Source organism: Caloenas nicobarica, chromosome Z, assembly GCF_036013445.1.
Source record: "Caloenas nicobarica isolate bCalNic1 chromosome Z, bCalNic1.hap1, whole genome shotgun sequence".
In the NCBI taxonomy this organism is placed as follows: domain Eukaryota; kingdom Metazoa; phylum Chordata; class Aves; order Columbiformes; family Columbidae; genus Caloenas; species Caloenas nicobarica.
In genome coordinates this window covers 91,240,056-91,363,962 of record NC_088284.1, presented here as the reverse complement: position 1 = coordinate 91,363,962, position 123,907 = coordinate 91,240,056, and the positions used below count along the sequence as shown (strand labels likewise).

The following is a 123,907-nucleotide window of genomic DNA, read 5'->3' as shown; positions in this document are numbered from 1 at the left end:
AAGACTACGCAACTATAATAGATGGTGCAGTGACAATTGCTTGATAAAATAAATGCAGCTGAGTCACACCCTCAACACAGACCTCTATGTCAATTGTACAGTCTAGCCCAAAATGTCTGGCTGCAGTTAGGCTGACTTAGATTCACTTTAAGTTTTATTCCCTGATGCTTGGCTGGTCATGCAGTTCTCTATTTCTTTTTCTCTTTCTTCAGAACTATGTGTTTTGTACTTTGCTTTGGCAGTGATCTCTGTAGTTAGTGGTATGGTTTACTCTGTGTTTGTTACTTTTTTTTCTTTTAAGTGTTGCAATTGTTATAGCTGGTCATGTGTGTCCTTCCTCAGAATGATTTCCCCGCCCCGCCCCCCCCATGGGAGGAAGATAAGGGCATATATGACTTTAAAAGCCTATCTTCTGTTTAGTTTTCTTATACATCTTCTGCTGTATTGGTAATTCAGATTAACCAGAGAAGATACTATTTTGCTAGTTTGATAGTGGTATGTAAATATAAGCAGTCATACCTGCTTATATACCAAATACTCACAGGGAATTCATGGTCCTCAGCCTTTTATAGTGATGGGAGATTTATTAAGTTGGGTTTTTTGTGTAATATAACTTTCAGATTAGTCATGCAGCAAGTAGAAAATGGAGTATCTGAGTATCTCACCTCTCCTTAATGTACTTTAGAGAGCCTGTTGCTGTGGAAGAGAAAACCAATGAATCAGTTGACTGCTGAATCATTGGAATTACAACAAAGAATGGTCAAAAGGGGTAATCAGAACTTGTCCTGAAATAGACTTCTGCAGCAGCAATCCAAAACTTAACCAGACTAATTGTAACAAAAAAAGGATTTAATGTAATCCTGCTGTTGATTTAATTCTTGATTTATACTGTTGACTTTGTCTGCAGTACCTAGTGAACCACCTTTTGTGTTCAAGTATCTTCCTGTCACAAGATTATTCAATGTAGCCTGTGATCATAGCTGCCAAAATTTACTGATGGTAATACTTTAAATACACTTGGACAAGTCTAACAAATAAGATTTTGTTATTTTTACACTTTTCCCTTGATCTTGAATTTGATTTTAATCCCATGTATGCTTTCCCTAAAAGCTTTGACAAAAAGGCAACAGTAAGTATACTTGCTGTGACTCTAAGCTAGCAATGAATATGCTGTTATACTGGGAGGTATATAAAAAAAGTTCAACATAGTGCTGTGGGGATTTTGACACTATTTTGCATGCTGAATCATGGAATCTTTCACATAATGCTTAATTTCCCAAGGAATATTTTTTCTTCTACCACTATAGGACTGTTCTGAAGTGTGATTATTCTAATAGCTGCTCAATTCCTTTGAGAATGAGTCTGAAAGTACTGATAATCACCTTGTACTCATTTGTTCTTGTGCTCAAATTTGGTTTTAACCTGAATACTGTGTTTTCCTCTATGTACAGAGATCATAGCTTGGGAGGCTTCATGTGTTACTTTAAAAAAGCTAAGCTCTCTGATGTTTTTCTGTCAGACAGGATCTCTGTTACCCTGATCAAACTACTAGCTCCTTTTATGCACTTGTGGAACCTTCAGTTCTCCTTTCATTACCGTAGGTGACCAATATTTTTCCAATAACCCAGATGAAGACTTGCACGAAGCCGCTAATACTTATCTGCTGGAAACAACTCTTCTGATACAACATACGATCACATGCGTCTCATTCAGACTGGCAACAGTCTGATAGCCATGGAATCTGATTGCCATTCTGCGATTAGTTAATATCCCTGGGCCTTTTTTATCCTGTGATTAGTTAATATCCCAGGGCTTTTTCATCCTGCAGTTTGTTTCCAATAAGGCCCTATTTTATGACAGAAGTTTCGGAGGGTTTGGTGGTGCATGGTTAATTAAACCTCTGGGGTTTATGTTTTTTCCCTCTGTCTACTCTAAAACCTTGCAAAATATTAATGTAGGACTTAATGGCCAGTTTGAATTTACCATTTTATGTAGATATAGTGAGACTATTGACTCAGTTGATTGCCACACACTACCTAAACTCAGATCAACAGTTCTGGCTAAAGCTGAATGCTAATTAATCTAAATAAACACACATTTGTTCAATCCACTAGTTTGTACTGCCATATTGACTTTACTTGTAATGTAAGCCAGCGCAGACCAGGGAGTGAGGTATGATTTCTACTCTTTTTGTGCAGTTCCACAAACTCAGCTAGACCTGTGAGACATGCAGGAAAAAAGAATATAATAAGAACTCAGAAGTTTGGTCTGAAGCTTTGAGTGTCAAAATTCAAATATGTGTGGCCTTTATGAAATAGCTGAATCACATCTACAGCCAAGAGGAAACTTTTTCATGGAATACATAAAAAGATGCTGTCACTACATGGCGAGTCTTTATTACTTCCTGATATTTTCTCAGAGTTACACCTGTTTTAGAGAAGTTCTATTCTTGTCTTCTCCTAGAAAGTCCATAGGAATTACTTGGTGAGCAGACAGAACATAACTTGAAAACATTTGAAACTAGAATGGATTGGTTCTTCAGTCTTATAATTTGCAGCTTCAATATTCCATCAGTATGAAAATTATATCACTTCAGAAATGAGGGAAAGAAGACAACTGCAAGAGATGTTGGGTAGCTTGCAGAATGCAGGCAGAACAGCTCTTGCCCTGTTTGTGATGATGTGACACTGTGAGCTTGCTGTTTTTGCAGAGGAACTCTTTTAACTCTGAAGTATTTTCAATTTGGGTGGTGAGGAATACATGCTAGAAGATGATTTCTTTATTAATACTGTCAACTGGCTTCAGTTACTACTATGAAAAGCACTGTGGAAGTACTAATGGAAATTATTTTGCAAGTGGCGTAGGTGGACTACTTGCTGCAAGAAGCAATCTGCTACAAGAACACTTGTCACCACTTGAAAGACTATACTGTGACTGGTATGCTTCATTGCCTAATGATGAGAAGATGCAGAGAAGACATAAAATTTCACTGACACCTTAGTCTAGGAATATAGTAAGAAAGGGGACACAGTGGTAAAAAGTGAAGTAGAAATGAGGCTTTGGATGTGACTACGTGTGCTAAGTGGTGTTTCTAATAGTGTGGCAGGTCACGTGCAGCCACTCTAATGAGCACAGTGGGCACAGGGTAAAGGAGATGAAACTGGAGGACTTAGCAATTACACAAAAGACTACTCAGCTGCTGAACTGTGACCCTGCATCTCACAATGGACAATGTTATTTTAGTGGCCAAATGTGATAAAGAGAACTGTTCAAATATTTAAACTGCAAATATCAAGATTTTTTTAAAAACTCTCTACTGAGGTTAGTATGCCTGTAATGCTCATGAAATTTTCCTCTATTTAAAAAATCTGAAGTCTTAGAAGTTATTTTCTAAATTGTTTTTAAGAATACGTACGTGAATACATATAGAAACTTCATGATTTTCTAAATGAAAATAGTAATATTGCTGAAGCAATAAGCTAATCCTCAGATTTTTTTCTTTGAAATTGGAAAATAAAATCTTACACCTAGTCTAAGTGGTGCAACTGCATACACAAATACCAAGGCAATAATGATATTGCCTGTGAGCACTGAGAAATCTTCCTCTGTGGTTAGCTTTCCAAGAGCAAACTGAGAAGAGTAACTTACTTTCCTGGAGTGGTCATTCCAGAAAATAGTGTCATAAGGTTGGCCAGGTCAGTGGGGTCACATCTCTGAACGGAACTGAGAGTTTGACGCACAGCTTTCTAAATGGGGAAATTTGCACAATTTCCTCAGAGATGTGCAAACATGGTTTCATTTAAATATCATTCTTCTGGTGACAGTATTATGTCATATTAAAGCAATACATGAAAAAATATTTTGAAACTGGAAAAATCTCACAGTTTCAGAACACCATGAGATTCAAAAACCAGCATACAATCTAAAGCCAGAGATGGTTATTTTCCTATAAAATTGTCATATTGATCCTCAGATGAACTAAATGATTGTAAATTCCATTCTTTTCAGCAGTTACACAACTTTACATGAGCTGAAAATGTAATCCAATATGTTAAATTTAAAATGGCTCTAAAATTTTAAAATTGCTCTATAGCTGTGTAGTCCATTGAAGTTCTTGTTATTAAACTGGTCATTTTTTGGCCATTCTTTCTCTTAGCCCTTTCCAGACTCAGCTGTTTCAAACACTTGTAATCAGTGATGCTAATAGAGAAGGTAAGACTATAAGGAAAATACTGATAAATGTTTAAATACAAAAGCACTAAGCATTTTAGTAAAATGTCTATGTGTGAGTGAACAGATGGATATTAAATGGAGGGTTGAAAACTGATTGTGTTAAGAACTTTTAGCCTTCCACTACACAGAATGTGTTCCATAAATATTTCCGAGTAAGGCACATAGGATTGTATAAATGCTGTGCAGGAAGTATTTTGTTTAGTGGATAGTTTGGATTGAAGCCCAGACTGACATGATACACAAATGCTGTGCAGAAACTTTGCGGTGTTTTCTTTAGCAGATAGTTTGGGCAGAAACCCAAACTAGGTCAGTAAAAAGCTGATGCCAGCCAAGTCTCATTTTGTTTTTCCCCCTGTTTTTCTGTGATTCATGTTGAGGCTATCATTTCTATGTAAAGCTTGGAAGGGCTCTTTTGGGCTACAAGAATCCCCTTAGCTCAGGCACCCACAGCTTTTACAAACTAGAACAGAATTATTTAAATGCAACAGCATCAAAAACAATTGTCACTGTTCTGTGTTCTGTCCCTGGGTCTTTCACGAGGCTAAGCAGCTGTTGACATGTTGCACAGGCCTTTGAAAGCATGTAGGAAAGCCTCCCGAGTGGCTTTGAGGAAGCACGTTCAAGTGGGACCCCAGAGACCTTTGCTCTATCTCCTGTTATCCCACTAATGCTATATGACCCCTCTCTGAATAGGTTGCACTGTACATTGCATAGAACTGCCTGAGCAAGTGTTAAATAGCCATTTTGAATATAATCACAAGCTTTAGAGCTTCTGTAAGAGATCCTTGCTTCCCCTCATGTCTCACACATCGTTAGTGGTAGCAAGAGCCAGAGGAGGAAACAGGCAGCAGAGCTGGGCCAGAAGTGCTCTACCAACAGCTGGAGTGCTACAGGAAGGGGGATGAGATGTGGTGAGAAAAGGGGAGACCATCCTGGTAAATGGCTGGGGAAGAGTCTTGTACTGTTGGCTGGAGAGAAGGAAAAGGAGGAAGATATTGGGAGGCAGCAAGGTATACATGGGAATCAGAGAGCTCCTATTTAGTCATAAGACCACGAGCCTCTCCACCGCAGTTATGTAGTCCATTTTGAGTCTAGGACAATACCTCTACCTCCAGCCTTGTGAAGCTCTCCCCTGACAACTCCTAGCATGCCCCAAAGACCCCATTTAATGCACCAAGACTGTTCAAACTTTACTTGGTCTCTCATTCATTCTTGGAATCTTCTTTGCTGCCACAGCAAAGTTGAATGTTGCCTTTCATCCTTGAGGCCATAAAAGTCATTTTGTCACAGATTTCTTCTGAGGTTTTATATTTTACTAATATGCTAGGTTTTTTTAGTTTCTGTCATCTCACTGATATGAGTACACCAAGAAGCTAGGTTAGAGTTAGCTCACACATCTCTAGCTGGTTGCTGGCTTCGTGTCTTGCTGGAAAAAAACTAGAAATTTTAACATAAATCACTGTCAGCTGCAAGGGCATTCTTGTTGCACGGAGTAAACAGATTCATAAGAGATGCTTTTATTTGCAGGTGTGAGAACCAGATCAATGCTAATCCTATAGTGAAGGCACAGCTCCAGAACAACTTCAGCTGATGTAATTTAGTTCTGCCACAGTCCCATTTCCTCACATGTTTTGGCATAGACATTTATCGAATCCTTCAAGGGAACAATTTTGACAGCTAAACTGCCAGAAAATTGATTGTACAAAATAATAGTTTTCTATTAGCTTAGCTCCCAGAGTTGACTCAGTATAGAACAGACCATGGTAGCATCAACTTACATTTAAAGTGTTGTGGTACTACACTAGAGGCACAATTGATGCTAATGATTACAAGATAAATAATTGTAGTCCTTCCTTACAACTGAAAAGTGAAAGGAAAAAGAACAAAGCAATATGTTTTGTAATACCTTCAGTTTCTTTTCTGGCTGGACATTCAACTGATTTGACTCACAGGCTCAGAAAAATTATGACCTTTGCCAATTGTTTCAGTTTCTCTAATTACTCAACTATCCCATTTGTTTTTAGTCACTATCCAGTGTCACTTTGAGAAACGATATCCAACAAATGGAGAGGTTAACTGTTTATTTTTAGTGTAATAACAGAAATAGTGTAATAACAGAATACTTTTAGAATAGAAAAACATGCCTGCCTTAGTTGAAAAATAAATTAATCCAACCAGTTTACCAGTTGAGGCAAAGACCAACAAGCAACTCCTGCTGTATTAAAAGAAACTGTCTGCAGAACAGGTGGTTCTCTTAAGTCCACAGAGATACTCTTAATGCCAGCCAGTGCTTGGAAATTGAAGCTAGACAACCTTAAGATCAGTAATAAAATGCAAATTTTCAACAGTCACTGCAAAGCAGAACATTATATGTAAATGTTATGATAGGTTTTATAATGCTTGAGATTATTCACAAAGACAAGATGTCTTTATGAGGTAGGCACAATTGCTCAGATACTTCTTAAAGTTGCAAGTTTAAAACCTCTAGCACTGGTTTGGGCTGTTTCCTCTGCAGAACAATAATGAGTAAAATGGATGGAATCCTGCCCTACTCCTTAACATAAATTTGGTGGCACCTCTTAAATTAATCTCAGAGGAAAGAAAAAATTTCTGGCAATGCATCTTTGCATCCTATTTATGCATCTAATAAAACCTGTGTCATTTGGGCAAAGGTGCTATATATGAATAATGAGACTTCACAATTTATGCATGAATCAGTCAAAATGTTGTAGAAGAGCAGATTGTAAAAATCACTTGTTGAAAGCTCACCGATAAATACTGAAAACCTGGAAATATTTAGTAGTAGACTATTTTAGTCAGCAAGACTAAGCACAAAAATCTTAGTCCTGAGGTAATAAAGCTCAACAAGTTAGTGAACTAGAGTTTTGCAGCATTCCAGCTGTCTACTGTGGACAACATGGTGTTGGTCTAGGCTTTATTAATACCTTTTTCCTCATAGTTTACTGTCACTCTTTTCTAAATGGCAGTAATTTGTTCAGTCTTGGACAGCCTGCAGCCCACTAACCAAAAGGGAAGGACAAATTATTAGGAATCTTTTCATTCACCCAAGCCAGAGACAGATGTTAAGGCCCGGTTATGCTTTGCCACCTTCCTTCTGCTCACATTTCCCCTGCACTTTGGAAAATGTGCCAGACAGGCTGTGCTTCCATGCCCGCTCATAGGTGGGTACAGTTTGTTCCTTTTGCATAACTGCTCCTGTTGAAACACTCCTTGACCTCTACTGGGTTTAGTTTACCCATACAGTTGAGCTCATGCCGGTTTATTTTTCAAGGGATTATACAGTCCGGTTGTATTTGAAGTTGTTTGCTATATCAGGTTTCTATACTGATGACTGATATATATATTGACACAGTAAATGCCATTCTTCTTGGCATGGTCAAGTTTCATTTAAATTAATTCTTTGTAACTCCACTTTCGAAAATCTCGAGTGAATGTATGATAACATGCCCTGTTCACAATGAACTCTTTCAATGGCTTAATCTCTGCCAAAATTATTTATTCTGGCTTTAACTGTTATTTGTGCTAGTATATCTCTGCTAAGGTGCAGTGTGCTTCATTAGAGTAAGCAGAAACAGGTCTAATTAATTTATTGTACCCACAGTACAACAAAAAAGTAAGAAAAAAACCCAAACCAACCCCCCAAGCCAAACCTATCAATATATTATCAGCAAGCTTTTTCCATATCTGTTGAGATTATTAAATAGCAGCACAAAGTAAGCATTAAACGCAGGAGTCTGAATGGCAATGAAGCTACACAGCTGCAGTGTAATATTAAGATACAATTGTGGGTCAGAAAAATAAAATGGATGTTGTTCAAATTTTCAGAATTTTTTTCTAGACAACTCATTATGCATTTGTCAAGTCTGTTACAAGGTTTCATTAAAGAAAATATTTTAAATATTAATTAATATTAAATATTTAGTTCTTTTTATTAAATAGAAACTAGGTGCATTTCCTTCATTTCCTTTTTTTGTTTTGGTTGGTTGGGTTCCTTTATAGGCATGACTTTTTGATTTTTCTGCTCTCTGTCAGAAGTACATTTTACTGGTGGTTGTGTGTTTGGTTTTTTGTTGTTATTTTGTTTCCCCCACAAACGTCTAAAAGCAGGATGTAGATACTACTGTCTTGTGCCTTACCAGAAACGTGCTTTACTAGTTCCAGTTACTAACATCTGTGTCAGTATAACCTAAATAACAGAATTAACAGAAGTAGCTGATCATCTAATTTGGTCTGTAGCACTCTTGATTATTGACTCTTTGCTCAAGAACAAGTAAATTAAGCAAATATGTCACAGAAACCACTGAGCAGGGGACCTCACAAGCCATCCTGGCAATGTGTGCTTGCAGCCCAGAAAGCCAATTGCATCCTGGGCTGCATCAAAAGAAGCACAGCCAGCAGGTTGAGGGATATGATTCTTCCCCCACTACTCCCATCAGGGGAGGCCCCACCTGGAGTCTTGTGTGCAGCTCTGGGGCCCCCAACATAAGAGGGACATGGACCTGATGGAGTGAGTCCAGAGGAGGGCCACAAAGATGGTCAGAGGGCTGGAGCACCTCTCTTATGAAGACAGGCTGAGAGAATGAGAAAAACTTATTGTCTGAGCAGGCAAGCTAGAGGGAGCTTGGACAGGGGATACAAATAAAGCACACAGGAGCAGGAACAGCAAGGCAGCTCATGAATGCTTAGGAGCAGGGATGAAATTCTACTAGAAGGGGAATCTACCAAAAAGGTGAGACAGTAAGGGAAAAGAAGGAACACTGAGTGGAATGGGAAGAGAGATTGGAGAGCAAAGGGAATGATTCTACAACACGAAGACTAGAGGGGAGAAGATGAACAGGAATTCAACTTAACAGCCCTGATCAGCAAACCGGCAAGAGTATTCAGAGCGCAAACCATGAGAAGTGATTAATTATTGAAGGGGATTTGTGGACTGTGGCATGCTTTTGTGCTCTGTGTAAGCTCTACCCAAGTCCAAAAATCAAGGCCACCATCTTGCATCTCATTTCCTATATACTGCTGGGGGAACGGTATCTCTTTTCTCCACATTGTCTGATCTATTCAGCTTTTTGCAATCAGGGTGTCTTCTTACTACTAGTATGAAGGCACCACGCTGAGGTTCTAGTGTTCACAGGGATACCTAGACATTATGATAAAGCAAATAATAATGTAGAAATTATACATAGAGGAATAGTGTAGGAACAGATGAATTTATGAATGTAGATAGTATAAAGACATTTTTAGCTATCCACCAGTTATTTCCAATGAAATATTACCATGATATGTTGATGTATTTCACACCTTAGACCTGGATGAAGCAGCACTTTAGAATGACTAAAATATATATAGGGGTGTAACAAAAGTATCTTGAAGCAATATGGTTGGTATAGCGTACGTTAGCAGATACAGGCTCTGTGAAAATAGTTATTTTACCTTCTGTATTGTATTCCTAGTTACTAACACACGCAGATAAGATCTATAAGCTATGCATCTGTGCTGCTTTGAACAGGGTTTGTTCCCCCAGTTTGAAGTCCCTCTTTACTCACATCATGCAGTTTTACGGTTTATTAGAATATGAAGTGGGAAGTGTAAGGAAGCTTTATCCTTCTTAAGAACCTGTGATTGAGTTCTCACTCTGTTTATTCTCTAAAATCTTTATTTTAATTAATTGAAAAAGTAAAGACTCAGGAATCTCTCATAGTGAAGCAGACTAAGCCATGCCACTGGAGACTACTGCTAGCTATTATTGTGAGTATATCTCTTTTAAACCCCACATCACTTAATACATGCAAGGCTCTTCCTCATTGCACACCTGCAGGTTTTGGATTACTTTTTATTTCTTACAAATCATGTAAAAAAATCTCAGAGTAATATGCTGAAGGCCAAACCAGGGCAATACCTTATAAGGCATTTCATACTAGTTTCAACATGTGTGACAGAGAACATCTGTGAGTACACAGAGTGCTTTCCACTGATCATCATAGTATGTGAGTCAAGTCTGCAATGCCTGGGGAGAGAAGTTACTTCTTGAAATGCAAATGGATTTGAGAGAAACTGTCTTCTCAAAACTGAATTACTTATCTGTCACTGTGAACATTGTTTAACTGGTATCTCATTTTATTTGTAGCCAAAAATACCAAAACACAGAAAATTCAAATGAATGTTTAGCATTACCAAAATGTATTCAGATATTTTGTTATATTACCTGCTGAGGAATTTTTTTTTCTTATTTAAAAAAGAAGAGATGACTTAATTTGCCTAAAACTGAGAGTTTCACTTAAACAAATTGAAACTCCATAATGTTTAGATCTGTAATGAAAACTTTTGGTTTAGATAACCAAAACTGCAATGTGACTGACTTGGATTTTCTGCTTTTAATTGCAGGCAAACCATGGGTTAAACTTCGTACTTTATGGGTGAACCCCCACCCCACCCCCTCACCCCCTGCCATGCTGCATGGGGCGGGGCGGGGGGGGGGTGTGGAAGGCCAGAACATACATGGGAATAAATACATTAATTTTTAAAAAAGTTACAAGCCACCTATGCCTTTAAGGTGCCTGTAACTGAGAGCTTGATTCAGCCATTAGTGTGGGGTCAGCTACACAACTGAGAGCTCAATGAGTACTTCTTCAAAATATGTAGAGAATTTGGGACTGGAATTTAGGTTTGGGTCCCTTTCAAATTCACCATTCTTCAGGAGAGAAAAAAAGAGTCATGCAGTTCAGGATGAAAAGAGTCTTTTGGAACTGAAATCCTCTGACGTTAACTAGTCTTTTTTCAATTATTTTTTCAATGAGTTTTAGACCAGGCCAGTTTATAGCCTTTTGAGTTGCTTTATGGCTTTCTGGTAAAAGCACAATATAACAGAAGCATGATTTCATCGGTGACATGCTGAGAAGAATGAAGTAAGCACAGGGTTAAAAGAGGCTTGTTTCTGCTGTTTTAAGAACTATTCCCACCAGAAACTTCGGGAAGCTGACATTTCTACCAGAGTGCTCTCTGCAGAACTGAGTAACCATTGCTAACAGATTTTTGCAATAAAGTACTCATGTGGCAAGTCTCAGAAGACAGGCTACACAAAGGGCTGAAACTTCAACTAGTAATTGTTACCAGCTCCTTCCTACCACTCCTTCCCACTCCAACTACTAAAAGCTAAACTTAATCGTGGGAGCTCAGGGCACCAATTTTTTTTCGTTTAGTTTTGTTAGGAAACTACCTTATATACTTACTTTTTTGTAAATGTTAACAAATACAATTTCAATGAGCCATGTGTTCAAGCTGTTACTATTCCATTAAGAGAGAATTTCCTGTGAAAGGGGCTGATGAATGCTGTTGGTAAATAAATTTAGTAGGAATTATACTATTTATAGCTCTAGTGACTAAGCATATAAACTGCAATACTCAAACATAAGAGGAATCTCATGATGTGAGGACCATCTGGTACTCTAGGAAGGAGACCAGAGGCAGTTTTCAGTGCACATCTGCAGGCTATGAGATCATGCATATCCTTTCCAGAAAAAAGCTGCTTTTACAATAATTGCATACTGCTTATTTTCTGACGTGAAAGTTGTGTTATTAGAATGCTATCCATGTGAGATGTTTTGTCTATCTGGTAGCACAGAGTTTAAAGATAGGACTTAATATGTTGAAAAAAGGTTTAGAACTTAGAGAATTTCCTATGTTTATAAAACAGAGCACAAACCAATGTTAGAGGTTTATTCCTTGTATAATTTCTTTAAAGTTAATAGAAGTTGTAGCTCTTAATGTCTGTCTGTTAAAGATGAGCTGTTAAAGATTAATAGAGTCTAAAAAATTGATTATTTTTGTTTCATAACATTGGAGGAGGACACAGAATGTGAGATTCCTTTCCCTTCCGCTGACTAGGTTTTTATTGGTTTAGCTTTTCAGTTTTAGTTGGATCTGCAAATCTTATTTTGAATAGCTCAGTGGGACAAATTATGTAAGAAATAGACTGTTTCTCTCATTTGTGAATGGGGATCTTATAAAAAGTTGATAAGTAGGAATGGTCACCAATTTTCTGTTAAACAGGTTTTCACTAGAAAACTGATTTGTTTAGATGAATATTTGGCAAAGAATATGTATATTTTAAAGGTCTTCTGACACCATGCAGTACCTTGTTATGGAGACTTGTCTGCCTGCTTTCCAACTCATTTAGCTTGCTGCTACAGAGCCCTGGCTTTCAGAGGAACGTCTGCAACATAACCTGTTTCAGGGTTGAAGACTGCTAAACTGCCAAGAAATGTCTTAATGGTTTTAGTTCCTAAGCATGAAATTCCTCCTTCGGATGTGGTTCTGAGGATGTCCTGGTCCCTGGTACTCAAAACTTCTCAGTTTGTCACACTTTCATAGGAGTGAAAGACCGCAACTGACCCTGCACTCTAGTTTACTCCACTGTAAAAGCAGCATGCACTCTGCAGCATATCTTCTGGGTATTCTGTTTTTCTTTGGTTCTTTTAGTTATGCAATAGAAATGGCCATCAAGTGGCAGTGCTTAGCCCTCTGAAAATTAGGAAGGAAACACAGTTATCTTTCCACTTCCTTTTTTTCCTAATTTTTTAATTCTAGACAGTGTAGATGGAGTTCAAATCCTACTAACAGCTAGACAAAAATGTATCATATAAGTAATACTTGTGGGAAAAAAATGTGCTTTTATTCTACTCATTTTAAATAGTTCCGTTTAAACAGACAGTCTGTGGAGCATGAATATGTATATTTGTATATGTACACATTGGTCATATCAGGGCAGTTTTCCCACATCTTGACTCTAAATTAGTTGGAGATAAGAATTCTTTTATTCTGAGGGGTTAAGAACTCTAAAGAGGGCATATAACATTCCATACTTTTTGTTCTATATATTTGGTATGCAAAAAAAAAAAAAACCCACACAACAAAATCACTGCTAGTTATCAAAATGTCACTACTGAGTGAAAAATCACTGTTAAGTGAAGTTCTACACTTTCACTTGATTAAATAAATGTTAAATTCCTCGGGGTTATATGTGGTAGCTCAAAATGCATCAAAGTCAGTTTAAACAGAAATTACAATTTTTGTTGTTGTTGTGTTTGGTTTTTTAACCTTCTTGCTCTAATCAACTTACTGTAGTGCTACTTTCTTTGTTTTCCTGGGGTTTAATAAGTTTTTTCCATCAATTGCCTTAGTTACTTGAAATTGTGTTTATTTTTACTAAGACTGCATTTCTCTGTTTTCAATGCTTTTCTTTATTTACTCTGGTTAACATGTCATGCCAGATATGACTCTGCTTTTCCAAGCACCTACAAATTAATTGGGAGTGTGCCTTCTCTGTTTGGTTTTTAGAACTACAGTGAGAGAAATTCACAGATATCTCAATGTCATACTAAAACTCTGGTCTTATAAAAAATAGAGGGTGTGTTTTCTTAGAATACTCATTTCGGCTAATACTAGATATATAGCCTAGATATTAGACCCCAACAGCAGGATGATTATTGTACTAACCAAGCTGAATTACAGGTAACAGGTCTTTTGACCATATTCTTATCCTTGTGCTAATTTCAGATTTAGTTTATTTTGAGACAATACTAAATTGCTGCCTAAAACTGACAAAACAGAGCAGTTCCTTCAGCTGTCAATTCTATGTGGCTTCAGTAAGCAGTGATAGGGGTTTGAATGGCTTTGAAAATCAGAACTATAGCAATCTCCAGAGATGCAGTATCAGCTGGACACTATATCTTCTGGTATTCAAGCGCTATTAGGATCCTACATTCAGTAAAAGCTCAGTGTTTATTTCATTTATTTCTGGAATTTGTCTCTGAATTTACCTTCATAAGTATTCATACACTTAATAAACTTTGCCAAAATGAAAGCATTTTCATTTGAAGTAGTGAGCTGATTGCTGGTAGGATTTTGTACAGTATCGTGTATTCATCTTGTATAATTCATGTTCATTTAGCAATTAATATCAGTCCAATTCTATTTAAGTCTTTACTTGCTTTGTCTGATCCTGTTTCTCTTTGTTCCATCTGTATGATTCTTTTCCTTGTATTTATGCAAGGCTATTAGAAGTTAGTAAAACTTAGAGATAAAACAAATGAATAGAGCATAGAGGGGATTTAACAGAAGTACTGTAGATAAAGATTAGTTTTAAAAAAAAAAAAAACCAAAACCACAACAGTGTAAGAAAGCTAGGAGAATTGATTATTTTTTTTTCCCCCCTGTAAAGCTTGTCTCGTATGCAAATTCAGCCTATTTCAGAAAAAAAACCAAAACGAAACACCAAAACACAACTAAAAGGCACCTCCAATGACTATTGGACCTACGAGATTTAGTAGTGAATTTCTGTTTTAAATTTTTAACTCTTCATTCAAAACATAATAATAAAGAGAATAGGTAATGAAGGATTCTTGTGCCTCATGATAGAGCTGCTGTTGATATGAATCCATACCCACAAGCGTGGTGACTATACTTGATTTCAAAATATCTTTTTCCAAGCTCTGCTTTTTTCCCATAACATCATGCATTATATGATGAGTGGCTCTGAGCACACATGGTAATTCCAGAAATTGCCACACATCAAAGCAGATGAGCCACACTCAGAGTGTATGCAAAATTCCTTGTGTAACTACAGGAAAGAAGCAAAAGATGCAGAACAGCTTCAGCGGCTTTGGAAATACTTGGGCAATCTGGAGTTATCTACAGACTACCAGTATATAGCTAATAATTTATTAACACGTTCAGTTCATTATCTGCAAAAGTAAATTCTCAGTTCAGGACCGAATCATCATTTAAGACTAGCCATGCTGCTAGCCAAAGACTTCATTAAAAAGCAAACATCTTCCCCATACTTTTTCAATACTCATGTAGCTATCTCTCTATATTAATAATTGAAGTTCATTTACGTGGTATATTACTAAAATAGCCACTGGTCAGATGTTAAATAGTGAGATGTAGGCAGGTATTATAGTAAAATTCCTGTATTTTTCATAGCGAAGCAGATCAGAACCACAGGATGGAGTTTGTATTGTAGCTTGGGTGTAATTCTGTGTCTCAAAGGAGGAGGCAGAAATGAGACAGTTTGTCTTCTGTTTCTTCCTTTGAAGGGTTGAAAAGGGCTTCCACTTTATGTAATCCATTTTGCAATGGAAAGTCCACAATTTTTTGCCATAAGCCCTCTGGAATCTTTAAGCAGTTCTGTTAGATAGACAACAACGTTAAATGAAGTGAAAATCACCTATATGTGGATTTCTGTAACACGGATATTATCACATGAAATGGTGGTAAAGTTTTTATGACTCTCATCATAATCTAGCAGTTTGCAAGCAATATACTGAACAAAAGTGCACAACCCTAAGCTGAAGTATGTCAAGGCTTCATACCAATGCTGTTTCTGGCCTGTGGGTGCTATTCCGAGCAAAATACAATCAGAGAACCCAATTCTATTATGTATTCATTGGAATAAGTTCACAGTGTAGCACTGGACTCCACAGGCTGTTCAACAACTTCAATAGATTGAAAAGGAATAGAATAAAAAGAAAAATAGAAGAAATTAAGTAACTTTTACCTACAGCAAAGAAATTACATGCATATCTTGAAAGAGCTGTGTACATTTTTTTTTTCAGTGAACTTAACACTGATCGCATTACACACATAGTAAAGTAGTAATTAATTATGTCAGCCACTGAGTGGCAACCAAAATCCCACAGGAGTAATAACACCATTCAGAAGCATCCATCTACAGAGTAAAATCCAGAATGCTATGTATTTGGGTTTGTATCTTGCCAAGTGCATCCATATAGGTCTTTTCTACACTGTAGCATACGCTCTCCTTTCCTGTTCCTAGCAAATCAGCTAATGGTTTTGTGATCATTGAAACCATCCCAAAAATGTCCTTAGTTGCTTAATAGAGCAGGAGATTCCAGTGGAAATCTTACCTTACCTAAACAGGGCTTATCTTAAGTCTTGATGAAAGAAGGTTTAATTCCTCAGGCTTTGTCTATTCATGTTTTAATACCTCAAATGCTTTGTCTATTCATGCCTGACTTGACATTTAGCCAAGTCAACACAGAGGCTCCTGGGCAGTTTGCACGTTCTACAAGAGTTCTGCTCACAAAGTGGTTGGCAGAGATCACCAAGGTGTATCACCTATCTGGAAATTAGAGCAGTTTCTGAAATATTGTTGGGATTCTGTATAGCATAAACAGGAGACTCTGAACCTGTCAGGGCCCAGAACATGCAGTGAGGTGCTCTGAAGTCTGGGACCCATACTGTGTGCCTGTGTCATATCAGGTGTGGTTGCATAATATGCTTTCCTGGGGCCTTCTAATGTTTCTTTAATCCAAGAAAATGAATAAATATTAGATTTGAATGCTTCGCTTACTACCAAAGACAGAAGATCAAATACACTCTCTGATCGTATTCCTGGAAGAACTCCGGTATTTTGCTGGGCTGCCTCTCATATAGCCATTCAAATGGTGAAAAGCCCAAAGAACATATTGTCTCTTTTCAGATGGTTTCAGTCCCCTGTACTGCCACTGTGGTGGGGATTATCATCCCCAGGAAATCTCAGAATAAAGGAAGCTGATCAACCATCTGCTGAACAGCATGTACAAAGCACACGGTTCTCTGACCTTGGACAAAGTCTGTCTTGGTACCAGAGAATGTCAGCCAGTTGCAGAGGGTTTGTGGGAGCAGTCTGCTTCCTAAGATATTTCCCCAGAGTTTCTGTACTACGCTGCACTCAAAATGTTTTTTTCTCAATTTCCTTTGGGCTACAGACATCTCCCTGCTGTTTCAGCATTGTTTTCAGCAGGATACTGGCTAATGATCAACAAGTGAGGGTCAGGAGGAGGACAATATTTTCCCATTAAATGTTCCAAGACTGTTTTCAGGAGACAGGCCCATGCATCTCAGTCTTAGGTCTATACTAGGTACCACAATTAATATCTTGCATGTCGTCTTGTGCATGGTCTAGAAATGTACATTGTCACAGAGGCAGCCCACATGCATACACAGACATGACAAAAAACCATTATCTGGTCGATCTTCTCTAGTATCTGAAACATAGAATGAGATGCTACACAAAGGGGCAGCCTCCGTTCTTGTCACCTCCTGATCACAAGAAAGACCTTGTTTTCTTCATCCGTATGCCTCTTGCAACTGCTGAATCTTCATATTACTTGACAACACACACAATAACCTGAGCCCAACAGTGCCAATGAAGTCTCAACACTTGGGTTTGCCACTTACAAGATGCATCCCTTTCCCAGCTCTCAGCTGGCACCCTACTTCCATTTGCAAGTAATTTTTCATCAGGCAAATTGTCTCTTGTAGCTGAAATACAAACCACTAGTTGGACCAACGCCTGTCTCAAAGGTACAGCAGTTGTTTTAATTTGCCTTGCTCATATGACCTTTGCAATATGCCTCTTGTTTTCAGTCTCCAGATACATGCAAATCTCTGAACTATCAGGCTACTGCTCAAGGCTGGATTTCTGGGGCATTTTCTGCCAATTTTACCACCACTGAGTTTCCTTACTTGGGCCAATGTTATCTAGATTGGCTGCGTAGAGAAATCTGTAGTGTTTCACTGCCCTGCTCCTCATGCTCACTGTGTGGCATTTCCCAGTGAGACAGTAATCTATCTGAGTGGCTCTTTCATCCTTTGTAAGTTGTTGATCTCAAATGTTTTTTGCAGTGGCTTCTCAGTTAACTATACTCCATTTATAAGAGGACTTCCATATTTCCTGTAGCATCTTCCAGTGCCACAGCAGGGACATATGGTTTCACAGATGAGCAGAAATTACTGTTAGTTCTCTCCCTAGAATTGCTGCTGTTACAACTGCAGTGCTATGCAAGGCGTTGCTATGACTGCTAACAGGGCTGATTTTCCTGTAGTTTCTGTTGGATTCACTGCTAGTTATTAGTGGGGTTTAATTATTCACAGGATTTGTTATTAAGAGTTGCGGTTGTTGCTTCACCAGTATCTGCTATAGAGTTGTTTTTGCTGCTCCTTCCCCTTTACCACATCTTCTGGATCTATATTTTCCCATGGCTATATTGTTCACGTTTGCCATTACATACAGGTGACCCAGCCCAAGCAATGTTTGTCACGGCTCCAACAGAAAACGTTTGTATCTTATTGCTAGTCAAATCAAAAAGAATGGAGTGATTCAGCCCACTGCATGGGAAAAAAAAAAATCATCTTAAGCATGTATGCCCTTTGGCCAGTCTGGGGTCTAATAAGGAGGGAACAAGTCCCAGTGCCTGCCCCTATATCCAGCTCCTCTTGCACTGCTCCTACTACAGGTGAAGGTGGCCATCCCAGAGGGCTGGGACCTGAGCCAGTGCTTAGGGGTGTCTGTGTGCTGCTCCTGTCCCATCAGGCCTCTCCACTTGATTGCATTTGGAGAGGTCCCGTATGCCCTGCTGCAATCTGCACAGTTATGGTGCCCCAATTACTTAATTTTTTGTGTGCAAAGGAAATATTTTGAAATCTCAGTTGTTGATAGATTTCATAGAGGTCACCACTGTATGAACTTCTGCTTGTTAAAAACAGAGCTCCCATACATACAATAAAGGCAAATAAGCAATAAAACCCAGCTATCAACTAGTAAGAAAAAGATGATAGCTGACTAAAGTCACATGGATAACAGCAGCCTACTATAACAGTTCCAAAAATAAAAAGGGGTTTATTCTTTTCCAAAACAGAGTTGTCTTTGAGTACAAACTTTTAATTAAACGATGGATTGCATCACTTTCGAGCATAAAAATAGATTTTTAGTCAAAAGAAAACTTCTGGTTTACTTCTGTAGTGATCAGCCTTCTTAATATTTACAGATGTCAACATAATTTTAATATAAAATACCTGAACTATTCTTTCAAACACAGAGAGGCCCTAGTAAGTTTGCAGTTATTTTAATTGGTTTCGTTAATTCAGTTTTTACTTTTGTGATTTTTTTGTCACATTAATTTTAAATGTATGTAGCTGAGTACATGTTTAGAGTAATATAGCAAATGCAGAGATTCACACAGACCTATTGAACACAGTTGGCATTTCTTGTTTCCAACATCTAGTTTTCATTTTTCTCAGGACATTCTACCTCCTCCTTGCAGAGTGGTTTGGCCAAGATCTCAAATTGCATGAGTCAGATGTTCTTCCTTTTCCACAGCCTCCCACTTTTATATCAATCTTTTCCAGATTCCTGGAGCTGAGAAATATAAAGCACTTGAGAGTTGAGTGATGGGGTGAAAGATACTGAATTTAAAAACTGATATTTTAATCTCTGAAAACAAACTGGCTATTCTGTGAATTGAACGTTTGCAACTACCAAAAAGCAAACACCAGATATTTTTTTGATACCGAGGGATTTTCTTTCTGTAAAATATGACTTTTAATTTAAGAAACTTTCCAGTCATCTTCTTGGCATAGATTTTAAGCCACAGATGAGACATTTAATTAATTTTTCTATTCCCCAACACACAAAATTCCAGTCTAAAAAGCCACAAAAAAGTAACTCTCATGAGTGCCTCGCATCAAACAGACAGACATGAGGGGCCAGCAGTGAAGCCAGCTGAATATGTTTCTTTTCCCACACTGGTAAAAAGGAAACCTTAATGACAGACAAATTATTATAGTAGAATGTGTTTCCACTAATATGTGCAGTAAGTGTTTGGTTAAAAGAAAGCTGAGCAAAGCCATTTGATTCCTCCTTCTATCAGCTCTAGGGCCAGCACTTTAGCTTATTTTCTTAGAAACCCAGCTGCACTGAGTTTTCTTAACCACTGTTAACCACAATTGTGAGTAGGTAGACCCAGTCAATACCAGGAATGTGCTGATTTATTGCAGCTTTATTGCAAACAGAAACCAGATAAGTAATGAGGATATAGTGCACTAGTAGAAACTATTTTGAAAAATGAGGGTTTTGGCATCCAGTTGTATTTTTTTCAACTTCTTAAAATATGCCATCCAAATACAGGCTTGGAAATACGTAGCTGGACTGATTTTTTAAAAAAAAAAAAAAAAAAAAAAAAAGAGCTGGCTTCTGACCTGTTATGCTTGTGTCTGTTCTGGTGAGCCTTCATTAACTTTTACCAATATTTTTCCATCAAAGTAGTCTACAATAAGTTTTTTCTTAGCATCTGAGTTTTGCATCAGCACAATTTCTTTCTTTCTCTTGTCCTGTCTACTTCTGACCTACAACAGTGGTTACTGCTGAGGAAAAAAGAAAAGCACAAAAAAACCAAAACAACACCCAAAAATGGGTTTCTCAGAGTGCATTGAAAACACTGTACTGTAATAAGAATTGTAATAAGAATATGAGAAGACAGGCAGTTATGTATGCTGGATGTAGAGTCTACACAGCCTTTCCTGTGTTTATAAGTTACCGAGTCTTGATATTTCTTGATTTTTGTTTGTTTGTTTGTTTGTTACTCGATTTGTTACTACTTTGAAATTTTTTTTCACCACTTTTTGAATAATACCAAAGGATTTACACATGTACATTAAATGAATGAAAATTCATCAAGACTGCAATTTCATGGCTGCAGAGCAGTGATGTTTTATGATCATGTGCAGAAGTAAGAAATAGCATTTGTATGGTAGTGGAGGAAAGTTCTTCATTCAGAAACTGAAAAAGCAATAGCTAGCAGTGGAGAGCATGACACTGCCTCAGGAAGCCAAACCCCACCAACAGGCTAATGACAATCATCTGTCTCAGCTGGAAATGTGCTGGAAATAAACAGAGACAGATGGTTTTCTCAAGTCAAATGTATGGCTGAAATCTTTCCAAACTCAAAGGAACTTTGCTCTTAATGTCTGTTCCCATGTACCCAGAACTCTGCCAGCGGCCTCCCACTCCAGCAGTGTTCCAAGACTCTACAGGAAGATATTGAATATTGAATTTCTGGTTCTTCCAGAGTATTTGGAAATAATAAATTTGGAAACAAAATCTGTTGAAAATGTTGCAAAGGTTTTATAAAGAAAGATCTCTTATTTCTATTTATTAATTTGGAAACATGTTATGAAGCAACTCTTAATACTCTTTTTGTATGTAGTCTACCTTTATGCTGCTAAATGAAATATGAGTCCCAAGACCAAGCAAACTAAGAGCTTGATGTGTTCTTTCAGATATCTACATTGCTTAAGGCAGGCTTTGTAACCTGTATTTCTGGTAAGGCCCTTCTGTGTGAAACATCAATTCATGGAACAGTATAGCAGCCTGGTTGTCATTGGATATTGCTGCAAAGTATTATGGGATGTACAGTGGCAGACTTGGGCTGAGCATGCATAACTATGTCCATGTCTAGCTTACCCATGCTACTAATAGGGCTTTTTAACAGTGTAGAAGGCACACAAGTGGTCTATTTCCAATGTTAGCAAAATCACCCAGAGCCCATGTGTAAGCACAGACTTGTTTTCAGAGCATCCGGATACACAGTTTGGTTATAAACAGACACTTATGTTTAAAACACTGTATAAGCAGAGCTATCAAAGTGTAGGCTGAACGTGTGCATAAATGTTTATACCTACTAGATGCTACTTCAGAAGTCAATATAATTCCTACCAATAAAGCCTATACATAATGCTGATGAAAACAGATTCACGCCTTCAATGTCAACAGGACTAAGCTTCCTCAGAATCAATTTCCCAGTTGAGGGTTCTCTGAATCTATAACATTTGCATTAGCAAAAAAGTGCTGTCTGATTCCGCATGTCACAATACTGCATGAAGACAGACATCCTGTAAGCAATCAGGCTTCAGAATGTCTAGCATATAGATAGCCTCAGACAGTACCTGAAATAATGCTCAGAAATGAACGAAACCAATAAATGTCAGGCATTCTTTATGGTTTGCATCGTCAGGCAAACAGACACACATCTTATGCTATCATTACGAAACCACATAGCTTAAACATTATTTAGTAGCTTAGAAAAAAGTACATGAAAAATTACAATCTCAACATTAAGAGGTCATGATTGTGCAAAATGTCTGTCTGTATTTGTAGCGTTATTGGCCAAACTGAATGCATGGTAGCCGCTCTCTTGTTTAGTATTTTGTGTCTTATTCTTCGCATATTCTGGGCACCGAATAGTTATGCATTATATTATTTGCTAATCACAAATATTCTTCCTGTGTTAAGCTTAAAATTGCTTGTGTGTGTGATCCAAGCCAGAATTTAATCAAGTTCCCAAAGATGAAAAGCTCGTTCATCACAATACTGTTTTAGTTGTACCATCTCATACCAAATTTACATATGCTACAAGATGGGATTAAACAGCCTCCTAAACCAGAGACTTATGACTTCTGACCAACATCAACCCCAAAAGCATTGAAATTCCTTAAGAAATACTGTGCTGGTGTTATTTCCATCACAAATAAAAGCAAATATGATAGTCAGAAATGCTTTGGGGAGGATGATCACTTTTTGTGAAGCCACCATCACTATTTTGGAATCTTGATAGGTTCAAAGAGTTCAAAGATACAGTTAAATGCCTACTGTGCCTTTAAAACTAAACCCAAGTTTTAATTTTTGAGCTTTCCCTACCTCTGAGCCCAAACTAATTATCTTCAAGTAGTTCAAAACTGTTATGATTACTGATCTTATTCTATAAATTACTACTTCATTGTGGTAGTGTATAGTAGGCAACTATGAGACATTTCAAGGTAATTTGGAGAAAGCAAACCAAAGTAAGGATACTAACAACTCTCTCTATATATATATATATATGGGCTAGGTTGGTTGGGTGTTGTTGGTTGGTTGGTTGGTTTGGTTTTTTTAATCTAAGAAACACTATAAAAGGAAGGTGGAGGTCTAGTTGATACTATCTTTCATTCTCCGATAAGGAAACTCGGTCACAGAGATTTAACTGCCTTGGCCAAAGCCACACACAAACTTTATCAGTTCTGCTGACAGCTGTGGAGCATTTATTTATATTTCAAAATATATATATATATTTATATTTGCTGCAAGGATAGGACATATTTTTTTTCAATATTTGCTCTGCTCAAAGGTAGTTGTGAGAACCATGGTATTTTCTCACAGTTTATAAAATGAATGTCCCATGAAATAATAATAGTATTTGATTGACTGTAGTCACACATCAAAGGAAGAGGCATAAAGTAATGTACATAATACGCAAAATTTCTAGGTCAGTGGAGAAAAGCCTTTGGCAAAGGAATTGAAATCAACAAATATAATCTGATGTAGAGATCAGATGAAGTTTCTCTCCAATATATTCCATGTGTGTAAGAGACAGTGGCTAAAGGTTATACGACTTCAAAAGCTACTCCATTAAAATAGAAAAATGTATTCTCTTATTGTAACAGATTTCACTGCAGATTTCACTGCAGTTTCTGATAAATGTTAGAGAATTAATTTCATATTTTTATATACCCACCTCCAAGGTGTTTAGAGGTTAAGTACTCAATACCATGCTATCATAGCTTCCACATCTCATCTTTCCTGACACCTTTAATCATGGAAATGTTTAACCAGAAAAAAAAATAAGACCTGGATGATAACCTGGGTGTATAGATTCTTATTGTTACACTAAGATCTGTTTCCGAGGTAAACAAATTTTCATCTCTCCGTTCCAGTGTCCTGAAGATAACTGTTGTAGTAATGCCAATCACAAATCTGTGTGAATAGGTTTTTAAAACCCCAGCTTTCACTTCACTGTGCTTTATCAACTTTGATAGGAATTTAGGGCTCACAAAGAATACAGAATTAAGATATGGTAAGCTTTTAGTAAGGTAGATAGAAAACAGCTCCTTCCTTTTGATTTCACTGTTATTTTTCCGTATTGGGTTTTCTTTCCTATGACATAAAATTAACTATTCTGGTACTTACTTCTGACTTGTTACCAGTAGGCATTAAACTCTAAAATGTATCTGTAATGCAGGTTGGTTGTACAATTTTTTATGTTTAAGATATTGTGTTTTGATTATAGGACATATGAACAATAACATTCAGAAATACAGTATTTTGTCAGGTGTGTAGCAGTATGTGTATGTATTGCTATATACACATGTATACATATGCATGTAACATACATATGCATGTGTGTAAATATATATGTACATGCATAGTTAGCACCATACAGGGAAAAAAAAAAAGCTCAGTTTTAAATTATACTTCCTCTTTCTAAACAAAGAGTACTGCTCAGTGCTAAGGAATGTAACAGTGTCCTATTCATAGCAATTTCTGACACAGCGTTTAGTATAACCATACAGAGACATAACAAGCAAAATGACTGGAAAATATTTGTATACTTCTTAAGTGCCAATAAAGATGATAAAAAGCACGACTGCCACAGACATTATGCAACATGGAGTAGTAAGATCTGTTTCTAGAGGATGTGGTCTGAAGAGCAAATAGTTTGCAAGAGTTGGAGCAGTTTTTTTTAAGGGGTAGCATTACTCAGCAAGTTTCATACATAGGAGTTCTTTGGGGATTTTAGATGTGCAGTTTTAGCTATCTATAGGGAGTGTACAGTTCATGTTGCTTTTTTAAACTGGGGAAAGGACAGATTTTGGCAAAAAAAGCGCAAAATAATAAAAACAGCAACAATAATGATACCATGAACTATTTCACTTCTTAAGTTTAAAATAATTTAGAAATGTGATTTGTTCCATGGCAGAGCAGATATTAAAGGTAAGCCTTCTGCTGAAGAAGAGGAAAAGGAGAGAATGGCAAACTCTTCAATCAGCTTTGCCACAGAGAAAAATACAGTATCAGGCTATAGTCTCTTGCCTTGTACAGTGATGCACTCAAGACAGTTTTTAGCCCCTTAGAAATGTTGTCGCTATTTGATATAAATCAATTCTGTGATTCTACTTGAGACAGCCACTCATTTTTTGCCAAGCGTTTCTAGGGGGTATCATGGGACAGAGCATGTTGCCACTTGCTCTATGTGATTTCTTTCTTTCTCCTTCCTGTTTACCATTGTCTGACCACCAAGCCATTTTAACATTCCATAGGCTCTCAGCTGTGCTGCTCTTTATTCTCACTGCAGCCTGGTCCCCAAACCCATGCCTGTCCTGGCCAAGCTCATTAGCATCTGCTGGGCATGGCAGCCCTCCCCTGATACCCTGAGCCCCAGCATGTGCCCATGCTCCAGAAGCCCTGCCAGGGACTTGCTATATTTCTGGCCCATCCTGGTGGCCCTCCTCAGCCCCAAGCCTCATACCTCTGTGCCTGCCCCACATCTGAAGAGGTGCCACGAGCTGCACCTCCTCATTATGCTCAGAGTTTGTTCTCATGGTCCTCCCTTGCCCCAGGTCTCACTCCTTCATGCCTGCCTTGCCTCTGGAACCCTGCCCTGCTATCTGCCTTCTCACCACACCTGACTCCCATCATCCTCCCAGCCTCTAAGCTTCAATTCACCATGTATGCTCTGTCTCCAAAACAGCGCTGGGGCAACAGCTCCTCAGTGCTGCCCTGCCTGTCCTACCACCTCTCTCAGCCCAGGGCCCTGAAGCTCTGTGCTTCATCCCAGCTGGCACTACACCTTGTCCCAGTACTCCAGACTCTGTGTCTCCTGTCTTCTCCCTCTCCACAAACTTTGAGCTCATTCTCACGGTCCTTTGTCATGACTGCTTGGTGGCATATATAAAATTGAAAGCAGACACTGCCCAGACCTCGGTAATTTGTGGTTTAGTCTTTTCAAATGAACACTGTGTTTATGCTTTACTAGGTGAAGTAATCTAAATGTTGATCTGCCAGATAGACATGAAGTGACTACAGGACAAGATTTCAAGTAACACAACTCACAGATGACTCCCAGTAGGGCAGGTCTCTGCAGTGACCTGTTGTGGCTCTGACCTGTTGTGGCTCTGACCTGTTGTGGCTCACTCGTTACATTCTGTGGCTGATTTCACATGATTAAATATTTTCTATATTGTACTCTTTATGGCCTGACCTTCTTCACCTTAGACTGAGTCCACTGATAACTGCAGTTATCGTTACTCCTAAAACACAAGTACTCTTAAACTGCAAGAAATTTGTCTATCTTGATTTCTTCTTGTCATTATGGCATTAAGTAAATTTTATATATTTCAACCTTGTTTTCTATCTTTTTTTTTTCTGTCTGCTTAAGTAAATGGAAGTGTGAAGTCCTTTATAGTTTCAGATTTGACATAACCAAGAGAGTTCTCAAATACTATCTAAGCACATACATTTTGGATCATTTCTATTTCAGAAGAAAATAAAACCATCTTTATTTCTGGTAATAGGGTCCCTGACCTTGACATACACTGTAAAACCAAACACACTATCTTCTCATCTTGTTGTGACATGTCTCTGTGTTAGTTTAAATCACTATCAAAGGCTGTCAAATCAATTATTAGGGTCTGAAATCCAGTTCCAGTAGTGTCTGGATCCTTCCTAATAGAGTTACAGTTAAAGTCTTAGATGAAAATCCACAGTTCCTTCAACCTCTGAGACTCATTTGGTAGAGAGGAATTTCAGTTAAGTTTCAGACTTCACACACTTTGAGAGAGAGTAAACAGCATTTTTGTTTTACAAAAACATGTCCAGAGTGAAAACTTCAATTTTACTTATAGTATTTCATTAGTGCATTGAGAACATTTTCATATTAACAGAAGTATTTTATGAATGTTTAACTCTTAACATACATTGTCTGTAGTCTTATCAAAACAAAGCACAGACATGTCAACTCACCCAGTAATGTAAAAATCAGAATGGAGAATGCCATCATTAAAACAAATATTACGTTTTCATCGCAAGTGAAATGTTGACATTTTTCAGAGTTCTGAAAAAAATAAGTGCCAGAATGCCAAAATACTGTATTATTTATATATCTTCAGCCAGTAAAAAGCACGTTGAAATATTCATGAATCGAAATATTTAATATCCATTTGCTTACATTTGAAGTTGATTCAAACTGAAACAGTATTCCCTTCAGTGTCTTCAGGGTGATGGAGTTCAAGGAGTTTCACATCCCTCTTTTTTGCATGATCTAGTAAAACTGTATTTCTTAAAACGCGTCACGCAAGTATGTCAAAGAGGATCATAATTCGCAAATTTCATCACTTGCATCCTGCAGATAATAGCCCTGGCTCTGGCACGAGGGATGAATTTGGCATTGTGTCTTCTGCAGCATCTGCACTGAACCAAGTACCATCAGGACTGACTTACAAAAGTGTCTTGTTAGTGTGGAAAGATGTTTTTGTCCTTGCTGGAGAAATACAAATTTTCAGAAGCCAGCATTACTTACATAAGATTCCTCAAGCTTCACTTCCCATCTGAGACATCTTCTATGTCTGATTAAGTTAATCAAGGCAATGACTCAATTTTGTTATGACTTCTTAAGGACTACATGCATAACATAATATAAACTTTGTGCATTTACTGCTAATCATCATCCATCAAGTTGTTGGTTTTGGCAGTCATGATTTTTCCAGAGGAATAAACACATTAAATTGAACAAGGCTAGACTCTGTATAGTGTAAATGAAGGAGAGGTAATGACATCTCGTGTTTCAAGTTTCATGGTTTTCCTTAGTTTTGTTTTAATTTTTAGCCATGGACTGGGAAGACTGTTTAGAGCAGCTGTTTCCTAAAGAATATACTTCAGAGATGATTGTTAGGTAAATATTGTTGTGTTTAAAAGCTTTGAAGATACTGCATAGCTCCTTACTGCATTATTTACAGTCTTTCAGCCCAATTCACTTTAGACATTTTTATACTGTTTCCTAATCAGCCAATAACTAACTGACAGAGGGAGTAAGATGATTACTTACAATTCTGGGAATGGAATAACATCATAACAATGAATAGTTGAATGGGAAAGAAAAAGATTACTTGAGTAATTCTAGGGACCAGAAATAATCTGCAGGTTAATGACAGAACAATATTTTTACTATTGAAGAGATACCCTGGGAAAGTGTCAAAACCCTGATCAGATCACTTCAGTCAAAACTGGTGCAGACTCAACTTTAGAGAAAGTGCTGGCTTTCTGGTGAAGAAGGAAGGGACTATTTCAACAATTAAAATTTTTGCTTCTGTGATTTCTATGACATCACTGATACCAGATGTGGACCCTATATATAGTCTGTCTTCACGATACAGGGTTTCCTCCTGCCTGTTCATTTTGGCATCCTCTTAAAGCCTTAGAGCAGAAAAAGTAGCATGGCAAATTCACTTTACACAGTTCATGCAATGTATCTTCAGTTAGAGTATACAACGTTACCAAACTCCAGACTAGACCCTACGTTTTCAAAACACTATGGCTTGGGAGAGATGAAACGTCAGGAATAGTTATCTGCTTCCTTCCAGAGAGGCAAAGTCAAGCCCTGGAATATATTCTGGGGTCCCTTCTCTGTCTCAGAAGGACCCTTGCAGCAGGGAAAACATTCATCTTTGTACTGTACCCTGTCACTGCATGGTTGAGCATAGAATTTAGTCTTGATTGGTGTTTGCAGCCTTTTCTGGTAAGGTGGCTGCTTGACTTCATTGAGGAAAAGCCATTACATAACCCACCATTATTTGGTATTTTGGGGCAAGATTAAAAAGTAAAGTACTTATTGTTTGGGTAAGCACAGTGTTACTGCTTTACAGCATTAAGCATAACTGTTCTACACATATTAATGAAAAATACAGAGGATATAGACATAATATGACTTTTGGGCCTGTGGGAGCTGTGGGCAGTCTATGTTTGCTAGGAAACACTGATACAACTCTGCCAACTGTGTGCACTGCCATGCATATGTGAGGTGGATGGAGAAATAATCTTTTTGCAGTTTTGCATATTCCCTTCTGATGTCCTGCTGACCTGCAGTGTTCCTGAGTAACAGGATTATTACTGCCAGCCGAGAGTTCGACCTGAAGTATAGGCATACACACAAGGTTTATTTTTATTAGACTTTACTGAGTATATTTGTCCACGTCATCTCTTATTACAGCTCTTTTCAGTCAGTTGTAACTCTTGTAAAAATTCCAGCTGGGCAGTTCCAGAGACATTTTCTGTCTGTCCAACAGGCTCTAACAACAGGGCTACCCCAATTTAGACCACCTGCATCACGCAAGCAATGTCTGATGAGGCTGTGATTACGGATGAGTCAGTCTCTATCACCCGTTTTTCCTTTATCCACTTTTCATTTGTTTTCTCTTTCCCAAACTAGGTGTAACAGGCTAAAAAAGATGAAGTAAAACGCAAAAGGAGTATATTAGCAACAAACAAACCAGTCCTGCATATTCTGTTTTCCGTCCTCCTTATATGGCTCCCTTTCAGAAGAATGAAACAAAGTAATGAATTTGCCCATCTCTCGTTGTGCCTGGCCCACTAATTTCTATGAATCAAAGCATAGCCAGGTAGTTTTGCATTGTCTGCTCACCGGTCCACTGTCTGCTTATATATCCATATATACTGCTGTTTCAGCTGTTCATATTCCTACTGAAGGTTCACAATATTGTGACCTAACAATTTACTTTTCAGTTTAGAATACAATGCAAGGCGAACATCACCTTGTAGTGTGTACCTCTGGTTACCAACTGGTTTGCTACATTGTGATTCAGGGATGCCCTGAAACTATAAGTATCTGGCCACCTGTATCCTCACACTACCATTACTTTCAGGTTAAATGTATGGTCACATCATGCTTGTAAACAGGCATATATACCCCTGGAAAAGATGCCAGCAAGTGGGTAGGCCTGAGTCAAAACAGGTTAGGTATCAATGATTAGTATTAATATAGTTTTAACTATCAGTTATTTAACTATAGTTTTTAACTATTAGTACAGTTTTATTTTTCAGGCTCTGATATTACTTTGTTATCACTGTTTCAACACAGATAATTCAGACAATTACCTCCTCAGTTTTACTAATAATATGCAAGATATTGACAATTACACACTAATTGGTGTTGCTACCCATATATCAATCATATTTTTTTAAAGCATGAGGCAAATAACATCTATGCTTTTTATTATCAGCAAGTTGAGTATATAAATTAATCAATTTACCTTGTTCATGGTTCCATCTGTTTTACATGCAAGAACACTTGAGCATTTAAATTTACCAGTGCAGAATGTGTATTATGAAACTGCTTGTTCAGTATTTGTTCCATAAAAGTTTTCAGACTCTTATCATCAGAAACAAACAGTAACACATACTTTTGTTCAGCCAGCCACAGTCAAACAGACATGTTTAGAACTGATCATAACAAAGTAAAAAAAGGAAAAAAAAATGGATTGAATAAGTCAACATAAAAAAAAGTCACTGACTTTTCATAAGCAGAAGAAAAGGCTTAATCAGTCAAATAAATAATTATTCAATCAGCTTCATTTCAGCAGGAGAATTTATATACAGTAACTACTGTTACAGATGGTATCTCAGAAGTTACTCTGAGAGCCCCAAAGATTGGACAACATTGGTAAATAATAGTATGCCTAACTCAAAGTCCCTGAATCAATATGCACAAACCCTGGAAAATTGAGACAGTCTGACAAAGATGTTTCCATACCTGAAGAGGTTCAGGCATGAGATATGACAGCTACAACATAAATTCGCTGAGACATTAGGAAGGACAGCAAATACTGGTAACTAGCGTATCTTCTTCCACATCCTACTTTCCCCCTAAAGGGGAGCAATAACAGATGAGAATCATATTGAATGCCTGCTTTTGGTTTTGTCCCCAAACCTTACTGTTCTTTTGTTTAATATTTACAATCTTTCTGAATGTTTCTGAGTAGACAGACATGATTTGGTCTATTTCTGTATTTTGCCATTGAAATAATGACTAGAAGTGAGACTCATGAGATTTTTGAATTTGTTCTGTTTGTATTATAAGAACAAAGACAAAATAGCAAAAGATCGTCTAAGTAAGTTTGCTGTCTATGCTCAGAATGCCTATTTCCTCCCTGATGACCCAAGTGCTTAGTATCATTGTCCTGAGGCACATCACTCCTCTCTCTCTCCCTCTCCTTAACTTTTCTGTTGCAGAAACTTTTGCTTCTTACCTTGGAGCTTTTGAGATATCAGTTTTGTTTTCCATATCCCACCAAATTTTCTGTATTACACCTAGCATTGTTTGCCACATGCAATAGATTAATTGAATCTAAAGAAGAATAGGCAACTGCATGAAAAATAAAACTTCAGTCAGTATTAAAAAGCTACTTCACCGATTACTAGAGGGAAGGAAGTGAGATTTGCACATGAGGGTTTCTAAACTATAAAAACTTGCAACAAACATGAGTATGAGCAATAAGGAGCTTCCTTCCAGTTATCAAAATTACAGATACTTCCAGAAATCTGAAGTGTTCTAGAGTACTAAAGTGCTGGCATTGTTTTCTTATGGAAAAGCCTGCAAAGCAAGCTACAACAGGAAAGACATGACTAGTGGCTTGATTTACAAATATATTAACAGAAGACCTTTAAAAATAAGGTACAAAGAAACACACTGCCTTGTCCACACTGGCAGTTTACCATATTTGGAAAATAAGTGTCTTCATGCTTTTAATTTTAAACAGAGACTTTAGGACATTCCACAGTAACAAGAACTGAAACATGAAGCACAGCTTGTTAAGATGCATAAATAACCTCGTAGCTACTTGCCACAGCTCTGCTAAGGTGCCATTTAACAGGATACATCCATGACATGCATTGTTAAATAATAGCCGAAATAGTATTTACTTTGGATCCCAGCATTTGTTTCATAAACCTCTTAGAAGAAAAGTGATAAGTTAATGCAGATCACACATACTAAAATTATCTGGTTCAAAGCATAAGATACACGTATAATATATACTTCTCTGGGACCGTGTCCTAGTGAGAGCAGAAATTGCATTGTTCTGTGGAGAGATGGCATACAAGACTGTTGGGTTTACTAATGATTTTCAAAAAAAATCCAAGGAAATTTGGCTCCAGCTGTGACTGCCAGTGATATGAATGTTGAAGCTTCTTGCAGATAGCTGATTCCTGGGGGAAACATATCAGTTTAATGTTTTTATTTAGATTACATTATCTAAAATAAATATATTTGGGTTTGATACCTATTTTTCTAGTACAAAATTGCATATTTGAATTTTTTTTAAATAAAGCAGCTGGAAATAGGAAAACGGATGTATACTGCCCACTGTATTTAGAACTTCAGCAATCTTGTTATGTGAATAGTATCAAAGTTATAACTTATATGCAATATACATATTTTTCTGCTTACATCAAGTATGGTCCATAGCAGACCATAATCAAATTAATGTAATGAACAAAGCTGTTCATGGCAAAGATAATTCATATTTTACAAATAGATCTGAGAGTGCTTTATGACAGTAGATGAACACAGCTGCTCCCAGTGTACCAAGGAAGAGGCAGGGCTGAGTAATGAAGAGGTGAAGATACTTGCTTAACAGCAAGTGAGTGAGACATAGAAGAAGGGAGAAGCTTACTAAAGGCCAGATCCCTACATAAAACCCAAATCATATGCAAATTTTCCCCGTAAGAACGAGCAAGCAAATTACTACAAACAATTGTGTGGGGGAACACTCTGAGTGCAAGTTGCTGGTATGTCCTGGTGTGCTTCAAAACACTGCTTGCAGCAATAGCACCTAGACCACTACCTGACCTACGGGTTTCTATGGGTTCAAAGAAAAGCCAGAAACAGGGTAAATTACCTTTTTGCCTCTGACTCTCCTAGAGCAGTTACATACACAAACCAGAATCGAATTTAAAATCTTGTTGTTATGGCATGTTATTTATTTTCTGAGCCAAGTGTTGACAGAAAAGTGGATTACTATTAGCTACATAATTGACTATTTAAATACAGAAATTTGAAGTGTAAAGTTCACAGGTCAACAGGGTGAAGAGTAGCAAACTGTATGAATAAGAGTTTGCACAATTAGCCCATGGATGTTTTGTCTTATTCCTACAAATACACTTTACTGGTAGACAGGAAGGACCATGGGAATTCCCAGACACATGCACAACCTTTGAGTGTTATACGCTTTACTAGTTAGTGTTATCAGCAACATCATGTTGTGCAAACACGTTACGTGAACAGGAAACTATTATATTGCCATTGCTCAGGCTCCTTCAAATTTTAGTCACTAGAAAGAGGGTCAACATCCTCTTTTCAAAGTATCTTTCCATTGTTAAACATGCAATGATTGCTGCAAAATGTTGTTTCCCCAAATAGCTGCTCAAATAAGATATTTCTACCTTCCATCATTTGTTTTTGAATCATACATTACCTAATAGTTTACTCCACTGGGAAAAATGTAGCTTTTGTAGGAACAGCTAGTAGAATGATAACTTTTTTTAATTGCATGATTATTATCAAAGTACAGTAGGTATCCCATAACATTACCGATAATGTGACAGACTAGGAATAGTTGTTTTGGTTTTTAATCACAACAGATGAGTAACGCTCCTTGGTTTATGTGCAATGGTTAAAATAAATCAACACTGCAACACTATCTAGACATTGAGGTACATTTTTCTTTACATAGATCTCCATGTCTACTACAAAAGTAGTACGATATCTAATTTTACCACTACCACAAAAGCATTTTACAAAGTAACATTGCTTATAAGCTGCATTAGAATTCTGCAGTAAAAGTTACGAGCAGAATGATGAGTTGTTATTAAAAAAGCACTGTTATTACTTGAAAAGGAATCTCAGAAGAATGCAAGCATTTAATCTTAGAAATGGAGCAAAATTAACTTTAGCGACAGTACTACAAAATTAGTGAATATTGATCTTACTGCTATTGTAGGAAAACTGTTTCTTCTTTCACTTTAAGTAATCAATGGAAACATTAAAGTGAAGCAATTAAAAATTTTATTAAACTATATATTGATACCCGAAGTACCAGGAGGCAAATTGATGGAGCCCCGAAACAGAGTAGTGCTGGCCTATGACATGGAGATGTGAGGCTTCTGTTTTTAGAATCCAGCTGCTCTAACTAGCTGAACTTCATGCGTATGTGCAGGATAAGTTCTTATGAGAGAGTCTGATACATAACGTGTAACAATATTCTAGATTATTTTGGATAACAGGGAAAATTAAAACGTCAGGGAATAGACTTCAGATTTCAGGGCTCCTCTCTCTGAAACGGTAGCATACCATGTTGGATCTCAGGAATTCTTAATAGAGTTGGAATTATTTCTCTAGCTAGTCAACACTTAATTAGTGTTTGCAGAACTGGACCACTGTTCTTAGCAAATATTTCAGCTGTTGACCCTTGTCCTATAAATAGTTGTGCCTGTAAGGATGACTACAGAAGTCCTATGAGTTAGAGCTACTCATCTGAGAGAGATTCTCATATGTGGCCTTGGTGCTGATTCAGTATAGCTTTAATGAAGATGAATAAGCCGTATACGTAACTCATGCCATCACATATTCTGTAATGCTGCCACTGACTGCTGGTTCCACAGCTGCATTCCATTCACTGTTTATTTTCTTCTCATGAGTAATTAAGGTGAAACTTTAATTGAGCAGGTAATTTATGAGAAGTCTCTGTAGAAACATGAAGGTAAACCAAAGGTAGTATAAAGAATAGGCCAGATGAATAACAGACATCTTGTAGGCCATTATCTGACTCAACATGACTAGCCACATACAGATTTTTTAAACTTGCTGTTCAAACATCAGTGTTGATAGAGCAGGTTCTTGATTCTCTGGCAGGGGAGCTTATTGGCAGTAGGGAAATAGATAGTCGCCTTTCCTCCCACTATTAACAGGCTGACAAAAGCAGGATGTTCAGTATTCTCTTTTCAAGCAATGAAGATGCCATGTCTTTTAGTCTTTTTAATGTGCACTGCAGTGGAACTTTGGATATTGTCCAGTTTTATAAAATTATGCAGAAACGCATTATTGCACGTGAAAAACTTTATCCTGGAACTCCAGACTAAAGTAATGATTATTCTTATTTACAGGAATAGTGGCAATAGGCCTCATTGTGCAGTGAATACAACAAAGTCTACAACTAACCTAACAGCTTGCATAGATTCTTTGCTGACTACCTGCGGTGCAGTTGGGAGCATTAGGTTTGAATAGACTAGATGGTGTAATGCCTTCTCTATATAAAAACTGTGTTATTTGTAAGAAGAAGGAAAAAAAAAGAAAATATATGCTGCCGTCTAAGCCTCACTATACAGTAACAGGTTTTGTTTTAAAAAGACAACTATAAAACAGATAGAATTGTACCTGCTTTTGAACCTCTGTACAATAAAAATCTAGACACAATAGATCTATGAAATTAGTCTCAAGTATTTGCTAGAGGAACCACTGAAAAGCGGTTCAGCCACTGAGAAGATACTGTAAACAAAGTGATGCTCTATATATGGGCTTGCCATGTGGAGTTCCTAACCCTTCTGCTCTCGGCAAAGATCAGAGCTGACAAAACTGGCCGAGAGTGACATCATGTGGCGAAATCTGCGGCAGCAGCAGCAGCTCTCGGTGCAGACGCGGCACTTCCAGAAGGGCCTCACGTCGAGGCTACTGTCCAAGCTGTCTGGATTCGACATGATTAGTTTTTGTTGGTAAACATTCAGTATCTGAATCCATTAATACAAATTGTCCTTACAAGAACTAAACTATCAATGAAAGATCTTGTGCTTGCACAGAAAACTTCCTCTAGCCCTTGTAATGAATCTGTTGCTTATCTCAGCGTTGATAAAAACCACGCTGCCTTAGTCTCCACTCAGTTAATGAAACCTCTCATCCTTTTCATTCAGAACTAGACCTGACTGCGTAGATCACAGATATTTCTACAGACTCCATGTGGTCCAGCTTGAAACCGTGTGCTAGCTGCCTGTATGACTTGGGTTTATCCTAGGTTATTCAGTTTTCTTTGCTGCCGTCAAGAATGCCTTCCATCCTTCTTTCCATTTACATAATTTACAGAACATGACACCCTTCTCCGACCTTACAAATCCACTTCTTTCATTTTTCAGTCTCTCTGAAACTCAAGCAATTCCTTTCTCTGGTGTGGTTTTTGGGTTTTTTTGGTGTGTGTTTGTTTTGTTTTGTTTTGTTTTGTTTGTTTGTTTGGGGTTTTTGTCTTGTTTGTTTGTTTGTGGTGGTGTTGTTTTGAAGAGCAATACAATTACTTCTTTGTTGTCTGCATTGATGCATTCAGATGTACCGGCATGTCTACTCTTTGGACTGGAGAGGGACATTAACAGGTCTGAACAACACAAATAGTTCCAATTCAAGCTCCTTCGTCTTACACTACTCATGCCATTTACCAGTCAGAACACTGAGTAGGTACTTTGTAATTCTGACATTCCACAAAGCTGCAGCTCTAGTGCTATTTCTTGTCTGGGTTGGTATACCAAATACCGCATAATCCTGAAACGCTGATCCTCTTGCTCTGTTCTAAAACCTTGAAATGAGTCAGCTCTAAAGTTTATTATCAGATTCAGCTAAGCAAACACACTGAAAACACTTTTCTAGGGTCAGACTGTACTCTAACTTGCATATTGACAGGGATGAAAGGGCTCTTTGTGCAGATCTCTGCTTGCTTGTGTGGAAAGTGGAACAAATTAACTTTGTGGCATTATAATCCTTCCTTGAATTATTCATGTAGTTGGTAACTCACAGGAGGGGTGGTCACTAGCAGTAGTAATCTAAAGCTATATAGCTGGGCTATAAGATGTATATACTCTATTCTTCTAGATCCCTGGATAATCTATTCAATAATCAGTATTCTGAAATAAAAAACAGAGCTCCTCAATGCATTGGCAATACCTAGAAAATGGTGGGACTGATGTTCATTGGAAACTGGAAATAAGTGGCTTATTAATTGTTTATTAACTTGTTAAATTCAAGAGGCTTTTACGGCTGAGAAGTGGAACATCTCAAAAATCATCAGATTACTAGGAAAAAATATTGTTTATTTTATCTTTTGTGAGTAGTTAACTTTCCAGCTGTAAATGTATTATCAGGTGGGATTTTCTACATGAGCAAACAGAAAAGCTAACATGGAGTATTATAAAGACACTAACTCAAGTCATCAGAAGGACTGTATTCCCTAGATACATAGGACAGACCTCTGCCAGCTGATCCAGTAGAGTAACTGACAGTACTGGCAGGTTGATCAGACACCTGGTAGGGTGATTTCAGTTGTTAGTCAGGCCTGAGTGTGACATGGCACTTTCAAGTCCGCATTGTGGATGTTTGCTGTCAGCAGGGGAAAGGTGATAATCAAGTTGTGAAAGGGAGTGGTAGCAGACCCAGATTCCTTTGCTCATTCCCCATAGTCTTAATCTTTGTGTACCTTCAGGACTTGCACTATTGCTTGTTTAATCCGCACATAGCTTTCATGCTTCCCTGATCTACCTTCTTCTTCCCTGGCCAGTTATATACCTCCCTATACCAATCTCAGCCTCCCTTAGCTCTCAGGTTCCTTCTTTGTCCATTGTACCTGGCCACCATCAGGACAATCCCTGAGGCACAGGCAGAACAGTGAAAGTCTGTGGCAGGCCAGAAGCATGTTTCAGGGTAGTCCAAACTGTCTCAGACAGCTCAGGAGTACACCATTCAGACACAGTCTTCAGATTCCTCAGCTACGAAGCTCAGCAAGTTGATAGAGCATACACTGTGATCTATCAAAATGATTTGGGCAAATGTGGATGAAGTTTCTCAGATATGACAAAAGGCAGAAATCACTTCTTTCTCCTTGTCCATTAAAAATCTCTGATCCAAATCATGTATTAGAATTTCTTTACTACTACCCCAAAAAGGATACCATAATGTCTGCTTCTCTAATTTCATTCTTAGAAATGACTGAATAATTTGTGCTAAAGATGTCAAAAAATCTTCAATGCCTGCCATGAGAAATTTCAGACTGAATGCTTCAACCGAGGCAAGGTCATAAACACCAGGTTTTAGAGTAGAAATTGTCAAAGAACCTGACTAGCAGCTTGAACATAGTAAGTGGCATTATGTTCAGTCTCTGGGTGTTTCAATTCAGGATATTCCAAGTAACATGGCTACATATGGAGAATAGCACATACTTGCAAAGCTACTGTACACAAGCAACATCATTTAAGAGTAATTAGACAGAATTAGACAGAAACTGCTTGCTTTTAGGTTGACTTTCTCAGTTGCTGTGTCCTGCTATTAAAGTAATTGGTCTCTGTTCCTTTTCTGAACCAGAAGGGGATACAGATAGGGATAGTCATCTTGCTTAACCAGTCTAGCAAGGAACTGTTGTGCTTTCATTTAAGACTTTCGGCTCCCAACCCACATTCCTGGCCCAGTTTTAACCAGGTGAGAAAGTCAGCCATGGCAGCACAAGGATTCACTGTCTGTGAATAAACAACATATAAGAAACAAGAAGAACCCTGTGATTAAAACAGAGGTTTGGGGTCAGGAAGCTTGAGTTTACATCTGATTTTCTTCTGTATATTCTGGGTCACATTGTGAAAAACAAAGAATTGAAACCAGAGAAAAATGCCCATGAGTTTTCACTACTGCAGTATTTCTGTTACCGATGTTGATAAACACATCTGAAGATGGGCAACATGTGAAAAAAGCTCTTAAAAACTACAAGTAGTCTTGAAAATGTCAGTGTTAATCTCCCTTTCCGTGGTTGCCCCCCCACAACACACCAAGCAGGTTGAATGTTTACAGTCTTAATTCACAATTAAGTCACTGTGAGTTCCTGAGTACTCCAGGCTTTTAAATATTTTTTGGCCTTTACAAGAAATATTACATACTTGAGAGAGCAGTGAAGACTCATAAGTAAATGTGGACCCTCATGATACTAATCTCCCAGGATTGTGGCTGTAGTTGGATAGAAGACTTAGATGAAGCATATTAGAAAGTCAGCATGTAGACCAGGGGATTGCAACCAAAAGCTCCTCACCAGAGAGACAGGGCAGAAGCCAGTGTATACCTCTCTGGCTAAGTCATTAGAGCTCTCAAAAAACAAACAGTTCTGCGATCCAGTACTCTTTTTCCAGAACTATTTTTTATCTCATTCCTATTTTAGGTTAAACGGGATCAACCCTACAAAATGTCAATTCTAAAACTCCCTACTTCCCACTGAGTGCTTGAACTACTCAGCTGCAGAACCAGGCTCCTTCCCAGGAAGGCGGTAAGACAAAGTTTGAAATCAATCTTAGCAATTTGGGCCCTTGCAGAATTGGACAAATAAGAAGCAAGAGTTTGCGTATTACATTTTGGATGTGGATGTTTAAATCTCATATCTGATCTGAGTCTTGCTTGCTGGTGTTTTCTTCAACTGTAACATGAAGGTCTTCATCAGTGAATACTGGCTAATCATACCTTAAGCCTCTTCTCACCAACCAGAAATGGTAGTGTAACTCTAAACAAGGAGCAGACCGCCACCTAGTGACGTACGATAAAATTACTCATCTGTCACTAAACAATGTTTTATTTGGTCATGTTTGAAATTTAGGAAAAAAACCTTACAATTAAAATATTTTATTTACAATTTTTTTAAAAATCCCATTTTAATACTGAGTTATTTGCTATCAAGTATAAGACAACTTTTCTTAGGCTATGTGAATTGTGATTGATATTGCTCAGTAAAAGCAGGCCTTTCTGCTGATTCCAGTGTTTTTCCATAAACTTCAGTTGCTTGGAATCCGGATTTTATTAAAAATATTTGTTCTGCTTGATGTTTTCCTATATGCACAATAAGAATGTAACACAAAGGAGAATAATGTAAAAAGGGCCAGATCAGCAATGAAAGCTAATATTAGCATGTGATGACAGCAAGACAACAAATTCTAATATCAGCCTTCATCAATGACATTGTTGCTTTAGAATGATTTTTCTTGGTAAGATAATGAGGTTACTTTTTGTGTCTAGGTTCAAAGTTATTAATAATTTTGATTATTTTTCTTGATATAATCAAAATACTGAAGATGTCTTATAAAAATGTTTCACGTGAAATTTCATATTTACATTTAAAGGGAAGAGTGACTTTTTCACGTATTTTTAAAGCGCAATAGTGCAAAGTGCAGGAAAAGTTATTTTTTCTATTTAGGTTCTATAGACACAAAATTACTTTTGCAACATGTATTAAATTTTAGAATTTTACTCTAATTTGCACACAAATTATGAAAACTCTCTACAAATGGATGAATAATGAGCATTAAAGGGTGCAATGCTGATAAACACAGGAACTGTGAGTTGGCTGGAAACTAAATGGTTTCTCAGAACCACTTCTTGGAGGGGGGTGGTAGTGGTATAAATTTAAATCAGAATTGTATCAAGCTCTGTTAAATCGGTTTAAAAGTCAATTTCAGACACATTGCACAAGTTAACTGTTTTGAAAATATATTTATTTCCAGTTAGTTTAGATGCATTCTGAAACGCTCTGGGGCAGAGATTTTTTGTTTATTTGTTTTAATCTCAGTTTCTGATATTAGCAATTTACTTCCATCTATGTTAGTTTGTCACCAGAGTTTCATTCTGCATTTTCACTTCGAAACTGGAATAAGTTATTTTTTTCCAAGGAAAACCAGCCTAATGCTCTGTCTTCTGTACAAGATGGACCAACTCTTAAACAGTTTTCCAGAACAGCTTCAACTAAATTCAATTTTATGGCAGTTGCAGGTGGTGTATTACTTCTTAACAAGGGCATTTTTTCCATTGACTGTCAGGAGGGGAACAAAGACATACTTTTAATATCTTTTCACTTTGTGATATCAGTTTTCTCTAGATTATTGAGCTGAACCTGGTGAACACATAAAAAGACAATAGGGACAACACTGAGAAAACAAGTTATTAAAAATGGCTAATAATTTCTGCATTTATTGGTCAGTCAAGTTACGCACTGATCTAATTCAGTGCAGTTATTCCTGTGCATGCAAAATTCATACAGACATCGATGAGAGGTAATCATGGTTTAACATCACATCAGTGTAAAGTAACCATGCAAACAACAAACAAAAGCTGCAAAGGATCTATGACTGACTGTATATTGATAATGCAGCCAGAATAGCTAAACAGGTATCAGTATCAGTTGCCTTCATACAATGGAACAGCCCACTTTTTGTACTGGCAATAATGAATCTGCGGTTGTTCCCATAACTAAACTAATTAACGGTGAAAAAGAAACCTCCCACTCCGGCCGGCGCACACTTGTGACTGTGGACGAGGGGCAGCATTACCCAGTCCCTCTCTGTGCCGCTCCCCCCGGGGAGGAAGAGCCCCCCCCGCTGAGCAGCTGCGCGGCGTCCCCCGTGCCCCGGAGCCGCCAGCCGCGCTGCTGGGGACAGCTGTGCCCGAGCGCTGCCTGCCCCAGCCGAAGCCACCCAGCCGGCTACCCGGGAAAATCAATCGTTCCGGGATAGGGCAGGCGAGCTCCGCCGCGCACCCGCAGAGGGGTCGCCGACCCCCGGCCCGGCGGCGAGAGAAATGCCGTTTACTCCTGCAAACGCAGCTGCCCAGCGGGACAGCGGCCCGCCCGCCGTGCGGCTCCGGGAGGAGCGGTTGGGACGGGGCTGGCAGTGCCCGGCCACAGCGGCAGGAGGAGCTGCCGGCGGTGCCACCGCCCGGCCGCAGCGCTCCTCCCGGAGCCGCACGGCCCCGCGGCGCGCACGGCGGGCGCTGGTGCCGTTCCCCGGCGAGCGCCGCCCCGCCACGGTCGCCGAGCCAGCTGCGCCCCGGGCCCGCCGGCCGCTTCCGCGCAACACGGCGGCGCGGCCCGGCCCTGCCCGGCAGGCGGGAGCATGGAGCGGCGCGGGGGCCGGCAGCAGGTGAGCGGCCGGCCGGAACGGTGCCCGGGGCAGCGGGGGTGGGAAGATGGCGGGGGATGGTGGAGAGAAAAAGTTGGGCCGGCGGCGGGGGCCGGACCTGCCCCGGGCCGTGCGGGGCTGCGGGCGGTGGGAAGGGGGTGGCAGTGCACCTCGCTGTGGACGAGCTGCGCAGCTGTTGCAGGTAGAGGGCTACCAGTTGTTTGCCATTTTAAGGGCAAGGTTATGCTTTTTCAGAAATCTCAGGTGTTTGAAACTCGATTTTAATTTCACAGGAAGTTTGTCTTTCTTTCTTTCTTTCTTTCTAGGATTCCGGAGATAGTGTTTCTGAACTAAGGGAATGGAGACCAGTCATTTACAGAAAGTGCACAGACACCCTCTGGTTGCTCCTTTTTTTTCTTTTCTGGGCTGGTTTGGTGAGCATGCTTTTTTTTTTCTGAAAGAAAAGTCAGGTCCAAAGTTAATGGTGTTCTGCACAGTGTTGTACTAAATCTAAACTGAAATTACCATCACTGATTTGTTCACATAGTGAAAAAAATTGAAAACTGAAACCATGTTAGTAACTCTGTGGAAATGCTTGTCACTGGCACGTATAGACACACCCCTCCAGCAGTCGTAGTCATACATTACTTAACAATATTTGTGGCTTGTATCCAGCATTCTGCACTTAAAAAAAAAAAAAAAAGTCACATGTACACAGTATTCCCTATACTGGTGGCAATGGACCTGTAATGTCCATCTTTAGAAGGAATGCCAGAATTTTTCTGAAAGCATGTTTCAGTTTGAGTTACAATGCCAGCTCTTTTCTTCTTTTTCTTCTGAGAACTATTAATAACAAATAAGTGCGATGTAAATAAACTGGATCTGAAAATATTTTGTTATTGTAACCAATATCACATACACAAGTAGTATGTCAGCTTTAATTATGGAGTCTCTACAAAGATCTCCATATTAAGATGGCATTAACATGCAGTCATAATTTTATAAAAATATTACTTAACTAGTTAGACTGCAAACATATAAGCAAAAATGAGACTACATTGGGGACTAAGGAAGCACATATTTGTATGTTTGAGTACAAGATTCAGTTTTTGCCCAGATCCCATCTTAAGTCACAAGTGTTAAAAGTAAAAAATCAAAACCAACCAAACAAAAAAAGACAAAAAACCAAAACAGACCCCAAACAAATAAAGGCTCTAAACCCTTTAAGAAATCAGTTGTGCTGGATCTGATATGTGCAATCTGTCTCCAGCACAGCTGATATTCAGCAAACTCTTTGTGGTTAATGTGGGACTGAGAAGATTTACTGCTGCCAGCAGTTGACATGTAGCCATAGAGCTTAGTATATTGTCCTTGGTGTGTGTGAAATGTGGTTTAAAACCCATGGGACAGAGGAGGTGATTGAATCACTGAGTTCTTCAATAGTTGGAGTGCTGTAAATAACCCTCTGGGTAAAGTCATGCCCAAGGTTTCACCAGCTTCCCAGAAGAAGAATTACTACCTCTTGGCACTTGGAAAAGTTCTTTTCAAGGGGTGTTTAGGCCCTCATGGGGTACATGGGGAGGGTTTAAGCTGTATTCCTAGGCAGAGTGTCTTATATTGACTAAGAGTTGCTGCTGCTTGGCGAACGGAAGTGCTTAGCTGCCACTGGGGTTTACAGGGAGCTGATCTGCTGGGGCTGTGATCTAGCAGCAGGGCATCTGAAAGATCAGTGCAGTGTCACCTAACTCCACAGTGTGGCTCTCTCCAGGTTTTTCACGTCTGTCAAAGAATGCATCTTTCGGAAATTTCAGGTAACCTGCATTTTAATGAGAAATAAATTCACTAGCAGCTGCAAGGGCTCAACATATATTGCCCAGGTGTGTCTTGAAGGGCACCCTGGAAAATGGGAAGCAGTGAGCACATATGAAAAATTACCATTTGAGTGACCTTGCTTAGTGACACAAACAAACTTCAGTAGAGGCAGTTTTTGCACCTTAATACTACTTTCATATTATTTTAATCAGGAACCCCATCTTTCTTCTCCTGCGATACTCTGCTTAATTTATATACTTTCAGCAATAGATGAGGGAAAGCTCTAAGGAGGCAATAGGGCTAAACTTGTCTGTATTACTTGCTCCAGCCTTGGGCAGAGGTGCGAATTTTAGATTTAACTGTTTGCATCTGCAAGTCAAAAATGCATAGGCTTAGAAGAGTATTTATTGAATGGGAAGGAAAAGATACTGAAGCATGATTTCACATTAAAAATATTTTAACAGATGTTTATAACTGGCTATGCTGTGATGGCTGGTGCAGCAGAAAGACTTGTACTTGGATATGACAGCTTCGGGAACGTATGTGGTAGAAAGAACACTCCTGTAAAAGGGGCACCCCTTTCTGGACAAGACATGACTAATAAAAAGTAAGTACATCAGAGAATGTCTAAATAAATTAAATGTTTGAGAACTTAATAAGATATACATCTTCTAGATGTCAATCATATACATGTATATATATATATACATGCTTGTATTGAAAGTCAAAAAAAGGTGTGAGAATGGTGCAAAATGGTGAGTGAAACTAGAAAGTTGAGACAGAGTTTGAAATGTGCTACATTGTTATGCTTTATGCTGGCTGCTTCTTAAGTAAAATCTTAAATAGGACTTTGGCCAGAGCAGCAGTCATTCTATGTGGCAAATCTTTGTACTTAACAAAGTTGCATGTTGAAGTTTCCACTCATTCTGTTGACTCCCATGAACTTGTCCTTGTAGAATGGCACCCACCTTGGCAGCTTCTGATCCCATTTAGGAACATAAAATCAAGTGTACAACTATAGTATATTTTCAAATTGCTTCTTAAATTCTGACTTCAAACTCTATTTTTTCCATTATATGTGGAAAAAAAGTTTCATTTGCTTTGTAGGGCTTCAAAAGGTGGAAAGAAGGCTCAGAATTTAAATCTATAAAAAGCAGAAATCTTGTTTGTTGAAAAGAGGATCTTTTTTTCTTTCTAGGTATGTGTTCTTTCTGAATTCATGCAGCCTGGAAATGCCAAACCTCAAAATCAGTTCAGTTTCCTTGTGCGTGTCTAGTTGTCCACAAGAGCAACTCAACTCTTTGGAAGACCTCCAGAGTTTTGCAAGGAACAATGGTGTGCAACAGGGAATATTAATATCTTGGTGTATCTGTAGAACAGTTGAGCAGCTTCCACTTTGTTATTCTTAATGTTTGCTACGCTAGGGAGTAACTTCTTACTGTTAATTTCCTGAGTAGTCCATGGCAACAGAAAATAAAATGTCTTGGCTTTGCTTTATTTCAAAGCCATAGTTTCTAGAAGTGCTACAGCTCTCTTCTGCAAATTCAAAAGTTGTTGATTAATTCCTACACTTGCTGAGATTATCCAGCAGAAATCTGGCTGCTGAGAATGAACTAATGCAGTTTGGTGGGGGTGCCAGTAGGTGGACAGAGCTCACGTGCTGTTTGAGAAACTTGTCCAACTGTTTCTTTTAAATTTAATTAAAACTATGGCGGAATTATTAATTTCAGAGGTACACACATGTTGTTGTCCCTTTAGACATCAGATCCCAAAGTTTTCTCTTCCACTTGTAAATTTTTTAATTTTATTCTGGTGTTCAAGATAGATATGACATTGGAAGTAGCTATTGTACAAGAGGCGGCTCCAGTTCATTCATGTCCAACATGTAAATATAATAACCTGTAGCCTAATCCTTATTCCATAGGGTATGCATAAACTGCAGACCATATGAACATTAATGGCTATTTTTATTGGAGGTCAGAATTCCATTCTTTTTTGTTTTGTTGTTTTGATTGGGAAGGATTGCTATCTAAATTGACAGCATCTGTTCTAATTTCATTTGGGCGTATCATACCATCACTTAGTATGTACAGAAAGCTGTGATATAAGTGATATAAGTACATTCAGTGTAACTTAATATAATTGCATGAAATTCCATCTACATGCTAAAACTGCTTGCATGTTTATCTTGAGGGAGAGGGCTGTACTGCATTTTGAATGGCTTGAATGTATCCAGCCTTTCTTTCCCAGAAGCATTATAAAACGGAACAGAGCATTATGAACGGAGTACCTGGTAGTATTTAGCCTAAAGCCCAGAAAATGTTAAGTTTCTGGATAGACATATATTCTGTTCTAACTTATGAGGGGCCTAGTTCTATTGTCGTTTTTGTCAGTTTAGGTTTTTCTGTTATCTTAATGAATAGGAGCTTAAAGTATTGCACTGTGGAACAAATAGTGTGTTTGCCCTTCAGGAAGATCAGTAAATGGTAATCACGGTTAAGTCTGGAAGGAAAAAGATTCCGCAGAGGTTCCTTTATATCTACCCAATTAACTAATTTGTTATTTACATACCCACTGGAATATCAGGGATTAATATGGCCTGCTAAGGGATCAAAGCAGAAGCGTAAACAAAACTTAATTGATAATGTGTTTTTCTCTAAAACTTTAACAAATATTAAGTTACCTTTTATATTTTTTTAATAGGTTCTTGTCTTTGCGTTTACAACCTGAACATTTCCAGTTACACACTAAATCCAAAGGCAGCTGAACTGTGTCCCACACTGCCAGTTCCACCAAGGTAAGAATCACTGGGTACTTTACAACACCCTTGAGTCCGAACAGCTCCTTAAGGATTGTTAACTTCCTCACGTTTTGTATTTGACTTGATGCTTTACAGTCAGAATGGTTTCGCTTTATTTTTTTCTGTACACATGTCCTTATGAGTTCTCATGTATGCCTGTGAACACGTGAGTCTCCTGTCCCACAGAATGAACAAGGACTACATTCCCTCCATTCCTCTACCATTTAGAGATTTTTTTCTCTCCAAATCAGGGGGAAAACTCTCCATATGAGAAACAGCTTATTTCCTGCACAGACTTTGGCTCTCTCCCTCAGTGCCAAGGAAGAGGAGCTGTGGTCTTGGGCCTTGCCTACTATCCTGAACCCAGAAATTTCTATCAATTATTTCATAGCCAGCTGGCTTGAAGCACAGGTCTGTGGATGGCACTGTCTGTAGCATTTGGCATTTGTGAGTCAAAATCTTTAAACCCATGATTTTAAATTCCACTGCGTCATGAAAATACAGTGGAGAATTGGAGTCTGCATATTGGCAGAGCCATCGTATGCTCTGAACAAAATAAAATAGAGGAAAAAAGCAAACAGAAGAGAACAGAAGACACATAAAAACATTACATACAGTGGATCAAAGGAGAGCATGTAAACCAATGAAAAAATATGGGATATTTTACTGATTTCTTTGACTTCTTAGGGTTTTTTCATTTTGGCAAGGAACTTGGGAAAGTTATTCATCTTGCACAGTAATATTTCATAGTAGAAGCAAAGCTGGTCAGAATTTTTAACTGTTGACGAACAAGCCTTTTTAAGTATGAATGTGCCTTTGACTGTTGTAGTACAGCGTTGCTGAAGTGGGACATTAAATATATTCAAGAATCTTGATTGGGAGTGACAAAAAATTTCATATGTAAATATTTGGTGGTGTTAATTGTACCTTACAAACGTTGTTTTGATGTGGCTTTCAGAATGCTTAAATATCATTAAAAAGTACAAAACGTTTGTGACCTAGAATTGTCTACAACGTAGCTTACATCTATGTTAGCATGAGTTTAGGTTTTACATAAAAGCATTGGAGCAAAGCAGGTGAAGCCAGACTAGAACGGGAATAGGAGCTACATGCTGATGGTGATTGACATAGTAGTTGGTTTTGTCCCCTGGTTGATCTTGAATGGATGTTCTGGAACAGTGACACAGGCATGATGCTGCTAGGAGTTGATATTTTGCAGATGAAACATAAAACTACCATTTGCAACAGACCACTCCCATGCCCAGTGCCCCGTTGTTTCAGACTCCGTGTGGAAGGTCTCCCAGGCGGGCAGGTTGCCTGCCAGGTTACAGATCAGACTGGCAATCCGTGGCTGCAAAACTGTTGAGGATGCCGGTGGGGTGCTGCAGAGGGCTTGAAAGAGGACGGTGGAATGGATCTCCCTGGATTTGAAACTGCCCAGTAATTAATTTTTTTTAACCATCTTTGTTTTTAACCTTCCAGTAAATCTTTTCCATTATTTAATCGATGTGTTCCACAAAATCCTGAATGCTATTCCAAATATGCATCTGTCTTAATAAGTATGGTTAATGAAATGGATGTTTTTCATCGAATTCTAAGTGGAATATTGGCAGGAAGAGATACTGTGATAGGACTGAGTGTCCTTGCACTAGGTAAGGTTATGAATTAGATGTAAATAATGATATTAAATTAAAATGTGAGGTTTCAAATGTTTTGATTAACTTTATGTTTTTAGTTTAGCAGTGATCTTTTTCGTATTTTCTGGGCAGAGTTGTTTTTAAGAAAGAGTGATTGTGTTTTACAAGGAGACATTTAGTAGGCTGATGAAATACAAGTCTATGAAATATCAGATTCCGTGTTCTTTCATATGATCATATGCCTCATTTCAGGGGACTGTAAGAAATTGTTTATGAAAAAAATGGCATCAGCATGAACATTTTAACTTAAATTTTATACAAAATATTGTTGAAAAGCTGATAATTCCCAAGATGAAATACTTCAGTTATAAGTTCATTATTAGTAAGTTATAGGTAACTGTGTGTTTTAAATATTAAAAAGTTTGCCAGCTTTACTAAATGCTGTTGCTTTTGAGACTACTGTTTATAAATGAAAGCCCAAATTCTGCAAGAACCTTACATTTATTTTTAAAGCATAAAGAGTTAAGTTAAATGTGTTGTGACATTCATAATAAACTGATTTTGTATATTTTTCAGCCTTCTCTTTTATACTGGTTTTAGCCTTCAGATTCATTCGGACACTTCTGGTCCATACTTTGATTGCACTGGTTATATTTGGGTTGTTATGTAAGTATATTTACCTTTTAGCATATGCTTAGTTAAATGGATCGTCTCACTGAACTGAAGGAGAGGCAGCTGAACAAACAGCTACCCTTCCTTTTTCTCCATGGCCATCCTCAGTGACCTTAAGCTTACCGCATCCATTTCCAAGCTGAGCCCTGCCCGCCTTTGGGTGCCAAGATCTGGCTGTGCTGTTCCAGCTGCTGAGTGTGGGATGATGATGAGTTTTATTTTTTTCGTAGATGCCTGGAAACAACATTTCTTCTGGCAGATCACTGCAGTTATTAAAATGCTACTGTTTCAAAGAAAATTTAGTGAAGTTCTACATTGCCTGCTTTAGAAAGGGAGAGCTATAGGAATGTCTCCACCTAAAGCTTGTCATTCCATAAAAGTTAGCTTTGTATCTCCTCAATGAAATTATGTGCCTGAGCTTTAGAATAACCGCAAGAAAACCAAGCATTCTGCTGTGGCTTTACCTCAGACTAACAGAACATTATGTGAATTTTCTCTGTGATCGTTGACACTGTACCTCTCTGCTACGTGACAGTCTTCCTGAGCTGAACTTGGGTTAGGCAGAAGGGCGAGAGACTCTCGAGGGAGACTGGGCAGACATCAGCCTGCCAACAGCAGTGTGCCGCAGCCTGGGGTGTGCTGCCCGCCTTCATCCTGCTCTTGTTTGCTCAGTTGTCTCAGGTGTTCTCTGGTGGCTCTATTATGACTACAAGAACGATCCCAGCACTGAATTGGAAACAGAAAAGGAAAATGTAAAATTTCTACTTGGATATGCTGTCTTCTCAACAATAGTTACTGTAAGTAGCATTTTACCCTAAGCAATGGCAGAGGCTGTAACTTGAAACTTGAACTACCGTGGTTCTGCAACAGTAAAAGTAATTCCTCATTCCTTTCAGATTTGAAAATGAGAATCAATTAGAAGATCTGCTTACACTCGTTTAAATAGTTTTATATCTTCATTGTGAAATTTGTTTGTTAGCACAGGGCTCTGCCACACTTCAACCCTGTCCAAACACTATTAGCATTGGTGGTGTAGAAATGCAAGAATTGTGTTCCATCCCTATTCTTCTCTGCATCAGCTAACTGGAGAATTGTGTTGAGTGAACATACAGGCACTGGCTCAATATGAATGTGAGATCTGTGGATTCAGCCTACCCTGTCAGTAGGAGAAAGGAGTGGTAGCTCTCGCAGACAATGAACCGGGTAGTAAAGCGTGGGCAGCGGTGTCTAGGCCTTAAGTTACTGGGTTAAATTCTGCTTTTTTCTCATTGAACTTGTTTTCCAACAGAAAATCTGACTGTGGCTTGCAACTTTTAAAGTGATTTTTTCACTTGATGTTGCAATGTTAAAGAAGTCATTGCTCAATATGAGTGCACAGACCATTTGTATTTCATGAGACCTTTGATGTCTCAGAAAGCTTTTCCAGTACACAGTAAGTTTGTGTAAAATGCCCTGCTGTCATGTCTTTGTGAAATCTGCACCCCCGATCCCACATTTGACAACACTGATACTTTTCTTAAGGAGCAAAAAAAAAAACCCCACCAAACAATTTGTCTTTTTATTTCCTATAACAGGTTATTCTGATTTCCCTTATATTTGTACTAAGAAAGAGGCTTCAGTTCACTGTACAGCTCTTTCGAATTGTTGGTAAAATCATTGGCAGAATTCCTTTCCTCTTGTTCCAACCACTCTGGACCTTTCTGATTCTCATTGTGTTCTGGATATTTTGGGTTGCTGTGCTACTTAGCTTAGGAACTGCAGGTAAGTATGTACTTTTCATATTTTTGGATGAATGTTATCTGTTTCCTAGATTCACTTCTTAACTATGAGACCTCTCACCTTTAGTGTACAAAGTGTGGGCTAGCATTGTTACGCAGCTGTGTTACTCTGTCCTTTTTTTATCTTTTTTTTTTTTTTTTTTCCCCCCCACTTGTTGGAGTCTTCAACATTGCCATAGTTCTGTGAGTCATAGCACTACAGAAGAGAGATTTTTGCTCCTATATGTTTTGTTCTTTCTCAATTATTTAATTTATTATCAGATTGTGGTAGGTAGAGTATATGTTTGATATATTTAAATAAAGAAAGTAACAGGAGGGAGGAGACGGCTTTTAGTGGGGTTATTATGAAACGAGTATGTTAATGTCCTCTGACTATAAACAATTGTCATGGAGACAGAATGTTGTTTTCAGAGCAGTAGTTCAGTGACAACTGCTATCATTATTTAGACTGGTACAACAGTATTCAAATTAATCCAGAGATTCTTGCAGTTGTAGGGGAGGTGCTCTGTAGAAATAGTCAATCTCTATGAAAGATCTGCAATAACAGATTTTGAGTATGAAAGTGGTACTATTGAGGGACATACCACTATGAGATCTGTCACTGTTTGAACCAGGGTAGTTTGGATGCTGTCCCTTGGCCCAGCATCACACCATCCAAGGGAGGGAGAGTTTGTTCTTCCGTGCAGCATCACCTAAAGAAGGGAAGCTAAACTCTGCATAGCTCTGGGGATAACTCCTAATGCAGACATCAGCCGTTGTACACAGGAAGCATTATGATTTGGGGTTTGGGGTTTTTTTGTTTGTTTTCATTTTAAATTTCTAGGGCCACTGCTAGGAGTCAGTTGTTGTCCTTTGGGCTGCAGCTGATGCAGAATTGATGCAGATAGAGACAGTTTGTCATTCCTGTATTTATTCGTGGGTTTTCTGTTCTCTGAATTCTGGCAGTGGTTTCTGTGTGGAAAACCAAACATAGCCTAGCTCTTCAAATGCTTATGTGTTAGCATTTTATCTCATGTTTCCACCATCCCTTGAGACAGTGACTGCAGTAACTCCTCTGTGCAGGCTTACAGATCCCTGCTAGTCCAGAAAAGACTCTAACCTTTCTGTAGCTGAGCCCATTTGGCAAAACTGGCAGTATTTCCCACCTCCATGGGTCTAGTACCTCACTCCTCTTCCATCACAACTGCTTCCATCTCAGTCTCAACCCGTTAATTCTGGCTCTGTACAAGACCCACTTCACTTGTAACATGAGAGTCCATCTGTCTGAGTCCATTGCACATCCCTCACCTATTGCTTAAGCTAGACTAGGATCTGTTTTCCTCCAGCTTTCATTGGAGAGTCACGCAGGTTTGCAAGGGTGTCTCTGTTTCTGCTGCCTTTCCCTCAGTAGTTCATGTCCGTCAGAAATGGCTGCTTGAAATACTTGTCTGGCTGATAATCTGCTTCTGCTGCGAAAGGGTCAGACCTAGCAAGGCCAAATGCCCAGCCTGTAGTCTCTTTGTAAGTTGTTCCTGGTGGACTACGTAGTCAAGCAGATTCACTTTGCTTTAGGTGTCATGGATATTCCTTTTCCATACTCCGAGTTGAATTTTCCATTTACAACAGAGGCAGCGTTGCATATGAGACACAACTTTGTGTGGTTGTTAGCTTGTCTGCAAAATCTTCATCCCATTTATGCCCATATTAGGCAGGCAGCAGTAGTTTTCAAACTGGCCTTGTGGGCTACTTCAGACCAGTCCTTCATAGAAAGGAGCATCTCCTGAGCCATCAGCCAACTGTTCATTTCATGCACCTGCTTGGATCAGATGCAATTTAAGATAAACATTAACCATAGTAATCTAGTAGCAGGTAAAGAAAATGAATGATAACACACAGATTTGCTAAATATATAATTAACAACAACTATTAGAAGAAATAATTACACCCTTGATATTAAGCTGAGCTGGCCAATTACCATTCACTGGTTCCCTTAAAATGCACACACAAGGATGTGAAGCTTCCCCTTGTTAAATCTAAATTTTGAAAATGCCAGCTGAGTCTGTTGTATCCAAAGGCACCACAATCAATAGAAGAGTAGAAGTATTTTAGGTGATATGACAGAAACAGCTTGATGGTAAGTGCAGGATGGGGAACTAGTCAGGTATTTCCTGGATGCTTTTACAGACTTTGCAAGAAAGTAGTGACTTGCATATTATACCCCAAAGCAAATTCCACATGTATTCACAGGAAAATAAAACTCAGTGACAATGGCCCTTGAGAGGCTTTTTCTGCATTTTCCAGGTTGTGTCATTTTGCTTCATTGGTAATATTCTCTGTTTCCTGCAAGACACCTCCATTCTACTTTTTTTTTTTTTTCCTGCTTCCTTGGAGAGTAGGATTCAAACACTTTGTGACCTGCTATTATATTCATAGTGCAGCACACATCTCTTGGCTCAAAGGTATTTTATTTTTTGTCTTCTCCCTAGCGTAATAGGAATGCTGATGTTTTCCAGCGAATGATACAAACAGTACAGTACAGAGGGCAGCATAATCTTGCTGCACAGTAGAACAATGTTAAAGTTTCTAGGATGCTCTCAGTTTTGAAATAATTGACTTTTTGAAGATTTAGCATAAGAAGAGAAAGTCATTTCCAGGCATTTAACTGTCAATATATTGCTTATATGAGGAATTTAGTAAAACATGCTTTTTGACTGAGATCTTCTGCCAGGATATTTTTAGTGTAAATGTCAATCCTTGTAAGATTTTTCTGTTAACAGCAAGCATGTTAATATTTAGAAGATAATATGCATTTGATAAATAAGCCAAACCAATTCTAAGTTACAGCCTAAGCATGAATGCAGATGGAAAAATGCCATAATTATTTTTCTGGTTGAAATTAAATTATATTAATTTTATTGTTTGTGTTTATAATTACTCTTTTTGTTAAGGTGCCCATGTTAAATGGTGGCTGTTGTTACTCAACACGTGTAAAGGGAGTTCTTAGCAAGGTCCAGGGGTTGAGGTGTTGATGTAAATAGCATGTAAATGACCTGCAGCAGCTGCAGTGCCCGCTGGGCACCGATCAAGAAGTGTGGGGAAGTCACTTCTGAATCTGCTTACTTGTATACAGCTGCTCTGGTTACAGAGTAACTCCTCCTGAGAGGACTTTGAAGACAACAGAGGCAATTTTAGCCTTTTAATGATATGGGGAGGTAGTGAAGGAATATATTATCCAGCTTTCAGGTTGAGGAGATTTGTTGAGGTGCCACAGGAGGTCGGTATTGGCAAAAAGTATGATAGTTGTTTAGATTTCCAGTCCCATACTATACCTCGGATTTGTTTTGTACTTCAGAACTTGGAAGATGAGCAGTGGACTAGATTCGATATTGAGAATATCCCTTTAGATTCCATTTCAAATTTTCAACCCAAATATGAGCCCTCTGAAATGCTGCCTGTTAAAGCAGCTCACAGGAAGGTAGCTTGTTGGGAGTGGTTTTAATGTTCTAGGATGACTAGTACCTACACATCCCATAAAAAGAAATAAATATAGTACTTTATGGATAGTAATGCATTGGCAGAACACCTTTGTATTTTCTACCAGTTTTCTACAATTGCCTTGTGAATGGAAGACATTTCTTTTGGTTTTCGGTTTTGGGGACTTTTTGTAACAGCTGAGAGTACTTCTCTGAAGATCTCCCAAGACACTCTCTCTTTGAGTAATCTATTTTCTCCATCAACAAATAGTTGCCTATCCAGAATTCAGTTTGTAAAATACAGGTGGTGGTTTTCTTGTTTTTGAAAGTTTGACTTTTTTTTTAACTCACAAATATAGTTTCTGCAGCTATGCAGACTGTATTTTAAATGCAAATATACCAAGAAAGCTGAAAAAAATTGAAATGTTTACAAAGACACTAGTCTTTTGTCTAATACAAAGAGATGGGCAAGTGAAATTGGCTTGCTGCTATGGTGCACCTGTTCTTAACATTTTCCCAGAATCTTCTCTAGTTATATCATATTTATAGCACCTCTGGATCTTGCAGCTCTGGAGCACTCAATACTCGCTTCAGCTATGGTGCACCTGATTGTTATGTGACCACACAGGCAGCTTATTTACATCCTCTCTAAAAGTTAGTGTTACTCTGAGAAAAGACTATCTTCTTGGGAGCTATAGGGAACTATAGCCCACACTTGGAAAGGTACTTATGCATATGACTAATGTGAAACACATGGATAATCATATTAAAATCAGTGGGACTACTTATGCATTTTAAGACAGGCACCTGCTTAAGTACCTTGGTAATTCAGAATCTATAAGAGCAGCAAAGACTGAGTGAATTCCAGACCTAGAAAACTAGGAGAAATGCCAGACTCCATGAGACTTGAGACAGCACAAACAGTGGCACCAGTTAGAACCATTAGCTGGCTAGGAATGGAATTCAGCTGTGCTTTGGAACAGCTGATATGTCTTAGGGTCATTGAGTCTTATTGTTTGCTAATTTGTGCGGCATTTCACTGCAGAACTGAAGTGGCCTTGTGGCACAGCAAAGCATGTCTTTCAACTTCCCAGCATGTGGAAACTGTGAAGTCCACATGGCATAAATACTGTGCATGTAACGTAGGATGAGAACACGATGTGAAATTGTTGTCTAATGAAGGTGCACCCTACAGGCAAGTGAGCAGTAGAACTGCCACATAGGGCTGTGCAGTAGCAAACCCAGCAATAAAAATGTATTTCCTGCAGGGCCCTTGACATTCCAATTACAGTCAGCTAGCTTAGCTGTAAATACCACTGCATGGAAAAAAGCTAAATAAAATAACACAATAAATTCTGTTGCAGGAAGCATGAAGATTCAGTGTGTGATGCCAGAACCTTTCCTTACTTAGCAATGAGAAGGGCTTATCATATTTTCATGTTAACAGGAGCTGATAAACAGGCTCCTAGCATTTTCTGGTCAGTGATTCTTTGTTTCTGATAAGCAAGTTGCTGAACTAGACTTCCCAGGAATTTTTATCCCTTACAACAGCCTATTGCTCCAGGCATCAGCAAAACCTTACAGCAGCAGTTGCCAAATAAGAGCATCTGACATAAGTCTGAAAGTGCCAAAATGTAGCTAATGGTACTGTCTGTGCACACAGACTTTTGTGTCATTGCATTGCTGTGCCGACTGCCATAGTGGCGCAGCACTGGGCTGCAGAGACAGATGAAGAAACTCCTCTGAATTCTGCTACAAACACTTGTGCCTGTTTGCGTTGTTAACAATACTTCTTTGAATTGTTTGCAGTAGATCGACATTTGTACTGATCAGAGGTTTTCAGATTTGGTAATTCAGCTGTAGAGACTTGAATTCTTTACCAACTTCTTAATGTTACCACTAAGAGTATATAGTATAATACATCAGAAAGATTTGTGATTATGTAGTTGGAGAAAGATATTCTATTGACAAATGAAACCATATTTCAGGGCTTTGTTGAGAAAGTTTGGCTTTTGTGAACAGGTAGATCGCAGTGGGGTGATGAGGAAAATGGCATATACTTTTCTCAACAGGGTATCTAGAATAACTGTAGAGTTTATCTCTGCTGCTAAGATTGACATATGAAAAATAGCATTGCATGTAATTCTGTTGGCAAAATTATGCATGCATGGTAGATCCAGAAGACAGGGTATCAGTCAGACACAGATGTTTATGTTGGTAAACAGATTTCTGTGAGGTAACAAAATGGGTTTACCATACCTAGACAGCAAAGCGATCAATGGTGAACTCACAAGTGGATGTGCCAGATTTCTATGCAGTAGAGCACAGCACTGTGCACATGCACATGTGTAAAGCTGGTCAGGAAAGACAAAGCCATTACTGTTGTTACTGCAGGTGATTATTTCAGTACGCTGGTAAAAAAAAAAAAAATGGAATTAGTTTATCATACATACACTTGTCAGTCTTCATGACAAAACTAGAGAAGCAAAACGTAAAATGTGCTTTTTTTTGGAAAAGAAATGGTCAGGTGGATTGTATGGTGGAAAATGTGCTTGATTCTGCTACCAAATGGCATAACGTCTTTGCATAAAAATGGGGAGGTAGGAGACCACCTTGCATTTCATTGACCAATCACTTGCATTAGAACAAGAAGGAATTGTATAGCACATGGCCTATTTTAATGTACTGAGGTAAATGAATCTTTCCTCAAAAATTCCCTTTAAAAAAAAAAAAGAAATAGAAAGGAAAAAAATCTTTTGCATCCAAACTTAAAACCAGGGAGGCAGGGGATGGGGAGGAATGGCTGACGGTTTGTGAGATGAGATCTGAGATACGAGTAGTAGCTTTCTCACACCACTTGCTTAAAATACACTTGAATATAACAGAAGCAACAATATTTCTGTGAACGACCAACTATGCAGCACTAGAAAGAGCTTGCCTGTTTAGCTAAAATTGATAACCTTTCAGAAAATAAAATAGCTAGAACATGCGTCTGTGTTTGCACCTCAGCAAAGGCTGCCTTGATGAACAAGCCTGATACAGGACCTACAAACTCCTCCGTGAGGCCAGCCGTACTGTGCTGATGGATGCAAGTCTTGATGATGAGTGCTGAGAATAAGATTGACTCAGCTCTGGGATGAATGCTTAGTTTGTAGGCTCTAAATTTATTCATAGACTTACTCTTTCCTTCTTGCCTTTGAATAACCAATAGCTCTTCTCTGAGCATCTAATTTTGCAGTGCTGCTGTGGAGTATATGAATAATTTTCATAATTTACAGACAAACAGACCTTGGTTCTGAAAAGTTATAAAGCTTGTCTAAACCTGATGGTACTGCTGAAAACAAATCTTTATTGTTTTTATTTGTACCTATTTTTGAGTATGAAGTCTGTGGCTATAGAAAAATAGGTCAGAAATAAGTGAACCATTTCATAGATAGCTTTGTATCTGTGGTAGTGTTGAACTTGAAGGTGGTGTGCTGCCCAGTGGGAGAACATGAAGTATTAAAGCTTAAGTTATAATGCTGTTCTAGAAGTAATAGACAATTCTGTGTCTCACTTTGTTATTTCTTTCATGGAGTTAGAAACTGTTCACCCCCAGAAACCATTGTATTCTGTGAACATGTTTATCTTTAAGGTTAATAGACTTAAGGCTTGGTAAGATAAAAAAAGTAGCAGGTTATGGACCTAGAGACCTTTCACTAGGAGAAATATCCTGGTGCCATTATCCCCTGACTAGACTTCTGAGTCAAGTGGCATAAATAGGATTGCATAAATAAAGGTCTGGTTGCTAAGTTTTCTAAGTTACCCACATCTTCTGTGAAAAGCCATCTCTTGAATATGGAATAAATTATTTGCTATTAACAGAAGTGGAGACAATTTTTTTTAGCATGAATAAGTGAATTTGTCAATGTTCCTGAATACAATAGTAACATTGGAGCATATACTAACAGATGTCTGCTTTGTTTTCTTTTTTTTTCTGAGAGGTTGCCTTTATGTGCCTGCATTTTGCACAAAGATTGCAAAGTATGGAGAATAGAAAACTAGTTGTGATCTTCTAAATAGTAATAGTAATTAAAAGAATAATTTTGTTTTGTTGCAGTGGTAAAGTTATGCATCCTTAATATTTTTCTGCAGTCTTTCTCTTTTACTTCTTATAAAAAAAATCTAAAGCATTTCATAACTGACTATGAATTTATTTCAAATTTAAATGAAGAAAATGAAGATTTCATTTACTTCTGAAGCATTTGATTACTCAAATCTTGAGTAATATTTTCTCAGAATTCTTTACTAATTTATCCTCTTGACGTTATTGGCAGCCGTGTCTCAATCCCAATTTAAACCCAAGCTTTTGCTTTTTATAAGATTTTATTTTTCAAAATTCTGTTTGAATTACAAAATTTTGGCTCTCTGTTAGAATAGGTAGAATTAACTAGCACTTGAATTTATCTCTATTTTTATTGAAGAAAAGTTAAGAAAAAGGGTACAGAAGCACTTATATGTACTTTTTTTTTTCCTTGTCTGGTGTGTTATGATAATCCAGTTGTGTAATCCCAACTCCAGGTACTGCACAGACAGCTCCAGGAGGACAGGTAGAATACAGAGCTCTGTCTGGAATTTCCTACATGGCATGGTACCATTTCGTTGGCCTGATCTGGACTAGTGAATTCATTCTTGCCTGTCAGCAAATGACAATTGCTGGGGCAGTGGTTACTTGTTACTTCAACAGGTGAGTGCAGAATTGCCCCCATATAGTTGGGGGAATTTTCAAGCATTTATTTTCAATCTTTCTAGGTAAAATAGTCTCAAATAGACTGCAATTGATGTCAGTATCTTGGAATACAATTTAATATAAAATAATGTTGCTTGTTGCAAGACCTTGAGTAAAATTTTACACTGTGTATGATATTGATGTGACTCGCCCCTACTGCTGGAGTTACCAGGCCAAACTGAACCTTGATACAAGCTTGATACAAGCGCAGTTGACTCTGCCGAAATTACATTTAAGGCACAGGCTGCAGCCTGGCAGGAGAGGTCCTGGGGACCCTGGAGCACTGGCCTCAGCTGCCTGCAATCATGGGGCTCAGGCAGCTCCGGAGGGAAGCTTTGGGCTTCCCCAGAACCTAGGTAGCAGGTTTCTGTTACTGGTCTCTAGAATCTATTCCTGGATGTCTCAGTTGCTGATAGGAAGGCCTCCTGCTGAAAGGTTTCCAAATGGTGAGCTACCCCCCAGCCCAGCAGAGGCAGCAGCACAGTCCCTGCTTGCAGCCGACAGCAGCTCTGCTCCAGCCAAAGCAGCAGAACTGGAAGACCTGCTAACAGCCAGTGCCCACCGTTGTTTTAAGCGAGGTTTTGTCATCCCATCCAAAAAGCCAAGGCAGGGCAGTGTTTAACATGTATCAGGAGCCTGTCTCTGCTAAGATTTTCACATGGCCAACAGCCATGCCACTGAACTGGTGTTAGTAAAAGAGCAGACAAAACCTCAAATGCTGATTTTTCAAAGGTTGAGATCTGTAGAGTGACACCGTCTCACACTACTATTTTACATACCATGATAGGATCTGTAAAGAGAGGAACTCTCATTTCTTATGTACTCTCCTTTTTTCCTGTTAAAGCTATGATCACAAGTAAATACCATGGCTGTGGTTCTGTGGATAATGTGCTGCTCTTCAAAGAAAATTTGTGTTCCTCAAGGTTTAGCTATTGGTTCAGCTTTAGCAGCTGAATGCTGAGGCAGTAAGTGTTCATTTAAATAGGCTTGCTTGAGAAAACACAGGAAAGAAAAGCAGTTTCACTGACTTACTAGATTGTGTGCTGCAGTGCATTTTGGTACAAAACATGATCCAGATCCCCCAGGCAAAGACACTGTCCATATCTTCTTCACACAGAGCAGGGAAGCACCTGCTGTGATGACATTTACTGCTCTGTTAGGGTCTTCCGCTTTCCAGCTATTTTTTACTGCTGCAGGAACTAGCTGCAGAGCACAGAAGGTTCCTGCACCCAATTGCGTTGGAATAATTTTGTACCTCTACTGTTAAGCACTCCTCTTGCATGCCAGGTGACATGTGCTGTGTTGAGATAGTTGTGCTTGGAAAAGGAAATGCAATTTTTCTGTGGTGGTGATCCCTCTTCCTGGCATTTAGGCTGTCAGCATAGATCTGCAGAGACGTACAGCGCTGCAGGAATGGGGAGAGGAGGGGTGGCTGCAAGAGCAGTCGCACCATCAAGGGCAAGGGTTATCTCAAGCTGTTCCAGCAATTCTGAGTTTGTCTGCCGTGTGTTTTTAATGTATTCCCTGGGGCAGCATCATAAAGGCATGTCACAGGAGTTTGTTTATGATACCTCACAGAGAGGCTTTCTTCTTGGCTTGTAAGTGCTCTGAGGAAATGGCATGGCCTTTCCCTGCGGAAATCTCCTTCCACAGCACACGCAGAAATGTGCTGCGCAGCCAACAACCACACTGGAGTTTCAAATGGGGAGGGCAGGGGCTCAGTTTAGCTGGATTAGCTTTACAGGTGGCATATATTTGACCTGCAGTACCACCACTGAAAACGGATTTTGCCTCCTTTTCTTTCAGCTGAAAAATGAATACATGAAAGATTTTATTAATTTAATAAGTAGAACTTTTTGCTTAATGGTTACTTTTTATGACTTGTGAAAAGGGCTCGGTCTTTCAAAAAGGCTTCTTTGTTACTATTGCTGTTTTACATTAGAGTTTATTTTCATCTTAGTGTGCTTAGGTGTTGTGTTTATATTGACCTTTTCAGTGAGGTGAGGCTTTTCCCCTCTCTGGAATTAAAGAAGGTGGTATGGTAACTTGACCCAGGTCACAGACATCACTGTCCTGTCCATGTTTGAGCTTGTTCAGTAACAGCATGTATGCCACTGCACAGGGTTGAAATTAAGGAAGTATATAAGCATTTGCAGGATTGGAGTTTTCCACTTGACTCTAAGGTGTTCAGCACCACAAATTCTGATAGGTTCAGTGAGAGGTGAAATACATACATCTCCCAGTAAGTCAAAAATCCAGGTTTATAAATTTGCACTAAAGTCATTGAGAGATGAACTAGGACCAAATTTTTAAATGATTCCTCCTCCCTTACCAAATACATCTGCAATATTATGAGCATCCTTTGCCCTACTTGCATACTTGACCTAACCCATGTAAAAGAGCCATCAGCATGTATGTAGTTAGACCTGTCCCTGGAGGTTTTGAGAGCAGGTAAAAGGGCAGTTGGAAGTACACTCTGTGGGTTCTGTGTTAGTCTGATAATTATAAGTCTTGTAATTTATTGTATTTGCTTAAAAACTGGGGTTCATATTTCCTTGAGGAATATATAATACATTCCTTAACACTTTGAAAGTATTTTACAAGAAGTCTCTTTTTAGACAGTCTTTGAAACAGATGAGGCAGGATTGAAGAAAACTATAAGCACAGTTCCAAATGGAAGGACAGACTTTTAAAGGAATCCTATTTTTCTTTTTCTTTTTTTTTTTTTTCCTTTCAAATGTCTATGTCTTTTGGGTGTGTCAAGATTTCATTTTTTTCTTCACACAAAAAAGTTTGATTCAAGGCACTGTTAAGAAAGATACTGAGTGTCACAGGCTCACAAGAAAATACAGTTGGCAGCACTGAAGAAAGAAAGCCATTAAAAGATGATGTGGTATTGAGTACAGCTTCACAGGATTTTGGAATAGGAGTGTTCTGTGTAAATCAAACAATCCCGTGGTAACATAAAATAGGAATACCAAAGAGGAAAAGCAAGCTGTGGCCCTAGTCTGTTCTGTAACCAGTTCTATCAGGCAGATTCCTGTTTTGTCCTGATACCTTGTGTGCATGCAGTGGAGTCTACATGCACAGAGTTCAGTGCACAGTGTGAACTGCCTACAAAACCTTATACATGTGGCTGACGGTATGCTTGTGCAGAAGTCATTTCAGGATTGCAGCCATATAATATATAGGGCTGGGTGAAGCTTCATCCTTAAGGGTAAGTGGATGTAGGTGGATGGTGGAGCCAATCTAGATCTTCCTTAGAGTCACAAGCATCACCTCTTGTGTTTAGCTAACTGTTTTTCAATGTTTTCTACTCTGAGCCAGAATTACAAGGAAGATCTGTGTTCTTTTTCTAATCTGTTTGGAAGCAAAACAAGAAACCTCGTCAGACCCTGTTCTTGTGAGAGTTCCTTTGCTAGGAAAAGAAGGTGTGGCAAAGCATCCAAATGTGTATAAATTTATCTAAACTATACTTCAGATTTTGACATTCCTGCTCATTAACCATCCTGTTAAAAATATCAAAACCCTTCTTCAATTCTCTCTTCAGTAGTAAGTAAGTTATTAACACTAGACTAAACTTTGTCCTTTCTGTATTTCTCATCCTTGGTAAACATATAACTTGCAGAAACTTAATCTTTCATATTCTGAGATCTAACTGAGACTGTCATATGTAAGGTAGTATATGAGGGGAAAAATAAACAGTGGTACTGTATGGATAGAATAACGCATGTATATTGTGATATATGCATTTCTGACACAGAAACCTGATGACTTAAAAAAACCCCTGCCTTATTCAGTATTAAATTCTACTATCCCCCAAGCTGATCCCCTAGTTGTAAGACCAAAAATAATAAATGCAGCAATGGCTTTGCTGGAATTTCCTATTTAAAATAATGCGGTATATTCACATATTTAAATACAGCTTCTCAGCTGCAAAGTATTTAGTGTTTTGAATGAACTGCAATGATACCTTCAGGATTCTTGCAGAACTGTGATGCCTATCTTGATGTAGTGTATATGATTTAAATCCTTGCTGAAGTTAGGATTTAATAAAAATATATTTGTAGAGCTTTATAGCCCCAACCAGTCACTGCCTTTTTATTTTTTAGTTTCTTGTGCAAACTATTAATTTTTCAAGATAACAGAGGTTTTGAAGGAATCACTTATGAAAATAAGACATCTTATTTGTGATATAAGGTCTGATCTTTAGTTAACTACTTAGTCAAACTGCTTCTGGTTCTGTTGCCGAAGTAAATTTTTCAGGGTTGGGCCCGTTGCTTAAGAGTTGCTTTATAGAAGGGCTATTTATGACTATTGATCGGTTTGTTTGTTTGGGTTTTTTTTAATACTCTAAAACATTTCTTAAGGTATTTATAGTGTATATCTTGTGGATTTTGGCTTTTTTCAGCATTTGAAGAGGGGTGGGGAGTGGCTTTAAGCTCATTTTCTGGTTTTCATATAAATTCTTGAGAGCTGTGTCATACTACTCTCTGCAAATGATTGACATTAAACTGACCTTTATAAGGGAACCAAGAAAATAAAACTTGTATTTAGGCCAATTTTTTGTCTTTGCTTTTTAATTTTGGGAAACACTATTTCTCCAAAACAATACGGATTAGAGTGCAGTAGAATTACAAGCTTTTTAGGCCAAATTATAATGCTTAACATATAGTATGATATTCCTCTTTTGTGTATTCCATTTTAAAACAAATCTAATTCAGTGGGGAAAAAAAAGCATTAATTATCTGAACAAAATGTAAACCAGAATTCAACCAAATTGCAACAACGGAAGTAGATAGACCTCAGTTTTACATGTGAGAGCTTGTGATTTTTTTTTCCTAGTTTTAATTTTATCACTAAAACAGAAATAGCAGATTAATTCCTTCAGACTAAAATCTTACAGAAACAACAGTCAAATGAAAGATTGTGGAGAAAAAGAGAAGTGACAGAAACTGGAGAGAGGTGTTCAAGGAAATGTTTTTAGCTGTTCTTCACTTCTGGCATTTTCCATTGTAGTTTTTTTCTAGATATTTTTTCACTACTGAATATATCAAAACAGTCATTGCTTAAGAATTAAACTAATCCAATAAAAGTTATAAACTTGGCAGCTTTCCTTTGGACTAGGGTGAACATTCAGATGAAGTTGGTAGGAAAACTGAGGTTGTTCAAGTGGGAAAGGAGATGCAGCTTAATTCTTTAAATTTCCGAATACTGAAAAGGTACAATGTATATCTTCTTAAATAAGTTTCTGAAACATTTATAAATTGTTTGTTTTTCTTTCTAGAAATAAAAATATCCCACCACCTCACCCGGTCCTGTCTTCCATATCAGTTCTTTTTTGCTATCATCTAGGAACTGCTGTAAAAGGCTCACTTTTAATCACAATACTGAGAATACCAAGGATTGTTCTCTTGTACCTTTATAATATCCTAAAACAAAAGGTATGTATATACTTCTGGAACACTGTAAAAATGATAGCTAAAAGATAGGATCCATGCAAAAAAATTCTTGCTTAAAAATGGATGATATAATGTGGATTTTATATTTTATCCAATTTTTTTCATGAAGAAAGCTTTTTCCATGTGTTTCCTTTTTTTTTCTCTCAACTCAGAGATTTTTAAGAGCAGAAAACAACAATATCAAACCCACCTTTATTTAGTGTTTATATATAAAGGTTTTTATGAAGGACAAAGGCAAAATTCGGCAGAATGCTCCCTTTAAAATCTTCACATAATACATTTTTAAAAAGCAAGGGTAAGAAAGAACATAATTATGGCATATAAAATATCTCTTAGAAAAGATTTCATCTGCCTTGTAACATGAGTTTATGGAAAGAATGTATGAAATAAGAACTATTCCAGAGATTTGTGTAGGATCCAAACCACATCTTTTAAGATATATAAAAAATATAGCTGGGCTGTTTTTATTGTTGCTTGCCTTCTATCTTTCACGCATCTCTACATTTCTTCTCTTCTGCTAGAAACATACCATTGCAGTTAGTTCTGGCTCTTCGGCAAGGAGAGAGGAGTGTCATGACTGCAGAACTCTGACTTCAGAGAAGGATTTAGGCAAAGTTTTTAAATGTAGGTCTTTTCCTCTAGAGTTTACCTTGGCCTTGAAGCATGTTATGGATAGTAATGACAGAGTATTTACATTGACCATCCCTGGTACCTATGAGGCATGTGTGCGGGGTATAGTTTGTGAATGCTTAAATAAAAGTCCCTTGTTATAAGGTAGCTGAAAGATGTGTGTCAGGGTTTATGTGACTTTCATATGAAAGCCTTGGTTATAGAGCCTGGTGAGTTGGCTCAACTGAGAATGTTATTTAAAGATGATAGGTGAGAAGGGTTGTTCTAGAAGGAAGATAGTTTCTGCCTGTAGAGGAAGCAGAATAAATAAGTGGACTTGTTGGGTATACAATTTTGTAATCTGAATAACTGTAGAAGATTTAAGTAGCAAAGAAAGATTATTTGCATCTGTAGCAGTGTGCTACAAGCTCCTTTTGGTCCAGTTGCCAAGCATCCAGCTGAGGATGTGACATGACCCATAGCTGTAACTGCTCCTAAAGACCCTATAAAGTGCTGTTTAAAGGCCAGCTTATGTCCTCGGTCCACAGAAGGATCCCCCCACAAAGTAACCCTGCTCCTTCCCATGGGAGAAAGGACAGGCTATGGCCGCTTTCCATCAAAGATCTTTCCATAGGGGGCTGGAGTAGTGGTACTAAAGGATGGGGAAGTGATGCTGCATTCTCACAGAGCTCACTCAGACTTTGCCACTCTTAAAAAATGTTGCTGTTTTCTGTGAAAAGGAGGAAAAGCCACAGTCTGCAAGCTTGCAGGTAAATTTGCAGATGATTTCTATGCAGCAGTCTTCAAGCAGAATCAGAGAGGAGATTGAAGTTGAAGTCCCTTGCTCTAGGTTTTTAGTAAATAGTACTTACTGAGATTAATACAGTTTTACTAAAATCATCTCCCCAGCAATACAGGGCAAGATTAAAGTATTTCTCTGCTGTCAGGAGTTTGCATGTACAGTCACCATGTTAAAGTAATTATTCCTGGAATAATTTAAAGAACTTATTTGGAAAAAAGTTGGGAGATTCATGGTTTCTGCATGAACAGTGGTAGTTGTGGGGACCTGAGGTTTTCATATACTGACTGGGAGATCTCTGCTTTCCAAAACAAAACAAAATCAGTCTGACCTCTGGAAAAAGAAGGTTAAAAAGGCTCAAGTATCACTGAACTGAATTTCCTTTTGCTGAGAAAAACAATCAGTTAAATTTAGAAGGCTACCATGGCTACCAAGATGTCTTTTTCCTCACTTGCTTGGTAGAATCTTTATATGATGAACAGTTCTGAGCTTGTGATGTGATGGGGGTGGGGGGTGTGGAACAAACATTGAGTTTTCTGCTCTGTTTATGATATGGAATTAATATAGATCAATGGTCTATGAAGGGTCTGTTCTAATGCATGCTTTTTCCTCTTGTCCTGGAAAATGAATGTATGCTCTAAGTAAATACATGCACGTGGATATAAGCCCTTCTGCCCATTCTTTTGTTCATTAAGGTACCAGTCATTTCAAAACTGTGAAGGTTTCAAAGTCTGCTGCTGTACTCCCTGACCACTGCTAAGTGCTGTAAGGGTTACTGACTTGCCTGTCTGTTTTGTTCTCCAAGCAGCTGTTAGCTCACAAAACTGCTGCAGCACTTATTTTCTTTTCCCAGAGAAGAGTCTCCCATCCACAGGAAGAAAAAAAAAATAGCTCATCAGCCATTAATACTGAAGGGAAGGGTCTGAATTAAAAACAGTTCCTGTAATCCAAAAGGAAATATCTGCTGCCTAAGTGAATGCTTTATTGGAAGAGTCAGTCACCTGTAAAGCAAGTTTCTTCTAAAATGGCAGTTTTGTCTGAGTCTAATTCTGTGTCCAATCACCAAACATTTCATTTTATTGCAGGAGAGTGCATGTGCAAAGTGCCTGTTCAAGTGCTGTTTCTGCTGGTTTTGGTGCCAGGAAAGTTGCTTAAGATACTTTAACCAGGTATGCTCTGTCATCTGTCTGTCACTGAACCATCTGCATACGTAGGCTAGGAACCATGTGTGCATGCTAGCTCTGTTTAGTATGATTAAAGTAACACCCAGTGCATGCAAGCCAGTTACCTGCTGGCCAACTAAACTAAACAAGCAAAAAAGCCTTCAAGTGTAGATGGGACTTATTGCAAAGAAACAGAAAATTGACAAACATGCAGGGTGCAAGATTTTAGAAAACTTACTAGAGCTTGAGATGGCCCTTTTAGGGGGCCACTCACGATTCCTGAATGTAAGAAGACTTAACATCTTCTTGAGTTGTGCCAGACAGACTACTGAAATGCAGAGGGTCCAGGTGGAAAGAAGCAATGAAGAAGTAAGAAACCCACCTGGAGCTGTGTCATTAAATTGGATACAGTATTTTCCACCTGAAAGTCCTGAGTAAAGAAAGTTGAACTCCTGGCTGATTTCCATTATCAATATATCTGGGAATATGATCCATGATAAAAAAGCCAGATGATATAATATTCTCTTTCATTGAAAGACATCCTTATTCTATTAGAAGTTTTGTTTCAAATGTATTTTTATTGGACATGTATGATTTCTGACATACAGCAGTTTTTCAGATACTTGACTCCTAGTTTTTCCTTCCTGATCCTTTTCTCCAAATGTTTTCCAGCTCTATATACATCATTGTAAATAGTTAATTTTTCTCTTTGTCAGTCCCCTTTTGTTATCTCTGGTTACTGTGGTATTCTTAATGTGAAAGGGAATCAGATGTTCATGCTGATTCCTAACTCTCTGACTGTTGCATTCTTTGTTCTCATTGCCGTGGGCAATAGTGAAGTAAACAAGACAATTCTGATAAAGGGTCTGACTTCTTCTCTAAATTAGGTGCGTAAATTAAACTTAAGCTTGGACAACTACGAAGAAAAAGTTTTTCGCTTAGTTCAGCCTAGATTAAATACTTGTGCAGTGAAATCTTGTTCTAGACAATGAGTTTTCCAGACTTAGGTTTTTTAAACAGATCTTATGGTCACAGCCTTGGTGAGGAATCTCAGTTCGTTTTGACTCCAGGCTTTCTATTTGTAGTCACCCTTTCCCCTTGGCTTCCTGCCTTTCAAAGAGGTATCCAGCATCCTAGTGTTTACTTTCTCCAACTGTTGTATGCTATGTGTTTGTTAAAAGAAGAATTAATTACTGTAATGTTCTTCCTTTTGTTTTAGAAGGCTGTATTGTAGCTCTTGTTCCCTTTAAAGATTTCCTGTTTCCTAATCTATTGTAGGCAGATTTCTGTTTTTATATGAGTTGTGGTTTTCAACCTAATGATCATAATACTGTGTTTGCTCTTAGACAATTGTTTGTTTGAATATCTTTTTGGCAAAGATGATGGTGTTCCACGTGCTCCAAATCCAGGGCAATTTGGGCAAGGATTAGAGAAGAAAAGCAAGAACACGCTGTAAGATTTTAGTTGAAATTTTATCCGTATGAAGGGGTAACATTGGTCTCAGGTCATTGCATTTCATAGAGTAATTCATGTGTCTATTTTTTCTTCTTTTTTTTTTTTTTTCTATAAAGAATATATTCCAGCCTATTTCTTAAAAAAATATATTTTGACTCAGATTGAAAACCTTCATCTTCAGTTTTGCAAAATCTGCATTCAAATTTAAAAAAAAACCCCAAAACAAACAAACAAAAGGAAACAAAGGGAGTAAAAAAGATAGAAGTCTGCTGTTTTAAACATCTTATCATATGGTTTGATTAACAGAGGTACTGAACTCTTAGGGGCTCTGACTGAGATCTGAGAAAGCTGCTGGGTACAGCCTTAAAATTTCACGTGGGTGTTGAACATGGATTTGAGAGTAGGACTTGGGAAGGGTTAAAAATTGCTTATACCTAACCTAAATGTTTCTAACATTTTAAAAGTATTTTTTAGTTCAGGTTTTTAGTTTTGTGTGAGTTGAAATTACTGAAATGTGGAACAGCTGTTATAACAGTTGGTCCAAAGCTCATTGCGTGTGTTAACATTCCTTATTATATTTTTGCCTTTTATTCTACTATTACTTCCACTATATTAATAAGTATATAATTACCTGAAACTCTAAAAAAAAAAAAAATCACTTCTGCATTATTTTCTTCAACCTATTGTTATATTGTTTAAGTGATTTAGATTATTTCTGCTCCTTCATTCAGAAGTTTAATTGAGATTAAACATAGTCTAGTTTTCCCTTTGGGAAACCTACAGATGAGAAGCAGGTGCTGGAGGAAGTAACGCTGGTGGATAGAGTGCGAACTTCTTTCCTCCCATGCAGTATAGACCAAGTGTTCTATTATAAAGAGTACTTTTTGGGCTGAGATGCCATCTTTCAGGTGGGATTTAACACTGATTTTGATAGTTGCATGCATCCCTGAAGTGACTTGTTCTCTGCAGGCTCAGCTAAGTTTTGTTCAGATCTCCTAGAGCTTAACTGAAATGTGGCCAACAAAGGTACTCTGTCATCTTCCCATCAAGGCAGAGTGCTGTGCTAGATGCTGATGGTTGCCATATTTTCAGTGGCGGTTGTTGGAGGAGGGGTAATGTAAACCCAGCATCCTGTGCAGATTGCAATGTGGATAATTACATTTTGCCTTCCTAAATTTCACTTGGATTTGCAACTGGATCCTGTGCTAAACTGTGGTGTAATGTTGCTATGTGCTGTTAAACAGTTCACTCCTTAAGCTGTTCCATTTCAGTCATGGGCAAAGTGATTCATGTGTGTGTATAATCCATTAGTAACAATTGTAAAGCACTCTGGGTTCTATCTGGATGAAAAGTGCTTTGTGAATATAAAGTCATTATCCTTACTTGACAGTTCTGTTTGCCAACACTTGTCAGAATTACCACAGATTTTTCATCTTCTGGCTCTGATGGTTTCAGTATGTTCCAGATAAACATATCAAATCATCTCAAGTAAAATCTGGGAGACTGAAATTTCTCTTCTGTAGAAAGAATAGACTGGTTTTTTAATGTGGTTTGGGAGACAACAGACAAGGTCTGTCTGTCTCCTGCTTTCTTAAGTTGTAGTGGCAGTCTTATGATACATCTCTTTTGATACATCAAAGCGCTCGCCTTTTTTTTTTTTTCTTTACAGCCTTGTTGCAGTGACTTCTTTTTTTTTTTTAACAAGATATCTATTTCAGGATAGTTTTGTTTTTCTGTGTCTGCTTTGGGTTCATCTGCAGCCAGTTGGCAAGCAACTGCTGCAAAGTGCAGCACGTAGATTTCTGAAGGAGCAGCTGAGCAGTATGTGGTTTCTCTATTTTGATCAGCACGGTTCCTTGCAGTGTGGCATTCGGGGCCCTGTGGTGGCCATTGCTGAGGTCGGTGGGCTGTTAGCCTGCAGTTGCTGGTCTTGAGACCTTTCACTGATCCTGAAAGACAGCAACTGTCTACTGTGAAAAATCAGAAGCAAGTCTGTCTTGTGGTCGTATATCCATGGCAGTTGATTGTCTCTTAAACTTTGGATGGAAGCCTATCAGGAGGCTGTGGTTAAATGCCTTGTGGAGAAGTGACCTAGATAAAACCAAAATTCATGCATGCTAATGTAAGTATAGTTCTTCTCTGCACTGCCAAACGCATTGTGCCTCATCCCATCAAATACTTCTTTTTCCTCCCAAAACCAATATTGCAGTTTAATGTTACTGGCAAAATTGCTTCTCGATGTTCAGCTAAATTTTTGATTGTCTTGAAAATACGGTTGGTGAAAATGTTCCTCTTCAGTGAACTTGCATTTTAAATATGTTATTTTCCCTCTAGAGCCTTTATGTATGCAATAAACAGGATATAAAATTCCTTAGGTCTTTACTTTCTCTGTAGGGTGAATCATGTAGGGAATAGGGATGAACAAGACTGACTAATTCTTGCTTTGATAACATTTCTCCTCTCCCCTGTCCCATTAAAAATTAAAAAAAAAAAAAGAGAGAGGGAAAGAAAATAAAAGGCAATGAAGTGAGTGACCAATAATTCAGTGCTTTTAAGCACAGCAATTTATGAACAGCTCTCTGGAAATGTTCCGTTTGCTTGCATTTCAGAAGTCCCAAATGAGAACACTGTCGCATTAACGGCAGAAGCCACTGTAAGCAACTCCAGTAATGGTGTAATCATGATGCAATGGGCACTTAAAGCAGGATCCTCGTGGTTGATCCCCTGTGCTTGAAATGGAGCCCAGGTGTAGCAGTGAGATGCTGCAGGAGAGGACACCCAGCTACCCTCCCAGGAGACAGCTGTGTTGGTCCTGCCCACTGGATGACAGCCATGGAGGGAGTAGATGACACAAAGAAGTAGGAAAGTTGAAAGACAAGATCTTGTCCAGTAGGTCCAGACTGCAAATATAAGTTGTAATAGAGATAAAAGAAAGTTGTGCTTCTCAGACTGCTTGGGAAAATTGTGAAGTCTATTGCAGGGTTTCTTATAGATGGCAATTAGCCTAAGAATCAAAAATAACTGTTTGTATATTAGCTGTCTGATTATTTGTTAGAAGTGGGGAAGGAGGATATTCTCTGTGTATTTGTAAACCACAGGACAATAGCCTTTACTTAACAAGGCTGCAGAAAGGGCAGGTTCAGTCTGGAAGGTATGAGATGAAATACTTGTACCAGACAGACGGAGATAAATGTCATTGTACCATTTGCTGGTTAGGTGATCTGGCTTCTCTCACAGAGGGGGACTGGAATATCCTGGTGTGTCTACTGTGACAAGCGAATGGTAAGAGCAAGGCCATTAGCCATCTATGAGTATATCAAGAAGAGAAACAGTAGGGAGGGATAAGAGCCAAGACAAGATCAGCAGAAGAGTGAGTAGGTGTAAGCTGTTCATGAGTAAATGTTGTCTGGAAGTTGGAAGAAGGTTCCTAAGGACCAGAGGGATAACGGTCTGGAATAGCTCCAAATGTAAGAGCTGGGAGAGAGAAAAGCCCTGAGTAGTTTAAAGAGGGAGCTCTCCACTTAAGAGAAGAAATCATATAATGTGCTAATCTGAAATAGCCAGGGACTGGAGTAGCTGAAAGTCCCTTCCAGTCTTACATGTCCTCAGCTCTTTGGTGGGGCCTCACAGGCCCACATTGCTCTAATTTCTGACCACTATCTGTGAAATGCATCTGTCTCACTGGGTCACTAACTGCTGTACAGCAGCCACAGAAATGTCATTGCCTCTTGCTACCACTGGATTTTGTTTTCTGAGGAGATTCCACTGGCAGCTGTGACACTTGCAAGCTTGGACATTTAAAAGTCCTGCCTGAGCTGCACAGCATTGCAGTGGGTGTAGCTCACCAGGGCAGCCCCCAAGAGAGCTGGCGGCAGCAAGATCAGCTCGGGCTGAAAATACCAGCAGAGCAGAAAAAGCCAAAGTAGGATCTGAGACCAGCATGTCTCCTGCTCCTTTTTTAAGAAGACTCTGTTGCTATGGCAATCCTCTTCCCCAAGCTCATTTTATTAAAGCAAGTCCTAGAATGGTGGACTGAATTCAGCTGTTACACAAAGTAGCAATTATTCACAACAGTTGGGGAACTTATGGCCTGTGTCTGAGCCACAGCGCCTTTCTCATGAAACTAGCAGGTCAATTTTTCCAAGACCCTTGACATTCTGTGTTGTAAGGCACAGAAGGATGTATTCTTTAAATGCTTTTTTTTTTTCATACTGTGGTATTTGGAAATATGTAAACATTCACATTCCTTATTTATTCGTCCTAACACTGAGAAACTAGTGTCTAGTTCCCAGGCTCCAAGCCAGAGAAGGCTTGTGTTCTTCACAAAGGTGGTGATACGGTACCAACTTGCTGGTACAAAGAAAAAGACTTTTCCTGACCCACTGTCTCCCACGCTTTCTGGTCAATGGCATGCTGTCGATGCCATTATTACTTGCTTGTCACCATAGCAGAGACTACCATTGTAAAACATCAGTTCATTAAGCAAAGATATAACCCATAATATTGGCCCTATGTTGGGCCAGACTGAATCTCTGTCTAGCTCAGTATCCCATCTCCAAGATCAGCTGTGAGTGAATGCTAAGGTAGAGTGAGTGTGTATTTCCCTGTCCCCAGTGGCTGTTTCTGAATCTGTTTTCAGCCTAGAGACTTCTTGAGCTGGGTTTGTGTTCTGCGTGTTTAATAACTCTCAGTGGATTCCTTTTCCCTGAATTTTCCCAGTCTCGCTTGAGCTCATGTGAACTTTTAGCAGCTAGAGCATCCTTTGTCCAGCAGTTCACAGCTTACAGGCTTACAGTGAAGAGAAATACCATCTGTTTTCAAAGTTGGCCCCTACTGCTTCATATGGTGCTTCCCCTGCCTAGTCTTTGTTCTGGAAGAAACAGTGAGCCATCTAACCTTGCCTACCCTCTCTGCATTTCTCCTGATTTTTTAGCCCTCTCACCGCATCCTCCTTCAGTCATCTCTTTTCCAGACAGAAGAGCCTGGTGTACTCAGTTGTTCCCCAGACAGAAGACATTCCATACCTTTTGGATCATTCCTGCTGCCCTTCCCTCAAACGTTTCTAAGTCCACTAGAGCTTTTGTGCATGGGAAAAGATAAGATGTCCTGTAAAAAAAACCCCAAACCCAAAACACTTAAATAACCTGCTTCTAAATGATAGCAGGTTCTTAACTGATGGTCCTCTACCATCTTAGCCTTCGCAACTGTCTTTTCTTTAAAAGGGATTGGGTTGTTGCACATATTCTGCAACTGGAAAATTGATGGGATATCTAAGCATCTTAGTCCAAACTACAAAATGATTTGCAAATATTGGTAATAGCTTGCATGTGTTAGGTGTTCTTTGGTGGGTAAGAATGAGAAATCATTTGAGCTTATTTCTGTGCAACTCTGAGTTTCATGGAAACATACATTTGCTTAAATGTTAGATAAATATTGTTAGTGAGTACATGTAGATTTCTGTGTGGCTGGATGGGATGAGGGTATGGGATTTAAATGGGAAACTTAAGAATTGTGAGGAAAGTGTATGGATCCACAGTCTAGGCTGAACAAGAAACCCTCCAAATATTTTTTTTTCCCCAGAAATGTATTTTTTGCTGAAAGGTCTTCAGCTTGTACTAGTAACATTCTTGCTTCACGTGTGACAATGACTAGTTTTGTAGCCTTCAACAGTTCTCTCATTTCTGTCTCTATCATATTCTGTCTACAAGTTTGGATTATTACCTGGCTGCCTTTCTTGCTTGAATGTTATGACTAGTTGATACTTACTTGATTTGTTGAAGTTGTGATTGTCATAAATGCCATTTTTTATCAACTGGTTTGTAACATGACAAATCCCTATGCAGGTAGTATTCAGTCTCCAGCAGTATTTTCAGTCTTTCCAAGATACCTGCTCTAGTTAATAAATATCAGAAATTCTTTTCATTGCACATTCCTCAGATACCAAAGTGGCTAATTCAAGTGTGCAAACAAATGGTTATTTATTTTAAGTTTGGAAACAGTGTTTGTACAAGTGCACATGGATTTTCAACATTCTTTTTAATTTTTGAAACCAGACATTTTTTGCTATTTATAAAGAATACACAATCTCTGATTAATTTATTGGCAAAATTTATACTGACCTCACCAGATCAGGATCTGGTCTGTGGATTTAGTTCTTAAGGGACAGAAATAAACTTAGAAAACCCTTTTCCACTTTGTGTCTCAATTTCCTGTCTATTAACGGGAATGATGGAACAGACTTAGCTCACAGCATGTTATAAAGATAAGTCTACCCATGTTTGAAATACTCAGTGACAGCTACAGACGGAAGACAGAGGGAGCCTGACTGGAGGCCATCTGCCCTGGGCTTGTCCTGAGGAAGGGGTACCCAGCGAGGCTGGCGCTGGCCCTGCCGAACCACCTGCTCTCCTGCGGTGTGTCCCGGGCCCAGGCTGCTGCGGGCAGGCTGGCAGGCAGTGGGTTCCGCAGCGGCTGGCAGGGGGCTGCTGGCAGAGCTGTTGCTGAGTGAGGCAGGGGACAAGGGTGCTGCTCTTTCGGAGGAGCAGGCAACTGGGAAGGCAATGATGGTGTAGCCACTGCCTGGTGGAGCCAACAGGTACACCTGTCTGCCCGTCCTGTTACGACCCTCCCTGGGGACAGGAACAGTGTCAGCATAAACAAAAGTTCACAGAAAGCATTTTTTCCTATTTAGGAATGAAGCGAGCTTGCTTGGTTAAACAGATGTTTATGCAGATACTCTACATGTTTCTGTAGAGTTCAGTGGAGTTTTCGATTTTTCTTAGAGTGGGCAATAAATCCATGGTCTTTATTTGTACTTTTTCCATTTAGGGATGTATTTGCTACTATGCAAGTACAGTATTTACAGGATGTCACTGTTTCCTTCTACTCTTTTTTGCTTACAGTCAGAGGAAAAAAAAATCCTTTGTCATATATAAAATAAATAATATCCACAATAAAGAGACAAAGGATCTTTGCATATAATTTCTTTCTTTCTAACGTTTTAAGATAATGTCGATATAGTTTTGCTACACTACAGTAGATTACAGAAATTGCTATAGGGTAAAACTGGACTCCGCAGAAATAAGCTTTCTCTGCCTTCAGATATCTGAAGCTATTTTATATTTTGATTTGTAAGAAAAAACAGATTTTTGGCCAGGAACTGTTTTGCAGTAGGCCAGTATAATTTACTTTCAGCAACCCAGTTATTTTTTTTTCACTTCCAGGTGAAACAGAAAGTAATCTAAGCACCAAGTGCATGTTGGGGTATATAAATTCTTTCAGAACAGTAATCCCTTGCACACTGTGGTTCTTACTGACTGTACCAGATGTACCTAATATTTTGTGGCATAATCCACCTTCTAATATTTAGAGTAAAGGGAAACTACTCATAAGACTTGCTGGTAAAGTTCAGCATATATTTCAGGTATCTTGAGTGCTGTTTTTCTAAGCTGATATTTTGGACACAGTTTCAAATCTTTGTTGAGTTCCATAAATGGGACATATATGTCAAGTTATGCACAACAAGTGCTAAAATAATCCAATTCATGAAGGTAAATATTCTGTCCTCCCCATCTGTCTTGGCAAGTCTCCACAATGAGAAATCTTGTAAAATTCTCAAGACCTCAAAAAACTGAGAGGGACCCTACAGTCTGTTGAAATTCTGGGGGGTTTTTGTGACATAACACCCACTGGTCTAGTCCAGGATCCTTTAGCTGTTCCTTTCCAGTCATTTTCACAATTGGTTTCATCTTGCATGAAAAGGTTTATTTTATGGCTAATAGCCATAAGCTCGAATTTCAGTAGTATATGAATAGTTTGAAAGGGCTGTGTATAAAAGCTTTTTTTGTCATCAACTTTTAAATGACTTGGCAACTACATAAATTGGTTTGTTCCACTTACATAGTTTACCAGCAGTATTGGTGATAGATTCGCAGAAAATAAGCAAGTAAGTTTGGATAGTGTGACTCCAGGTAAGTGCATGCTTTGTAGTTGTTGTGTCATATTCATTAACAAAAAATAGGGTAGAGAACTTCAGTGTTTTAAAATAAAATGGATAGAAGCGTGTTCAGAAATTTATTTGGTCACTGTTCTAGCAATTGCTAATGGTGGAAATTATGTAGAAAAACTATTTGGAAATAGAAGCATAGTTATTATAGTCACTTTAAAAAATTGCCATATTGTGCAAAATAACTCTTTATATTCATAAAATTAATATTTCCAAATAGAGTTTAAGGCTTTGTATTTTCCCTAAGTAAAATCTAGATTGTAAGAGTCCTTTTTTACTGCATTATTATCTTCTCTTATTTCAGCATGCATACACAACTACAGCCATAAATGGGACAAATTTTTGTATGTCAGCAAAGGATGCTGTCTTTATTTTCGCGAAGAGTTCTGCTAAACTTGCATCCATTAGCTGTTTCGGAGATTTTATGCTATTTTTAGGAAAGGTAAGAGTACTGTTCTGTAAGAATGAAGTGAAAAATCAGGGTTCGATTCTCTTTTCTCACACCCGAAGTAAATAAGGTTTATCTTTGTTAAACTCAGTGTTGTTAATGCTGTAAAATGAGTTCATAAGAGATGTTTGAGGAATTTAATCCTTTTTATATCTTTACAGAGTTATTTGGTTGCATTACGGCAGTGTCCTTGGCGTCCCTCTTACAGTTCCCATTGCAATGAGTCTTTGATAAATGTGTAGTAAAAGATTGCCTCTGCCCTACAGAATTTACACACTGAGTAGAACACAAAGTGTGACGATTGTGTGATGCCAGAAAGTGCATACCTTTCTCCTAGATGAGATGTGCTGTTAAAATATAGGTTGTAATGTGTTTGCCTTAGGGGTTGCGGGGGGTGGAGTGGGGGGGGTTGTTTTTTTTTTTAAGAAACGTTTCTACATGATTAATGAGGCTGCATTTCTCTCTTACTGCCCTTTACAGGTGTTTGTTGTGTGTTTTACTGTTTTTGGAGGATTGATGGCATTCAACTACCATCGGGAGTTGCAAGCTTGGGTAGTTCCTCTGTTGCTGATTGGATTTTTTGCCTACCTGATGTCCCACAGCTTTCTCTCTGTATTTGAAGTGACAGCAGATGCCATGTTCCTTTGCTTTGCTATTGATATGGAAACAAATGATGGATCTGCAGAGAAGCCATACTTCGTGGATCAGGAACTGCTGGTAAACTTCAGTGATAACAGCAAAGATATGTGAGCCGTTCTAAGCTTTTGGAGCTTTTTCTTTCCCCAAGACATAGTAATTTGAACTCACAACCCATGCTGTTACCTTTCCAACACCTTAGAACAAGATGGGCTCAAGGACACAAATCATAGATGAATTTATAAACTGAAGTAGATGGCTCCCTCTGGCTCCTGTGTGCTAGTTGTGATCTGCTGCCTTCTTTTAGATCATAGCCTGTAAGTAGATTTGATTTAGGAAAAAATTTATATTGGATATTAGGAAAAAATTCTTCATGGAAGGGGTTGTGAAGCAGTGGAACAGGCTGCTCAGGGCAGTGATGGAGTCATCGTCCCTGCAGGTGTTTAAAAGGCAGTTAGACAAGGTTCTTAGGGACATGGTTCGGTGCTAGAGTTAGATTATGGTTGGACTCAATGATCCTGAGGGTCTCTTCCAAGCGGAAGGCTTTGATGATTCTAAGTAATGACTGACTTTGTAGGCCTTACTAGATATATGTTTAATATATTTTTGGTAATAACAAATATAAATAAATAGATAAGCTAGCTGCAGAGACTAATCCATAGGGTGCTGTAAGATTAGATGTTTATATTTGTTGTGACTTACTGTAAAGTGATGAGCAAAAGTAAACAACAAGGAGCTTCTTGCTGCCAGCAGCAGGTCAGGTAGCCATCCACATCCTATGCATGCTGTAGTTCTGAAAAAGCTTAATGCAAACTCAAGTTGCTCTGCTTCATCCCTATACAGATTCTTTTGGCAAAATACTGTCTTGTCTCTTGATTAAATTCTTCTGCTTCTGGACTGATTGTTCTGTGTCTTTACCCTCATAATTGCTGTATTGTATTACAAGCATTTCCGTGTGTCACAGTCCATTACATTGCTAATAGTGATGGAGAGCTTTAGTTAATAGCTGTATCTGAAGCATTTGAATGCATATATACTATCACTTTCATGTTAAGAGAATATTTGAAGATGCAGATGTTTTTTTCCTTTCATGCTGTTTTTGCCAGTTCTGTCTTTTCCTTCATAAACCATGCGACAAAGAAAATCTTAGTAATTCATGAAAAACAAACTCAGCAGCCAGAATAGCTCATATGATATGAATCTTCTGGATGGATTTCTTCAGGAGAGTGTCAGAAGAACTGGGTTTTGTTTTGTTTTTAATGCTGCTGTTAGATTCCCTGTAATTTTCATAGAATTTTGTTGAAAACGAAAACCAACAAAAAGGCAGCCTAAAGATAGGCTTAACCCCTTGTACAGAAGAAAGCAGATACATATTATTTGGCCTTGATTCAGAACAGTACTTAAGCACGTGTCCCAAATAGGAATATGTTACTGAATGGAAAACTCTAAAACCTTGACCTCTGTTCTTCTCTCTCTGTTTTGCCAAATGTTAAAATAGTTCTTAAGCCAATTCTACTTCATGAAACAGAGGCTTTCCTTTCTCCACTTCCAAACTTTGTGGTAGTTTCTCTTTAAGTCTGGTCTTAATTACTTGTAATTAGCCATGCCCTAGGGCCTTGGGTGAAGAGAGGACTTAGCCACAGGGGTAAGGAGTCTTCCAAGCAGGGCAGGCTGTATAACCTTGTATGGAAAAACTGGGGGCAGCACATCCAAACTCCTCCCCATTGCATGATCAAGAGTAAGGTTACGTAGCCAAGAACTTGGAGTTTCCCAAGACATAAAGGCATTTGATTTGAGACGTCTGTGTTACAGTTGGGTTACAAACATCTGGGGGTGGAAGGGAGGCTCTGTGGCCTTCAGGACAATATGTGGCAGTGGGTGGAGAGCTGGGTGAGGGATTTCAGACAGCCAGTGTCCTCATTCCTGTAGCAGCAGTTGCAACAGACATTCTTGATTCCTCCTTCCCAGTTGCATTCCTCACCCATGCTGTCTCTCCAGAGTCCCTCCTGGTGTCACTCAGTGTCTTCCAGCTAGGAACCAGCTACAGTTTCTCAGTCTTGGGCTAATTATCTTCCTTTACCAGGTATTTTTATTTACATGATGGTTTACATTCCCAAATGATCTCACCCTGGTTTTTGCTTGTAGACTTTTGTGAGTCAGAGTAACAAGTTAACAGAAGGGCAAAGACACAGAAGCATGAGACCTTTCCAGGACAATGAAGATGGGACAGAGCTCCAACCTATGGTGAGACAGGAGTGTGAGATATGTATTTGTCTGCCAGCTAATGTGTTTGGCTCTATGTCCCAAGAAGAATGGATGTAGACTCTCATGTATCTCCTGATGTCTCAGAGCAAGCAACATGCAGTGTCCTGTTTTTCCTTCTATTGCTTTCCCTCCTCAGGAAACCCTCTGTTTGTGCAAAATGGATGGATCAAATATTTATTCTCATCCTTCTTCCCATTCCCCAGTGTGCCCAGCAGAGGAGGAGAAAGATCAGACAATGGCAAGGGGGTGGGAGATAAATCCTGTTTAGATAGTCCTTCACATATCTGCTGTAGCAAAGTCAGAAGAGTGGTGGGCTGCCTGATTTCCTGTTGGAACTGCTGAAGTTCCAGAGCTGTAAGAACAGTGTCTTCCTTCTCCATCCCCACCCTGCTGCTTTCTTTCTTTTCCGTCCATGTATATGTTTATTTACTCTCTTTTATGCTGGGGTAAAAAAGCTGAAGTGCCAGAAGGGAATGTCCCCCCACACCCAGGCTTGGGGAAGTCCTGAGAGTAAACGCTCACTAACTGACATCTGAAAAAATATTGCGAATTGCCCAACCTGAGAAGCTGCCCCAGCAAGTTCAGTATATGGACTGATTTTCCCCCAGCACAGGGGGGCCAAGCACTGGCACCTACCAAGCGCTCCAGCACCTACACCTACTGGACACTACTACTAGTGTCTTGTGCCCTGCTAGCTACTTCTGACACAACTGTGACAGATCTTGGTGGGTTTTCTTTATCTTTCAAGAGGTACCAGGCTCTAGTGAACTCTCACACAATTTTGTGGGCATTCTGCTATAGGCAGTTGGGCTACAGAGCACTGCTTCAGTTTATTGCTACAGGGAGGGATAGTTGTATTTCATTTTTCATTGTTTGGGTCTGTTATTGCATTCTTCAGTAATGTTTTTGCCAAGCACAGAAACCAGGGTGGGGTATTCCCTGCGAGAGGATTGTGGATTTGAGACACAAAATAACCTTAATTATTTTCCCAGTTTACTCTTACGGCATTTAAATGCAGTAACAGGACTAGTGCTATGCATTATTTGACTTATTTTTTCTCTCTTTGTAGACTTGAATGTGAAGTGCACCAGGAAGCATGAAGTCAGACCAGCAATAGCAAAAACAGTCACAGAAAAAAAGTAAAGGTTACGAATACCCCAGGACAAAGTATTCATTCTCTAAGTCTCTGATGTACCTTCTGCTCTGGTAAAATGACACACAATGTTTGTATGAATAATGTATTCTGTGTGTCAGCACATCTGATTTTTATTAATATACTTGTTATCATGGGCTGAAAGTTGTTAATAAACAAACTCCTTGTAAATTTCTATGTTGTCTGACTAAAAATACAAAGTTGACAAGGTCATGGAGCTGTCTTTTTAATTTTTTGGTGTGCTAGCTAACACGGGGTTTTTCCGTGCTTCTCTGGGAACACTGGCCCAGTCACCTCTGGATCAGTAAACATAGAAACATTTGTAGAGGAGGCACTCTGAGATAACTGTTTCCTGATTTATTCTGTATATCTAAACAGCCAGTGCAACAAATTAAGGAACAGTGCTGAGCTCATTGATAGAAATTACCCTTGACAGAAATTCTCTCTGGTCAAGATAATTAATGGTTATGAGGTAGGTGTCTTTCTTTTAATGATACTCTTTGGGCAGTGTTTTTACAAGTTAGTATCATTAACTATGCGCTGGCTCCTCTCCAAAGGGCAGATGAGGAATAGTCCCTTTTTCATAAATAAACAACTGCTTTCCCTTTGCAACTGAAAAGACAAAGCAAACAGAAAAATTTTGTATCTGGATTTAAAGTTTGACAAAAAAGTAGCAGATGAACAGTGGCTGGACAAAAATAAAAGGATGTTATAAATACTACTTTATAGAAATGTTAGCTGTAACATGAATGTGAAACATAAAGTATCATGGAGGAATGTAGTGAAGAGACTGTCAGGGCTTTAGTCAGAAGAGGAACATGATAAGTGTAGAAAAAGAACAAACCTTGGTAACAGTCTGTCAGCATTTTCTTGTGTGCAGTTCTGAGGTTTGATTGAACTTTGTATCTGGATCCTTGTTAAGATACATGTTCGTGGGCTCCACCTCATTCTGAGTATGGGGTGGTTTTAGATTTTACTTGGTGGCATGTGATTTTATTTTCTTTGTTCAAAAGCTTCTCTCACATTTCGTTTGAGGAGAGGTTTGAATGGGAAGATGACTTCAACCAGGGATTTCAGTAAAGTATATATCAGTATAGGAAGTGAGACATTACTGCAGGTAAGTGACTCATAAGCTGCCGTAATGAAGATTGATAAACCTTTGATTAGTCACAGCATGTAAGTGACATACAGAAAAGCTTATTGATAGCCTGAGTGACAAATGTTTCAGCTAAATACTGTATCTGATCTCTTGCTGTTGAAAGGAGACTAGTTCTCTGCTAGGGAATGCTATGAAACACTTGCTTTTTATTCTTCATTTAACTAACTTTCCTTTATTTTAATATGAGCTGCTTCAAGAAGTTGAGGAATATCGGATAGATGGTGAAAAGGGGAAAGAAACAGATTAATTACTTTCTGCCTGGCAGGTGAAGCTGATGATCTACTGGCTGTGACTCACTACTGCTCATTATTTAAAACTGTACGCCTGGGTACTTCTGATGTCTGGCTTGTGGATGCTGTAGGAACTGAAAATCATGCAGAACAAGCAATAGCTCTCTCACCAGGAGAAAGTGTGCCCATATGATACTTACAGAGGGGCAAAACATTTCCTCTGCTGCAGGTCCTGGTAAGATTGCTTCCAAGTAGTAGTGTCTCCACAATGTAAAAATGATGTTTACCAATTTACAAGCACTAGTAGGTTTACTTGGAAGTAAAAAAAAAAACTCACCCAAAAAAACGACCAACCAACCAAAACCAACCAACCAACCAAAAAAACCATAAAAAATCCCAAACAGTTCTTATTACACTTTTTTTTCCCATTTGTATTTGATACTCACACTACATGTTTTGGCCCTTGACTCAGGAACTTCCTACTACAATTTTGGTTTGCTTTGTAAAGAGAAAGCTACTGAAAAATCCCAATTAAGCTGTATTTGAGTGTGTTTGATTTAAGCAATGCTGTACTGCCCCTAATCAGAAATTACAACTGTGATAATATGTTTTGAGAGTCACGTATATTAACAGTTTTACAGAAGAGTTCTGAATGTATACCTTTTAATTAAATTTTGTTCACAAAACATAGCTTTATAAGCTTTATAGCTTTCAGGTGCAACACAGGACCTCCCAGCCTTAGAGACATTCCACCAGCAACTGTGTCAACAACCTCCAACTGTAGCATTCCTGTGTAGCAGAGTCCTCACCTGAGGCAGAAGGATAAAGCATCCCTAGAGAAGCTGATGCTGCTTAGCGCTCGTTTCTCAGTGCTGCTTTCCCCTGCAGGGTACTGCCTGCAGGCTCCTACAGAGCGGGCTGGAAGGAGGTGGTGGGCTTGGGTGTAGGCACAGCTCATGTGAATACAGAATTGGTACTAGTTCAGGTACTGATGCTTGTCCAAGTCAGTTGTGGTATTTCACCATCTGCCCCACAAAGCAGCCCAATACTGTGTGGACTCCTTTCCTGCAGCTATGAAGACTGGATTCAGAGGAATGAAAGGTACTTTTGTAACTATATCCTTAAAAATAGGAGATGGGGACTACTAGTGTCTGTATACCAAGAAATGACTAAGTGTTCAGGTTTCGGTCTTGCTTGGTGTCTACGTCAAACTCTCACTTAATTCAGTTATGATTCCACTGAATACCTCTGTGGATCAACGAGCAGAGGCATACTGAGAGCAGTTTGTTGTTTCCTCTGTTCAAGTATGTACGTAATAAATGTGTGCAAGCAGTTTAAACTGTAAGTTTTGGATTCAAAAAGAGCAGGAGGGTGCGGTTCAGGCTTTCAAAAAGAGACCCTGCTTTCACCCAAACTATGAAAACAACAAATGTTTTGTTGTTGATCATAGCACTGTCTTTCTGCATTCAATACAATAGTTGTAACTTGTTAAATAGCCAGTATTTTGAAGGGGGGGAAATGGTAGAGTTCAAGAGCAGGTCTTAACAGACATCTTGGTAGTAATTCTCTTGCCTCAGATGCAGGGCCTGGATCAGTGACCTCCAGAGGTCCTTTCAAATTTAAGTTTTGTGAAATAAATAAGCTTAAGACTTAATAAATAGACTAACTGAAAGATCACCACATCAGAGAATAGAAATTAATGGAGCAAAGCACAAACAATTTCTAGTCTTGAGGGAAGACTCCTTCACAAGTACAGAACTTGCAAGTAAGTTTAATCTGCAGTAAATACTTTAAAAATACCTTTATTTTTTTTACAAGGGTTAGGATCAGCAATGCTGGCCCCCATTGATAGGATACTCTTTTTTTTTTCCTCTGTTAAAACCAGTCCAGGTAAATTAGTAGAGCCTGTATACACTCTGTGGTGAGAAGGAAGCATTTTCCACTTAGGAGTAAAGCTCTGCTATCAGTAACTAAAGGACTCAGATTGCAAACCAGCAGGCGCAAAGGTTGGGATGTCTCTTTACCTGCTCTAAAGCAAGGGTGTTGTGAGTTCTCAGAGTGATGGTGTGAAGGCTACAGGCTGAGGCAGACACAGTGTTAAACGTGCAGCTCCTCATTTGCCTTGAGAAAGGGCAGGGATTTAGTGAACAGTATTTCTGGTCACAGCCTCACGGTCATGGAGAGGGGAAGTGAACTCTGCTGTGAAGCTACATTCCTTTGCTGTGAAGTCACTGTCACATACTCCCAAGAGACTTTTACAAGGTTATTAGTTTAAATCCCATGGAAAAGAAAGAACCCAAACTGCAACAGACAGCAAGCAGTTCTACATTACCCTTAACACAGGCAAAGGCAATGCTGATCTGGGAATAATTTCTGTGGCATCTAATCTCTAAGAACGGTAGCACAACAAATGAGACGGGACCTTCTACATACCTTTAAGAAAAAATATTTATTTATAAAAATACACTGGGATCAGTTTGAGAAGTGTGGCAATAAATACAGTTCAAGGAAGAAAAAGCATTTCTACATGGATATATTATGGCACAATAAAAGGTAAATGCACCATCAATCATGGGACTTCTGTTGGCTCAAGACTTTGTACAAGCTCCCTTTTTAGTAAGATAACTATTTCTAAGTTTGGTCAGTGTTGATAATGGAATGAATACACAATCACATATGCACACTTATGTCTAATGCAGGACTTACCATTAGCAAACATTACCTTAGAAACATAGGAATGATATTTAAATCACTAACATGATGTCTTAGATTTAATTGGCAAAGACCACAATTAACCTTAAGCATGAAATTCTTTTACCTCATCTGGAAAACAGAAAAGCTGTAAATATGTAAAATGAAGGCTTAATGTGGTATGTAAATACCTACTTAAGTAGAGATTGTGAAAATGCATAGCTCCTTATTAGACAACCTGGCTGTACAAGAGCACTCCCCCTTTCACAGTATTCCTTTTACTTCATATGCAGTTATTGTTTATGCTGTACACTACAATCGTTACAGCACTAAAGGCAACTAGACAGGGAAGGGGCAGAGAAAGGAAAAAGGAATGTATGTAAGGCAATATTTCTTTAGGTACATAAAGCGTAGTGTGTAGGAAAGACAGGTAACAATTCCACAAGGCTAGTTTCGTTCTTACTGAATAAAATAATGGACTAATACTGAACTCTTGAGGCAAAGCTAATAATCAATGCCCTGGTCACTGTACTGACCATGGTAATCTCTTTGATAGTCATCTTGGTACTCTCCATGATAGTCATCAGGGTATTCTGCCTGATAATCGCTATCGCTGATTTCTGACCCGTTAGTTCCTGTCCCTTGGCTGCCGTTATGAATGACAGGTTCTGTTGGTGCAGCACAGTACTTGGGGTCATACACTTGTCGTCCAAGCCCATACACACTCATTCCCTTCTGTGAAGCTACTTTGTTGGTACCCATTTGTAATGAAATAGTTGAGTTATCCACAGGTTGCAATATGTGCTTCTGATCGTAGATGTCTCTCCTGGTACCTGGCGCCAGCATACCCGCCTAATAAAACAGGATTGTAGAGGTTCAGTAAGCAGGTCAAGACCTGTAACTACTACATTTATGATTACAATGAGTACACCTTACTGGAAGTGCTAGAAAGTAGCAATCAAAGTAGAGCAAGACACAGCACAGCAGCTGTGTTTACCTACAGCTAGTAGGTAAGTCACAGAATAAAGTCCTTGCAGAAATGTCCAGTTTATTTCCCTCTTTGGAGAGAATGTTCTAGGTGTTCAGACTGAGGTAGTGCCCAGGAAGCAATTTCTTTTTTGCCTCTGTCTGGTTAATACTAGAAATGAAGTTACTGTTTTCTTCTAGTATAACACGGAACCAATTGGAAATTCTAGAGGCAGCAGCTCATTTTCGTGCCTTAAGATATTCAGCACAGAACATGCTGGTTAGTGATAAGAAGCTTCAGTTTTTCTTTCTTTTTACTGCGTAAAAGTACAGCTGAGCTTTACCCTCTCGCTGCTGCCAGTTAGACTTTGCTACTGCACGCAACTCAGGGACTCTCCTACCCGACCGGGTCTCCACGGTTCCTGGGTCACACGCAGCCCTGCTTACCTGACTGGCTCCTTTGTTAGTGCCCATCTGTAGGCTAATTGTCGTCTGGTCAAACGGCTTATCAGTTTGCATTTTTGGATCATAGAGGTGTCTTCTCGTTCCATAAGCAGTCATGCCTGCCTGACTGGCGCACTTGTTGGTGCCCATCTTTATCAGGGGAAAGAAGAGGTGGACAGAAAAAGTGGGTTTTATTTGTACAGCAAGCACAGTCTAAGGAAACAAATATGCCTGGTAACTCTGATGGCTGACGGAAAAAGTCACTATGGTGCAGGCTTTCCTCATGTAGCTTGACCACTACCTGTAACAAATTACCCTTTCTCCATACTGATGTTCAAAAGGAAAAATAATGGCAACTGTCAACCTAAGGGATTTCAGTGACTGGCGTCTGCCCAACTGCATGTACAATTAGAATGGCTGTATGCATCAAAATGTAATAATTCACTTTTATTCTGGACAGTAATGATTTAATTGCATCACCACTACTTCTCTACCACAGGAATTTTAAGATTTTTATAACAGTTATTATGGGGTTTTCATGACTATTAAGGAAAGTGGAGAGAAAAAAGGCTACTACCATATAAGGAGCCTTAGCCATCCAAAGACACCTACTTTAAAACCACTGTAGGAGACAGAGGTGATACTGCTAAGATTAGCTGTTCCTTCCCTCCTTATCACTCCTATTGCAGATTTAAAACAAACAGAAGAATTTTCCAGTCACTCACTTGAGTTTATAAAGCAAATTAACTGCTTAAAAGAATTAAAACCTCATACCTCCTTCTGTGATAAGAATATATTGTAATTCTGCAACTGTTTTTGCATAAACAATGTCAGTTGAAACAGGAAAGTCCTTCTCAAATATAACAGATTAACTGCAAACTTGAATTTCATACTTACCTGCAGGCCAATTACACTTTGACCAGCTTTTAGTTTTCCCGCATCAAAACTTCGTGCTTGTTTCTCTGCATATTTGACACCAATATCAATTGTAGCGTGAAAACCTTTGGTTTTTGCCTATTTAGGGGGAGGGAAAATATAGTATTTAGTGTATGAAGTATGTCTTCTGCTACTGGAACGCTGGTTTTCCTGACCCTGGGCTCTCAAGTGATGCCACAAGCAGGTTCATCTCTTATGAGAAACTCTTGTGCTGGGGGTGAGAGGAGGTAACGGTTCGCCACGCCATTTGCAGGTGGCAGCCCAAAGCGACCCAAGTATCTTGTCAGCAGGATGTTCTGCAGGGATTAGCGTCCTGTGAGCCTCCCTGGTTCTGTGTGTGGAGATGCAGCTCCAGAGCAAGGCCACCTGCAGTCAAGAATCATGGCTCTGAACTCCCAGCCTTCCCTGGAGGGATGCGGTAGGACACAGCCCTCTCAAGTGCCACCTCTGCAGGATCTCGGACTCGCAGCAGTATCTGTCTATCCCCCCAAACAGGCTGTATGCTGTTTTCTGTATCTACAAGTGGAAAGGGTGCGTCTGGACTGCCATGTAGATTTGTGCCAATTCCAGGGATACAAATACTTACCAGACCTGCCAGGGCCACTAAGGTAGTCTGTACTTGAGTCATATTTCCATTTTCAAAAAGATCATTTGCTTCAAAAATATCGTGTGGCTTCATGCCGTAGACTTGGATGGCTTTGATAAAATTCCCAATGTTCTCCAGCTAAACAGAAACAAAAAAGCCAGGTTTCTACTCAGTGTTTCAATTTAGAAACTACGTAATTTTAAGGCTTTCTGGTGTTGGTTGGTTTGTTTGTTTTTGCTTGTTTAATGTAAGTTCATTGCCTTGTGCAAACTGGATAAAACAGTTGACGTGGTTAAGAGTGACTGGTAGGAAGTTTGATATTATTTTTCATTAGTTTTAATATTGACTTAGAAATCAATCTAAGGGTTTATCTAGCCCAGCATTTCTCCATCAGTGAGAATCATATACTTTGTTAGAGGGGTCTTTGACAAAACTGCCTCAACTGTGCCCTTCTAAAAGAAATCCTGATCTAAAATTTGCTTCAAATTGGAAAATTGACCATAGTGTCCGTGCTATTTGACTTCAGCCATTGATAATTTTGAGTAAAAGAAAAACTATGTGGATAGTAAGAACATTTAACTTGGTTTGAAGGTATTATCTTGCACAACTCCTGGGACAAATTCAACTAAGCTTTTGGGGTTTGTTAGCACTTTTTAGTACTGTGCGCTGTAGAAATTGGAAAGCAATATGGAATATAAGGAGTAAAGACTGAATTTCATTTTTCCTTCTGAAGTTTTTAGAGGTATTCAATTTTTTTTTTTTTAATAAAAATTCTCCACCGTATTTAGAAGTGTTCAATGCCTATAAAAACAAGAGGCTGATATAGTGGTAGTAAGCTAGACTCAGCAACAGTATAGGCAGTCAACTCTAACCAGCAACTCTGTCAATGCATGTTCTAAATGCATGTTGCCTTTGATGGTCCCTTGTGGGGGGAAGTGCTCCCTAGAACACTCATAGGAAATCAAATCTGGATACACTGAAAAAAAATACATACTGTAGTTTGCACCATATTGTTTTCTGAATTCTGTTACACAACCATTTATTCTGAGACTGTTGAAGTCCTCTACCTCCCCATCCTCTCCAGCTGCTTTCTCAGGAGCACACTTCATAAAGTGACCTCGAATGTCCAAGTATAGGCGAGCTGTTGACCCTGCAGCACTGCCTGGATGGAAAACTCCAGTTGTAATTTAATAAAGAGTTAACAGCTTTTTTTTTTTAACTTGGAAAAAGGCCTTGCTATATGTCACTACGTTCTTCTTCTATCTGAAATTTCATCTAACAGTTAAAGCATTACTATTAAATATGTATACTCAACTACCATTTATGCCCAAGCTCAGATATAGTTGCTTTCTGTCAAATGCTTTTCATGTATGCAATATCCTCAACTGTTGTGTACGTATCATAAACAAAACTTGGTGCTATTCAGATTTAAGGTGTACCATATCCACAGCAAATTTGTTAATACAGAACAAAAGAACTGTCTGGGAGTTGGAGGGGTTAGAGGTGGAGTTTTGGGGGTTTTTTTTGTTTTACCTGGTGCCAATTTAGTTTTGATTGATTAATTTTCTTCACTGATCCTGGCTGCAGCTTATTTATAAGCCTGGGGAGGTGAAAAAAAGGGAAATGCTTAAACAATAAATCTCAACCTTATACCATCTGTGCAGGCATTATATATTTTCATTCACGCTTTATTAGTTGCATTACTTTCATCAAAATGGTTAATGTTCTCGTTTATACAGAGTGCCTAGCTCGGATCTCATGTCCAACAAGTCTAACACACCGTAAGAATTTTTTGTGTGCCATTTGACTATTATAGAAAAGAGCTTCAGCATTAAATTTAGAAATTTTGCTGAAATATAAAGGAGATTTAAGTTTTCATTCTTCTCCACAATTTCAATGAAGCTGTCTCCCACCCTACGGTCAGCTAACTTTGACTGTTATTGTTGATGTGTTTGAAGGGGGAGTCTTCAGAAAGTCCCTCCTTAGTTCCTCAAAAGTGGAAAACTGCTAAAAATAAGGTTACTTAATAAATGCTTACTCGCATAAGATTATGCCATCTTTTAATCCCAGTTGGAAGTTTGTACCAATGCTCAGCCCTGTAACCTCTTCTATCCAGTTACGCAGATCTTCTTCTATCTGGGGGTCGTATTTCAGGGCAATCTGTAACACAAGTAGTTATAAAGTTACTTCATGAGAGAAAACTGCAAGTGCTTCCCCCAAAATCTGTTTCAAAGAGTATGCTACAGCCTTTAGCCAGTACTGTGTTTTAAATATCAGGGTACATGTGCAAGTCTTCATCCCTTTTACGATAATGTTTGTGGCTTTATTAAATCTTTATTTTAAAATAGCGCTTTGAAACACTTAACAGTTCTTCCTACTGTAAGAATTGCTGGAGCTTGTCAATAGGCTTTTGACAGCTTTAGAGGAATGATGACTTTTTCAAAAAGAATATTCTACCCAAGTTCTACTTTAGCAGGAACTACAAAAGTGAAATAGTGTGTTATGAACACAAGAACTCTGAAATACCATGTCGTCAGTACTACTGCTCAAGTGCAGATTTATAGACAGGAACTCTTATGTAATACGTTATAAGTTGTTCTGCCAAAGATTACTATGGTGGGTTTGCTCTTTTTAGCAAGGTTATGATTAATGGAGATGAACCGTAAGTTTTGCCCTTCTGCTACAACATTGAGTTATCTTACTGGAGATTCTGGGGGTTGTGTGTGTGGCTCTTTTAAATTTAAGCTTTAGTGTGCCTGCTATTTCTCTTTTCTTTGGCCTTGCTGGAAGACTCTGATCTCATGTTTTAATTGCAAAGTTACTGCACCATTAGTGTACAAAGAGAAAACCTGCAATGGTCTTTGCAGTTAAAGGCACCAGAGACCCAGAGTTGCTAGCACGGTGACTTAAAACTCCTTTTCCAGATGTTCAGACCTTACTAAGTGTGTCAGTTATGCTTCAGTCACTAGAAATCAATCCATGTGAATGGAATGCTTAAAACCAGGAAACTTCAGCGATGCGAGCAGCTAACAGGCCCACATGCCACTCTCTGCCCTTCGTTCCTCTCCCCTGAAGAGACTAAAAGCAGCTCAGCCTTCCTTCAGCCTAAACCTCTTACTTTTGCAATACTTTTCCGTACTGGTGAGTTGGAGAAAAGGGATTCTGTCATTGGAAGCATTGCTACTTTTCCTGCAAACAAAACAAGTTATCTAACACTAGATTTTAAGATGTAAATAAACTCCGCTAGTGCAGAGGTTGGCAACACACTCGAACCTTCGTTAGATGTTGTCCCGCATGGGTCAGTGAGCACGACGGGGAATGAGAGCGCCACTGTGAGAAACCTGACAGGCCAGCACAGAATGTACTCGTGTTATTTCTAACTAATGGAAAATGAGCTCAGCTACTACCAGTTACTTACAAATTCCTAGCAAGAAACTCATGTAAAGCTGTTCACATTCAGATCAAAATGTAAAGTTCAGACGTTTTACATATAGTCTTAGACTTCAGCCCAGAAAGGCCAGATATTAGCAGCTATTTATACTGCAGGAGATTATTCCAACCAATCTGAATTACTTGGATAGAGGCGATTTCTACATTTTGGCTAGCATTAGTAATCCCAAACTCCAAACTGACCAAACTAAAAATTACAGTGTTCTGTTCTCTATTTTTCTTCTAAGGGGAATGGAAAATTCCTGTATCTCTGGCTTTACTTCAAAAACTTCTCTGTGTAATACTTATTTTCCTTAGACTATTTGTAATAGTGGTGCTATGGTGCCTTAGTTACAGATCAGGATAATGGACTAGCCCATTCTCTTATTCAGATCTTGACAGAGATGTAAAATTTTGTGCAATATTCTGTACAAGATAACAAGTACTTCAGTGCTTAGACCAAAGCTGGTCTAATATAATCAAGATGTCCCTTTTCTCATTGAAGAAAAAAAGGAAGAAAGCTCAGGTAATACTGCCCAGTGTGAGGAAAGTGTCATGATTTTTTTTTTTTCATTTTAATTTTTATTCACATCTTTTGGATATTAGGCAGCTAAGATGAGAAAAGCAGGCTGGAGTTCACGGCTGCACAGGAGGAGCTGCTATGAGGCAGCACAACCACATCATTTATAGTGATGGCAGTAATAGCAGGGGGTGGGCAGCCCCTTTTCTGAGGGGCTACCAGAAATGTTAACATTTGAAAACAGTATATGAGGAAGCTGTTATCAATTTTCTCCTTCCTAACCTGCTGAATAGCTTACAAACTACTTTTCATGGCTATTTTTATTTCCTATGGAAACAAGGCTTATGTGATCTTAGTTTGTCTCCCCCAGAACATTTGGCAGAACTCAAACTAGCTTGTTCAAACTTACAGAAGAGCAGCAGTCTTGGACATGAGGTCAGTTATTTTGTGTGAAAGTAAATATTTGTGCAAAGGAGACCCATCCCAAAACGTCCCCAGAAGAGTGAAACATACCATCCTACCCTTACTACACATTAGAACATAAAAAGATCTTACAAAAGTGATCTCGCCCACAAAATCCTAAGCTATGTGTACAGATGAGATGTACAGTAGATAATATATTTCTGTACAGCGGTTCAAAAGAAAAAACAGGATTTGTAGAAAGACCAGAACATGGGATGTTCTGATATGCCAGTTAGAAGGGAGTGGACAATTTGGGCTGGTCATTTGTATGTTGACAGTTCAGACTATGTGAAATTCACCGTTCTAACATGCATATTGATACAAAGAAGGGCTTAAGCTAATCTCTTCCACAATTCTTTAGTTAGAAATGTAATAGATACTTTGCTTTCTGAAAATTCAGGCAGTTTCTGTTTCAGTGCAGCTTAAAGGAAACGCTAAGTCATAGTTTAGCCATCCTGCAGCTGGAATAGTCTGGTATACAACTGGAACTGTCTTTCTACAACTTCATTTATTTTTGAACACCAGGAACAGCTTAATTTTTTTTTTACAGAGGAAATTAAGTCTGTAATCATGTCATCAAGAGACACATTTTAAAGATCTGACTCTATCTCCTCTGTCCTCATACTAAAAAAAAAAAAAAAAAAAAGTAAATATGGAAGCCAATAAGAGTGAGAACCCTGAAGACTTCTGCAAGTGTGGCTATTTTAATCTTTCTTGGCAAGCATATAAAAGGAAAAAATGGCAAAAATTTTCATCATTTAATACTAAGTGCATTCCATATTTGAGATTACAACTGAGCTGAACGTTAAATTGCTGCCTTATTGCTTGGGGAACTTAGAAGTAATCGGATGGAATTTTATCACTTCTCCTGGAAAACGTTTACTTTATGTTGGAGTACTTTCACATGGGTTCAAATCTTGAGTTTTTCAAGAGGTTTTAAAGTGTCATGCAGTATCATTACAGTGCTTATCTAGAGATAGGAAATAAAAAATGCTTATACATGTGAGAAAACTTGTCTTATTGCCACTAAAAGCATTGCTGTTAAATCTGCTAATTTTCTGAATTGTCTTTGCTACTGTACAGTTTTACTTAAATTTGGGCAAAACTTGTGTTTTGATTTTGAAATGGTGGGAAACTATGTTATGAAGAGTGAAGTGTGTTGATAGATTAATTTTCAAAGAAACTACCTGAAAAGCTAAAGACATGGAAACTTAGGAGTCTGGTTTTAAACATGTGACAAGAAGGAGTTAAGCAGGGAGAGTGACAGGTCAGGCACCAGGTTACGCTTGCTCTGAATCCTTAGCGTCCTCAATCCGATGGCACAACCAGGGGTTATGTAACACTAAGTTAGTGAATACTTCATATTTTCCACATGCCTATCAGCGTTGTTCCAGTTTTCCTCTGATTTCTATCTATGAGGGGAAGTTGGAAGCATTGATATAAATGAAAAAAATTTATGCCTTTTTCCATTACTACTAATCAACACGCCAAAATTTGATCCATTTAAAGTACTGAACTTCCATGGAAGATACTTAAATCTTAAAAGTCCATAGCAAAAGAAAATATCATCTACTAAAGCAGCTTCATTCAAAGTATTCATCATCGGTGCCATGAAAAAAGCTACGGTTTCAGAACACTGTAGAAAAGCTTCAATTGTAGCAATAGATATAAAGGTTTTACAAAAGTTTAAAATCAGACAGCAGGAAGCCAATTGTTAATTACTTTGTTCTGACAAATCTTGAAAGATATATATACAGTCGTAAATGCTATTCTTTTTGCTGATGCTTCAGAGATACAGATTTAATAGTTAGAAATAACTTTTTTTCCTTTCAAAGGTAATACAAGTGGTGAAAATGATGGATGATCTAAGCTGGTGGGAGGAAAAGAGTAGGTGTTACTTGCTTATTACAAGTTCTTGACTGCTAGTAAAGTTCATAATATGGAGGAGTTGTCTTTGTATTCAGTTTAGAAAAAGCTACACAAAATTTGATGATAAACTGAAAGGTAATCTTTTGCATAATAATAAGTAGGAATTTAATAGTTCTACTACAAGTAGTCTTTACAAGACTGACAGTATACATCACCTTACTACTGAAAGTCACAAGCAAAAAGCAGTTGCAGAAAAATTGGGTTCATGTATTGCTGTCCTTTTGAACTGGTTTCTAATTTGATTTAAAAAAATAATTCACCTACTCATTTTCAACTATAGCTGTATAAAATCCCAACTTTAGTTACAACTCTGCAAAACACTCCAGTTGTATCTGAATTTGTGAGGAAGGAGGCAGAAATCTAGAAAACTTCTCCATGCAGTAAGAGAACATTTTGAGCGTGAGGTTCTTTAATACCAGTTAATATCACATTAGATTTGGCTTTTTCCTGAGCTTCACACACATTCGGGCAATTTTAACATAATACCAATGGACACAAATTCAAGTTTATCAGGAACTAAACTGTCTCAGATGCTTATCCTGCTAAACAGTGACTGTTGTGTACAGCCAGCACTAAAGACTGACTCGTTAATGATACAGAAGCAGCAAACCCCAGTTACACTAATACCAGTATTTCAGCTAAAAATATATTTTTTTTCTTTTTAGTATAGTAATCTTCTATTACAGATAAATTAAACACTTCTTCTCTGTTACCAAAAACTGATGCACTTCAATTATAGGGCTGGAGTTGTTGTTGAGTAGAAGGACGAGAACTTGGGGATCCAAGAAGTCACTTCTTCCTCTTATTAGGTCATTTCTGTTTTACATGCCAAGATTCATCTTTGAATGTCAGATGCAGCTAATAACTAGCAGGTGATGTGATATACATACATCTATGCCAATGTATGCCTAAGGCTAGAATCCTTGGGTTAAATTTTATTCCTCTGGCAACTTCACACCCGATTCTCGCCTCTTATTCTGTTCAGGTAGGACTTTCCTGTTTGGGACCTCTCACAGTATGAAAGCCCTCCCTCCATCTGTAGCACGAGAACAGCAATCATCACTGTTTTTATCAAGTGTATGGAGTCCTGGAAACAAACGAAGTTATGTTGGCCAACTTCAAGGGACACAGAGAGATCATTAAAGTTACTCAATGTGCCTGCAGCATGTGCAGTTTGAGTGATGATGTTAACCAGTATTTCACACCATAAGTGATATCATATGGACTTTCGATTGTCCTTTTATACTAATCTTTTCCAAATTACACAGTACACACTGTACACTAAAGGCTCTGTATATGCCAAATCTCCAGTTTAAGAGTTCAGCCGTCTATATTGCTGCTACTCTGGAAAAAAACTGTAACAGTATCTCAAAAAAGAGTTTAAGCACGCTGCATAGTTTTTTACAAGTCACTGAGACTTAAAAAGCAGGTTATAAAAGATAAAACTTTCAAAGTTACACGTCATGTCATAACATCTTGCACTTCTTAGTTCCGATGAAATTTTTCACTAAAGCTTCAGGCTTTATGCCCCCACAACAGGGACCAAATGTTTAACATGCAGCATGCTAAAGTTAAAGTACTAGTAAGCATTTGAAGAAACTGCTCTTTGATCTGAAGTTTTAAGAACAGAAGCACCTGCTTGTCAAAGTGAGTGAACATCTCTATCGCAGGAACGGTGTTTGTCAACAAACCCTCAGATTTATATACATATAAAAGTGCAGCAAAATAGGTTTTATGTTGCTGTTTTCCAAGGTAGATAAAGTACAGGGCCACATACAGCAAGATAAATACTCCAAGATCGTATAAGAACAGGTTACACACATACTTTTTCACGAAAGTGAATAGAAAAATAAATAAAGCCCTCAGTTTTAGATGTTAATATTCTTCATAGGACGAAATCCGTATCCTTGCTTGAAGTGACACAAAATTAACAGGTTTTCAGTCAAAAAAAGACTGAGTAGAGAAAGCTTACCAGATTTCTTATAAGTATGGAAGCATATTCATCTCATACTGAATTTAATCCGGGTTTAGCCAGTGGGTTTAATATTAATTTTACTTTTACACATTTAAGTCATAAATTATTGAAAGCAAATAAAGATAACTAAGGGAAAACTTCACCTTTTAACACCTAAAGTTTTACATTTTAAGTTTTAAGCAGCAGTTTGTTCCTATACCAACTTTTCAAGTGTTATTAATTTGGAACTGAAACTGATTTTTTTTTTTTTTAAATGCTTTCAGTGGTGCCTAAAAACATCCTTTCATTGAAATAAGTACTACCCTCAGGAATGATTTGTCTTGCAGAGGCCAAAGATACCCATGATGATACTTCTTTATTGTTTGCTTGGCACTAGTTTCCAATTAGATCTCCTTCTCTTTTAAAGTCTTTATGATGGTAAGGGGGAAGATGAAAGCATAATTATCTCCTGATATCAAGGCAGAAGCTCTTAGAAGCCCTTACTCCTCAGAAGTGGGAGTGAGGCAGGTTACACAGCCAGTCCCAAATTATCCTCCGGAACTGAAGCTACCGGCACCTGAGCTGCCCCATTCTGTTCATCACCTGCTGTTACAAGACACAGTTCTGAATCTCATGTCTGAAATTTACACAGCAAGACATCTGGGACAAAAAGTGTTAATAGTTTACTGGCTATGCAAATTACCAAGAAAATGGCAAAGAACAGTAAGTGTTATTCTTATAAGCAGGAAGAATGGGTTTCCAGATTTTTTTTTTTAATTATACAACTGAGTTAAAACTTCTGGGTTAAAATTCTATGGTGTAAATAGATTACTGTACCTACCTAATTTGCAGCTTTAGAGGTGAGGGGGAGTGACAAGGACATAGACAATATTTTTCTGCTCTACAGTTCTAGTTGTCTGCCAACAAAGTGGTTATTTAGTCATGGAGTAAATAAATGGCATAGCCTTTAAGTTGAGATGGAGAACCTAAGACAGTGGGAAAATACAAGGTTTTGATTTTTACTGAAAGTGGGTTAGAAGAGGGAGTGACAGGATACCAAGGTTATTGTCAAGTGGAGCTTCTTGCTATCTGAGTTACCAACCTAATGGCCTTTCATCATAAGGACAAATTCAAATTCCCTGCTAATTTCATGTATGTTGACCAGGATGGCATCAAAAGCAAACTCCAGAAGAGGTATATTTGTGCACGAGAAACCCAAAAGTAAAGGGAATGTAAAAATCCAGATGAAAACCAAAGGGAGAAGTACTTAAGAACAGAAAGCCACCATTAAGTATGGCCTTGTATTTGAACGTGTATTTTTTTTCTGTCACTATGGACTGTTGTACTGCGTTAATGCTAATATTGAAACATCTCAGTATATCTCACTATGCTACCTAGCACAAAAACTTTAAAGATGCATCCATTTTGCATAATATTCAACAGTATTTTTTGTTATTTGTAGCATAATTGATAATTTGCCAACACCTGTTTTCTCTGTAAATCAAAATTTAGGCTACAATCTCTAAAGGCGGATGACCATTAATCCAAAATTCCTGGTGCGCTTCCCATGGGCACCAGTTTAAACTCTGTGAAGTAAGAACAAGCCATGCCTCAAAGTTTCCGAGTCATCCTACAAGTAGGATACCCACAGTCATGCATGGCGTTTGTTGCCAGATCAGCAGGCTGGAAGAACTAAGTGTTCTACTGCCTGGCTGTCCAGTGTGATTTTGTGGCAGCTTGCAAACTACTCACGGAGCAACCCCCACCATCTCTCCCCTCGGAGTGTGCTAACAGCTCAGGTGTGTGCCTGCCTTGGACCAAATTGTGGTTCTCTCTCATTCTCTGCAACTTCTACAATGCTCTTCCCCCATTCTAGTCTTCCTCACGCTTTTTCTCACAGTTCTTGTTCTTATCGCTTCTTGTCAGAGTCACAGTTTTCTGGCTTACAACTCTAATTCTCCTTAGTCATCAGCTTCCACTTTCAACCGTAGCACCTTCTGGTCCTGCCACCATACATCATACTTCTTGATATTGCACTGTATCTTTAGTCCGTATATTGCTGAACAGTTTATATTTCTTCGCAGAATACAGTTTTAGTAATCTTCACTACCTATTCTTTGAAATAGTCGCTATTTTCAGTTTAAAAAGCACTGGGATATGAAGTTTCTTCTCAGTTAAGAGTGTGTTGATCCAGCCTGCATCACAAAAGCCTGTTATTCCCTGAGGAGAACAGATTCCCCTGGCTTTGAAAGCCACATCCAGTACGACTGGCTTGAGCTGTGATATGACACAGCAAACCTGGGCAGGATCCAACACCACTAGCTGGGAGGTCTTCTGAAACGAAGTGCTGAGCACGGCACTGGAAATATTGGTCTGGACAGACTGCAGTGATGGGTAGTTGCTCTTGTTTTGGGGGTGAGGAGGAAATAATCTAACAAAACAATTTGGTGCATAAGCAGGAAAAAAAAAAAATCTGAAAAGAACCTAGTTTTCCTAGCAGTACACCAGGAAGTTCCTCTGGTTAAACAGCTCTCAAAAGCTAGAAGGAGCCTGCAACAGAAACAGTAAGATTAATGATCACCATGTCTTTCTGAGAGTACTTTTCTAATCTATTGCTACTACAGCAATCCAGGAAATCATATATTCTTTCAAGTTTACTTATTTTTCTCCCCAATACAACAGCTTTAAAAATATGTCACATTACAAGCAAACTATTGTGACTCTGTAGCCCTTTTCCAAGGCCCAACTGTGTTGACAGGCCTTCCAACATCACCTTCCAAATAGGACCACAAAATCTGACTATTTTAGTCTGAGTATCTCTCCACACCTTTTTTCTTCTCTTCAAACCCTCTTCACTTACCAACAACAGCAGGATTGTGTTTTACAGCAGCAAGCAGCTAATTAGTAACTCAAACATACCTCTCAAAAAAGTTAAAGAAAAATGACGTCTGTTGATGCAAGCTTTGCGAAATGTTACTCAAAATGCACATTGCTTCTGCCTCTCCAGCAAAGGCACAGCCTGTGCTGCATTTTCTCAGCACCCTTTTCAAAAGTAAACCTCAAGACTGCTGCTTTTGCACCTCCTTTGCCCCTGCCCAGCAAGCTCGGACACTTGACTGTTCGCTGCCACTCAAGATCCCAGGCTTGGGCTTGACTGAGAAATGGACCAGATGATGTGGCAGGTCCCACAGTAAGAGGCATTTCCCAGCTAGTGCTCAGTGTTTCCCACCCAGTGCCCTGATCATATTGGGTCACCTGTCAGCCTCTTCTGATTTAAATCCATGAGACTCCCATTAGCTGAACAGGCTAACTGAGTTACCTGTGACAAGTATTCATAAGGAAAATACAGATTTCTCTCATTCTTACCACCACTTCATCTTTGCACAAAATGATTCAATCTGTGCTTTTTGTAATTTAGGTGAAAGATGCGATTTCTTGAAAAGTTCTTTAGCTTCCACTAGATAGCAAAGTCTACTAGATAGCAAAGTCTGCTAGATTCACCTTTCATAAAGGTAGTAGATGAAAATCTCTGAATTCACACATAGCACATTTTTCTGGTTGAGGTAAATCCTCCACATGTCCAATTTTCTTAGCAGAAGCACAAGAAATGCAGATTTCACACCTTAAGCTTTAGAAGATCTTGACTATCGGCTGCTTCATACTATTGTTTTGCTTTACTACCACAAAAAAAAAAAAGGTAATAATGAATTCAGCATAAAGAATAAAACATAATAATCAGCTTCTGCTGCTCCCTGCCCTCCAACCCCTGCCCCCTTCCTGGGTGTACCTCTGACCAATTAAAGTTCAGTAGGTGATATACACTGTTAACTATACTCCAGGAAACATCAAAAAATACTTTGGATATGGCCACCCAGGCAAGTTGTGCTTTAAACATATAAAAAGAGTTATAAGAAGAATATGATCTACAATTAATATGATATTAAAAAAGTGATGACCATAAATACATTAGAAAATGTTTACTTAATTTTGTAATAATATCCATCTTTAAAGGCCTACAAGTGACATTTAGAAGATTACTGAAGAAAGTCTAAGAAAAGTAAGATAGAGCATTTGAAATCTACATAGCTCCTATTGGCAGTTCTATATAAATCATAAAATCTGTATAGCAAACAGCTGGACAAGTTGGGTTTTTTTTTTAAGTTTATTATTAGAAGGACTTCTAGCTCAACTTTTTATTTAATGAAAATGTAGTTTAAGATACGGAAAAACCAAGCTATAAACCTGCTATACTAAAGTTTATAACTAGTACAAAAGAAAGTGCTATTGTTGAAGTAGGAAAGACAGTCAAACTGCTAAGTAAGAGGTTCTGGCTAAACACCCCGTAGTAACTTCTAAACCAACATTCAGCAATTAAGCAGGTGCAGGAAGAACAGGCAGCACTGCTGGGGTGGGTGGGGGATGCACATACACACTGCATCCAGAATTCTGGATACCTCAAGGTCAGCTGTAGGCTCGCTACGCTGCACACCTTAATTCACTGCAGGTTTGACATGCACCAGCAGCAGTACCTGTGTGCAACACTGTACTGCAAATGAAGTGTGAGACAGGTCTCAATCCTCAATCATTTAAGGTTCCATTAATCTTCCATAGAACGGAATGCTCGGGTGCTCTGACTGAACTCTAACTTTGTCAGTTATGTTTCGTTCCCATTCTTTTCCATCCATTCAAAGACCAGTTCTTTAGCCCTGTTCAATCTCACAGCTTTTTTGTTAGCTCTTTTTATTAAAAGCTGCTAGTTTTTTTTCAAATAGAAGTAGCTTTCTATATCACAAACATTTTCACGCCATTATTTATCAATGATAAAGGATGCTATCAAGACAGACCATAATAAAAAAATGAAGACTATTGCCTTTTCTAAAAAGTTACTTGTACTTTTTACTTTTATTGGTGCATGATTAATACAATGATGTCAGCAAGGTAAGGGGACATCTTACAAAAATAAGCAAAGAACATTTAGTCTTAGAACACTAGATATGTGTCTGCACTACATATGCTTCATTGACTTAACAGTGTAGTGACTTTCACATACGATATATAATGTAACTTCAAATTGATCCCACGCAGCGTTATAAAGTTAACCAAAAGCAGTGGCAGCTCAAGCTGGTCCGGTGGTGGGAATCTCAACAGGAGCCACAGAACAGGTCCTGCTCCAGCACATCCTTCAGCCTGGTGCATGCTGGCCTGAGCTCCGAGTTCTGCTCCGTCCATGCTCAGCTCAGAAGGGACATGTTCTGCAGGGCCCCCGTTAGCAGCGAGGTAAGAGCTGCCTTTCACCACAAACATTTACGTATAACCAAATCCCTTCCCAAGTGCAGGTGTCTGTTATCCCTGATCTTCTGCTGGCAAGACTTCTAGCGCTTTGTCAATTAATTAGGGACAACAGAAAAACACTTTTCAATTAAATTTCTGTTATTCAAGCAAAATCAGAAATACTAAGATGATGTTCTCTGTCTATAAATAAGAGGCTGTAGCAGTGGAAAAGTCAACAGGACAGCAATATAACAGGAGAGCTCTCTTGGCAGGAAAGTAAAGAAAGGTTTTTATAGTAGTAACGTCCATTTTTACTTTGTGAACAGCCATGGTCCAAACATGCAAAGCAAGGTAGGAAGACCTGTTTAGAATCCATCTATAATTCAACCAGCTAGGATTTGATACAGTATATCAGATCCTATTTTCATGAAAGCACTTCAGAACAGCAAGGAAACCAAGGCCAGACGGTGCAGAAATATTTAGTTAAATATTTAGCGGTGCCTTGCTGCCATGGCCCTGTGAGAGCAGCGCTGCGCGGCGCGATCCTCCGCTCTCACCAACGCCTTCCCAGCTCTGTAACTTATACATCCAGAATCACAGCTGCTTCACCTAGGAGATGGCATATATAAGCAACAAGAAGTTTAATTATGTCTCTGCTCCTAATATCTACTACATTCTGCAATTGTTTGAGGAGGAGGAAGGAAAAAAAAAAAAAAGGAGGAAATAAGGGAGGGGGAAGTTTGAGGGGTTTGTTTATTTTTAAAGAAAAAAAGCCCCAAACATAGAACCACTCACAGAAAGTCAAAACTGTTTTTGAGAAAAACACTGTAGTTCAATCCCACTAAATAGAAACAACATAAGTTACTCTGAGGTATTACTGCAAAATCAAAAATACTCAGACGACTGCATTTGCTGCTGAATATAGCTATACAAGTTAACAGTTCTTCAGAATCAGATATGTAGAAAAAGCATTTTTAAGCAAAAAGAGTCCCTCTTACAAAAAGAAGGATTTTCACATGATCTCACTTAGAAAAAATCTGTTTCAAATTGCCCTACGTGTCCTGGCCTCAAGCCCATTTTTACTGAAGGCCTTTCCTGTACAGTTCCATAGGGGATGGGAATCTCTACAAAGTTTGCCTTAAAAGGATGTGTCAGATGTAGAGTGTATACGGTGTTACATAGCTACAGAAGCTAACAATTCTGAGTACAGTGAAGTTTCTATCCTTTAGTCTTCAAGGCAAATTATGAATTAGTTGGAGGCAAGAAAAAGCCTCCAAATTAATGTTCTTACAAAAAAAGCTGAGATGAGGGGAAAAAACCCCCCAAAAACCAAACAACACACAAACCAACTGATGTGCCATTATCGCAAAACAATGTGTGCATCCATCCATCTTTTAAGGGCACTGACTCAGCAACAGGAATATAATAGGTATTTTTCTCTAAATTTTAAACTAAGTCTGACTCTGAAACCACACAAAAAGCTGTCATCTGTACATTTTAAACAATACTGTTATGCAAATTAGATGTCTTATTTTCTGAGACTACTAATCCCATTTAATTGTCATGACTGTCAAACTCAATTTGCTTTCTTCAGAGGTGTTCTGGCCCTAGGACTTACCCTGTCAGGTTACATGTAAAGGACGCAAGACTTGATATTTATCCCACACTCTTTAACGTTAACGTCAGCAAGTTTTATGACTATGACCAGTAAAAGCTTTAGTAAAAGTTTATTAATCCACCAGAAACAAGGTCACTATAATACATTTTATAAATTCACAGAAAGCGCTTTGAATTTGAAGTGCAGACAGTGTTGCTCCTGAGGTTAAACATAGACAAATTTCACAGCAAACATCCTCTCTCCTAACTTCCCCAGGCACCGCGCTTTGCTGGCGGCAGCGCTGGCAGCTCCTGTCTGTGCTGTCCTGTGCCCACACAGGAGCAGACTGGTCCAGTGCTCCACCTCTGCTTTGATGTTCGAGAGGCAGCGGCAGCTAATCCTGGCTATGGATGCCATTCATCGCCTTCCTCCTAGAAAAAATGGTGTGAGCCAAGAGACAGAACTGGAAATGACATCCATCACACAGGGCTTACCACGGGGCAGCAATACATATCTCACAGTTCAAGAACGGCTGTGTGCTCTTCCAAGTGACAGTTTTGAGACACAGGAGGATTCCAAAAGACAACTGTCACTGTGGCAATGGCAGGTCAAGGCTTACTAGGGATTTAAACCATCGAGAAAAAGAAATTAACTCCCCGTCAGCTGTTTACAGCAACAACTGCCAGATGTCACTAAGGCGGCTGCTTTCACAGGTTTGTTTCATCTCACCTACTTGCGGGCCACCGAACAGTGACCCTGGAGATGGGGTACGCCTGCCTAGTGGGGCTGTGCAGGGGATCCCCAGGGCAAGTCCCCTTGTTTGTGGGCTTGGGCAAGTGTGCAGAACAGGCAATGCTTGGCTGACAAACACTGGAGGCTTTGATCAGATGGCAGGGGTGCTAACGTCCAAAGTGCTAGCAAGGGAAGTGTTTGCACGGCAAATTACTTGCTTCTGCTTATCATAGAAAGAGATGTATTGTAGGTATGAATGTCAACTCAGTGCTACATAGGTTGTATCATTATTAGTTTGTACCTGCTAGTAGGTCTACTTATAACTGCTGTAGTATTGATAATTCTATTGGAGTAGCCACAGAATTAGAAACCTACACCTGATGTGTGCTCAAGAGACCAGACCTGTCCTGAGACAGTAACAGTGAGAGAGGAAAACTGATTAGACACACCAGGACCGGCAGGGCAGACACTCTGAGGTAGACAGTGAAGGATGAAGATGAATGGAGACACTGTACTTAAGATTCTCCACTGCTGGAATACCTTCCTCCTTTAAAAAAAAAAAAAAAATCTAACCAAAACATGTAGCTATTGATTAGGGCTGCTGCATTAATACCGCTTCTCAATCAATATGAGAACTCTTTACACACGGGATCTTACACTAGAATACAAGTTAATAAGTCACTACAGCTTAATAATGCTAATGTTTCACTGGGCTTCTTTAAAAAAAATCCTCTGCAAAATTTTCAGCAAAGGGCTAAACTCACGGTTCAGCAACTGAGGTGGCAAACACATTCTCATAAGTGTAAGAGGCTTCTGCTCAGAAAAAGAACACCATGTGATTTGGAAGTGAAGCATCCAGCAGGACCATTTGATAGGGAGTGTTGTTCAACCTAAGTTACTGAAATTCAGTATTGTCAGTCAAATTAAAAATAAGCATCAGAAAAAAGTAACCGGCAGTGATAATGGAAATCAGTTGGATTTCCAACTCATCATCTGGTTGCTAATACATTAAAAAAAAAGCATCTTAAGATTGACAAAATACAAGTTATCATTGTTTAAATCACTAACGTGTTTTACGTGATACATGTAGTTACTGTGACAAACACTGATTTACTAAGTTTAGCTATGGAATTATTCCACTGTCATATTTATGTTTTGTGGACAGTTTTGCTGTTGACTGAGTCATCAAAACTGTACCATTAAGTACTATTATGTTGAATACATTCTGTGCATTTAATTGACAGATTTCTTCACTAAACCTAAAGTAGATATTTTCATTCAGCACTTTGTTCGTCTCTATATTAAAATTACAAAGGGGGTTTGGGAGCTGCTATTAAAAAAATACGATGCTTGAAGGTTAACACACCGAGAGATTTCTGGAAGACAAATATAAAAGACAAAGTTATGAAGTTGTTAATTTGAACTGCAGATTTGTTACTAAAGCCTGGATCCAACTGGAAAAATTTCACAGTTCTTCAGAAAAAATACAGAAATTGGACACAAAGAGAAAAGTTTCAGTGCTGTGCACAATGAAGCTCATTTTTAGCTAGTAAATGTGATGTGATAAACTATTAGAAACCATTAATTGCAGCAAACTGAAGTTCAGTGCTTGATCCTGTAAAACCCTTCTGCTACTTCCTCTGAAATTTCCTTTCTAAAATCTCAGTGTATATATTCCTATTATAATATTTCTGACATAATCAAAATACCGGATTTTTAACTTATTCTCCCTGCAACAAACTTAAGATTTTTATTATGGAAAGGTCACACAAGCTGATTTTATTTTAAACTAAATACCTGAATTTAATTTCAAACTTGTAAACTGAAGATATTACTACTTCAAAAGCTACATAGACCTCTACGTATAAGACAATTAGTAATGCAGAAATCCTACACTGTCAGTTATCAGCACAGAAGACACTCACCTGTGCACTCAAAGCACAAGTTCTCATTGCCTTTATCCAATGCAGTCTTCATTTTTATTACATCCTTTTAGAAAACATCAATAGAAATACTTTATCACCAGTAAGCACTCTTACATAAGGGTCATAAAATTGAGTGAGCAAAGGTTTGCTAAAGGAAAATAGTCTACGGGAAGTGTAGAAGGGTATATAGTAGGAACAGTTACATTCTAAAAAGGAAAAGGGTATTATTACAGTTTTGAAAGGAGGGGGTGAGAAAGAGGAAGGCCTAACAGTCCAACTACATGCAGCTAAAACTTCATGTAGCTTATCAAATCACTAGCTACAAAAAAAAAAAAAAAATCTGAAAGATAATGATAACAGTCTGGTTTCCAGTTAAAAATGTTCATAAAAATGTAATTTCTGGACAAATAAATTTGTTTATTTGGCCTGAGCAAGTGAAACACACTACAGAAGTCTTCTCCTCAGCATGTTCAGAAGGAACATAATAATCATACCTGGGACTGGTTAGCATTATTCACCACAGACTTCATTGCTTTTTCATTAATCCATATTTGCCCTCAAGAAGGAAGCAGGAAGTACCACTGCCCTCCTGCACACTTGCAAAATAGGAAATATTTTGTTTACAGGCTTCGTTTGTCTACCAGCCTCTAGTTTAAAAAGTTTGTTTCCCTCTCTCTTCCATACCACTAGCACTTGACCTCTCAGGGTGGCAGCTGCAGGGACAGACTAACTCACTTCAGTTACTTTGCTGTCTTTAAAAACTTTGGAAAATGGTCCTGGCCAGTGCCAGCTTGTGACAGGGGGATGGATTGGAAGGAACGTGAGAGACCAGAGTCAAGACATGGGATAACCAGAAGCTATGTAAAGTTTAAATCCCCATAAAGATGTATTTCTGCCCATCCTTCCTTTCACGTGGAGATGCAACTGGCAGTCTATCAAACATAAGAGGGGGAAAAGATAAGTGTCCGGCTGATATAAATACCATTTCCATGGGCAGGGCAGAGTCACTAGGAAGCAGCTGAATGAACTGGAACCTCTCCTGCCCAGCGTTCCTGCTTGCTGCACACCTTATGCAGCAACACAATGGAGCAAAAGCTGCTGCTGATTTCTTACCTACCTCAGTTGTACATTAGAGACAAATGTAACATTGGTTTGTAGCTTTATCTAACTGCATCATCATCTCAAGCTATGCTAACCTCATACCGCAGAAACTCTCCCATTGCTTAAGAAAATTATTTATTGCCTGCAGAAGAAACTCCCATTTCAATCAGCTTAAAGGGCTCCTCACTGAATATTTGTTTTGGATCAAGTATCTTCTGTGATCTCAAGCAAACAGGGAATCAGCTTCAAAGGGATTACACTAGTTTGACTACCTGCATATTTCTCATGCAGACAAATTTCCTTACAGCTGGGAACCGGTACACAAATTCCATCCTTTCTTTGTAGGAATGAGGAAAAGAGATTCATAACAGAGACCAAACACCTTATCGGTTCACCTAGGGTAAGGAGCAAAACAAGAGAAAGGTAGAGCTTCCAAAGGACCACAAAAAAAAAAAAAAAAAAAGAAAAGAAAAAAAGAGTCCTAAAAACCAAACTAAACAAAGTTAAGCTTAGAGATGGAACCTTGAACATCAATTAAACAAAATTCTTATAAAGCATCAGGATGTTATATTCATCTATTCAAATACCATAGCAAACAAAAGGTTTCTCTGAACGCTAATACAATGCCAAATGAGAAAATAAAGAATAAAACCCAAAACCAAGAGACTTTCTACCCAGCACAGCTGGGCTCTCAGGCAGCATAGCTATCAACACACATGTTTTCTGCAGAAAAACACTGCTTGGGGCTTAGCACTGAAAATGTCAAACAAGAGCATCTAACATTGACCATCATTCAGGCAGGGAGGTACCATAGCTACTTACAAACGTCAAACCAACACCACATTAAAAAAAATAAAACCTAACATAACACAATAGTTTGCACAAAGGTCTATGATTTAGAATGTGTGATTGAGATCAGTATCTAAAAATGGTCCACCATGAGCTGGAAACTAAATGTTGTTCTTCAAATCTTTATGAGACAGAAGGATCCTGAGAAAGGAATTGCTGATCTTCACAGAGACATTATTCTCTGATCCTCTAGAATTATACAGAGAAACAGACACATATCTAATGCACAGACTCATGTAAAATAACTAGATAGGAGGTAAACAATATATGTGTTTATAACATAATCGCTTTGAAATTTGACCTCTTAAAGTATAAGCAGCATTCTCAAAGTTCAAAGCTATATCTTTTGCTGGAGTTTTTGTTGTTAGTTGGTTTTTTGTTTGCCTGGTTTTTTTAAGGAAGGTGAGTTCATTTGTCTTTGCATTTGAATAACTTTTTATGACACTGCTGTACTGACATTTCCAAGGACTGCAGCAGAAGCCTGCACACAAGTAAACAGAAGCTGCCACAGAACATCCATCCCTCTGCAATATATTTGCACTGAAGAAAGCAGACAACTTGAGTGAAATAACAGACACAGGAAGATAAAGTAGAAGGCTCTTTGCATAGAGGCATAAAATACACCCGTTTCAAGCTCTGTTAATACACAGGCTTGGAAGAGTTCCTCTCAGGAGGCCCTAAGGAAGCTGATGACAATAAGAAACAGAGAGAAAGAACAAAGAACTTCTTCCCAGCTTGTTCCCATAAGGGATCACTGTTAAGCCTATATGATTCTGTCAATATTTTTTTAAAGTAGAAGAGCATTTACTTTCTTCCTAATTCACATGCAATAATATACAGCATATGTTTTATTGTCTCTTTTTAGACTGTAATAGATAAGCCACTGTAATAGATAAACCACTGGGTTTAGATGTTGGGAGCAATCACTATGGAAGAGATTTGGTTCCATGATGTCATCAAATTTTGCAGCAGAACCCTACAATCATCCTGAGACAGCCAATAAAGAAAAAAAGAAAAGTATCTTTTGTAACATTTCCAACATATTAACTTAGACTTTCTACATAAATTACAATGTTTAGGGCAAAATACTTTCCTCCCTCCTCCCCTTTCTACTCAACCACAAGTAAAACAGGATTTGGGGAAGTGCTGAAGTCTGAAACCAGACGTGTGTGAAATAACCAGTTATTAAACACCACGTTCAGAATTTAAGCCTGTGAAAAGACACAGAGCACCTACTTATCCCTAGTTATGTACCGGTGTAATTTTTTTTTTGGCAAAGGTTCTTCCTCTTGCCAGGTTCACTGCAAATTAACTGTGTAACAGGACACTGGCATAAGCACCTTTTGTTCCGCAGAACGTGAGAAAAAACCCAAGACAGGTCAGAGCAGCTCAGCAAAGCGGCGCACAAGGGGCGCACAAGGGGCGCACAAGGGGCGCACAAGGGGCGCACCGCGGGCCCGCCGACTGTCAGCGGCGACTCTTGTGCTGTTTACCCGAAGCACCGGGCGCGGTGACACGCCGCTGTCACACCGCAGCCCGGCGGGCCGTCCCTGCCGGCGGCGCTCCGGGCGCCGATGCGCGGCCCCGGGACCCCCATGGCCCGCTCCCCCCGCAGCGCGCGGCCGGGCGCCCCCGCGCGCCTTTGTGTGCCCGCGCCGGGCGGGGCGGGGCGGGGCCGCGCCGGGCAGACAATGCGCGGCCTGTGCGGGGCCCACGCCGATTGGCCGCACGCCGCCCGTGCCCATGATGTCATGCGGCTGGAATGCGCCGCGCGGGGGGCCGGGACGCGCCGCGCGGTTCATCCGCTCGGCTCGGGCCGGCTGCGCCCTGCCCCGGCACTGCCCCGGCACTGCCGCCGCTCCGCCGGCCGCCACGCGGGCTCGGGACGGCTGCGGGCCGCGGCGCCCCGCCCCGCGCGGTCCCGGCCAGAGGAGCGGGGGCAGCGCCCGCGGGGAGGAGCGGGACGCCCCGTGCCAGGGCTGCCGGCGCGAGCAGGTGCAGCGCGGGACGCGGCGCCGCGCACGGGCCCGCCCGGTGCTGACAGCTCTGCGGTCCCGCCGCGGCAGCAAGTTTGGCGAGCGGCGCCGCGGAGGACAGCGCTGTCGCGGGGCCGGCAGCGGGAGCATCCTTCCCGCCCCGCCCCGCCGGGACCTGGAGGCAGCGAAGCCCCGCGTCCCGTCCCGTCCCGCCCCCGTCGGTCCGGCGCAGACAAAGCCCGGTCGACCCCCGCGCCGCCGCCCGCACCTTGTTCTTGACCTCGGCGGACAGCCCATAGGAGGGCCCCTTGTTGAAGTGGGTCATGTCGGCGGTGTCCCCGCTGCCTGGGGGCGCTGATCGCAGGCGCTGGCGGCTCCGGGCTGAGGCGAGAGTCCGCCCGCGGCCGCGGAAAGTTCTAGTCCCTCCCTCGCGGCCCGGCCCCGCGGCCGTTGGGGCCGCCCGCGCGCCAATCGGGGCGCGGGGCTGCGGCGGCTCCTCCCGGCCCGCCTGGGGAGGGGGCGCGCGGCCGCGGGGGAGGGGCGCCCGCCCCGCCTGGCCCCGCCCCTCCCGCCGCGGGGGCCGGGCCGGGGCGGGAGCGGAGCGGCGCGGGGGAACGTCAGCGGGAAAGAATCCGCTGCCACCCAGGGCCGCCGCGGGGAAGCGCCGCCGCCGCGGATTCCTACCGCATGCGGCGCCCCCGCGGCGGGGGGCGGGAGAGGGGGTCTCGGTGAGGGACCAGCGGTCCCGGCCCGGCGCCGCACCGCCGCTCCCCGCCGCTCCCCGCCTCCCCGCCTCCCCGCGCTGGCTGGCGAAGTGCCCCCGCCGGGCCGGGTGAGCGCGCTGGCGGGGAAGTCGGGGAGGACGGCAGGGGCTCTGCCAGGCCCGTCCCGCACGGTGCGAGCGCGGGGGCTCCCGCCCGCCGGCGGAGGGGAGGGCCCGGAGCCCCCGGCCTGAGCAGTGACCGGTCCCGGGATGGGCTGGCTGCTGGAAAGGGCCTCGCCCGCTCACACAAACAGCCTTCTTGCAGCGCGTGATGTCTTGAACTACTTTTGAAATTCCTTTGAAGGTTACAAAATCACAGGAAACTTTGAAAAACACTGGGAGACAGGGAAAAGGGGGCAGAAAAAAGCGCACAAGTCGTCGCGGTGAGGTGAAAGTGGAGCAGGATGACAGGCTCATCTCGAGCTCATCGTTCTTCTGCACCATGTGGGCATGAATCCCTGCGAGAGAGGCACCTCTGGCTTTGGGTGAGGGTCGCTCCTTCCCCACGGCGCTGATGGACCGGGGCAGGGCTGCGCTGGCCACCACTGGGACAGGCGGCCAGGCCGCTCTGCACCCAGAGTCCCACCCCGCCTTGGAAAGCACAGGGCATCCGTGGGGTTTGCGCGCTGGGCATACCAGTGGGATCACACTGGTCCAGCCCGGGCAGCACCCGTGCCTGGCAGCGAGCCCTGCGCCACCGCTGGCTTCGGCAACAAAGCCACTCTTGAAAGAGAGCACAGATTCAACACTCGGCTCATTGAGAGAAGTGCTTCCCTGAAAAACCAGAACTGCGTTTTCTTCAGTGTTACTATAACCCTGGGCATACAAAGTAACCTTTGAAATACAGTTAAATTTCAACAAGTTTGAAAGAAAAATAATCGGAAGACAATCCACCGATAGGACCAGCTGCATAAGAAGCGAGCGGCAGCCTGTAGGGCTGGCTGCTGGAGCTGTGGCCCGCCCAGCCGCCTACGTAGCATCCCCCAGAAGTAACTGGTCTGTGCTCCCATTTTGCAGCAAAAATTCAGGGCTAAGTGTCTGGTCTAACTCCAGTTGAAACCAGTGGGGCTCTTCCAAAAGACGTGCGGTGTGAGCCCTGTCAGGCTGTAACAGTCCTGAGGGAATCGCAGGGCAGCCAGGAGGTGGTTTTATACTGCAATGCTGTGGATCAGCTCAGCTGAAAGTGCTCCACTGCTGCACAGCCTCTAACAAAAACAGCCAGGGCTGTTCCTAATTAAAGGAAGCAGAACTGCCTGAACTACCCATTGGGAAAAGGAAACTGTGCAAGAGAAGCAGGAAACTGAAGAATGGGGTGAGGGACATGGTGGCTCACATAAACATAATGAAAGTTCATTAGTTTTCAGACATTCATTTTGGGATAAACTCATCTTTCATGACCTCAGAGAACACATGATTTAGGGCTAGATTCAATATCCTCTGAAATCCTTGGAAATGTTTCCATTGACTTAAGTGAAGTTGGATCAGGACCTTATTTGTTAATGCTCTCAATCATTTTTGCTACAATACACAGTGGCTTGGGAAGTTTGAGACATTTACAATTGGTACACTTTTCTCAGCTCCATAAATTATATATTGCATCAATTTTGAAAGAAAATGGTCCTGATTAGTAGCAGACTAAAATATGGCATAATATTTTCTTGCTGGACAATCAGGTTTAAATTATGCTCTAATAAATCATTTAGCATTTTTATTTTTTACCTTATCTGAGCAGGGCACAAATACAATTCGGTGTCTTTACGCTGATACTGAACATCTGATAAGAAAGCTACCAATCTTTTGGGGTAACTGCTGCTATTTATTCTGTGATATGCTCACACCCCACGGAAAAATGTTGTGTAAGAAATATTTGAGCGCAGTTAAAAACACATTCTGTTTTGCATAATTCTGAAAACACAAAGCAAATTTAAGCCCATCAATGCAGTACAAAGCAGCTGGAGCATACTGGGCAATCTGGCTCATTATGTGTAAAACTCTTATCTTTGCCCTATTTTTCTACATTCCTTATTACTAAGGCTGTTTGTATGGAAAGAGGATTTGTATGAGAATTATTCCCCACCTGAAATCATAATCCTCTTTGTGACATTGTAATAACTTCTTCAGCAACCACATGTAATATCATAAACATGCACTGATGACTTCAGTTGGAAACTCAGGAAAAAGAGCTCTGAAGAGACAAAGTCTGTTTTCTTGGAAACATGGACCATAATCTTACAAACATTCTTGCTCATGAATTATTGTAAGCATATGTGTAGTCCTATTAAACTCCCTGAGCCTAAATTATCCGTTGTGTAATTCCACTGTAATCTATAGAATTAATGTGGCTCAATGGAAAACTATCAAATACGCATTGTGATTTCTGTGTTCCGCTGTGTGTCAAGGCCATACTGAGCAGCGATGATTGAAGACGTGTAAGGAGGTGACTGGCGAGTCCTACACGTGGAGTTGGGCTTAGCCAGTCTCCTTCCTACCCATCTGATCCTGATAAAGGGCCTTGATTTAATCAACTACCTCAGCTGAGGAGGAGCAGGATGATTTCCCTGAAGGATAGAGAGGGATTGTTTGGAAGAGCTAAACTGTGTACAGGAAGGTAATTTGCCAGGAGCAGCTCCAAGGGCGATACACAAGGAGAGGAGGAAGGTTTTGCTGAGTGGTGTGGCTGTTCTGAGGGAGGGAGCCGGGCTCCAAACTGGGGAGGGTGGTGGTACCAGCCCTGGGGCTGGGCAGGAGAAGATGAAGAGAATGCACCACTGGGTGTGTGTTTGTGGTTGCAGGTGTGGGTGTGATTTTGCCCAGAGCAGAGGAGTAGGTTCCTGGGTGGGAGCTCCAGTGCTCCAAATACAGGAGCGCAGGAGGGACTTGGAGCAGGGAGTTATGTAGCTTGGTGTGGGCAGGAGGTCACCGTGGTGACAAGTGGTTCCTGCGCGGAGCTGCCATCGATGGAGCTCACCGGCCTGCAGGTAACGTGTGGGGGGCTGGCTAAAGAAAGTGCTTTCCAATAACCTGGTACTTTAAGGAAGGGAAGGATGTTCTGAGCTTTCTGAGTTACAGTTCTAAGGATCAAGGGGAAAAATATACTAGTGTGTGAGTACTGACCTCGTGAGCACAGGAGAAAACTGTCCTACCGGCTTCCCCTTTGAGCTTCAGCTAAGAGGCAGGAAGCTAACTAAGCCCTTCTTCCTGCTGATTGATGCCTGTTAAGAGCAAACATTACTACACCACGCAGCAACATTGAAGAAATCACAAAATAAGACTCTACAGAAGAGCAAGTGGTGAGCCTTAGCAGTACCCAAAACTGTCCTTGATCTTTCATTTCTTAGGATTCCGTTTGAAAATAATCAGTGTCCTAGATAAGCTTGTATAACATCTGTTCATGTGTTACCTCAAATACTTACTTAAAACATTGCTGCGCTCATACTTCTAATTATTTTGGAAGACTTTGAGGGTATGCAGCACTGCCCTTAGTGCTTTAATTAAACACGTCATGCTGTATGTGTGCTGTATTGCTTCTTGCCTACTTTAACAGAGTCTATTCTCATCCCATATGAGATCCTCTTGCCTTGTAGAACAATTACAGGAGCTATGAGGTGTTTGTAGCCCACTCCTCTTTCCTCTCTACCAGACTACAGAAGACAACGTTTTCTTGGCAGTCATTAATTCTACCTAAAAGGCTGGCTTACAAGTGTCTTAAAGTCAACATCTGTAAAAACTAAGTACAGGGACGTCTTACGAATACCACAAACTTGAATCATGGGGCCAAATTCGGCCTTCGTGGAATTATTATCTGATATCTGTGTTTTCCCTACATCGCTTGAGTAAATTCCCTTATATGGAGATGTCTTCAGAGATGCACATGATGCCAAAATGCTCAGAGAATTACATAGGTCCAAACCTAAAATACTGCAGTGGAAAAAAAAAAAGAAATATAAACCCAGAGTTTTCTTGAAAGGGGGTGGTCGTGGAAATCCCTGATGTAGGAAGGGTTTTTAAGCATCAGTTCTGGAAGTTGTAAGACTGGGAGTCCTAGTCTTATTTTTGGGAAAGACTCACGTTTGTGTCTAATTTTTAAGGACATAAATGTTACTCACATTCATGATAAAATAAATTGCTGAAGTGGAAGACTTATCTACATGTTTGCATTTGTAGAGATTAAGCTTTATTTAAAACAAAACTATTTTCAGAATATTAAAATATCTCAATGCTTGCTTCTTAATCCACCACTTTTTAATTGATTCTAACATGTCTTCTTCTGTCCTCCATCCTCTTATGAAAACAGAGGGGGGTTTTGTTATCTGGCAGTGATAGCCTTTGATAAATAAACCTAAGGCAGACTTTTGTGCTTTATTTTTTGAGATTCCTGACCTTCCCTTAAAACATGATAGTTGCATTCTTATCAGTGTGGCCATAGCTAGAGGATAGTGCCAAAGTATATTCCTGGATAGAGCTAATATAAAAGACTAAAAACATAACTGACAAGCAACCTGACTAGTGTCAGGGGTCCCGTGTCACCATGTCCCCCCCTCCATCTGCTCCCTGTCCCCCTGACTCTGAGCTTGCTGCTGGTATTGGTTTTTAACTTGCTAAAACCAGTACACAAGCAGAAGGCAACAAAGGACTTCAGATTGCTTGCTGTGCAATCAAAATGCCTGACATATTTCACAATTTTCTTCCTCAAGCATCGTAACAGCAAGTAATTTTGTTGGCTTGCAGCAGGTAGGTCAGGGAGTCACTTCTCCTCCCTGTTTGGTAGGCTTCACTGCTCCGTCAGTAGGACCTAAACCATTTGCAGACAGTCTGTGTCACCAGCATACATGTATTGAAGTGTTTGACTCCGTTTTCAACGAGCTAAATATTAACAGCCATCAGTTTTATTTCACAGTGATGTTTACCTACAAGAACAATATAGCAAAACACACCAAGCAAAACACATGCCTGCAGGGACAGTGTGCATTACCAGAACTGCTCCTTGTGACAGAGATGAGACTTGCGTGTTCCCCTTCATCTTTTTTTTTTTTTTTTTACTTCACAAACAACAACAAAAAAATATCATAACTCAGTTTTCGTATCTCTACTTATGGCAGACTTTGGTTGGCAAATAACTCGGTGCTGTTATCTTCATGCTCCTGTTAAAGAGAACACTCTACTCCTTGAAAATGGTGGCTTTTTCCTTCTTGATTATTTTGTTTCTGATGTCTCTTCTTAAAACTTCCCATCAGTTGCACTGTTGGTCCTGAAGCTCACGGGGCCGGTTCCTCGGCAGCCCTGGACGTCAGAGCGCCGAGGCCTGGACCAAGCGACCAGCGTACACCTGAATTGGACCTGCCAGCGGCAGGGAGCAGAGGACACGGGTACGCACACCTGCTGCCGACAGACAAGCTGTATTTAACTGTAGTACTGCAGTGACAGAGAGAAATACCAAGTGTCCCTCGCGCCATGCGGTGATGCCGGTGTCAGCCTGGGACAGTGCTGCTGCGGGTGCCGAGGCAGCGCTCAGAGCGCCACGAGAAGGGGCTGCTGGCCAAACACCCTCATGAGCAGAGCTTGATGTTAAGTAAGTGTCCCACTCTTCTTAAACTCTGAGCAGATGCAAAAATGAATGATGTAACCAGTTAATTCCAAGGCAGAATGACTTCGAAGCCTGAAACTCTCCTTATTTTTCTGTTGAGCTTCGTGAATCAGTTTTCTGCTCTATTTCGGAGGGGATGGCCCTACTGGGGAATTAGAGACATTTTGTGCTTCCATAATTCTTGGATTTTAGCTACCATTTTAACTTTCCGTATTTACATATAAATACAACTTTTCACATATATATTTTGAAGAGGCAATTTCTGGCTCCCCAGGATGTGGACAGAGGCAATTACGTTGACCATTTGGCTGACGCCTCCTCAGCATGATCTGAGATTGGTCTGAACACTTTATCTCCCTCCACGAATCCCAAAACTTGATTTTTATGCCACTTGAGCCTGTTCCCCTTGCTTCTGTTTGAGTGCAACTCTTAACAGGGTCTGGACGAATTCACATCTTTCAAGGAATGGTGTGTTCAACTCATTTTTCTCTTCATCCTCCACTGTGTTCCCCAATAATAACTTCAGAAGATAATTGATTTGAAATACTATGTGGTAACTTTTTATGGAAGTTCACGTTGCGTTATTCAAACTTATTTATGTAGGTACCAATATTTAAAATATTTAAAATGTATTGGCCTATGAATAGGTGAGTTTTCTGGTGGTTAAAATCTTCACACACATTTACTGAAACAAGACTATGCTTGCGTGATTGTGATATTTTAAAAGGCTGGTTAATTATCCAGTAATACTCTCGTTTTAATAGTCAAAATCTGAATATAGAAAAAGAAAAAGAAACAGAAACCTCCTTGCTGCCTAGTTCCATGACTTCTTCCAATTTTGATTATCTAGGCAGTATTTGCTACATGAGACTAATTCCTCATCAGAAATATTTCCCACATCTGACACAGTATTCTTACAAGCTTGAGAAAATGCGGTGTTTTCTGCCTTTTTGTTGACTTCAGTTCATTATCCTTCTTTGAACTTCCATGGTAAAGCTTTACTTAGAAGTTAAGGTATTCATAATTTCAACAGCAAAACAATACACAGCAAGTGATATTCCGAGTGGTTTATAGGGTTATTTGGGACTGAAATGGTGCAAAGGAGAAAAGGCTGCTGAGCGCGGCACATGATGAGTGACTGGCTGAGACGCGGTGGCGTTTAGCCAGAGGCGGGCTACCGTGGCTGGAGACTCCGTTAGTACAGCAGTGAGGATCCCAAATCTGTTTGGATAAGAGAGGTTTCAATTAATCCATGTCACTGTTAATGTACTTCAGCCAGTGTCAGAGGATGTGATTCAGACTCGGGGGGAGAGAAGGGACTCAGGAATAGCTGACGCTCAGATAACTGAGACTGTACCAGAATACAGAATCCTGAGGTTTATAGCCACTTTATCCCAGATCATTAATCTTGTCCATTTTATGCTTGTATGGCATCCCACAAAGCTTCAGAATTTCCAAAAGATGTTGAGTGTGGGGTTTGGTGGTTTGGTTTTTTTTTTCTGCTTTCTTTTTTATGTGTGTGTGTGTGTGTGTGCTGTAGAGAAGGTTCCCTCCCCTCCTTTTTTTTCTCCAAAACTGAAACAAAGATTTAATATCTAAAGCAGCTATTTGCTTAGTTTTAATGCAAGTATTACCTATTGTTTAAAACTCAGTGATATTAAAATGATGTATTTTGTGTGTGCCAGGTGTGCTTACTCAGTAATAAATGCAGTACTGGGGACAGTACGGTTCTGTACCTGCAGTTCTCACATGTATTTTGTCTGTTGACCTATCTCCAAAAGGGGGCTGTGTTGGGTAGAGCGAGGGCTGCATGCAAGTAGAATCTCCTGGTAATATTTCCTTGTAAACACAAAGGAAGACTCTAGTTATGGAGGTTAAAAACTGCAAGTAAACAGAGAACTTTATTTTGTATCTGCATTGTATAATAAACTTTCTTCAGAGGAGAAGCTCGGCAAACGAGAACGATATGCTAGAAATATTAATTACATTGCAGCCAGCACAGTTTAGTATTACAGGCCAGTAGTAAATTCAGTCTTCACAGTATAAAATCTTAATTGCATTGTCTGATATATTCTGAATCTTCAATAAACGTGAAAGAACTGGGGGGGAAGGGGTAGGGGGACAAGGCAGCAGCAATAGTTTCTTTCTTCTCAGAACTACGTGTTCAGTCTTTCCTAAAGCAGTACTTTACATGGAAGCAGGTCTCTCTGTATTTCCACAGCCTTCCTATTCTATCCTCGTTCTTGTTATTAAATAAAAAAGTTAGAAGAAGATTTTCAGGATTTATCTCTATTTTGGAGTTAGGTTAAAAATATGCTTAGAATTGTGATTGTGCTCTGAGATTACTACCTTTGCTTGTCAGTGGCCAACTTCTGTCTGTATGTGACAGAATAGCAGAGATCCCTATATCAATAATTTTTGAAGGTGTCTATTTTTTATCTAACTACACTGCAAAATCTGACTTAGTGTACCTTTTGGCAGCCATATTATTTTTTAATAATTATTATAAATATTAGTGCAGAGCTGTTAAGATATCACTTAAGTGCTTCTTTACAAATTCTGCAGCATTACTTTTAATACTCTGCTTTTCAGTATGGATATAAAAAGAACATTAACAGCAATTCCCAGCTGTCATGCTTGCTTTTTTACAAATGGTTGCCTGCAAAAACAGGCCCTGCTTACAGCTGCTGAATAATAATTTCTGGGCTTCATCTTGGCAGTGAATGTTGGGGAGATATCCTTTAAGCCACTGAATTGGAGGTTAGGACATTCATTTCACTGTCAGCTGACATCCCAAGCTGGATCATAAATGAAAAGCAGCAGAGTTCAATTGCGCTGTATAACAATAAAGCAGGAAACACTAATTGCCAAGCTACTGGCAGCCGAAAGTAGAATTTACAGTAATGCTAACGGAGCAGATCTGACTGTTGATATAACAGTACAAATATCCACTCTTTCTTAAACCGAATAGTGGAGGTTTGATTTTAAGAACTTACTGTGGACCAATCCATAGAAGAGGCAGCATTTTGCACAGCTTTACTGCTTGGTTTAAAATACTTCTTAAATCTCAATAGTAAAAAAAAATACTGTAAGTTTGTAATATGGACTCTTTTAAAAATTATCTGCTGCATAGTGCAAGGACTTCATCTATGAATATTCTTTCTCTCTCTTTCTGAAATTCATACAGAATCTCTTTGAGCACCTGTCTAAACCCAGTACCGTTCAGAAGGTCATCTCATTGCAAAGTCAGGAATACCTGATTTGTGTTTTAAACAAAACAAACCATCCTTCTCTTGAAACATGCCCCACCCCCCCAAAAAAACCCAAAACACAACAAAAAAGAGCCCTCCAAACTCCACATGAAATATTCTGTGTGGAACAGTGACAACAATCTGGTGATACTGGACTAGTGTCTGTGCTACCATTAATGAAGCGTCAATTCACAATAGACTTGTTTACTATGCACAATATCTTAACTGATAAAGTGCTATAACTTGTTTGAAACATGAAACATTCCTTGCAGAGACCCTGTCACTTTCCCCATCTTTGTCTGTTAACTATTACTATCGCCCCTAGTCTCTCTCTGGTCAGAGAATAACAAACACATCAAATATCTTGTTTAGCTTTGTTCCTCAGGTATGAGCAAAGATAACAAAAAGTATGTGTAAACCTGTTGTTATCAGTCAACAAATACATCTTTTTATAGATACATGCATGGTTAAAGCCTATCACTGGCACAGCTAAATGTGAAATAGCTTATTTCTGTTGCATGCATATTTCTGTCTGACCCATTAACTGGATTATAAGAAATGTTACATTTTTGGGAGGCAAGGAGGTAAAAAAGATGCAAGAAATACTAAAGGTGAAATTTTACACGGTGCAGAACAGCCACCTGAGTTTCAACAAGCATGTCAACACAGGCTGATCTTGTATCACGCGTTACTTTCTGCTCCTTCTCCATTACCACTGCAGCATGAAACAGCAGATGAAAAATGCTGTCCAGAGATCTTACAGTGAAAGCTACTGGTTTGCCTACATTCTCATGCAAAATCCTGTCTGTTATGAAGCTGCTTTCTGCAAGGTGACCTTTGCCTCAAAGTACTTCCTATTGATTCCAACAGTGCTGGTCATGAGACCGTCGTCATGTTACAGGGAAGTACAGTGGATTAAAAACAAGTTAAATCCAAGTTTCAGAAAGATCTAGTTTCAAAGTGTGCTGCCAACAACCAGAAGGGCTTGACACTCACTCCCCTAGGTCCTCACCCTCCTCCTGGGACACCCAGGGGTTTATTGGCTACCTGGTCTCAGCATGGGCCAGTGGAAGAGCAGGAATATCCAAGTATGACCGAGAGCCAGGGAGCTGCTTCCAACACCCCACACCTGCCCGCTTGTGCTCTGCCTCACCGCCACCAGGACCCGCAGCTCTCCACCTCCCGTGACCGTCAGATCTCGTACAAGAACACAACTCCACTTGCTTCAGATGGACGTGTCTTCGAAAGCCCTCCTCTTCTGTTGTAAAATTTCTGAACTGTGGTTTTCTGTCCCATAATACAGACACCACCCTCCCGGTGCATTACTGCACTGACAATTAAATAAGCTTCAGTTAAATGACCTTTGTGTGTTCATCACATGTAACCTGTCCTTCATTTACATAGCATTACTAGTGAATGGAAGGCTCTTTTTAATGAAATGATAATTAAAAACTGATGTCCTAGGGAATGGTTATCTTAAATGCTACATTCAGCAACCAGCTCATAATTACTTTCATGAACTGATTTCCTGAGGTCAGTCTGAAAATGTAGATTAAAGGTTGTACAATCTATTCCTAGTGCTAGTAAGTCTGTGATACATTCCCCAGTGATCAAAGCTCTTACGTACACCATGGTTGTTGATGTCCCTTGCTTGACTGGAAGGGAAGGCTCTACCTGTGTCCAGACTAACAGTGAATGTACTACAGGGACAATATGAGCACAATCTGCTCTGATCTATGCAAGGTTGAGGGCGTATCACAGTCTGTCACAGAAAATGTTTATTAAAATAATTTTATTGATTTTCCCTGCTATACTATCTTAAAATAGCCAACGTTAGAGAAAAATGTAAATTTCTGATTGGCACGCTAAGTTTTAAATCAAAGAAAAAAAAATACTTTTTAAAGCTTCAACATCTAAGACATGCATGACCTAGCAGTAGTCTGTCAGGCTTTTACCAAGCACACCACCTGCGTTCTTTCCCTGTGCCTCCAGCTGGGAGAGCAGCCGTTCCTTTGAAGAAGAAATGAAAGCAGCGTGAGATCAGCAGCTTGTGTCTGCTGCCGTGCTCTGCCTCCAAAGCCCACCACGCTGACTTGGTTTCAGGAGCGATCAGCAGACGGAAAGGCAACACAAACATGATTCGAAGGGAAATACAAGTACTGTGTGCACAATGTGTTTGAGCACCTGTGAAGACATCTAGCAAGGATCTGTTAAACCCCTTAATTTCCATCACGGAGCCGTAGCAGACGTGGGCGTTAGAGAGAAATGGTGACAGCAAGCCTTTCGCAGTGCTTGCCTAGGACTGAACTGTGGGGCAAAAATGTGTTTAATGGGATTGTGCCACTTGGCACTGAACCAAGCAAAGGTTTTTGTGCAAGTGCCGCTGCCTACCTGTCTCTGAGCCACCCTTCCACACAGACAGGCGCTTTCTCTCCTGTTCAGGAACACAGGCTGCTGCTTGGGTGTGATTTGTGAAAGCACATTAGCTAAGGCAGGCTGATCAGCTCATTTTGGGGGTGGAAAAAGGATGGAAAAGATGGTCTTACCATGTCTGTTAATGCTCTGTGGCCCCTTCACAGATATTAGAGGATCATTTTGCTTTGCAAACATGATTTGCATTTCTCTAACATGGCGCATGTACTACTTTGTATACAGCAATCTTTTGTTCCACGGCATTAACTGTTCTCTCTTATGACAGGGCATTCTTGCATGAAAAACAGGTGTCTGAAGAATTGTGTGACTACAACTTCTCAAGTTACTTTTGAAACTTTGACTGCTGTCCCCAGAAATCCTTCATGGCTTGCAAAAATGTTACAGAGCAGCTTAACTTTATTGGAATGGTCACTGCAGAGTTGTAAGAAATTTGGTTCATTGGCTGAAAGTAGATCTGTCTGTTTAGCTTTCAGATCAGTCTGTTTAGCTGTTTTCTGGCATAACTTGGAAATAATGTTCTAAGCTGGTTTTGTCAAGAGTCAGCCTTCTTCTCATATTGTTATTTTATTACAGTACAACTGGCGGTACTCTTTTATCATCCCTTCCTTTTCTAGAATAAAATTAACCCATTTTTTAAATGTACATGCAATATAAACTCTCCGTTAGAAGACAAGCAGGTCAAAAGAGAAGCAACTCTGAATACTTAATATTTGTCAATTAATACATATCTGGATAAAACAATCTGATAACTAAACTCATTTAGAATTTGACTTCCAGGCTAGGACTTGGGGAAGGAATTTTTAGATGCCTTCTATTCTCTTTTGAATCTTTACCAATTTTGATGATGATATTTCCATAAAGTCATACTTGTTTTCTTTAGGAATATCTTTCTTCCCTATTTTACTTTAAATCTGTAAGATACTATGTTTTCCTCTTTCGGAAATAGAGAAAAAAGAGGTAATACATTTCATCCAAACGTCCCTCATGTACACAACACAAACGTGTTTGCCTCAATGTTAATATTTAAGGGAAAGAATGACACACAGCAAAACCCAAGAGTCTGAACACTAGGAATCCAGTCAGTGACCTTTAAGTCTTTGGACAGACCCTGGGAGCACTGTTTTCTGTTCCATGCTGGGAGCAGGAAGAATGCAGTTTTCCCCTAGAACAATGACAGTTTGGTTGTACCCACCTACTATAAACAAAAGATAAGAGCTACTCAATAACAAAATGCTAGTTTACTTCAGCTCCACCGTGCTTTTGGAGAGAACTAGCAGTCACTTGAGATAATCTTTTCAAGGAAAAGTCAATCCAGTTGATAACAAGACTTCCTTTAACAGAATTCAAGCCAGGAACTCTTTTACGTGTTCTGTCCCCTACGGTTGTCATGCAGCGTTTTGCTGAAGGCTTTGGTCAGAGTTAGGCTATGATCTTTCCACTTCTGAGGTCTCCTGAGGAGCTCTAGCTGCTTCAACTTTACAGACTTCTGGGTCATTTCTAACCCAAGTTTTCACTTACTAAGACTTAATTATAAACTGATGAAAAGTGTAAGTGGCCTTAACTCAACTTGGCACTTGAGCCAGTAACCAGTAAGGAAATTGGCAACAAATACAAGGAAATGGGTACCATCCCACTCTCTCGTTGCCAATTATTCAGTTTAAAAATGATTTTATATCTGCTATTTTAATCTGTGTTTACCAGGTTGACCAATCAGTGTAAAGAACATGCTGTTTGGGGAACAGAGACAGAGATTCTCTCAGTGTTGTTCCCCCAAAAGGCTGGCAGTAAGGGAGAAAAAGTCTTCCCAAGTCCTTGAAAATGAGATTCCTCCACATCAGCTGGCCTACACCAGTTCAGTTTTCCAGAACAGCCTCTTGTGAAGAAATCTACCATTACCATCAGAGCACTTACATGGGAGGCTACAAGTCTGAACAGGCAAGTGATTTCATTTAGCAGTAGTCACTGCCATGCAGGTAACAGGTGGAAGAAAATTCCTGGAACTCCCCAGCATTCAAAGGCAGACTCACAAAGTTTATGAACCCACAGTTTGAAAGCGGACCAAAAACCGAAAACCCGCCCTGGGCTTGGCTCTAGTGAAGGAACAGAGATGCCGCACCGAGGTGTAAATCTAGAGCAGGATGCGGATGGGCCACGTTCTGCTTTTCTCTAAACAGAAGCAGCGTGTGAACCCGGCGCTGCCTGAGCCTTGGCTGTGTTTGGGGAGGAGGCAGAGGAGTCTGCCTGGCTGTCAGGCCAGCGGCTGCTCAGGCGCGGTATGTGGCGCA

At 39.5% G+C, this 123,907-nt stretch overlaps 2 protein-coding genes across 4 annotated transcripts; one reads left to right on the top strand and one right to left on the bottom strand.

The window, feature by feature from the left end:
* Nucleotides 1-41,857: 41,857 nt before the first annotated feature.
* Nucleotides 41,858-81,010, top strand: SLC44A3 (solute carrier family 44 member 3). Of its 3 annotated transcripts, none has more exons than XM_065656044.1 (16): nt 41,858-41,941; nt 42,247-42,320; nt 44,197-44,339; nt 44,931-45,067; nt 46,436-46,529; nt 48,015-48,184; nt 48,746-48,835; nt 49,514-49,638; nt 50,416-50,602; nt 58,632-58,797; nt 64,127-64,283; nt 66,795-66,878; nt 76,637-76,774; nt 77,261-77,497; nt 79,562-79,660; nt 80,751-81,010. In XM_065656044.1, exons 2-16 carry the CDS (start codon nt 42,279-42,281, stop codon nt 80,754-80,756), a joined length of 1,875 nt encoding a protein of 624 aa, XP_065512116.1. In that variant the 5' UTR covers nt 41,858-41,941; nt 42,247-42,278; the 3' UTR covers nt 80,757-81,010. The 3 variants fall into 3 exon arrangements, with proteins under 3 accessions (XP_065512116.1, XP_065512115.1, XP_065512117.1); XM_065656043.1 differs by having other exon boundaries at nt 41,864-41,941; nt 42,247-42,354; XM_065656045.1 differs by lacking the exon at nt 79,562-79,660 and having other exon boundaries at nt 41,864-41,941; nt 42,247-42,354.
* A 3,643-nt stretch (nt 81,011-84,653) lies between these two features.
* Nucleotides 84,654-110,054, bottom strand: CNN3 (calponin 3). The gene is made up of 7 exons (XM_065656862.1): nt 109,860-110,054; nt 89,885-90,006; nt 89,380-89,446; nt 87,847-87,984; nt 87,222-87,338; nt 86,328-86,474; nt 84,654-85,766 (listed from the first exon to the last, which is right to left on the bottom strand). Exons 1-7 carry the CDS (start codon nt 109,914-109,916, stop codon nt 85,419-85,421), a joined length of 996 nt encoding a protein of 331 aa, XP_065512934.1. The 5' UTR covers nt 109,917-110,054; the 3' UTR covers nt 84,654-85,418.
* Nucleotides 110,055-123,907: the final 13,853 nt, after the last annotated feature.

Excerpts from the sequence above, each read along its gene's own strand:
- SLC44A3 (XM_065656043.1), top strand. The coding sequence starts at position 41,915 with ATGGAGCGGCGCGGGGGCCGGCAGCAG. Across the intron at positions 45,068-46,435 it reads GAGTTTTGCAAGGAACAATG|GTTCTTGTCTTTGCGTTTAC; the intron begins GTGTGCAACAGG and ends TTTTTTTAATAG. Across the intron at positions 49,639-50,415 it reads TCTTCTCAACAATAGTTACT|GTTATTCTGATTTCCCTTAT; the intron begins GTAAGTAGCATT and ends TTCCTATAACAG.
- CNN3 (XM_065656862.1), bottom strand. The coding sequence starts at position 109,916 with ATGACCCACTTCAACAAGGGGCCCTCCTATGGGCTGTCCGCCGAGGTC. Across the intron at positions 87,339-87,846 it reads TAGTGGCCCTGGCAGGTCTG|GCAAAAACCAAAGGTTTTCA; the intron begins GTAAGTATTTGT and ends CCCCCTAAATAG. Across the intron at positions 85,767-86,327 it reads CTAACAAAGGAGCCAGTCAG|GCGGGTATGCTGGCGCCAGG; the intron begins GTAAGCAGGGCT and ends CTGTTTTATTAG.